Source organism: Scyliorhinus torazame, chromosome 15 (genome assembly GCF_047496885.1).
Source record: "Scyliorhinus torazame isolate Kashiwa2021f chromosome 15, sScyTor2.1, whole genome shotgun sequence".
Taxonomy (NCBI): domain Eukaryota; kingdom Metazoa; phylum Chordata; class Chondrichthyes; order Carcharhiniformes; family Scyliorhinidae; genus Scyliorhinus; species Scyliorhinus torazame.
The window spans coordinates 106020582-106164760 of NC_092721.1; the positions used below are offsets into that span (position 1 = coordinate 106020582).

The window sequence follows — 144179 nt, forward strand, 5'->3', positions numbered from 1 at the left end:
TCCCCATCACTCACTCGCCCATCACTCAGACTCCCCATCACTCAGACACCCCCATCACTCCGACACCCCTCCCCATCACTCAAACTCCCCTCCCCATCACTCAGACTCCCCTCCCCATCACTCAAACTCTCCTCCCCATCACTCACTCGCCCATCACTCAGACTCCCCATCACTCAGACACCCCCATCACTCCGACACCCCTCCCCATCACTCAAACTCCCCTCCCCATCACTCAGACTCCCCTCCCCATCATTCAGACGCCCCTCCCCATCACTCAGACTCCCCTCCCCATCACTCTGACTCCCCTCCCCTCATCACTCAGACACCCCTCGCCATCACTCAGGCTCCCCTCCACCATCACTGAGACTCCCCTCCCCATCACTCAAACTCCCCTCCCCATCACTCACCCCATCACTCAGACTCCCCATCACTCAGACACCCCCATCACTCCGACACCCCTCCCCATCACTCAAACTCCCCTCCCCATCACTCGGACTCCCCTCCCCATCATTCAGACGCCCCTCCCCATCACTCAGACTCCCCTCCCCATCACTCTGACTCCCCTCCCCTCATCACTCAGACACCCCTCGCCATCACTCAGGCTCCCCTCCACCATCACTGAGACTCCCCTCCCCATCACTCAGACTCCCCTCCCCATCACTCACACAACCCTCCCCATCACTCAGACTCCCCTCCTCATCACTCAGACTCCCCTCTCCATCACTCAGATGCCCCTCCCCCATCACTCAGATGCCCATTCCCCATCACTCAGACGCCCCTCCCCATCACTCAGACTCTCCTCCCCATCATTCAGACTCCCCTCCCCATCACTCAGACTCCCCTCCCCGTCACTCAGACTCTCCTCCCCATCATTCAGACTCCCCTCCCCAGCACTCAGATTCCCCTCCCCGGTTAGGTGGATTGGCCATGATAAATTGCCCTTAGTGTCCAAAATTGCCCTTAGTGTTGGGTGGGGTTACTGGGTTATGGTGATAGGGTGGAGGTATTGACCTTGGGTAGGGTGCTCTTTCCAAGAGTCGGTGTAGACTCGATGGGCCGAATGGCCTCCTTCTGCACTGTAAATTCTATGATAATCTATGATAATCACTCAGACTCTCCTGCCCATCACTCAGACTCTCCTCCCCCAACACTCAGACTCTCCTCCCCATCACTCAGACTCCCCTCCCCATCACTCAGACACTCCTCCCCCAACACTCAGACTCTCCTCCCCATCACTCAGACTCCCCTCCCCATCACTCAGACTCTCCTCCCCCAACACTCAGACTCTCCTCCCCATCACTCAAACTCCCCTCCCCATCACTCAAACTCCCCTCCCCATCACTCAGACTCCCCTCCCCATCACTCAAACTCCCCTCCCCATCACTCAGACTCCCCTCCCCATCACTCAGACTCCCCTCCCCATCACTCAGACTCTCCTCCCCCAACACTCAGACTCTCCTCCCCATCACTCAGACTCCCCTCCCCATCACTCAGACTCTCTTCCCCCAACACTCAGACTCTCCTCTCTCTATTAATTATTCGTCAGATTCCTCAGCTTGTCAATTCGACGCCTTCCTTTCTTGCTCCGATCTCCTCTCCCTGTCAGTCAGGCCCCGCCCTCTGTCAGTCAGGCTCCTCCCCTTCTGTCAAGCCCCGCCCCAAGCTCCTCCCCCTGTCAGCCAGGCCTCCCCTTTCAGACAGGCCACTCCCCCTTCCCGTCCGGCCCCGCCCCCTGTCAGGCTCCTCCCCCTGTCAGTCAGGCCCCTCCACCTGTCAGTCAGGCCCCTCCCCTGTCCGCCGGGCCCCTCCCCCTGTCAGTCAGGCCCCTCCCCTGTCCGCCGGGCCCCTCCCCCTGTCAGTCAGGCCCCTCCCCTGTCCGCCGGGCCCCTCCCCCTGTCAGTCAGGCCCCTCCCCTGTCAGTCGGGCACTGCCCCTGTCAGTTAGGCCCCTCCCCTGTCAGTCGGGCACTGCCCCTGCCAATCTCACATTCTCTCTCACTTTACCGGTTGCCGATGGCGGTCGAGTTGAAGCTGCCGCTTCTGGCGGTCACCATAGCGACTGCGGCCCTGGCCCAGTCCCCCGGAACCTCGGCGTTTGTCTCCCGCTCTCAGCCCGGAGCTCTGGCCACCCAGTCGGTCTCCGGCCAATTTGATTATGAGACTCGGTATTTCCAGCAGAAGGTAGGGGGGGGGGGGGGGGGGGGCGGTTAAACCGGGAGGCTCCGAATGGCCCTAACTGAGACAATGACAGAAGAGGGGCTGCTGAAAGACTCAGAAGCTGTGGCAGCGTTAACTCGGGTTCTCCCTCCTTACAGATGCTGCCAGTCAGTCTCTGATTTCCTTCAGATTGCAGCATCCAGCTGTATTTTGCTGACTCGCCAATGTGCAGACGGCCAGTTAAGTTTAACTGGAAATCTGCGCGCCAGGCAGGACAGCAAAGCCGGATCGCGAACATCCTCATTTCTTAAAGTTGTGCAAGCTCCTGGTTTCACAGGATAAGTTTCATCGCGGAACTGAGATGAACCATGTCTGTGCCTCGCACTCCGGAAGCTGCCTTCCCTCTTCATTGATTTCCAATTGCTAATTGTTGCTTTTAGTCTGTGACCGAGTCTCATTCTCTTTTATTTGTATAATATCCTCCTTCAATTTATAGTTAAACTAAAATGAGTACCATGGAAGAGTGAATTTGCTTCAAGTTGTTTGTAAAGGCTGCATGCAACAACAATAAATTGCAAATTCAGCCATTGTGAAAACTGAACTTCAGGGTTAAAGCGTTTACTTCTTGGAGTCACAAAGAAACAACACGATGGTGGTGATGATTTATTCTTCCTCTCATCTAAACCGGTTCCGCTTTTTGCCTCTTTACCGTAGCGACACTTAGATTTATGACCTCGGGAAAGATCAAGCGGATTCTCTTTGCTCCGTGGCATTTTATGTTAAATAACCCAGTGTGCTCTGATGCAATGAGAACTATGTGGGCAGCCCGTTTAGGGAGGTGGTCACTTCGCAGGTTAGGAGAGTACAGGTAGAGAGGGAATAGGCGACTGACTGGCAGACAGTCTGAGACGTTTTGAGGGGCAAATTGGCTGAGGTAACTGGAAAATACATGAAAAGGTATGGATGTATACAGACCAATGGATAGTCTTTAAAGCATTATTACATAATTTACAGCAATTATACATTCATTTAAGGCACAAAACTTAATTGTGGCAAACAAATGACGTTAAGGATCCTGTAGAATTAAAATAAAGACCTATATCTGAAGATTGGGAGGAATTTAGAATACAAAAAATGAGGATGAAGAAACTGACAAAGAAAGGGAGAATACAATATGAATGTAAACTAACATAAAGCACAAACAATGGACTGTAAAAGTTTCTATACGTATCTAAAAAGAAAGCTTATAGCCAAGACAAATGTGCATCCATTGCAGGCAAAATCAGGGGAATTTATAAAGGGAAATAGAGAAGTGGAAGAGAAGTCAGTCTTCACTGAGGAAATACAAGAAAACTCCCTGAATTAACGGTACAATGACTATGGAGAATGAGGAATTGAAGGAAATTAGTAGCAACGTTATACTAGAGAAATTAATGGGACTGAAGGTTGGTAAGTCACTGGGATCTAATATTCTATATTCCAGAGTATTGAAAGAAGTATAGAGTTAGTGGATACGTGTTGATCATCTTCGAAAATTCTATTCATTCTGGCCCATTTCCTGCAGATTGGAAGGTAGCATATGTCACCTGACTATTTAAGGAGGGAGAGAGAACACTGGGAACTACAGATCATTTAGCTTTAGATCAGTTGGAGGCAAAATACAAGAATTCATTCGAAAGAATGTGATAAATGGACAATTGGATAATAATGATCTTATTGGACATAGTCAACATGGATTTTTGAATGCGTAATCATGTTTGAAAAATCTGTTGCCACTTTTGGGGATGTTACAAACAGAATTTTAAATATTTTTATTGTTTAAATTTAGAGTATCCAATTCTTTTTTTCAATTGAGGGGCAATTTAGCGTGGCCAATCTACCTACCCTGCACATATTTGAGCTGTGGGGGTGAGACTCACGCATACACAGGGAGAATGTTCAAACTGCACATGGACAGTGACCCAGGACCGGATCAAACCTGGGTCCTCGGTGGCGTGAGGCAGCAGACTAACAGAATTTATAAAGAGGGTTTGGCAGGCATAGTGTACTTGGATTTTCAGAAGGCTTTTGATAAAGACCCCACTGGAGATTGGTTAGTAAAATTAAATCACATGGGATAGGAAGTAATATACTGGCATAGGTTAAGGCTTGGTTAACAGATAGAAAACCAAGAATAGGACTAATCGGGACATTCTCATGTTGGCAGGCTATGAATAGTGGGTTATGGCAAGGATCAATAAGTACAGGGTTCACTGGCAGCATGGTGGTGCAGTGGTTAGCACTGCTGCCTCAGGGTGCCAAGGACCCGGTTCGAACTCGGTCCCGGGTCACTGTCCATGTGGAGTTTGCACATTCTTCCTGCGTCTCCGTGGGTCTTACCCCCACAACCCAAAAAGTCGTGCAGCATAGGTGAATTGGCCACGTTAAATTACCCCTTGATTGAAAAAAAGAATTGGGTACTATAGATTTCTAAAAAAAAAGTTTGGGGTTCCAGCTGTTCACAATATTTATCAATGATTTGGATGTGGGAACAAATATAGGGCTGAATTCTCCGCTATCGGGATTGTCTGTTTTGCCGGCAGCCCGGGGTTGCTGCACAATGGGAAACCCCATTGACCAGCCGGCGAAATGGAGAATCCCGATGGTGTGTTGCACCAGAAATCTGGTGCGGCGGGCCGGAAAAACCCACCCAAAATGTCTAACTTTGCGGGTCACACAACGTTAGTGAGAATGATTTTGTGAGGAAGATGCAAAGCAGCTAATAGAGGATTTGGACAGACGTAGTGGTCAAGAACTTGGCAGATAGATGTTAAAAAATGTGAGGTTATCCATTTTGGTAGGGGGAAAACTCTGCCGGTTGGAGCCATACCTGGCACAAAGGAAGATGGTTATGGTGTTTGAAGGTCAATCATCTCAACTCCAGAACATCACTGCAGGTTCCTCAGGGAAGTGTTGTAGACCCAACCATCTTCAGTTGCTTCATCGATGACCTCCCTTCCATCATAAGGTCAGAAGTGGGGACGTTTGCGGATGACTGCACAATGTTCAGCACCATTCGTGACTCCTCAGATAATGAAGCAGCCCATATCCAAATGCAGCAAGACCTGAACAATATCCAGGCTTAGGCTGGCAAGTGGCAAGTTACATTTGCGCCACACAAGTACCAGGCAATGACCATCTCCGACAAGAGAGGATCTAACCATTGCCCCTTGACGTTCAATGGCAGTACACAATCAACATCCTGGGGGTTGCCATTGATCAGAAACTGAACTGGACTACCCACATTAATACTGTGGCTACCAGGGCAGGTCAAAGGCCAGGAATCCTACGGCAAGTAACTCACCTTCTGACCCCCCAAAGCCTGCCCACTATCTACAAGGCACAAGTCCGGAGTGTAATGGAATACTCTCCACTTACCTGGATGAGTGCAGCTCCAACAAAACTCAAGAAGCTTGACACCATCCAAGACAAAGCAGCCGGCTTGTTTGCTCCTCCTTCCACAAACATTCAAACCTTCCACCACCGATGAACATGGCAACCATGTGTACCATCTACAAGATGCACTGCCGTAACTCACCAAGGTTCCTTAGACAACACCTTCCAAACCCACGACCACTACCATCTAGAAGGACAAGAGCAGCAGGTACCTGGGAACCCCACCACCTGGAGGTTCCCCTTCAAGTCACTCACCACCCTGACTTGGAAATATATCACCGCTCCTTCACTGTCGTTGGGTCAAAATCATGGAACTCACTCTCTAACAGCACAGTGGGTGTACCTACAACTCAAGGACTGCAGCGGTTCAAGAAGACAACTTGCCACCATCTTCTGAAGGGCAACTAGGGATGGGCAATAAATGCTGGCCTAACCAGCGACGCCCCCATCCCGTAAATGAAAAAAACAGATGGAAAGGGTATTTCTCAACAGTCAAGAGGTTAGAACGTGTGGATGCACAATGTGACCTTGGTGTCCTCATCAATAAGCCACTGAAAGCAAACATGCAGGTGCAGTAAGCAATTAGGAAAGGTAATGGTACTTTAGCTTTTATCATAAGAGGATTTGAGTACAAGATAGCAAAGTTTTGCTTCAAAACCTTGGTTAGACTGCACCTGGAGTACCGTGAATGATGAGGAGAAATAGTTTTAGCAATAGGGTTGTGAATACCTTTGGAATACCTTATCCCAGAGGTCTGTGGTAATTCAGTCATTGAGTACGTTTAAAGTAGAGATTGACAGATTTCTAAACACCACTGACATAAAGGGATATGGGGGAAAAAAGCATTGAAGAGGATGATCAGCCATAATTGTGTTGAATGGCAGAGCAAGCCCGATGGACTAAATGACCTACTCCTGCTCCTATGTTCCTAAGTCTGTTAATGACCCTAAAAGATTTTGGCAGCACATTACACTTGGAATGACATTGTAATAATAGATATGGGTTTCATCCTCTAAGTTTGTCATCTAATGAGTGCCAGATGTAGAAATATGACTTCATTTTTCATTTCCGGGTTTTAGAATTTTAAAAAATCCTTATGCTGCAGAAGTATTTGCTAATCAATATCTCAGCTATCATACTTAGTCTTTTGCTTAAGCTTTGCCTCCTTATTTGAGATTTTATTCTGTAATTCCCTGGAAGGGTCTGTGGGGCAGACGGGGTTTATTACAAACTAACTACATCATTGACATTTTTTCATCGATGGAAGAAGATATTGCCAAGGTTGCTTTCGGTGTTGCCAAGATGCTTTAGCCACTGATTGTTATGGTGGTGCATTCCAGTCCAGGGGTGATGTCACAATTTTCTTCTGTTTTTGGCCAGTAACTCCCAGATGTGAAAATCGATGTTTAGGCCTTCATGAAACGTTTGCAAGCATCCTTGGAACGGAGCTTTGGGCGTCTTACTGATCTCAGAACTCCGGCTACATCATCAGCAATACAGAAAATGAATGCTTGGGTGTCTGTCCATTTTCCATCCAGAGAAGGTGCCTGAGCCAGTGAAGTTGCTTCTGCCTCCCCCTCCAAGAAAAAAAAATTACCATCAACTTCAAGATGGTTTCATTTTTCACCTTTGCACTATCCTTTAAGGAATGCACACAGTAAATATACTTGTTCGTTTAAAAGAAACAACACACGCAAACAGGTATAATAATATAGTCCATTTTTTTCCCGTTCTTCTTCCTCCAACTGAAATTCTTCATGATTGACAGTCTCTTTGAAAAAGAAGGTATCTGCACGATCTGTCCATTGCTCTACACCTCGGCATTTCTCTTTAAAGTCAGATAATTTAGTTCAATCTGATCATAGATTCCCTTTGCAATTCTCCAACACAGGAGCATTGGTTATCACAGTTTTCAGGCAGTCAAATGCCTGTTGAAAGTCCACTGTCCATTGAAATTTTCGACGTTTCTTAAGCAAGTCCATCCGTGGAGCAATCACGCTACAAAACCTTTGCACAAATGTTTGATCAAATCCACTCGTGCCAAGAAAGTGCATTATTTCCCTTTGTCTCGAGGGTATCGAAAAGTCCAAATTTACTTTTGGCGAGGTTTATCACCAAATCCACCTCCTGAAGTCGATTGAATAACTCCATCAGATCTTTTAAATGGTCTTTCCATGTCTGCTGAAAATTACCAGATCGTCGATGTATACCGCACAATTGGGTAATCCTGAAACAACTTTGTTAGTTAACCATTGAAATATGGCTGGGGTGTTTTTCATGCCAAATGGCATAACTTTGAATTGGTATATACCATCTGGAGTCACAAAAGCTGAAATCTCCTTCGCCCTTTCGGCCAAAGGTACCTGCCAGTAACCTTTAAGTAAATCCAGTTTGGAAATAAAAACTGATTGTCCCACTTTCTCAATGCAATCCTCCAAATGTGGGATAGGAGAAGAGTACGTTCTTGTAACTGCATTAACCTTTCTATAGTCCACACACAACCATTGGGTACCATCTGGTTTTGGTACCATCACTATGGGTGAGCTCCATTGGCTGCAACCCACTTCAATTATGCCATTTTTAAGCATACTCTCAATCTCTTTGTTAACCTGTGCCAATTTTAAAGGGTTAAATCTATATGGATGTTGTTTGATTGGAACAGCATTTCCCACATCTGCATCATGTATAGCCATTTTAGTACTTCCCAATTTAGCTTCACAAACTTGCCCATGTGATATCAATAACTCTTTCAGGTCAGTCCGTTTTTCTTCTGGAAGATAACTCAACAATTTATCCCAATTTTTAAGAACATCCTCATTTTCCAATTTAATTTGAGGTATGTCAAATTCACAGTCATCTGGATTTGGTTCGTCACTTTGAGTTAGAATCATTAAAACCTCCTTTTTCTCTCCTTCCCTTTCAAAGTACCTTTCAAGCATATTCACATGACACACTCGGTGAGTCTTCCTTCTATCTTTTTTACCACATAATTCACCTCACTTAATTTCCTTTCAACCTGATAAGATCCACAAAACCTAGCTTTTAAAGGTTCACCTACCACTGGTAACAACACTAAAACTTTATCTCCACTGGCAAAACTACGAACTTTGGATTTCTTGTCTGCTACCGGTTTCATCACATTTTGTTCAACTTCCAAATGTTGTCTAGCCAATTCACCCGCTCTATTTAATCGTTCCCTAAAATTTGACGCGTAATCCAATCATGTAATTTCCGATTTCTCAGCCACCAATTTTTCCTTAATCAATTTAAGTGGTCGTCTTACCTCATGACCAAAAATTAGTTCAAAATGACTAAATTTGGTTGACTCATTAGGTGCATTCCTAATTGCAAATAGTACGAATGGAATTCCTTTATCCTAATCCTCTGGATAATCTTGACAATAAGCTCTCAACATTGTCTTTAATGTCTGATGCCACCTTTCTAATGCTCCCTGCGATTCTGGATGGTACGCAGTTCATTTAAATTGTTTTATTCCTAAGCTATCCATAACTTCTTCGAATAACTTTGAGGTAAAATTTGATCCTTGATCTGATTGTATTTCTGCGGGTATTCTAGTAAAGAATTTAAGTAACTCCACAATCTTTTTAGCTGTAATATTACGTACTGGAATGGCCTCTGGAAACCTAGTAGACACATCCATTACAGTCAAAAGATATTGATTCCCACTTTTTGTTTTAGGAAGCGGTCCTACGCAATCGATTAGGACCCTTGTAAAAGGTTCCTCAAATACTGGAATGGGTATTAAGGGTGTTTTATCACTGCTTGAGGTTTCCCCATCACTTGACATCTGTGACATGATTGACAAAATTTAACTACATCTTTATGTAGTCCAGGCCAATAAAAATGTTTCTGGATTTTAGCTTGAGTTTTCCTTATCCCCAAATGACCTCCCACTTGTACCTCATGTGCAACTCGCAACACCTCCTTTCTATACCCTATCGGCAATACTACTTGATGAACCTCTGCCCACTTTTCATCCGCCTGCATATGTAAATGTCTCCATTTTCTCATCAAGACATCATGTTTACAGTAATAACACTCTGGTATACACTCAGATTCCTCTTCCGTATATGCTTTCTGATACATCTGTTTCATTTCTATATCTTTGTGTTGTAACTCCGCTAATTTTCCTGAACTAAAAATATCCGCCTCATCCTCCACCTGTTCTTGTTCTTTATCAACCATCTGATCAAAAATCGTTTCTGATAATTGCACTTCAACTTCATCTTCACTCTTTGATTTCCCCTCTTGTCTTAACCTGTGACTTTGCGACCTTGTTACTCCATAATCCAGAAAAATCCCAGGATATTCGTCCTTCAACACTTCAGTTGTCTGATTTTCCACTGGCTTATCAACCGCAATAGGCATAACTCCCACCTGCCATCCAGCTATATCATTACACAAGATAAACTGTATTCCTGGACAAGATATTTTCTCTATTACTTCTACTACCACTTCACCACTCTTCACTGGACTTCACCTCACCTTATATAATGGAACGCTACTCCTCTCACCCTGAATTCCACATATTACCACCTTTTCCTGCAACATTCTTCCCAAACTACATAACTCCTCAGCTCTTACCATTAAAGATTAACTAGCTCCCGTATCTCTTAAAATTGTGACTTCTTTACCTGCTCCTCCTGATACACATGAGTAAACTTTACCCACACAAGTAAATTCTTCAAAGACATCTGCCACCTTCTTATCAATCACCTCTTGAACAGTCTGTGCAATCTTTTGCACCTCCTTCGCTTCCCTTGGGCTTTCCTTTACCTCGAACAAACCCCACTGTCTTATCCTGTTTTACCACACCAGCCTTCCCAGTGTTTTTCTTCAACCACCAACACTGTGACTTTACATGGCCTAATTTATTACAATGAAAACATTTGACACTTTTCATTTCTTTTCCATCCTCCTAGATTTCTTTTTTAATCTGAGGTACACTCTCCTTAACATCCCCCATCAGATCACCTTTACCTCTACCACTTGAGTATTTCTCATGTCCCCAGTTTCTATCCCTCACAGGCTGAAACTGATGTCGGAAACCAAGTTTTGATTTATGAACGAATTCATAATCATCTGCCATTTCTGCTGCTAACCTCGCAGTTTTAACCCTCTGCTCTTCCACATGAATTTTCACTACACCAGGAATTGAATTTTTAAACGCCTCCAAAATTATAATTTCTCTGAGAGCTTCATACGTTTGATCTATTTTCAAAGCCCTTATCCACCTATCAAAATTACTCTGTTTGATCCATTCAAACTCCATGTATGTTTGACCAAATTCTTCCCTCAAATTTCTAAACCTTTGTCTGTAAGCTTCAGGCACGAGTTCATATGCACCTAAGATGGATTTTTTTCACCTCCTCATACGTCCCAAATACCTCCTCCGGTTGTGATGCAAAGACTTCACTAGCTCTACCTACCAGCTTTGTTTGAATCAGTAATACCCACACGTCCTGTGGCCATTTCATTTGTTTTGCTACCTTCTCAAATGAAATGAAAAAGGCTTCTACTTCCTTCTCGTCAAACCTTGGCAATGCTTGGACATATTTAAATAGATCCCCACCAAGCCTTCGACTTTGACACTCTTTCTCACAATCCTCATCACTATCATCCAACTGTACGTTTCCCTTCACGTCTGCCAATTTTAACTGACTGTCATGTTTCATGGCCATTTTCTGAAGTTCAAACTCTCTCTCTTTATCTTTTTTCCTGATCTGTATCTCCCTTTCTCTTTCTTTTTGTTCTGCCAGGGCTATTCTTTCTTTTCTCTGTTCTTCTCTCTCCTTTTCTTTTTCCTCTCTCTTTCGTATTCAAGCTGCTTTAATTCTTTCACATGTTCCATTTGTTTAATTTGCAACTGAATTTGTGCCATTTCCAATGAGTCAAACTGCACCTCAGGCAACTTTAAATGCTTAGCCACCGCCATAATTACCTCATCTTTTCGCATTTTGTCAGGTAAGGTTAACTACAGTATTTTTGCCAAATCTAACAGTCTGCTTTTAGTCTCTGTCCGTAAGGTACTGCGTGTGACCGTCTCCACCCCCAAAAACTCTGAGCCTCTGAAAGAGCCATTGTCCATAACATACTCCCCACTTAAACTAAAATACCACACCTGAAAAGCAACCACAATATGCAAACCCCTCACTGTCTTTAAGTTCACTAAGCCAATCCAATAGGTAGATTTTTATCCCGGACGAGCCCCCAGTTGTTACGGGCCAGGGTTTAGAGAATCCCAAAGTGTATCATGGAGTTCACTTGACCCACAACTTTTAATAGATTGTGGTATGGGGAGCACATGGCTCACTCTACAGGTATGGTACAGCAGAAAATGGACCAGTGGTTTTTAAAACAAAACAATGTTGATTCTATGAACTCAAGTTAACCTTTTTAAAAACAAACAGTGAATATCTTAGCAACCAGTAAATCAAATACACCCCCCTCCCAAATAACCTGTATGCTGTCCTTTTTATCATCCAAAAGATTTAACAAATCTTCAGACAGGAACACAGTAGGGTTTACATTCAAGACTGAAAACATTTATAATTCTTCTGAATTCACCAAATTATTAAGAGATAGTCCTTCATGGCAGAGATCAACAGCAGCTCCCTGAAAAACACAGACACACCCAAGCTCTTCTCAAACTGAAACTAAAAAAAAGCAGAACTGGAGCTCAGCTCCACCCACACTCTGACATCACTCCAGTAACATGAGCAGCTCCATTTCTTAAAGGTACATTTCTTAAACACTCATTTCTTAAAGGGTACTCTCACATGACACTAGTGTGGCATTATCATCATACATACTAACAAATCAAGCTAATATTTTTCATTTAACAGGCTGACTCAAGAAACAACAATGTATTGTTTTTTCAGATTTATGTGGACTGAGATAAATAAACAAAAGATAGAGACATTTACACTTCAGGATTCTTTTCACATTTATACAAGTTTTAAGTCTTACTGCCCATAGCAAGAGCCAGTCCACCTTGAAAACTTACTGTAGCCTTCTCAATAAACCAGTGTATTACACCCTTCATTTGTTGGATGTGGGCAGATGGCAATGGGTTGTCATTGTGGTCTTCAGAATGTCCTTTTAATTCAAAAGTCTTACATTGACCAGCCTCAAAAATGGTGCAAAGCGATAGTGTTTGGGTTTTAATTTGACTTCCAAATTGTGAGTCTCCCGGTAAGATTGTCAGATTTGGCATGTCTGATTTAAATGCGAACTGAAGAACCAAAGTCTGTTGCCGACTTTATTGATGAGTGTTTTTTGTACTCGTAGCAGTTAGTACTAAGTTGAAATTATATATAATAGGACAATGAGTGCCATTAACCTTCATACTGGCTCAATGGACACAGTTGGGTTATGCAGACTGTTAGCGTTTGGTTACAATAGCTTAAGTGATGAAGCAAGAGCAATCAACACCTCTGTCATAATAGATTGAAAGAGTTGAATCCGACTTCCGGTTGCGGCTATGCCTAGGTAGGTAGCACGTCCGGCAGCTCCCGCCGAGAACGGACTTTTGGGCTCCCTAGAGGGGCCCCAACGGCAATTGTTCGACGGCTTCCAGTGTGGGAAGGTGACAGCAGGGTCCCCCCGACATTATATGGATTGGACCAGGCGTGGAGCGGTGAAAAAAGTGATCTTGGAGCAGCGAAAAGTGAGAGGGAGGAAAATCAAGATGGCGGCGGGTGGAGACCAAGCAGCATGGGCGCTGTGGTCGCAGGAGCAGCAGGGGTTTCTCAGACGCTGCTTTGAGGAGCTGAAAACCGAAATGCTGGCGCCAATGAAGGCTGCGATTGAGAAACTAGTGGAGACCCAGAAGGCCCAGGGGGCGGCAATCCGGGAGGTGCGACAAAAAGCCTTGGAGAACAAGGATGAGATCTTGGGCCTGGTGGTGAAAGTGGAGGCACACGAGGTGCTGCACAAGAGGTGGGCGGAAAGATTTGAGGACCTGGAGAATAGGTTGAGGGGGAAGAATCTTCGGATTCTGGGTCTCCCGGGACATATATGAGCACGATGCTCAATTCGCTGATGGGTGCGGGAGCCTTCGCAAGCCTTCCCGAGCCCCCTGGAGTTAGATGGGGCTCACCGGGTCCTGGCGAGGAGACCCAAGGCCAACGAGCCGCCAAGGGCTGTAGTGGTGAGGTTTCACCGCTTTATGGACAGAGTGTGTTTTGCGATGGGCCAAGAAAGAGCGGAGCAGCTGGTGGGAGAACACGGAGATCCGAATTTTCCAGGACTGGAGCGCGGAGGTGGCCAAGAAGAGAGCTGGCTTTAACCGGGCTAAGGCGGTGCTACATCGGAAGGGGATGAAGTTCGGAATCCTGCAGCCAGCGCGATTGTGGGTCACATTCCAAGATCGGCACCACTATTTCGAAACGCCCGAGGAGGCTTGGAGCTTCATACAGGCAGAAAAGTTGGACTCAAATTGAGAGACTGGGGTTGTGGGGGGATGTCTGCAGTATAATATATATATTATATATATATATATGGTTTTAACTGCGTGTGGGAATGTTCGGTTGGTTGGGTGCTGGATGGGGATGGGTGAAGGGATTTGATGGAGAGGCTGTGGGAGAGTGTGGGCGCCAGAGGTAGAGGGAGGGGAGGCCCGGGGAAGGGGGAATTGAGATAAGGCCGCAAAAAGAGCTGCGCCAGAGGGGGTGGGGCCGGCCCAGGAAGGCGCGGGCTTTTTCCCGCGCTAGGGATGGAAGGCGGTGGAGGAGCGCACACTGACTGAGGGGGAGGGGGGATTCCAACACTGGGGGGTCGATGGGAAAGCGGGAGAGGCCGGGGTCAGCAGGAGTCAGCTGACTTACGGGAGTGTTATGGGGGGAGCAAAAGAGCTAGATACGGATCTAGCGGGGGAGGGGGGGGGTTTAGGGTTGCTGCTGCATTGGCCAATGGGGAACTGGAAATAGGAGAGGTGGTTGGGGCGGGGGTCCGCCGTCTTGGGGACTGGAGGGTGCGGGAGTCGCGGGCACGTGACTGGCCTAAAAAAGGAGATGGCTAGTCGGCGGGGGGGGGGGGGGGAGAGAGGTGAGAATCTCCCCAATCCGGCTGATAACTTGGAATGTGAGGGGCCTGAATGGACCGATCAAGAGGGCCCGGTTGTTCGCGCGCTTAAAAGGACTGAAGGCAGACGTGGTCATGCTTCAGGAGACACATTTGTAGGTGGCAGACCAGGTTAGGTTGAGAAAGGGATGGGTAGGACAGGTATTCCACTCGGGGTTGGACGCAAAGAACAGAGGGGTTTCAATACTGGTGGGGAAGCGGGTGTCGTTTGAGGCCAAGAATATTGTAATGGATAATGGAGGTCGATACGTGATGGTGAGCGGTAGGTTGCAGGGGGTGTGAGTGGTACTGGTAAACGTATATGCCCCGAACTGGGATGATGCCGGATTTATGAAGCGCATGCTGGGTCGGATTCCGGACCTGGTGGCAGGAAGCTTGATAATGGGGGTGGATTTCAACACGGTGCTGGATCCAGCATTAGATTGCTCCAGATCCAGGACGGGGAAGAGGCCGGCTGCGGCCAAGGTGCTTAGAGGATTTATGGATCAGATGGGGGGAGTGGATCCATGGAGGTTTACCTAGGGAATTCTCATTCTTTTCCCATGTACATAGAGCTTACTCCCGGATAGATTTTTTTTGTTTTGAGTAGGGCGCTAATCCCGAAAGTGGAAGGAACAGAGTATTCGGCCATAGCCATCTTGGACCACGCCCCGCATTGGGTGAGCTAGAGTTAGGAGAGGAGAGGGACCAGTGCCCGCTGTGGTGTCTTGATGTGGGATTACTGGCGGATGAGGAGGTGTGTGGAAGGGTGCGGGGGTGCATTGAGAGATACTTGGAGGCCAATGACAACGGAGAGGTGCAAGTGGGGGTAGTCTGGGAGGCGTTGAAGGCGGTGGTCAGGGGAGAGTTAATCTCCATGAGGGCCCACAGGGAGAAGAGAGAGGGCAGGGAGAGGGAGAGGCTGGTGGGGGATATCTTAAGAGTGGACAGGAGATATGCAGAGGCCCCCTGAGGAGGGGCTACTTAGGGAGCGGCGAAGTCTCCAGACGGAGTTTGATCTGTTGACCACAGGGAAAGCAGAGGCACAGTGGAGGAAAGCACAGGGGCGACGTACAAGTATGGGGAGAAGGCGAGCCAGATGCTGGCACACCAGCTTCGTAAGAGGGAGGCAGCGAGGGAGATAGGTGGAGTTAAGGATAGCAGGGGAAATACGGTGCGGAGTGCGGTGAGAGTGAATGAGGTATTTAAGGACTTCTATGAGGAGCTGTATAGATCTGAGCCCCCAGCGGGGGAAGAGGGGATGCGACGATTTTTGGATCAACTGAGGTTCCCGAAGGTGGAGGAGCAGAAGGTGGCTGGTTTAGGGGCGCCAATTGGGTTGGAGGAGCTGATTAAAGGATTGGGGAACATGCAGGCGGGGAAGGCCCCGGGGCCTGATGGGTTCCCGGTTGAGTTTTATAGGAAGTGTGTGGACCTGCTAGGCCCGTTGTTAGTAAGGACTTTCAATGAGACAAGGGAGGGGGGGACCCTGCCCCCGACAATGTCCGGGGCGCTGATCTCGCTGATTCTGAAGAGGGAGAAGGACCCACTGCAATGTGGGTCGTATAGACCGATATCGCTCCTCAATGTGGATGCTAAGTTGCTGGCAAAAGTGCTGGCCACGCGAATTGAGGACTGTGTCCCTGGGGTGATTCATGAGGACCAGACGGGATTTGTAAAGGGCAGGCAGCTAAACACCAATGTGCGGATGCTCCTCAACGTGATTATGATGCCATCGGTGGAGGGAGAGGCAGAGGTAGTGGCAGCTATGGACGCAGAGAAGGCCTTCGACCGGGTGGAGTGGGAGTATCTGTGGGAAGTGTTGCGGAGGTTTGGGTTCGGGGAGGTTTGGATTCGGGGAGGGGTTTATCAGGTGGGTCCGGCTCCTATATAGAGACCCGGTGGCGAGTATGACTACGAATCGGCGGAGGTCGGAGCACTTTCGGCTGTACCGAGGGACGAGGCAGGGATGCCCCCTGTCCCCCTTGTTCGCGTTGGCAATCGAGCCTTTGGCCATGGCACTAAGGGAGTCCAGGAAATGGAGGGGGTTGGTTCGAGAGGGTGAGGAACACCTGGTGTCACGGTATGCAGACGACCTGTTGCTGTACGTGGCAGATCCAGTGGAGGGAATGGTGGAGGTCATGTGGATCCTAAGGGAGTTTGGGGACTTTTCGGGCTATAAGCTTAATGTAGGGAAAAGTGAACTCTTTGTGGTGCATCCAGGGGACCCGGGAAGGGGGATAGACGACCTACCATTGAAGAGGCGGAAAGGAACTTTCGGTACTTAGGGATTCAGGTGGCAGGGAGCTGGGGGGCACTGCACAAGCTCAATTTGACGCGGTTGGTGGAGCAGATGGAGGAGGATTTCAAAAGATGGGATGTGCTGCCGCTCTCGTTAGCGGGCAGGGTACAGTCGGTTAAAATGATGGTCCTTCCGAGGTTTCTTTTTGTGTTCCAGTGCCTTCCCATTATGATTACCAAGGCCTTTTTAAAACGGGTAGGTAGGAGCATCATGGGTTTCGTGTGGGCAAATAAGACCCCAAGGGTAAAGACGGTGTTTCTGGAGCGTAGCAGGGACAGGGAGGGCTGGCGTTGCCGAATCTGTGTGGCTACTACTGGGCAGCCAACGTGGCGATGATCCGTAAGTGGGTAATAAAGGGAGAGGGGGCGGCGTGGAAGAGGTTGGAAATGGCGTCCTGCAGGGGCACGAGCCTGAGGGCGCTGGTGACGGCATTGCTGCCGCTCTCGCCGACAAGGTACACCATGAGCCCGGTGGTGGCGGCAACATTGAAGATCTGATGGCAGTGGAGACGGCATGGGGCGAGATGGGAGCCTCGGTTTGGTCCCCGATTAGGGAGAACCATCGGTTCATCCCGGGAAGGATGGATGGGGGGTTTCGGAGCTGGCATCGGGCAGGGATCAGAAGAATGGGGGACCTGTTTATAGACGGGACGTTTGCGAGCCTAGGGGCGCTGGAGGAGAAGTTTGGGCTACCCCTGGGAAATGCGTTCAGGTACATGCAAGTGAGGGCGTTTGTGAGGCGGCAGGTGAGGGAATTCCCGTTGCTCCCGGCACAGAGGATTCAGGACAGGGTGATTTTGGGTGCATGGGTTGGCGAGGGCAGGGTCTCGGCGATCTACCAGGAGCTGAAAGAAGAGGAGGAGGCTGTGGTAGAGGAGCTAAAGGGCAAGTGGGAGGAGGAGCTTGGGGAGGAGATAGATGAGGGTCTGTTGGCTGATGCCCTGATAGGGTTAATTCTTCCTCCTCTTGCGCCAGGCTCAGCCTAATATAATTCAAGGTTGTTCACAGAGCGCATATGACAGGGGCGAGGATGAGTAGGTTCTTTGGGGTGGAGGACAGGTGTGGGAGGTGCTCGGGGAGTCCGGCAAATCACGTCCACATGTTCTGGTCGTGCCCGGCACTGGAGGGGTTTTGGAGGGTCTTGCGAGGACTATGTCCAAGGTGGTGAAAGTCCAGGTCAAGCCGAGTTGGGGGTTGGCATTATTTGGGGTAACAGACGAGCCGGGAGTGCAGGAGGCGAAAGAGGCCGGTATCCTGGCCATTGCGTCCCTGTTAGCCCGGCGGAGGATCTTGTTATTATGACGGGACGCAAAGCCCCCCAGCGAGGAAGCCTGGATAAATGACATGGCAGAGTTGATTAAACTGGAGAGGATAAAGTTTGCCTTACGAGGGTCTGTACAGGGGTTCTTCAGGTGGTGGCAACCGATCCTAGACTATCTCACAGAGCGTTAGGAGGAGGTCAGCAGCAACAGCAACCCAGGGGGGGAGGGGGGGGTGCCTCTTTCGGGGGGGGGGGTATTTGGGCGGGGGGGGGGGGGTTCCCCAAGGGTACTGTTGAATGTTATATGGAGGGGTTAATATATGTGGGAGAAACCCAATATATATGTAGTTTATTATTTTTGAATGTGGGGTTTGTGTTCTTTCTTCCTTTTGTTATGGGGGGGGGGAGGGGTTTGTTTGTTATTAAAAATTGTTGGAAAAATATTTTTTAAAAAAAAAGAAAGAGTTGAATCCTACAGGTCTGTCATAAGTTTTGCATTCCAGTTGATGCAAAGTGACTTGAGATTGATATCATCACGAAACAGAACGTATCACTTAAGTGGACCAGGTATGACTCTGGAATTTAGAACTATTTTGGGAGAAGATTGTTTAATTGAAAGTTGGCGAGTATAAGATTGGAAAGTGTGGAGACAGTCTTTTTGAGACTTTTCTAGCCAGCCCATCCTTCGAGAGATTTTGTCGGCAGGATGTTCCCAAACCTTTGGCTTTAACATCTACACTCTACATGCTCAGGGCACCCTTTCTTATTGTCTTACAATACAGCAAAGCCTTTTGAAGAGCTATTTAACCCAATCATTTTCTTGTTATGATTTTTGCTGCCCAAATGGAAAACATGTGATCTACCAATCTGCCTTTCCACGGCAGTGTCTCTGAATCTGACGTCATTTATTTTTCTTACTCTTCGACCTTCATTAATACGTTGATATTTCAAAGATAGTGCGTGCCCTCTGCCCTAAGCAAGTAAAACACAATGGTATTGATACCCAGCTATCTTGTCTAAGATTTATGGACACTAGTTTCTTCCCTATCTCTATTTAGGTCGCTGAAATTCTACCAAGATGTTATCTTTTGGTTGTCATGCACCTCACTTTGCTTAAATTTCTGTTGCAGTTTGTCTTTGTTACCGTTTTAGGTCAATGAAACAAACCACAGTCTCTCACCATGTCACTGTTCAACCACTTCAACCAGGATATCATAAGCGGGGTTAAAATATACTTCAGTGTAAGCATTATTGCGTCAATATTAGTTTAAAAAATCTAATTTGCAATCAATTAGTCATAGTATTCAAGTTAGATCTTGTTAAATAGATAGAAAATCTGAAGTATGGATTTCTTTGATTCCACAAGAAAATGTTAAGAATCAGATACCAAGCAATTAAATTCCTGAATTCTTTTCTAAGCTGCCATTCATAAATCAAGAAGTGCTACAACACCCAAAAAACCCCAATCAAATCAGTGAAAGTTTCACTTTGTTATTGGCCGTTTTCCTTTGCTCGAATGATGTAAATGCTACTTCGGACTTCCGGGTGCGGCTATGCAGAGCTAGGTCGCATATTCGGCAGCTCCCGCTTGGAACGGACTTTTGGGCTCTTTTACAGGGCCCCCACGGCATTAGTTTGACATTTCCCGGTGTGGGAAGAAGGTTGCAGCATTCCCCTGACAGTGTCCTCCAGGAGTGTTGTGTCTTTTGGCTACCAGACCCGGCAGAAACAGTGAAAGATTTGGCTTGAGCTGCAGCAGTAGACGAGAGCCTCTTCCAGCATGCAGGCGGGGGAAGGGCAAGCTTAAAGCTGCAATCTGGCTTGACTCTATCAAAGGTGAATTCTAGCAGCAGAGGGAACAACTGTGAAAAGATCTACCAGGGCCATTGAAGAAGCAGGGACGAGGCTTCTGGTGGCGGCCATGGAGGAGTAGGTTGCGCATTCGGCAGCTCCCGTCTGGAGCCGACTCTCAGACCTTTTTCAGGAGTTTCCATAGACGTTTTGGGGCAGACTGGTGAAGCAAACACTGCCAACTTCTATGAAATGGACCATAAGTGGCTCTTAAACGTGATAATGATGCCATCGGAGGAGGGAGAGGAGGAGATAGTGGCAGCTATGGACGCGGAGAATGCCTTTGACCGAGTAGAGTGGGAGTACCTCTGGGAGGTGCTGCGTAGGTTTGGGTTCGGGGTAGGGTTTATCAATTGGGTTAAGCTCCTTTACAGAGCCCCGATGGCGAGTGTAGTGACGAACCGGCGAAGGTCGGAGCACTTTCGACTGTACCGAGGGACGAGGCAGGGGTGCCCCCTGTCCCCGCTGTTGTTCGCATTGGCGATCGAACCATTGGCCATGTCATTGCGGGAGTCTAATAAATGGAAGGGGGTGGTCCGAGGGGGAGAAGATCATCGGGTGTCGCTATATGCGGATGACCTGTTGCTGTACATGGCGGATCCAATGGAGGGGATGGTGGAGGTCATGCAGACTCTAAGGGAGTTTGGGGAGTTTTCGGGCTATAAGCTCAATGTAGGGAAGAGTGAGCTCTTTGTATTACAGGCGGGGGACCAAGAAAGAGGGACAGGGGACCTACCGCTCAGGAGGGCGGAGGGGAGCTTTCGGTATCTGGGGATCCAGATAGCCAGGAGTTGGGGGACCCTACATAAACTGAATCTGACGAGTTTGGTGGAGCAAATGGAGGAGGATTTCAAAAGATGGGACATGATACCGCTCTCGCTGGCGGGTAGAGTGCAGTCGGCCAAAATGGTGGTCCTTCCGAGGTTTCTGTTTGTGTTTCAGTGCCTTCCCATCGTGATCACTAAGGCCTTTTTTAAGAGAGTAGGCAGGAGTATTATGGGGTTTGTGTGGGCGAATAAGACCCCGAGAGTAAGGAGAGTGTTCCTGGAACGCAGTAGGGACCGAGGAGGGTTGGTGCTGCCAAACCTGGGGAGCTACTACTGGGCAGCAAATGTGGCGATGATCCGCAAGTGGGTTATGGAGGGAGAGGGGGCGGCATGGAAGAGGATGGAGATGGCGTCCTGTAAAGGAACGATCCTGGGGGCGTTGGTGACGGCACCGCTGCCGCTCTCGCCGACAAAGTATACCACGAGCCCGGTGGTGGCGGCAACGCTAAGGATCTGGGGCCAGTGGAGACGGCACCGGGGTGCAATGGGCGCATCGGTGTGGTCCCCGATCAGGGGTAACCACCGGTTTGTCCCGGGGAAGATGGACGGGGGGTTCCAGAGCTGGCATCAGGCGGGGATTGGAAGAATGGGGGACCTGTTCATCGACGGGACGTTTGCGAGCCTAGGGGCACTGGAGGAGAAGTTCGAGTTACCCCCGGGAAATGCCTTTAGATATATGCAGGTGAGGGCTTTTGTGAGGCGACAGGTGAGGGAATTCCCGTTGCTCCCGGCACAAGAAGTTCAAGACAGGGTGATCTCGGGTGTATGGGTCGGGGAGGGCAAGGTGTCGGAAATACACCAGGAGTTGAAAGAAGAGGGGGAAGCGCTGGTAGAAGAGTTGAAGTGTAAATGGGAGGAGGAGCTGGGGGAGGAAATCGAGGAAGGTCTGTGGGCTGATGCCCTCGGTAGGGTTAATTCCTCCTCCTCGTGTGCCAGGCTCAGCCTGATACAATTTAAGGTGGTCCACAGAGCGCACTTGACGGGGGCGAGGTTGAGTAGGTTCTTTGGGGTAGAGGACAGATGTGGAAGGTGCTCAGGGAGCCCGGCGAACCATGTCCATACGTTTTGGTCATGCCCGGCACTGGAGGGGTTCCGGAGAGGAGTCGCAGGAGCAATATCTCAGGTGGTGAAAGTCTGGGTCAAGCCAAGCTGGGGGCTAGCAATATTTGGAGTAGTGGACGAACCGGGAGTGCAGGAGGCGAAAGAGGCCGGCATTCTGGTCTTTGCGTCCCTAGTAGCCCGGCGAAGGATCTTGCTAATGTGGAAGGAGGCGAAGCCCCCCAGCCTGGAGGCCTGGATAAATGATATGGCTGGGTTCATAAAGTTGGAGAGGATTAAGTTCGCCTTGAGAGGGTCTGTGCAGGGGTTCTATAGGCGGTGGCAACCGTTCCTAGACTATCTCGCGGAGCGTTAGAGGAAGGTCGGTCAGCAGCAGCAGCAACCTTGGGGCGGGGTGGGGGGGTGGCGGGGGGTGGAGGGGACGTCCTGGGAGGGGGGGAAAGGGGGGACTGCCTGTGAGGGTGGATGAGCAAGAGATAATATGAAGGGTTGGGGAAACTGGCAAGTACGGATGAGGGCCAGTGTACAAAGCTGTGTAAATATATCATTTTGCCATGTATATATCTTGCTCTGCGTGATTTCTCGTTTTTTTTTGTTACAAGGGTGGGGGTTATTGTTTGTAAGGGAGAAAAATAGTGTTAAAAAACTTTAATAAATATATATTTTTAAAAAAGTAAATGCTACTTCTAATTCAATACGTGAAACATACACCTATACAGACTACACAATTCCAGAAAAAACGCACTTCTATATCAATAGAAAATTCATAATTTAGTGTTTGGAAGGTTTTCAGGAAGTTTCTCCAACAAGACTCATGTTTCTTTCTGGATCCTTGGCTTGACATAATGATTTCACCTGGGGATGTCCAGTCACTGTGCACTAATTCTGTATGTGATAATAATTATGATTTTGGCTGACTGTATAGTCCTGATATTAAAGCAAAGGAGAATTGGGTGAGATGTATAATGGGAGGTCAATCTGGCTTAGAATGGATAACTCAGTTAAAATTACGTCTGAGGTAGAGGGCGAATGCAATGTTATTTGGCGTGTATGACCACAATAGCTTGAGTCATATAATTATGTAGTTATACTGGAAATTCAGGCAGAGTGTCGATGCGGGAGAGTCAAAAGCAAACATCATGGTAGAGTTCCAGAGAACTAAATAGAGATAGGAGGAAACAATAATGTCCATGGATCTTAGCCATGATAGCTGGGCATCAATACCATTGTGTTTACTTGCATAGGCAGGCACTAGCATTGAGATGTCAATGTACTAATAAGGGTCAAAGAGTAAGAAAAACCTCTCCAGCTTTGGGCAGGACCAAAACATATGAACATGGTTCATGGGGCCTCTCCTACATTGCTCACAGACATCCTCCACCCCTTCGTACAGCCGGCTCATTCTTGATTTTGTGAGGTGCGCCCTGAATACTACCTTCAGCTGTATCAGCCCAACCTCATACACAAAGCCAAGGCATTCACCCTCCGCAGCACCTCACATCACAGTCCCTCAGCTCTTCCTCCCACTTTGCCTTAATCCCCCCCAAGGACTCCAGAATCCTCCCGTGAATTGGCAAGACAACCCCCTTTCCAACCCACCCCGCTGACAGCACTGCCTCCAACAGCGAGGAGGTCGATGCTATCTGGAAGGTCGGGTAAACCTTCCACGCAAAGTCCCGAACCTGCATATACCTAAACCTTCTCCCCCCTATGCCAACCCATACATCTCTTCCGCTCCACTAAACTCGCAAATCGCTCCCCTAGGAACAAGGCCTTAATTTCCTTGATCTCCTTCTCGTCCCATCCCCAAAACCTCACATCCATCCTTCCCGGTTCAAACCCATGATTCCACATAATCGCCATCCCCCCTGATCCAGCCCCCAGCTTAAAGTGTTGCCTGAAGTGTCTCCAAATCTTCAATATAGCCACCACCACTGGACTCACCGAGTACTTTCCAGGGACCATCAGGAGTGGCACCGTTACCAACGCCCGCAACCCCTTCCCCCTACAAGAGCCCGTTTCCATCCTTACCCACAGTCACCCCCCTTGCTGCAGCTCCGCACCTTCTCTGCAATCACCGCCCAATAGTGATACAGAAAGTTTGGTAGGTCTAACCCCCCTGCCTGCCATCCACTTTGCAGGATCACCTTCCTAATCCTAGTCACCTCCCCCCACCCCACCCCAAATGAATGAGGAGATCAGCCTATTCACCCCCCTGAAGAAGGACTTAGGCAAAAAGACTGGCAGACATTGAAATAAAACAGGAATCACAACAAAACATGCATTTAACTGCCCGCGCGCGGCCCGCCAGCGACATAGGGAGATTGTCCCACCTCAGCAAATCGGCAAATCCCCACCAAACTAGTGAAATTGAGCTTCCGAAGCCCTGCCCAGTCCCGGGCCACCTGCACCCCCAAATACCTAAAGTGAGTCACTGCCAAGCGGAATGACAGTCCCCCCACCCCCGCTCCTACTCGCAGCAGGAATACAAAAAAATACTCACTTTTACCTAAATTAAATTTATACCCCGAAAATGTCCCGAATCTCTGGAGCAGTTCCATTATACTCCCCACCGACGTGCGCGGTTCTGAAATATACAACAGCAGATCATCGGCATACAGAGATCCCCTATGTTCCATGTCCCTCACTATCCCCTCCCACAATCCCGAGCTCCTCAGCACAATGGCGTCAATGCCATGCTCCAATCCACCCCCCTACTATCAACTCATGGGTGTCCAGATCCAGATTGGCACCCAACACCCTCTTCACAAACCTCGCATCGTCCCAGTTGGGGCCACACATGCTCGCCAGGACCACCAACCTCCCCTCGAGCACACCCATCACTATCACATACCTGCCCCCCTGATCTGCTACCACCTTCTCCATCTGAGACCGTATCCTCTTGTCCACTATTACCGCTGCCCCCGAGCCCTACTGTCAAACCCCAAGTGAAACACCTCACTCACCCATCCTGGTCCTTCACCCTCAAATGGGTCTCTTGCAGCATCATCACATTGACCTTTAAGCTCTTCAAATGTGTAAAAACTCTCGATCTTTTCACCGATCCCCCTAACCTCCTCACGTTCCATGCCACTATCCTGACTGGGAGGGTCTCACACACCCTGCCCCTCCTATCTGCCATCATCATAACCCTGGGCCCTGCCCCTCTGGCCTGACCTGCCCCATCCTTTTGTTACCATCAAATCCTTCCCCTTCCCTCCCAGAATCCCCACAATCACTTCCTCTTGCAAACACCTCTTCCAGTTTTGATCCCATCCCCCCACCTTTCATACCTCCCAGGCCCATCAAAACCTGCTCGACCAGGTTTCAACAATCGCGGCCCTTCCCCCCCCCCACCACTCTCCCGTTCACTAGCCAACCTTCGCTTGCCAGTGCAGACTCCCCTGCCCAAAACAGAGAAAAAAAGAGAATGAAAAAGCAAGACCCCATCCCCTAAATCCAAGTCCCATCTCTCATTTCAGTCACAGTCTTTTGGCCTTCGCCGCCTCCACCATCTCAAAATAGAAATCCCTCAAGTTGTGCGTCACTCTCATCTTTGCAGGGTAGACCACTCCAAAGCTCATAACGTTGCTGTGCAGTACCGCCTTCACCTGTTTAAAGGCCGCCCACCTCTCGCCAGCTCCGCCTTCAAGCCTTGGCATATTTGTAAACCAACAGCTTTCCACTTCACCTCTCGTCTTTGCTTCGCCCAATTCAGGACCTTCGCCTTCACATGAAACATATGGAAGCAAATTATGATTGCCCTCGGTGGCTCATTTTCATTCGACTTTGGCCTGAATGACCGATGTGCCCTGTCCAACTCATATCGGGGGGGGGGGGGGGGTTCTTCCCTCTCCCTCAACACCTCTGCCAGCATCTTCGCAAAATACTCGGTCGGCTTCATGCCCTCCACCCCCTGGGGCAGGCTGCCTTGATCTGTTCTCCAGGTCCTCCACCTTAGCTGTGAGCTCTTTGTTGGCCTCCACCAACCTCTGCAGCTCCTCACCCATCGAAGTGAACTAATCACTGTGCTGCGACAGAGCCTCCTCCACCCACTTCAGTTCTTTTGTTGCTCCCGCAACATCTTCATCACTGCAGCCTTTACTGAGACAATCGTCTCCTCCACCCACTCTTTCATCGCAGCCATCATCTCCCTCCGCAGCACCTCCATGTGCTTGGTGAATTGCCATCACCTTGGTCAGAGTTTCCACTGTGAGGTGAACGGCCCCACCCAGCGATCCAACCTCCACCAACTCACTCGATCGCGGGCCTTCTTTACAGTGCCCTCCCCTGGGTCTTCGACATTTCACACCTTCCTTATAACTTCGCACACTAGCTCATTCAAAAAATGCCCCAGAAACCGGGCATTAAAGTCGAAAAACCAGAGCCTCGAGCAAGAGCCACCTAATGTGCGACCTCCATCTACATGCTGCCACCGGAAGTCCCAACTGAAACAATTTAATCTTTATCGCTGCACCTTTTATATTTCTTCTTTTATAGTTTTCCTATTGATCTTTGCCTTGCTTACCTCAATGGTCACTTCCAGTAAAGCATTCCATGTTCTAATAATTATGTGAGAAAAATTCTGATAACCTTTCCCCTTCATTCTTGTGATAATGCTGAGTTTGTGTTATGATATGCTGCTCGGTGTACTTCCTATATGCTGCATCCTTAGGGACGGATTGCAGGACAGTAAGAATTCAGGAGTACAAAATTCTTAACTTCTCATAAGGATTTATTTTGGGACAGTTATGTGCTATATTTATTTCATACATTTGCTGTATTACAATGATGGGTGAATTACTGTTGCATTTAGGCTACAAAAGGACCAATGAAACCATCAGGAACTGCACTCCAGATTTCAAACACTATGGGGAATCTATTAGCCCAAACAAATGTTTGATGCCATTAGTGTACTTTTAAAATTTACATTTATATGCAGACAAAAAGATATATACATATCAGTACTATAGTTAGCTAAATTATACCTTTAACTGAATATGGAAATTATAACTTTCACAGATTGATCACTTTGGATTTGCTGAAGATGCTACATTCAACCAAAGATATCTGATGGCAGACAAATATTGGAATCACAATGGAGGCCCCATTCTTTTCTATACAGGAAATGAAGGAGACATCACATGGTTCTGTAACAATACAGTAAGACCAATTTACCTTACAAGTTTTCTTTCTCTTTTGTTTCTGCCCTGAAATCATTGACTTTTGTTTCCATAGTTGTGTATTGTGTCTCTACCCCTTTCCCCCTCCTCCAATATGACAATTTTTCATTCGTGAGCTAACCTGGGGAAGGGGTGGTGGGTGGGGAGAGGAGGGTAGAATTTCAGCTGAGTCCAATTCTCTCCTCGCCAGAAATTAATTTGCATACTTTCCAGCAGAGATTACTGTTTCGCAATCAGGAAACAGGGCTACTTTTTGTCACTAGTAGTTTTATATCACTATAGATTTGATACTATTATATAATGAAATTGGAGCTATTAAAATGTTAAAGCGTTGGTAGTGCTGAGTTTATAATAAATTTTTTCAAACCTAGAATATCTAGACAATTTTATACATTGTATGCTCATTTTGTGAGCTGGAAGGGGTGAAATGTCGGCACCAAGGTGTGCTGATTGCAAGGATGCAGAGAATATTGTAAACTTGGGCAGGTTCTTTGATAGACATACACACCGATTTTCTGGTATTGACAGTGCTAAGTTGGTGCAATCTTCATAGGTTCAGGTCCAGGGATGTCACCCCTGGAAGTGCTTTCTTGTGTGCAACAATGACGCTGTGAATTTATTTTATTTATTTATTTTTTTTAATTTAGAGTATCCAATTCATTTTTTCCAATTAAGGGGCAGTTTAGCATGGTCAATCCACCTGGCCTGCACATCTTTGGGTTTTGGGGGCGAAACCCACGCAAACACGGAGAGAATGTGCAAACTCCACATGGACAGTGACCCATAGCCGGGATCAAACTTGGGACCTCGGCGCCGTGAGGCAGCAGTGCTACTCACTGCGCCACCGTGCTGCCGTGTGAATTGCTTTTATCACTCTGTAAGTCTGCTAAAGAACTTCCAGATCATAATAATAATAATCTTTATTGTCACAAGTAGGCTTGCATTAACACCGCAATGAAGCTACTGTGAAAATCCCCTAGTCGCCACATTCCGGCGCCTGTTTGGGTACACGAATGGAAAATTCAGAATGTCCAAATTACCTAACAGCATGTTAGGGACTTGTGGGAGGAAACTGGAGCACCCGGTGGAAACCCACGCAGACACAGGGAGAATGTGTGGACTCCACACAAACAGTGATCCTGGCGCTGCAAAGCAACAGTGCTAACCACTGTGTTACCAGGCCGCCCAATAGACTGTTAATCATTTGATTGTAATAACATACTTGGAAGATTACAGCAGCTTGCAAAATATTCTAATATACTGTCAAGCGTTATTGGCCGGGATTCTCCCCTACCCGGCGGGGCGGGGGGTCCTGGCGGGATGGAGTGGCGTGAACCACTCCGGCGTCGGACGTCCGCGCATGTGCAGGAGCGTCAGCGGCTGCTGACGTCATCCCCGCGCATGTGCAGGGGGTGGGTCACTTCCGCATCGGCCATCGCGGAGGCTATGGCCGATGCGGAAGGGAAAGAGTGCCCCCACGGCACAGGCCCGCCCACAGATCGGTGGGCCCCGACCACGGGCCAGGCCACCCTGGGGCACCCCCGGGGCCAGATCACCCTGCGCCCCCCCCCCCCCCCGCCCAGCACCCCGGCCCACCCGCGCCGCGAGTCCTGCCGGCAAGGTAGGTGGTATGATTCATGCCGGCGGGACTGGCATGACAGCAGCAGGACTTCGGGCCGGAGAATCGCCGGGTGGGGCCTGCCGACCGGCGCGATTCCCGCCCCAGCGGAATTTTCGGTGCTGGAGAACCGCCGCCCCCCGGCGATTCTCCGACCTGGCAGGGGGTCGGAGAATCCCGCCCATTAATTTACTATGGAGCTGTGTTAACAAAAACACTCCATTTTGAATATTCAAAACTTTATTTTCAAAAAGTTTAAAACTTTTTAAACAACAGTTTACAATAAGTGAATTGCTTGTGTGCAGGAACCTTCTTAGAATATTAGATCATCCATATTTTTTTTTAACGTTGATGAACTAAGCTGTGATATCTCTTTTTTCATGCTTTCAGTTTTTAGTTTCCTGCAATTGTTCTCCTCTGCTTCCTCTTGGGGCTTTTACTTCCTCATCAGGACTATGATTTTTCTTGATATGTTAGCCATTTGGTTTTCTGCTTACTCTGTTTGTACTTTCACTTTTGCATTTGTTATATTTGATCAGATTTTCACTTTTCTTGCTAATTACTCGGTTGTCATTATGATTGCAGGTGCATAATGGCACACACACAAGACGATGCAGAGTTAAGGCTGAGCAGAAAAAGATTAGTCTTTGCTCAAAAGCTTTCAATATTGCTCCTGGTCCCAGTCGGCAACCTGTTCCAGCTGTAGCAGTAAGATGCTGTGCTGCATTTCTAAACTGCAATTGTTCAACCCTAATTAGAAATCCAAAGCAACCTACTTTTGTTATTTGTCTCGTACATGTTCCTCTCACCTTTCTGTCTTCTAAATCTAACCAATGAGACTCAATACAATGCAATATTATTTTTTAGTTGAATGTAACCCCTCTCTGACAAGTGTTGCTACTTGCCCTGCTTACTCCTTCTTCATATATCACAGCCTAGCTTTGTAGGTTTATTCTCCACTCCTCTCACTTCATTCGTCAGGCTTCTGGTTATTCCTGTGAAGTTTATTTTCTACCTACTCCTCAGTACTTCCAATTCACTCATTCTGTCCCCTGTATTCATGTGAACAGAAGTTAGGTTAAACTTCTCAAATCATTATTTAATGTTCATTAGCTTCCCTTTAGCTGGCGATAGTTCTGGATCATGCTGTCCCACCTTGCAATTTAGTGTCAGCCTGATTTCTGCCTAGTTCATTAATTCTCTCTGCACAATTAGGTTTTACAATGAAACCCTAGAGATACGGGGCTGGATTCTCTGGTCTCCAAGCCGCGTGTTTCTCGGCAGTGCACGCGATTGGATTGGATTTGATTTATTGTCACGTATACCGAGGTACAGTGAAAAGTATTGTTCAGCGTACAATCCAGACAGATCGTTCCATACATGAAAAAAACATTGGACATATATGAATACACAATGTAAATACATAGGCACAGGCACCGGGTGAAGCATACACAGTGTAGTACTACTCCGTAAAGAAGATGTGTGAAGAGATCAGTTTAGTCCATAAGAGGGTCATTCAGGAGTCTGGTATCAGCTGTTTTTGAACCTGTTAGTACATGATCTTAGACTTTTGTATCTCATGCACAACGGAAGAAGTTGGAAGAGAGAATAACCCAGGTGGGAGGGGTCTTCGATTATGCTGCCCGCTTTCCCAAGGGAGCAGGAGCTGTAGATAGAGTCACTGGATAGGAGGCGGGTTCGCGTGATGGACTGGGCTGTGTTCATGGTTCTCTGTAGTTTCTTACGATCTTGGGCAGAGTAGTTGCCATACCAGGCTGTGATGCAGCCAGATAGGATGCTTTCTATGGTGCATCTGTAAAAATCGGTAAGAGTCAATGTGGACATGCTGAATTTCCTTCGTTTCCTGAGGAAGTATAGGCGCTGTTGTGCTCTTTTTTAAAAAACTTGGAGTACCCAATTAATTTTTTCCAATTAAGGGGCAATTTAGCGTGGCCAATCCACCCAACCTGCACATCTTTTGGGTTGTGGGGGCAAAATCCACGCAAACATGGGGATAATATGCAAACTCCACATGGAATGTGACCCAAAGCCAGGATCGAACCTGGGACCTCGGCGCCGTGAGGCAGCAATGCTAACCACTGCGCCACCGTGCTGCCCGCTGTTGTGCTTTTTTTGTCATAGCGTCAATATGGGTGGACCAGGACAGATTTTTGGTGATGTGCACACCCAGGAATTTGAAGCTGTCAATCATCTACACTTCGGCACCAATGATGCAGACAGAGATGTGTGCAATACTTTGCTTCCTGAAGTCAATGAACAGCTCCTTAGTTTTGCTGATGTTGAGGGAGAGATTGTTGTCATTTTTTTTATTTTTTATTTAAAAAAAAAATTTAAAGTACCCAATTCATTTTTTCCAATTAAGGGGCAATTTTAGCACTGCCAGTCCACCTAGCCTGCACATCTTTGGGTTGTGGGGGCGAAACCCACGTAAACACGGGGAGAATGTGCAAACTCCACATGGACAGTGACCCAGAGCCAGGATCGAACCTGGGACCTCGGCGCCATGAGGCAGCAGGGCTAACCCACTGCGCCACCGTGCTGCCCCAAGATTGTTGTAATTACACGACAACACTAGGTTCTCTGTCTTTCTCCTGTACTCTGACTCATTGTTGTTCGAGATCTGACTCACTACAGTCGTGTCATCAGCAAACTTGTAGATGGAGTTGGAGCAAAATATTCCCACAGTTGTGTGTATATAGTGTTGCTCTTTCTAGCTTTAGTCTATTTGCTCTGTATAGGTCACCTTTGCTCATGAGTCGCCAGGTATCTTTATGATACTGCCACGTGGTTCAAGTTTAGGTTATGATTAATAACACAGCACACCGCTTAGTAAGGATTAAAACAACGGTCATTTATTATATACAACAAGCAATATTAATACCCTAATACTACTTTTTATATAACAAACCTATCACTACTGGCCAATACTTAACTTAGGAAGAGCCCACCAGGTCAGGGAAACGAATGGCTTGTCCAATCAAATCTGGTCCGCGGGATTCAAAAGGCTGCTACAGGTCGGTGGCTAGGTGTCTCTACCGGATAGCGATCGTTGGATTCAAACTTACTGCTGCCGGTGGCTGGTCTTCCGAAGGTCTCGAGCAGGCGAAGATGAGAGAGAGAGGGATCTGAACTTGGACCTTTACTTTTATAGGGCCCAGGGGCTTCCCGCCTCCCGGGGCGGCCCTTGACCCTGAGTCCCAAGTGATTGGATTCTGTCCCCAGTCTCTGGGGTCGATGTGTCCAATGGTGAGACGATTCCTCGATCGGGGGGTGGTCGCTCACCTGTCTTTGTTTCGGCCACTGCAGGCGCCGACAGGTCTGGCCCAGTATTGAATTGCTAATAAGTTGCAATTGTTCCCGGGGATAGCCGATTTAACTGTGGATGTCTGAGTTGATTAGATGTAAACAGTCCTGAATGAAACTGCGGATACCTGGGTTGAAGGGCTGTTGATAGCCCTGAGTATCGATCTGGGCTATGTTCCCAGAGCTGAATATGCGAACCTGTCTGCAGCTGCCTGCTTGTGTCTTCTTGGCTGCTTTTCCCAGCAGTCTTTCGGGTTAGCCATTTTAAACTGGGTTTTGGCCAGATTAATCGGAACGCAGCCATTTTACATGGCTACATGCCCGCCTTGTGATCCTAACGCGAAGTGTGAAGGATCACATAAAGTTTGTCCTCTTTGTTTCCTGACTGGGGGGGTACCTCCCACATGGCCACTACTCTGACCCTAGCTATGCACAAAAATTTACCTAAACAATTCTTGAGGACGCTATGTCAGGCAGGGGCATGTGTCTATAAAAGAATAAACTGGGAACCTCTAATTCTACCTAAACACTCTATACTCCTAAACATTGCATTATCCTATCTTCCTAAAACATACAACAACAATCACAATATTTAATATACTCTTTCCTGGCTTGGCAGTCAAGCTCAGGATCATACATTTTTTTTTAATGAAACGTTCCGTATATTTCTTTATTTACAGGAATAATGCACGTGAATACTCTTTATAGGTCACGGGGTCTGGGGTCTGGTCATAGCCGAATATCGGGGATCGGATCCGATATACCGGGGTTCAAGCGCGGTACGCTCTCCTTTTCCACTTGCGGAGGCGCATGGTCTGTACTGCACAACTGAGTATAGCCAATGCCAACAGTGCCTCAATGATGTATGATAGGGAGTACCAAGTTATGAGCTTGGCACACCAGGATAATGCAGCGTAGTTGGTGACTGGGCCCTCGGTACTACGGGGCAGTGAAGCGCTAACAGCAGGGGGGTTTGGAGTAATGGGGTCCGCGTTCCTGCGCAACAAAAGGTCCATCAAAAATATGTTGAGCAAGAAGAAAGGAGTCCTCATGGCTGTCTTCTTTCTTTCCTTTTCCTGTGTTCGCTGGTTTTCTCCGGACTTGGAGCTTCTGGAGTTCTGTAAGACAAGCGTAGTGTGTGTAAATACTTTGGTTTAATATCTGGTGTGTTAGTGTGTCTGTCCTTCTTGGGGGCCAATTAAACCCTTATAATTGGTCACAGTATGTGACTCTTCCCCCCCATTTTTTTTCAAAACAAATGTTTGGACACGGCACACTTCCCAATGGTGGACCAGTGCTAACTTTACCATCCAAATGCTCTAGGATGTAAATAGCATGTGGCAGCAACCCAAAGGTTGCCTAAATAAAATAAACGGTTTTTGAAAGTAAAGTTCGAATGAGGTGCGTGTGGGCCGCGACAGGTATGATTTAGGTGGAGTCCCCGGGTAGGACGGCTACCAATACCGTATCTTCCCTACCCGAGCGTTTTTGACCAACAGGGGGGTCCCCAGGCAGTGCGGGTCTCACGCCGTTTCTCCACTGCCTGAGCGACCAAAGAACGGACAAAAATGTAGTCATCATGGTGGGGTTACTGTTCTGATTATACCATCCAATCAGAAGAGTAGCTACGATCGGGCGTCTGGTTTGGTGGGCCTCTGAGGCAAGTCCTCAGAGGTATCGGCAGAATGGGCGTGTGGCGGTGGTGGGTGTCTGAGTCAAGTCCTCAGAGGTATCGGCCGAATGGGCGTGTGGCCGCGGTGGGGGTCAGTGGGAAAAGTTAAAAAGTTCAGGTGAATGGTTGTGGGGCGGTGAGAAAATTCTCCTGTAGGACGAACAACATTTAACAAACAGACAGACAACATAAAACATTCTGCAGGTTCCATCAGAAAGGACAACACTTTTCACCAAGTGTCTCCTTTAAATCATCATGTGGATACCTCAGTTCTCGGTTGCGAACAGGGTCGCAAAAGGGTTGGCGGAGTCAGGCCCGAGGTCGTCACCGTCTCCCGGGTGCCAAACTCTTGAGTGGATCAGGGCGGAAAGGGCTGCGTGGTGTGAGTTGGGATCGTCCTCGTCGTTGCGGACGGGTCTGCAGGAGTTGTCGCGGTGCCAATGAGTGGTGTCGAGTTGGGTGGGGACAAAGTCTGGGTCGTCCGTGTAGTTTGATGGTGGTGGTGGGGTTTATTTAAGTAGGTGATGAGGAAGGGGTCACTGGAGTCGAAGTCGGAGTTGCTGGGTGTGGGACCAGGATGGTAGGGAGGCGTGCTGTGGCTGTCGTCAGAGTCACAGTCGCTGTCTGTGCTGCTGCAGTCTGTGGGCGTTCCAGGGTGGAGCGTAAAGTTCGTGGGTGGAGTCGGTGGCGAGTCCGTGTCTGGGCTGGACGTGGAAGGGGTGGGTGTGATGATGTTGGATGTGGGCGGGGTTAGGTCGTCTGCGTCAAGCATGACGTGGTGGGAGTGGTTTGACTGTGGTCCATAAACCTTGAGCTGGTTTATGTGAAACCATGCGGTCTTACCATTTTGGTATTTAATTTTATATACCGACGGGCTTATTTTGTCCGTAATTGAATAGGGACCCGAGTATTTTGGAGACAGAAACGTGCTAGGGTTGTACACGGACAACATTACTTGCTGTCCTATGTTGTACTCCGTGGCATGTACTGCCTTAGCAAAACAGGCCTTGCTCTGTTTTCTTTTAGTGCCCAATTTAACAGCGGCTGCTAGCTGAGCCGTTTTTATATTTGCAAGTAGTTGTTCCACTGCCTTCTCGTGGGTGAGGGCCGTGACTTCGGGGCTGGTTAGGTCTAAACCTAGCAAGTATTCTGTCCCTTTCATGGGCGTCTGGTCATGAGGGTGTGTGGGGTGAAACCTGTGGAGGTGGAAACAGTGTTACGCAAAAGCATCAGCGCAAACGGGAGGACCGAATCCCAAGTGGTGTTGTTTTGCTGGACCATTTTTCTAAGGGTTGTTTTTAGGGTCCGATTCATGCGCTCCACTATACCACTCGACTGAGGGTGGTACGCAATGTGAAATTTTTGGGTTATGCCAAATATCGTGAGGACGTTCTGCATGACCCGTCCCGTAAAGTGAGAACCTTGGTCCGATTCAATACTGCGGGGGAGTCCCCATCTTGTGAAGATGTGGTGGGTTAGGATTTTGGCGGTGGTTTTCGCGGTGTTGGTGCGGGCTGGAAATGCTTCCACCCACTTTGTAAAAGTGTCAGTGACCACCAGAACATATTTATAGCCATTCCTGCAAGGGGGCAATGGACCTATAAAATCGATCTGGATGTTAGTCCAGGGGCCGTTAACGGGTCGGGTGTGGCTGAGATGTGCCTTTTTGGCATACCTATCTGGGTTGTTTTGCGCGCAGATGAGGCAATCTTCGATGTAATGGGATACATCCTCTTTAAGATTTGGCCACCAACAAAGCTGCTTGAGGTGGGCTGCGGTGGGTTCTATTCCCTGGTGTCCATGGCTGTCATGGAATAGACAGATCATCTGATTCCTATCTTGTACAGGAACCACGTAAAGGCTGTCTAAAGCACCACACCATCATGTGTGGTTATGGTATCCCGGTACCTCTCGTATGAGGCTGGAAACTTCCCTTTCACGATCTCAGTGAGAGCGCTATCCTGCTCCTGGGCCGCTACTAGATCCTCGATCCTAGTCTGCGCGACCTGAACTGCACTCACTGGCGCACTCACTGGGGCGCTCCCGGGGGGCTTCCAAAAGTACCCATGCCTGGATCCTGCCTTAGCCAGCGCGTCGGCTTTTACATTTCCAGGGGGGGACGAACGATGGTGGCTGTGGACTTTTATAATGCCAAAAGTCCTGTTCTTGGCCTTTTCCAGAATATGGCGGAGTAATGGGGCTGAGGGGAGAAGTTTTCCATCCGCTGAAACAAATCCTCTTGTTTCCCAGAGGGGCAGAAATTCGGTGAGACTGTTGCAGACGTACAGACTGTCTGAATATATGTCTGCTGGGCTGGGGAAGGAATCTGGATGGTCTACAATGTAGGCGATGGCCGCAAGCTCTGCAGCCTGCGCGCCTAAGTGCCCGGGCAATTTTAATGCGATTTCTTCGAGGGCGCGTCCCTGCGCGTCCTCCACATAAATCCCACAACCTGTTATGCGTTGCCCATCCAGGATTGTGGAAGATCCATCCACATAAATCCTGATGGGGTCACACGTGTCCGGGTGAGGGGGGTTCTGAGATGGAGTGGCTTGTTTTCTGGGGGGTGTTCTGGCTATAAAGGGGCCTGTATTATGGTGGGGCGAGATGATTTCACACTGATGGGGTGTTCCGGGGTATTGTAGATTGTCCGCTAAGTATGTGTGAGTCTTTGTCCGTTTTACTGTGATGTCCCATCCTTGTAAGAGAAGGGTCCACCTAGCAGCACGGATTTGGCTGACGGTACCGTCTTTAAGTCGTCCGTCCAGTAAAAGTTGTGTGGGGGTGTGCTCGGTCAAAATGGTGATGGGGTTCAGTCCGGTAATGTATGAGAAGTACTGGACTGCACAGAAAATCCCTGCTCCACAGCATCTAAAATTCGGGAGGCATAAGCTACGGGTCTTAGCTGGTCGTGCCGTTCCTGCAGGAGCACGGCTGAAAGGGTGCGGTCTGTGGTCGCTACCTCTATGGCAAAAGGGGAAAGCGGGTCGGGAACTTGTAGTGTGGGGGCGGCTATGAGTGCCTGTTTTAATGATTCCACAGCATCCGTATGCTGCGGAAGCCACTCCCAGGGGGCTCCTTTCTTTAGGAGGTCTGAGAGGGGCGCTGCCTTGCTGGAGAAACCGTCAATGTGGTTTCGGCAGTAGCCAACCAGTCCTAAAAACGACCGGAGGGCTGAAACGTTTTGGGGAAGGGGCAATTTAGCGATCGAGTCAATTCTTTTGTGCTCGATCTCGCGTTTGCCGTGTGTGATGATAGTACCCAAATATATCACCTTTTCTTCCAATATTTGGGCCTTCTTGGGGTTTACTTTGCAGCCAATGGAGTGTAGTAACTCCAGGAGTTCGGACAGAAGCTCAATGTGCTCTTCCTTTGTGTCTGTCTGCAATAGTAGATCGTCTACATACTGTACCAGACATTCGGGGCGAGAACATTTGCTAGTCCATTTGCCAGCTGTCGGTGGAAAATGGAGGGGGAGTTGTGGAAGCCTTGTGGCAGGCATGTCCATGTGTACTGCTGAGCTCGGAAAGTGAAGGCAAATTTGTACTGGCATGCCTTTGCCAATGAAATGGACCAGAACCCATTACTGACGTCCAAAACCGTGAAATATCGGGCATGGAGTCCCTGTTTGAGCATGGTCTCGGGACTTGTTGCAACGGTGGGGGCTGCTGCGGGGGTGACTTTATTGAGTTCCCGATAATCAATGGTCAAGCGCCATGATCCGTCGGGTTTCCTCACTGGCCAAATCGGGGCATTATTAGTTGAGGCTACCGATCTTAGGACGCCCTGCTCTAATAAGCTTTCTATGACCTTTAGGATTTCTCCCTCTGCTTCTAGGGGAAACCCGTACTGTTTTTGGGGTCTAGGGTCCGGTCCGGTTATCTGTACGGAACCGGTCATCCGTCCACAGTCGTGTTTGTGGGTTGCAAATGCTGCCCTGCTCTTTTGCAGGACTGCCCTAACCTGGGGGTCCGTGCTGAGTGTGGTGGGGTTGAACCAGAACTCGCCTATGGCGCTGATTTTGTTCATGTAGTCCCCTATATTGAGTGTTGCGGGGGCTCTAGCAGATTTCGCCATCTTCCAGACACACTGGTTGACTGGATCGAAAGAGAGGTGGTGAGAGTTCATGAAGTCGATCCCCAAAATGTGCTGTGCTGTTGGGGGCAGGTCGACTAACACTACGGGGTGTTTTGTACTAATGGTGCCAATTTGGATGGGTACAGGGGTTGTGATATGCCCCTGTTGTCAGTGGCCTGTGAAGCCGCTGAGGGTGATAGTGGATGTGGTGGGCCACGTGTCCTTACCAAGGGTGGAGGAATTTAAGGTTGTGCGGGACCCTCCTGTGTCCCAGAGAAACTCGATCGGCTGTCCCCTAACCTTTACTGCGACTACGGGTCGTCCTGACCTATCCCAAAGGGTATCGCAGACCCAGCTGGGGGAGCCTATACACCGTCATGCCGTTCCGGTCGCATCTGTCTGATCGGGCTAGGCGCTAACGCTATGTATGGGCTCTGCCTTTTTCTTATTGGGAGTGCCTGTTTGTTGGGCTCTCTGTGGTTTCTTAGAGCCATTGCATTCCTTAGCAAAATGTCCCAATTGGCCGCAATTGTAGCACTCTTGCGGCTTGGCTGGGGGGCTGTTCTTTCCCTCGTTTACCCAGGCGGGGTTGTGGAGAGTGGTTCTTACTGCCTGCACGTCTGCGGCGGCTTGGTTTTCCTCGGGTGTTCTAGTGGCTGATTTACCGTGAGCCGCTTGTTCCCAAACGCGGGGCAATCTCTTGACCACCCACTTCTCATTATGAGCCTCCTCCGAGGGGTCATAATTGTTACAGGCATTCTGTCCTGCTTCCGTGGCATGGGAGATAAGGGTGCGGGTCCACTTGGCCATATTGTTTGCGGACAAATGGGTGCGATCTACGTTGCCGAAAACGGCTTCAAAATGAATCCACAAGCGTCCTGCGAACGCTGTGGGGTGTTCGGACTTTTTCTGTCTGCATTTATTCAGACCGTCTACGGGGTCGCCCCGGTATACCCGATCGCATGCAGGATCGCGGTATGCATTTCTGCAAGGGTACCTCCTCCTACATTCTGTGGGTCAGGAAGGGCTGCTGCGACCAATGGGTCTAAGCTGAGGACCGTGAGCTTTACCTGCTCTTTCTCATCCAGGCCGTACATGGTCGCCTGGTGTTTGACGGTGGCAAAGAAATGGTGTGGGTCTGAAGCGGGGAGGAACGGTGTGATTTTGGCACACGCGTCCCGTAATTGGGTCACTGTGAGGGGGGTGGAATATAAGACGTCCGCCGCGTCTGCTGTGGCGGTGCGGTGGGTTGTTACAGGGTTCATGGGAGCCTGTATTATCTGTTGTGTGGGGGGTGGGGGTGCTTTCATCCTTTGGGGTTTTTCCTGCGCACATGCTCCCTGAACATATCTCTGCGCTGTCTCTTGTAATTCTTCCCAATCAGGGCCGTCTTCCTGTTCTAAACTTTCCCCAAAGGTTTCTTGAAATCCTTTTTGGACAGAAAGCAGTGCTTTCAAGTCTGCAATCTGCTTTCGGCACTTTGCATGGTCCAAAGTACTCTGCCTTTGTTCCGTTGTTGTGGCGTGGAGCGCTCTCAAGGCTGCCTTGAGATCACTGCATTGTTTCTGGAGCTTCTCTACCTGGTTTTCTGCTTCTTTCTTTACCAGGACTGCACGCTGCAGGTCCTGATAAGCCTTCTCATATTGTGACTGGAAACTACTCAAGTGCGCCAGACAAGATTGGTGACCCCATTTGGCGTCAGCCACCTCTTGGTCCTTTGCTGCTAATTCCCCTTTCAATTCCTGGTTCTCTTTCTCAATTTCACATATATCGGTTTTACTTATCCGATGTATGCCTTCTATTTCCTTGCGGAGTTTCCTGACGACCTCCTCTGTGCCTCGCAATTGTGCCAGACAGGACACAATTGCCATCGGCTTGCGTGCTTTTGCTAAACTCTTTCTGTGAATCTCACTCAGGTTCTCCCACCAAGTATGCCCTATACTTCCAGGACCTGAGTCGTCGTTACTGCAGAAATCCTTCCACACGGGCCATCCTTTGCCCTGCAGAACTTTGCGGATTTCCACTTCCCAAACGGGACACTGTCCCGCTCCTACGCTGCTGACTGGTGCGACAGCAAAATCTTCGGGGTTCATGAGGCGCTGCATCGCTTGCATTTCCTGCATGGCTCTCTCTTATCTGCTCGTTACGTTCGAATTTGGAACAGGGGGCTAAGGTGGTATGGTAGATAGGGGTACGGCTTGCGCTAATTTCCGAAATACCAACTGACGATAGTTTTGACGCAACAAAAAGTCTATCAGTTTTGCCTTAGAACCCGGTTAGTTACGCATGCATATACACACTTCCGAATTGTGAATTATTAACCAGAACCTCTTGAACACTTGTGGTTTTTTTGTTTTGTTTCCGATTGGATTCTAATTCAAAATGTTGGGGTTCTCCCGGAGTGGTTTTCCACTTCTAAGTCGGGTCCCGTCAGGATGTCGCCAATTATGTTGCTCTTTCTAGCTTTAGTCTATTTGCTCTGTATAGGTCACCTTTGCTCATGAGTCGCCAGGTATCTTTATGATACCGCCACGTGGTTCAAGTTTAGGTTATGATTAATAACACAGCACACTGCTTAGTAAGGATTAAAACAACGGTCATTTATTATATACAACAAGCAATATTAATACCCTAATACTACTTTTTATATAACAAACCTATCACTACTGGCCAATACTTAACTTAGGAAGAGCCCACCAGGTCAGGGAAACGAATGGCTTGTCCAATCAAATCTGGTCCGCGGGATTCAAAAGGCTGCTACAGGTCGGTGGCTAGGTGTCTCTACCGGATAGCGATCGTTGGATTCAAACTTACTGCTGCCGGTGGCTGGTCTTCCGAAGGTCTCGAGCAGGCGAAGATGAGAGAGAGAGGGATCTGAACTTGGACCTTTACTTTTATAGGGCCCAGGGGCTTCCCGCCTCCCGGGGCGGCCCTTGACCCTGAGTCCCAAGTGATTGGATTCTGTCCCCAGTCTCTGGGGTCGATGTGTCCAATGATGAGGCGATTCCTCGATCGGGGGGTGGTCGCTCACCTGTCTTTGTTTCGGCCACTGCAGGCGCCGACAGGTCTGGCCCAGTATTGAATTGCTAATATATTGCAATTGTTCCCGGGGATAGCCGATTTAACTGTGGATGTCTGAGTTGATTAGGTGTAAACAGTCCTGAATGAAACTGCGGATACCTGGGTTGAAGGGCTGTTGATAGCCCTGAGTATCGATCTGGGCTACGTTCCCAGAGCTGAATGTGCGAACCTGTTTGCAGCTGCCTGCTTGTGTCTTCTTGGCTGCTTTTCCCAGCAGTCTTTCGGGTTAGCCATTTTAAACTGGGTTTTGGCCAGATTAATCGGAACGCAGCCATTTTACATGGCTACATAGGGAGTGTGGTAGAGAGCTAAGTATGCATCCTTGCGGGGCCCCGGTATTGAGGACTATCGTGGAGAAGGTGTTGTTGTTTATCCTTACTGATTGTGGCCAATGGGTCAGGAAGTTGAGTATCCAGTTGCAGAGGGAGGAGCCAAGTCCTAGATTTTGAAGTTTTTGTATGAGCTTGGCTGGGATTATGGTGTTGAAGGCGGAGCTGTAATCAATGAATAGGAGTCTGACATCGGAGTCCTTATTGTCAAAGTGCTCCAGGGATTAGTGTAGGGCCAGAGAGTTGCTGTGGACCTGTTGTGGCTGTATGTGAATTGCAGTGGATCAAGGTATTCTGGGAGTATGGAATTGCTGTGTCTCATGACCAACTCCTCAAAGCACTTCATAATGATAGATGTCAAGGCCACCAGATGGTAGTCGTTGAGGCATGTTGCTTGGTTCTTCTTTGGCACCAGTATGATGGTGGCCTTCTTGAAGCAGGTGAGCACTTGGAATGGCGTAAGGAGAGGTTGAGGATGTCTGCGAACACACCCACCTGTTGGTCTATGCAGGATCTGAGTGCACAGCCAGGGGCTCCATCAGGACCCGTTGTTCTGAGGGTTCACTTTCAAGAAGGCCGATCTAACTTTGGAGGCTGTGATGGCAGGTATGCTGTGTCCGAGGTTGCTGGGACAGTTGACAATGGTTTGATGGTTTCCTGCTCAAACCGAGCACAGAATGGATTGAGTTCATTGTGTATTTCTTGCCTGTCTTGAATGCCTCAGACCTGACCTTCAATAGGGAGTGAATCTCCCGATTAACCCATGGTTTCCAATAGGAGAACGTACATCCTACCTTCTTTCTACACCCTTGCTGATGAAGTCTGTGACGGTGGTGGCATACTCACTTTGGTTGGCCGCTGAGTTCTTGAATATGTGTAATGACCTCCAATTGGCATTATTGGTTGGCCAATTGGAGTATGAGCTCCCTCAATGATAGCTCATTGAGGGGACTCATATAAGCACCTGTGTAGGCTTTGTGAGGCAGTCTTAAGTTGACTGGAATGCTAGCAGCACTGTTTGGAGCTGCTCTTGTATATAAGTTATTGCGAATAAATACTGGTGTGGTGACGGAACCCCTGCCTCCTGTGGATTATTACAGTGGCGACGAGGTAAACAAAGAACCTTGCGGAGACCAGCTGCCGCACTCGGAGGGTAAGCCTTGCTCTTTCAAAAATGCCTCTTTTTGGGAAGTTGGATGCATTCGACCCGACTATTAAGGATTGGTCCCAGTATGTGGAGAGAATGTGTTACTTTTTCCAGGCCAATGAGATAACGGAGGACGGAAGGAAATGGGTTATACTGCTGTTGGCGTGCGGACCCTCAGCCTTCGCCATTATACGTAGTCTAACTTATCCCGATACGCCGGACACGATACCTTTCCAAGAATTAACAAAATTGGTGGAAGAGCACTATGACCCAAACCCACTGACGAATGTGATATAAAATAGTCACTTGAAAGATATTAGTTACTGTAATGTAGATATAGGCCGGTCTAATTCATGTTAGTTCACAGACAAAGGATTTCAGAGAGCATGGCAAAGGAGGGGCGATGGGGTGTTTAGAGTATGAGGAGAAAAGGATGCTGGGTAATAAGAGGCCAGGGGAAGGGATGAGAAGTGAGCCAATTAGGATGTATGGCCAGGTCAGGAGGGGTATAGGATGACCCATGGGAATCGTGTATGTGAAACTTGATGCCATTTGAATGTGTTGGTAGAGATGTCTTTGTTCTACAGAATCACTCGATTCCGGAGACCCAGGAGGCAGCTTGCGTTCTGGGTTTGTGTGAAATGAGTCAGACTTGCAAGTCAAATAAAAATAACTAATGCTATGCCTACAAATCCATCTCGAGTTTTATTGAGGCCAGACTGACGGGTAAAGAATTTATTATTTCTCACCACCCCTCATTTTGCGTAGGTACAGATTCTACACAACGAAGTGGGAAGACAGAGAGTCAGTCACGAATTTCTTGACCCGCCTGAGGAGGCTGGCGGAAAAATGTGGGGTTCGGCCCGACGCTAAATGAAATGCTTTGGGACCAGTTAGTGTGCGGCATAAATGACCTCCAAATACAGAAGCGCCTGTTGGCGGAAACGCAGCTAGACTGCAGGTGGACGTTACAGCTCGCACTGTCCCTAGAAAAGGCAGCAAGTGGGACGCAGGAACTACAGGGCACGCCAATGGAGGTAGGTACCTGGCAGAGGGACTACCACAATGGCTCTAGCTTCCAGATAGCCGCCCTCAGGAAAAGCCTGAGGAACAGAGGGCCAAAGGAAAACCCCAGAACTGCCCCCAAGTCTGCTAGGACTAACTGGAGACAGAGGGAACTACCGGCTCAGGCTCCCCCAACAGAGAAGGACCGTTTCTGGCACCAGACAGAGTGGAGTAACAGCGACAGAAACCCTAGAAGGAGGTGGCAAAAGAGGAATAGCAGGTGGGGACGCAGGGAAGTACACTACCTAGATGCCCCATCCTCCTCCGAAGGGGAACAGTTATATAATATTGCGACGAAGGAAGCAGAACCTATTAAGATTACCCCACGGGTGAACGGTCGGCCGACAATAATGGAAATAGACACGGGTGCGGCCGTATCAGTAATGGGAGCGGCAGCATTTAAAAAAATCAAAGATGGACTCCAGCCACTAACCCTAACAAAAACATTGATGAAACTTAAAACCTACATGGGGGAACCCCTGGAAGTTCTAGGCACGACTCATGTACCCGTGGAATATGACAAACAATTGCTCAGATTACCATTGACGATAGTAGAGGGCACCGGACCGAACTTAATAGGACGGAACTGGCTGAAAGACCTAAACTTAGATTGGATGAAAATTTTCCAGAGTGGAAGCGTGCAGTTGAGTGGAGTACTCCAAAAATACCCGGACGTCTTCCAAGAAGGTTTTGGGGAAATTATAGGCGCCAAAGCAACTTTGCACGTGGACCCAGAAGCCCTTCCGAAATTTTGTAAGGCCAGGCCGGTACCTTTTGCATTAAGGAGGAAAGTAGATGTCGAAATAGAAAGGTTACGGTGTGATGGCATTATCAGACCAGTACAGTTCTCGGAATGGGCAGCGCCAATGGTACCAATTTTGAAGCCAGACGGCTCGATACGTCTCTGTGGAGATTTCAAACAGACGGTAAACAAATACGCACTGCCGGACAAATACCCGATCCTGAAAATAGACGACCTATATGCCAAATTGGCAGGTGGGCTTTTGTTCACAAAACTGGACGTGAGCCATGCCTACCTGCAGTTAAAACTGGACAAGGACTCCCAGAAGTTCGCTGCGATCAACACCCTGAAGGGACTTTTTCGTTATACTAGGCTACCCTTCGGAGTGTCATCAGCCTGCGCTATAATCCAGCGTACGATGGAAAATATTCTGCAGGGACTACCGCAGGTGGCGATTTATTTGGATGATGTCTTAATCACGGGTAGGACAAACAGGGAACACTTAAGGAACCTGGAGGAAGTGCTCAGGCGTTTCGCAAAGGCAGGCGACGGCTGAAAAGAGAAAAATGTGTTTTTCTGGCCCCACAAGTGACGTACCTGGGATATAAAGTAGACGAGTCGGGCTTACACCCATTGGAAGACCGAGTAAGGGTAATAAAAGAAGCTCCAGCTCCCACCACGGTCCAGGAGCTACGATCATTTCGAGGATTGGTAATATATTATGGCAAATTTAGCAGCCTTGGTACGTCGGTGCGAGGAGTGCCAACAGGGGCAAAGAGTGCCACCAGCTGCACCATTGCACCCGTGGGAATGGCCAGGCAGACCGTGGACCTGCCTGCATATTGACCACGTCGGCCCTTTCATGGACTCAATGCTTTTGGTGATAGTGGACGCCCACTCCAAATGGTTGGACGTCCACCGGGTAAACGCAGCAAGCACAGCATCGACAATTGAAAAGCTCAGGGCCTTGTTTGCAACACATGGACTTCCGGAGGTATTGGTGTCGGACAACGGGATGGCATTCACAAGTGGGGAATTTGGAAAATTCCTAAAGGGAAACGGAGTCCGCCACATCAAAACGGCCCCTTACCATCCAGCGTCCAACGGCCTGGCAGAGAGAGTGGTCCAGACACTAAAAGCGGGACTCAAGAAGCAGCCGGCAGCGTCAATGGACACAAAGCTCTCCCGCTGGCTGTTTGATTACAGGACCACACCGGATTCCACAACGGGCATACCGCCAGCTGAACTCTTAATGGGAAGGCGGCTGCGAACGAGGCTGAATCTCCTTTTCCCAAATTTAACGGGGAAAGTGGAGAAACAACAGGAGGTCCAACACAGGGGGCATGATGATAATAGTCGGCAGCAGAGACAGGTGGGGGCACCGGTTTGGGTCAAGAATTATGGGAATGGACCAACGTGGGTCAAAGGCACGGTAGAGTCCCAAACAGGGCCCATATCATATAAAGTTTCGATAGGAGGTAAGGTGCTGAAGAAACACCTAGACCAAATAAGGGCAGCGGAACCACACCTGGAGGCAGTCGAAGCAGGAACGCCTCAAGCTGGGATAGCTCAGACGGGAAAGATACCCACACCCCAGCCCCGAGCAATTTCTCCAGACCCCACCATCCAATCGTCAGAGTTGGAGATGGACACGTTCGACGAGGCCGCCGTGACACCTCTCCCCGAGGAGGAGGAAGTACAACTTCCAAGGAGGTCGTCAAGGAAAAGACGAGCACCTATAAGGTACACCCCACCCACGTCGGAGAACGACCCGGCGGACGACACAGAGGTGACAGACCCGGACAGGAGGAGCAGGAAGAAGCTCAGAGGAATGCCAGCTGGCAGGAATTCCTCGGACCTTGGTGGGGGGGGGGGGGGGGGGGGGGGGGGGGAGGGGTGTAATGACCTCCAATTGGCATTATTGGTTGGCCAATTGGAGTATGAGCTCCCTGAATGATAGCTCATTGAGGGGACCCATATAAGCACCTGTGTAGACTTTGTGAGGCAGTCTTAAGTTGACTGGAATGCTAGCAGCACTGTTTGGAGCTGCTCTTGTATATAAGTTATTGCGAATAAATACTGGTGTGGTGACGGAACCCCTGCCTCCCGTGGATTATTACAATATGGATCAGTCCACTGACTCCCAAGCAGTTGCGTAGGAGCTCTTCTGTTGCCTCGGACCAGTATTGCATGACTTTCTTAACCGGATTCTCCCACTTAAGGTTCTGCTTGTATGCCAGGAGAAGGAACACAGTCATATTGTCCAATTTTCCGAAGTTCGGATGGGGGATGTATCGATGTGCGCCCTCGATGTTGGGTAGCAGTGGTCGAGGATGTTGATGAACAGGAGATGTGTTGGTGGAATTTTGGCAGTGCATTCTTGAGGTTGGCCTGGTTGAAGTCTCTGGCCATGATGAACATGGCCTCTGGGTATTCTGTTTCACTATTATTTATATAATTCATCAAGCACTTTCTTCACCTCCACCTGGGATGGATTGTAGACCGCCATGATAATGGCAGAAATGAGCTCCTGTGGAAGGTAGTATGGGCGGCACTTCACAATCAGGTATTTCAAGTCTATGGAGCGGTAGTTTGCCAGGGTCGCCACGTCCAAGCACCAGGAGGAGTTGATGAGGAGGCAAATCCCTGCACCCTTCACTTTGCCTGATGACGCAGTGCGGTCTGCCCAATGAATCGAGAAGCCTTCAGGTTGTATGGCATGGGTGAGCCATGTCTCCGTGAAACAGAGCACACATCAGTCTCTTACTTCCCTCTGAGAGGTAAGTCTAGCGTTAAGCTCGTCCAGCTTGTTTTCGATCTCTTGGTCGTTTGCAGGAGTATGCGGGGAGAGGAGACTTGAAACTGCGTTGTTTTAGTCTCACTTGCAGACCACCGCATTTCCCTTGCTTCATCAGTTGGCGGCTGCTTCTGCTTGGTCCTGGTCACTGGCGGCAGGATTCTCTGCTTCTGCCACTGTCATTGGGACCCCACACCGCTGGGAAACCTGCGAGCGGGGTGCGCTGCCAGCGGGAACAGAGAATCCCAATGGGCGGAGAATTCTGGCCACCGTCTCTTTAAGACTTCTGTGACCTTATCGTGGTGCTATTTTAGTCCCACTTCATTTTCTGTTGTGCCTTTTTTGAACAGTTTATTTCCTTCTGCTATTGCTACATGTCTCAAAAGCATTTAAAAAAAAAATAACACTCATCAGTTGAGTGTATATTTTACACTGCAAATGACTATGGTGATAAACCGCTTTCTTCGAGAGTCTGCAAAATGTTTGTTTTTGGAAGTTATCTAGTTTTCAGCTAGGTTAGTTTTAAATGTTGCAACACCATATTTTGGACAATAAACATACCTTCAGGTTTCTGTATTGATGCAATAAGTCTGTTTTTTTTCAGGGGTGGGGGATAGTGGGGTTGTTAATCATGTGTTTCTATCCCTCCATGTCCTTTCCTCTCTCTCTTTCTAGTCTGATCCAGCTCTGTGACCATCTCTCTTGCTTTCTCTGTTTCTCTGACTCCAGCCGTGTACATTTCCACTTGTTCCCCTCACCATCTCCCACCCCTACCAATTGATAGCCATGCCTTCAGTCACCTAGGTCCCACACTCTGGAATTCTTGCCCATCCTTCAACCTCTTTCTCTTCCTTTAACCCACTTACTTGGCTAAGATTTTGGTCACGCCTCCTAACCTCTTGTTCTTTGGCTGGTGTCTATTTTCCTTATGCCTCGGTGAACTACTGTGGAATGTTTTTCTATGTTAACTGTGCTTTATAATGCATGTTGTTGTTCTTCTGTTGAATAGGAGTATCACCTCATAGATGTGTGCGGAGCTGTACCCTATTTGTACAGAACTAATGGTATTTATCAAATCAGACAGCTATGGGAACAAAGCCTTGGCAAACCCATTGCTGAGTAGAGGTCATGGAATTTGGGTATTGGAATGCGTTGCTTTGGGTTTTCCTTGTCATGAGTAGAAATATCAGAGAAAGCTAGAAATAAAGTTGGATGACACTGGAAATACACAACTTTTTATTTATTCTTTAAGGAGTTAATGTTTCCGATATATTCCCTCTTCAGAACTTAAGAAAGGAAAATATTTTTAAAATATTAGTAAGGTTAAGACCAAGAGAGGAAGGAGAAATGATTGATACCCCTATCGTAGGTTGAATAACCTGCTAATTGCTTAATAGAAAATTGTTAAATGATATAAAAGTTCCGTAAGACAGGTCATTAAAAACCAAAAGTGTGTTAGATTACTTTAAAGGATAAAATAAACATGTTAGCTGATCCCTGATCACCTGGTGTTCGTGGGATCATGCTGTGGTAAATTAGCATCTGCATTTATTTTGTAAAACAGTGTTAAGTTTGCTTAGGGAATACTTTCCTTTCTTCTTTCGGATCTCTTTTGCATTTTATTTTTGTTCTTGTCCTACTTTCCTTATTTCTTTCACTCCTTTATTCACTCTTGTTGGTTGGCTTGATTTTTAATGCATTTTCTTTGTCTCTTTTCATTTTCTTGCTTTTCCTTTCTTGTTTCTAATTTACTTCTCTCTTATTCAATTGACCAGCTGGTTCAGTTAAATATGTTTTTGTTGTTCTTGTTGCCTTCCATGGCTAAAGAATTAATGGTAGTTTACAGCAACTAACGGGACATTATCTAGACAAGTTCTAGTGCAAGCACATGACGTCCTTAAAAGGATCAGTGCCTCAGGTGGCGATCTTTTCTCATTTCCATTCCTCCCCAACCCAACCTTCTGACAAACAAAAGTGACTGATGACACATCCTAGCTCTATTTTTTCATAATCAGTGTTGATATCATGGCTTTTTAATGTATAATTTTTTTTCAGGGTTTTATGTGGGAGATATCTAAGGAACTGGAAGCCATGTTGGTGTTTGCTGAACACCGCTATTATGGAGAGTCCATGCCTTTTGGGGACAAATCATTCAGCGTAAGTTTTGAAAGCACACCTTACAAACTTAGCTTTTTGTCTGCTCTATCTCAGAGACAAATGTATTGCTCTCTCCAACACTGTGCCAGCACTGTCTTCTGTTCTTGCTACAAACCTGACCACAGAAAAATCATGCTATGTAAAGGCAATAAAGATTTAGTGTTGACCTCTGTAGCACTACTGTTGTAACACTCACATTTATGCCATTGGATCGATACAGTGTAGTGAAATCTTCTGCCGAGGAAATTCAAGCCTAGAATTTTCAATATTTTGATATGGACTGGAAAATGCATTTAAAATAAATACTATAAATAATTTACCACTTGTGTTGAAAATAACATTGATCAAGTAATCTGGGATTTAGATATCAGAGGATGGGGATTTTAAATAATTAATATTTCTTTTTGGGAAAAAATATTTTTTGGATTAACTATTTAGTTTAAAAAAAAAATTTAGAGTGCCCAATTCATTTTTTCCAATTAAGGGGGAATTTAGCATGGTCAATCCACCTAACCTGCACATCTTTGTGTTGTGGGGATGAAACCCACGCAAACACGGGGAGAATGTACAAACTCCACACGAACAGTGACCACGAGCCGGGATCGAACCTGGGACCTCGGCTCTGTGAGACAGCAGTGCTAACCACTGCGCCACCGTGCTGCCCGATTAACTATTCAGTTCACCAACTATTTTATAGAGCCTCATCCATGCATTTAGCTTGGCGAAGTTCCTGAGCACAATAGACTGAGGGAGCAGAATAGTCAATGGCCATTGCCTATTTGTGAAGTGCCTTGAGATGATTCTTTTACAGTAATAATAATCTTTATATTGTCACAAGTAGGCTTACATTAACATTGCAATGAAGCCACTGTGAAAATCCCCTCGCCGCCACACTCCGGCGCCTGTTTAGGCACACTGAGAGAGAATTCAGAATGTCCAATTCACCTAACAATTTCATATGAGTCCAGGTTGTGGTTTTTTAGGCTCTATTCTGAAGTCTGGAATCACAACTTGTTACGATCCCTGTAGAAACCATTAATGTTTAAAGAGAAATTTGAAATCCTTGTTATTTACTGATAGAATGAAGCCACAAGATTCCATTTTGAACAAATGAATTTTAATGTGCAAGAATCAAACAAAGTAAAACAACCACATAAATATTGTCTCAGGTGACTACATATAGTTTACCTTGAAAAGCAAATTGAACACAATCACATATACTTTGGACTAAAATTCTCAAATTGGTCTCTTTTTTTTCTTCTTATGACTTCCTCCAGAAAGTCTTTGGCTACTTATCAGGTTCTTGAAGGTTATCCACTTTCTTAGGACTAATTTCAGACTTTTCCACAGCTCCCTTGTAAAGCCTGGGACTTTTCAGCTCAAGCTTGAACTTTATTCAATTTTTGTGCATTGAACTTGAACAGAAAATTAGGAATACTACTGGTTTCCAATTGCTATATTCTCCTGGTCCACAAATTATGTGGACAAATTATTGGCAAATTATTTTCCTCTGCCATCAAACTCAGGGCTTACACACAAACCTGGTTCCAGTTCCAACTCCAAAATCTTTGGCTTCTCCAAGCTGAACTGCTTGGTTCTGTGAGCAAGACACACAGGTAAACCCCACACAAAAGGTCAATTCCCTCTAACCTATCTCCATGACAACAGGGCATATTTAGGATGTTCTAAACAGATATTTACATTCATTATCTTTTAGGTTCAAAACCAAACCTTTGATTTTGAGGCGCATATAAATAATTTATATCTCTACTTGAGTTAAGGATCCTCTCTTTCAGATTTGCTGGTTCCACCAAGAAACTTCCTTATTTACAAACTGCCTTGAGCTTCTTTTCGTCTGGGAACTGTATACATAATTTAGATATTTTATTGAGGTAGGTGTAGATCTCCTGGCTCTACAAATCTCGGAAATGGGTCATCTATTGTTTTAACTTTTCTCCCTTCTTATCTGGCCTCATTAACTCAACATAGGTCACCGTTTGAATTGCCACAACTTGTGGTGTTCTGGGAACTTAGAAAGTCCAGCATTTTACTTACCTTACCTGCACAAATGTAATCATCCTGAAGCTAAAAATGACCTTTGAATTATAAATATGAACCATGAAACTAGGTGGTTATGACAATTTTGTAGTTATAATTCAGTTGGAGCTCTGCCAGGTGCATTAAGTCCAAGTTAGTTCTTTGATCAGCACCTGCTTTTTGTTTTAAAATGGAAGAAAAACTCAACAAAAATAATAGGTTATGGAATAAAAAGATATTTAAAATTATGCAGACAAGGAAAGGGAGAGATGTTGGAATTGATGACTGGTAATATGAAAAAAAAAGGTGTGTAAAATATGGAAAATTGCTTCTTCAGTTTCTAACTATGGTTTGTAATGTAGATTTTAGCCGTGCTCTGTCTTTTACATTTGGCTCAGTAATTAGTCTTTGTGTGCTTGTGAGGAAGGATGCAGCAACTCCAAAATAGTTTGTCAGGAAGCATTGAAAGCTAAATTAGGTGGATGAAAAGGAACAAGGAAGGTAATTCTGTTTGTGTGATGGCCTGTTTATGGTGACAAATGTGAGTTGAATGTGCAGAAAATGCAACTGCTCCTACAGCTATAAACCTGAATTAATTATGTTTGAATTGATTCAATGAAACCCACCAGAAGAGGTATGTGGAGCAGGGCAGGTTTCATTGCCAAATTCCCACAGCCTCAAAAAGAGTTTCTTACTTCTTCTGCTCCTGCTCTCAAGGCAGTAAATTTTAAAATAACACAGAAGTGAATGAAATGAGAGGGAATGTGAAAGAGAGCGGGCATGTATGGGAGAAGGGAATCCAGACGTGCAGTCAAACAAATGTTTGTGATTTTAATTTTGATTTTAAAACTTCATATGCAGTAGAGAGGTAGTGGACTAAGCGAGGGAAAACATTATGCGAGAGCACCGTGGTTATGAGGTTATGAGCAGCCATGGGTTTTTCTTATCCTTTTTAACTCATCTTGGGGTATTGGACAATTTAATGAAACGGTCGGTGGTAAATGATGAGCCTGGGTTAGAGCTCTTGGTCCCTGTGTAACTGACATATATGACAAAGCAAGTGAATTCATAGGTCGCAGACCATGAAAACAACTTGTAAAGTAACCCGGAAGAAGCAGAAAATGATCATCAGGATTTGTATACAAAAGTACCTTTTCCGTCCCAGTTTATTTAATCCGGCAAATGCTGCTTTTACCACCCTTATGAACTTTGTGATCTTAAGTAATAAGTACTTGGTTATATTTTTTGCGTTTTCAAAGAACCGCCCTGTGTTCAAAGTCATTTTCAGAGGATGATAGTAAAATAGTTCCACTGGAAACAGTTCAAATGCCCAATACAAGGGATGTGAAATAATGATCAGATGGAACCAGTGTTTTGAGTCCTTCACCAATAAAGGCTTTGGCATATTTAATGTTGATTGTTATGTGTGTATTTTGAAGTGGATATCTAACACATTAGAACTACATAGCGATCCTATCCTATTTACAATATTCATATTCTGTTTTTATCCATACATTTGTTGCTTGTGCTGTCTTGGCTCTGGGATCAATACCATTAATACAGCATAAACAGGACAAAATCACAATGGTCTTCCAAGCCACTGGCAAGAAAATCCCGCATTTCAGCTGTCTTCCGAAATTGTTTGATGCTGTGTGTGTGATAGATGTGGTAATTGTGAGCTCAATTTGTGTTGATACTGTTGAACTATTTATAAAAATGACTTTGTTCACAAAGACATATTTTGAAATATGTGCAGCTTATTAAGCAATGTCATGTTCACTTTAACTTGTAATTTGGAATTACATTTTAGGAATGTTTCTCTCCTAGAATCTTAAGAACTTGAACTACTTCACGTCTGAGCAGGCTTTGGCTGACTTTGCAGTTCTTATTCGGAATCTCAAACAGACCATCCATGGAGCTCAGACTAGTCCTGTTATTGCTATTGGTGGCTCCTATGGAGGAATGTTGGCAGCCTGGTTTAGGATGAAGTATCCAAACATTATTGTTGGGTGAGTATTAGTTTGGGAGGGAAGGGAGACTTTCAACAGGAGAAAAATCTTTGTCTTTTTTTTTAACAATTTGGTACAATTTAAAATACCACAGAATTTTGAACTGTGTTTGAATGTACCATTTTAAAAGCGAAAGGAATTACTTCCATTTTATACACAATTTGGTCTTTAAAGATTTTTCTTTTAGTTCAGATGTTCCATTTTTAAAGCAATGAATCTGTTTAATAAAGTATGATTCTATGGTAGATCATTGAAGTAAAAGCATTATAAATTGTGTCTATATGTAGACACAAAGGAAATCACAGTTCAGTTAAAATAAAGAGTACACTTGAAATATATTCCATTTTGGATTCTAATCAATATTGTATAAGTTATTCGTATAAGAAAACTGCAATTATGGGGAAAAAACAGATGTTTTGATGTGTTAATTGACCATACTGAAATTCTTGGCTTAATATGTGGCATCAATTAGTCAAGCCCAACAATTTTTGGATATAAAGTACCTAAAATAAAGACCAAAAATGTGATGCCACCAAAATCGCTAAACTTTGGTACAATCCCATGTATAGTATTATGTCTTGCTCTGGTAATGCTTGTAAAAATACACGGAAGTGTTGGCGTTAATTCAAAGGAAGAGACTGACGATAATGCCAGAGATAAAATCAAATGACTAGAAGTTAATGAAAGTAGCTGAAGAAGATATCCTCCAAGCATTAATCATGAATATAATGTTGGTGGTAGATCTATATGGAACATACTCTAATGCCATTTTCTCTATACCATAAAAAATGTTATTTTTCAAATATTTTTCTCATTCCTGTTAAATATCATAATTAACCTTAATCTCTGCCATTGTTTCTATAGTCACTTGTTAATCTGATCTATAAATAAAACTTTCTATCACAATGGTTATTTATGTAAACATTGTGCAGTATGTAATCTAGCTGAAATGTTAAATGAAAGTGATGTGAAGTATCCAGATGGGCACTTTTCATAGAATTTACAGTGCAGATATATTTGCATATATAACCTGAATTAAAAATATGGGACAGGATTCTCCGTTCCACCACACCCGTTTTCTGGAGCAGAGCGCCCCCACCGGCAGCAGGATCGTCCATCGCACCAAGGTGGGGTTTCCCGTTGTGGGCACCCCCACGCCATTAGGAAATCCCCAGGCATGGGTGTGCTGCCAGCGTAATGGAGAATCCCGCCAGCAGAGAATCCCACCCATGCAATATTTTATTGCCCCTGCAGAAATCTTTGCCACCCAAATGTTTTACACAGCAAATTCTAAATCTGGGTGCAAATACAAGGATCACGATTTTGCACCCGAGTTCTCCGGAAGCCTAAATGGTGGCATGACAGCACAGTGGTTAGCACTGCTGCCTCACAGCTCCAGGGACCTGGGTTCAATTTTGGCCTTTCTTGACTGTGTGTATGGAGTTTGCACATTCTCTCTGTGTCTGCATGGGTTTCCTCCCACAGTCCAAAGCTGTTCAGGTGAGGTGGATTGGCCATGATCGATTGCCGCTTAGTGTCCAAAGATGCGTAGGTTAGGTAGGGTTACGGGAATAGGGTTGGGGTATGGATCTAGGTGGGGTGCTTGGTGCCGATTCGATTGGCCGAATAGTCTCCTTCTGCACAGTAGAAAAGAAAAAGAAATATTGTGCGACTTGTAAAACGAGAATCCCGCTGGCGAGATCTCAGGCTGGATTCACCGACCCCCCGCCGGGCCGGAGAATCGCCGGGAGGTAGGTTGAATCCTGCCCGACGGCGACTGCCGGATTCTCCGGTGCCAGTTATTCGGTGGGGGCGGGAATCGCGGCGCGCCATTCGGGGGCCGTTGGCAGTGGCCCCGGCCCGCGATGGGCCGAGTGGCCGCCCGTTTTTGGTGGGTCCCACCGGCGTAAATTACACCAGGTCCATACCGACGGGACCTGGCTCTGCGGGCGGCCTGCGGAATCCTCGGGGGCGCGCGGGGGGATCTGGCCCCAGGGAGGTCCCCACGGTGGCCTTGCCTGCGACCGGGGCCCACCGATCCGCAGGCGGGCCTGTGCCGTGGGGGCACTCTTTCCCTCCGCGCTGGCCGGTGTAATGGTCCGCCATGGCCGGCGCGGAGAAGAACCCCCCTGCGCATGCGCTGAGATGACACCAGCACACACTGGTGCTCCCGCGCATGCGCCAACTCACGCCGGCCGGCGAAGGCCCTTCGGCACCGCGCCGAGCCCTTCGGCGCCTGCTGGCTCGGCGTCAATCGCGCCGGCCTAGCCCCTGAAGGTGCGGATGATTCGCCACTCCTCGGCGCCGGTACGGCCCGTCCTGCCAGTTAGGGGAGAATCCCTCTCCTTGTTTTTTGATTTCCGCCCCCCCCCCCCCACCTTGCTGGTGACATTACAAGGACATAACAAGGGAATCAGAATGCCCAGTGAGGTCGGGAACCTCGTTTCAAGAAATGTAAACATAATTAGCAGGCTTCCCCACTGTATTGTCCTCCCACATCTGGAATTCCCTCATGCCAGTGAGGTTTATAACTGCTTTTCAAAAGGGGGAATCAAGTGGAGTGATTCACTTTGACCCAGGAAGTGTAGAAGATTGTAGTTTAGTCAGGCAGCATGGTCGGCACGGGCTTGGAGGCCGAAGGGCCTGTTCCTGTGCTGTACTTTTCTTTGTTCTTTGTTTTGAAGGGAACCCGCTGGGGATGCACAGGGGTGGGGGGAGGGGGTGGGGGGGAGAAGAGGGACATGTCTGGACAGTACGCGTGGGAGAGGGTTCATGATTTTTCCATCGGAAGGGCGCCCTGATCTCGGGATTCCCAGCTGCTGACTTTTCCCGGCCCCGCCCTGCCAGTATGAGAGCATGGGCTGTACCTCCAAATTCTTTCTGCCAAGAGTGATGGATTATCTTGGGTTTCTTCCCTTAATCAGCACTGAGTACAGAATGGAAAATTCTGCCCAGTCTATTTGTGGACCTTTCATTTGTAATTATTTTCAACATTTTTTTATAATATTAAAATCAAGCTGAAGAACAAGTGCTTTTATGTGCAATTAGTTTGGCATGAAAAGTGTGCTGTATGATTATTACTGCACCGTTAATAAACACGATCATATAAAATTATTCCTACTGTTTTAACACCAGTATTAAAATAAATTCCCTACAATCATTGTTAAAATAGTGGACAATTAGTATCCAATCATATTAAGTATTATTGTCCACTAATATTTGCATGTGTATTTGTGTTGTAGAGCTCTTGCTGCTTCTGCTCCAATATGGCTGTTTGAGAATTTGACTGCATGTGGAGACTTCAACACTATTGTAACCAATGACTTCTTGAAGAGTGGGAAAGGTTGTTCTGAAAGCATCAGGAATTCTTGGGATGCAATAAATAAACTGTCATCCACAGGTACAAAAGCCTGGTCTGGGATTTGACGATAGTTGCGGTTTTTATTCATTATTAGTTTGAAGGTTTCTTATTAGATTAAAATCTTAAATGTCTTGAGAAAGTAACTTGGGGAGCTGAAGAATTGCTACATTATATAGGTTGGCCCATATAATGGCTCTGTCCATCCATGTAACTCACTGCAAAAATGTGGAAAAGAAGAGTTCTCTTGGTGCTGCACAATGCATGCCCCTGGAATTAGAGAAAAATAGGAATATCCTCTGTTCATATACTTGTTCCCCTGCAAACATGCACCAATTAGGAGCTGTAATTTGATGTGAACATGTCTTGTCATGTCATTATGTTTTTGAGTACTCCTTTTAAGAATCAGAATCAGCCCAATTCCTGACTAAAATAGCCTTATAAATGTAGACAATAGATGCAATTTACCAGCCTTATCGTGCCTGACTTGGTGGCACAGTGGTTAGCACTGCTGCCTCACAACGCCAGGGACCTGGGTTCAACTCCAGCCTTGGGTGATTGTCTGTATGGAGTTTGCACGTTTTCCCTGTGTCTGCATGGGTTTCCTCTGTGTGCTCATGTTTCCTTCCACAGTCCAAAGGTGTGCAGGTTATGTGCTTGGTCATGCTAAATTGTCCCTTAATGTCTAAAAAGATTAGGTGGGGTGACTGGGTTATGGGGATAGGGTGGGGGAGTGAGCCTAGGTAGGGATGCACTTTTGGAGGATCGGTGCAGACTCGATGGGCCAAATGGCCTCCTTCAGCACTGTAGGTATTCTATGACCCTTGCCTAAGTTCTCAGGCAGTTGACAGCTTGGTCCCTATCCGGACCAATGCTACACTCTGGTAAGTGAGGAGGCAATATCAAATTTTCATGCTACCGGCCACATGGCAATTGGCATGGCAGTTTGCGATTCACAAACCCAATGCCCCAATAAATGGTGGGGACCAATTTCTGTCCGTTTATTTCACTAACTTCAGAAACCCTAAGACAGGTATGTCCAAACTTTATTCAAATTTTAAAAAATTATATATTATTTTTTTTTGTCTTTACTTTTTTAAAATTTAGAGTACCCAATTCATTTTTTCCAATTAAGGGGCAACTTAGCATTGTCACTCCATCTACCCTGCACATCTTTGGTTGTGGAGCGAAACCCACGTAAACACAGGGAGAATGTGCAAACTCCACACGGACAGTGACCCAGAGCCGGGATCAAATCTGGGAACTCGGCACCGTGAGGCAGCAGGGCTAACCACTGCGCGACCGTGCTGCCCCCAACCGTTTGTCTTTTTGGCTATTAGTTTTCAGTTTCCCCTGGACCTTATAGAAAAATATTATGACAGAAAACATTGACATCACAAAATACGCTTTCATGTTCTACCCTTCCAAGCTTTAAGTCACATACTCAAACATATATTACAGGTCCAGTGTCCCAAAATCCGGATGAACCCGTCAACTGGCTACACTCTAAACTGGCACCCTGGGTAGCAATTTGAATAAATTCCTTTTATTTATTTTTCGTCCTATATTTTATGTACAATAAATATATGTTAGGCCTAGCATCCAAAATCCGTTAAATCCCCAAGTCTGGCATACGTCCAATGCTGAGCTTCCCGGATACGTGGTCCAGTGCTGTAGATGTAATTAGGTTCACACAAATGTTTTCTTTCCACCTAAAGCTAATTTACAAATTGTTCAGAGTGGACTGCAGAATGTAAGTCACTCTGCTTCATGGGTCAGATATCCAGGTTGTTGAGCTGCACATGCAGCAGTTTGGGCAGCTCGGCCTAAAATCCTGTTAATTGACCATTAATACCACTTGTTTTTAATTTTGCCAAATCAAGCATTAAAATGTATTTTTCCTTAAATGAGGGAACACTGCATTACCCTTTTCGTTTATAATAATAATCTTTATTGTCACAAGTAGGCTTACATTAACATTGCAATGAAGTTACTGTGAAAAGCCCCTAGTTGCCACATTCCGGCTGCTGTTCGAGTACACCGAGAAATCAGAATGTCCAAATTACCTAACAGCACGTCTTTCGGGACTAGTGGGAGGAACCATAATACCCTGATGTGCTTGTTGTGCTACATATGTCAACAGTTTAATAAATTAAGAGCTTCAGCATTATTTATTGGTCATGGGCTCTGCTTTTAGTCCATTTTATCTACGAACCTTTTACGTGAACATGGTATAGTTTCCTTACAATGTGAAGGTATTGTAGTAGGCAAAATGACACTGTAAATGAAGTTGCAGGTTCTCTAGAGAATTATATTTTGATTTGGAAACTGTGTTGTGCCTTAAATCTGACTTTATCCCTCACCATAATGTGACAGCAGAAAGTAATACATGCTGTCAATCTCTGCCAACACCCAAGTTAACATATTTACCCAATTGTTGAGTTATTTTTCTGTCCAATCCTGCTCTAACGTTACTGTCCATTTTCACTCCCATTATTAATTACTAAACTATCGTCAGGTTTGCTCAAATAAGTCTGTTTAGCTTAGTTTATGATTTCTCAGTGTAGCTATTGATGTCTCTATATTAATGTAATATTTAAATATTTTTTGATATTTGATCTCTCTTTTGGTTCCCATTTTTAGCGGAAGGCTTAAACTTTCTTTCCCATGCATTACATCTCTGCTCCCCTTTACAAGCATCTGATGTGGCATCCTTCAAATCATGGCTGAGTAACACTTGGGTTAATTTGGCTATGGTGGATTACCCATATGCGGCTGACTTTTTACAACCTCTTCCTGCATGGCCTATTAAGGTAATTAATGTAAACATCCATTTTAAACCGATTTATTTTGCAAATGAGCAGGAGAGGGAATGGAAAAAGAAGAAAGATTCCAGTAGAGTATTTGCTGAGGGAAATCTTTAGCTCTGAAATCTGAGCATTCTATTTATACCCTGCTCTAATTGGTGAAGAGATATCACAGTCTTGGATTGCAGAAATCATTCTGGCCAAATACAAACCAGGCCTGATCTGATAACTTCTGAGAACAGGAATATCATGATGTTCTAACCCAGCTGACTAGGATGGTTTCCAAACTATTTACCATGCCCGATACTTGTGAGTGTGTTAAAGATTATTTTTTACATAACCCGTTGTTTAAATATGTTTTGCATTTTGACAAATTGTTCTGCCACTTGATACCTTGCGGTAAAGGGTAGGGCATTGTTGCTCTTTTTAGCCTTCGTTTATTAGCTCTGATTATGTCACCTTTGCTCATGAGTCGCCAGGTATCTTTCTGATACCGCCACGTGGTTCAAGCTCAAGTTATGATTAATAAGTCAGCACACCGCTTAGTAAGATTGAAATCAACGGTCATTTATTATATACAACAATTAATGCTTACACAATAATCCTACTATCTATATCGAAACCTACCACTACTGGCCAATACTTAACTTTAGGAAGGGCCCACCAGGTCAGGGAAATGAATGGCTTATCGAATTGGATCTGGCCTGCGGAATTCAAAAAGGCTGATACGGGTCGATGGCTAGGAATCTCTATCGGGTAGCGATCGCTGGAGTCAAACTTATGGTTCTTTGCTGAAGGTTCTTGCGAAGGCTGCGAGCAGGTGAAGAAGGGAGAGAGAGCGAGATCTGAACTTGGCCCCTCACTTTATAGGGCCCAGGGGCTTCCCGCCTCTCGGGGCGGCCCTTGACCCTGAGTCCCAAGTGATTGGTCTTGTTCCCAATCACTGGATTCGATATGTCCAATAACGGGGCGATTCCTCGATCGGGGGGTGGTCGTTCACCTGTCTTTGTTTCGGCCACTGCAGGCGCCAACAGGTCTGGCCCGGCATTCAATTGCTAATATGTTGCAATTGTTCCCGGGGATAGCCGATTAAACTGCAGATGTCTGGGTTGATGTGCTGCTAATAGTCTTGAGTATCGATCTGGGCCGACTTCCCCAGAGCTGAATACGCTATTCTGTCTGCAGCTGTCCGTTTGTGTCCTGTTGGCTGCTTTTCCCATCAGCCTTTTCGGTTAGCCATTTTAAATCAGGTTTTGGCCAAATTAATAGGGAATCAGCCATTTTAGGTGGCTACAGCATCTACATTCCATGCATTTTAGTTGCCTGTTTAACCTCATTCACAGCTAATAAGTGACACTGGCACTGTTCTATGTATGTTTTTAACGATGATTAAATTGCCACTCCTAAGGGCATGGTTTAGGGATAGGTAATAGACAGACAAATCAAATCACAAAGGTGGAAGAAATATTTAATGTACAATATTATTAGAATATGTTAGGTATTTTTGGCAAGAGGTTATTAAATCAGAGACAATCAAAACATTTAAGAAAGAATTTGCTAAATATTTGACGCTGAACAAAATGTTAAGAGTGTTGTTAAAGAGCAGGAAATTGGAAGAATGAATAACAAACACTTATGGCACAATGAACTGAATGATCAAATTCTGAGTTGAAATGTTTTTGATTCTTTAATCATTGACTATCATTCCTTGTTTTTGTGTATATTTCAGAAGTTTGTGTAAACATAGTACCATCTTGAAGATTAATAGTCTGTTACTTGGGCTTGTTGAGGGTCTGCTGTAAACTATTTTTACACTGATTAACCTGTATAAAAATAGAGACAGTGGAATGCATTTGGTGAAATTATATTTGCTAAATTTCAGTTTCAATACTAATATGATTGGCTGAATACAAAAAAGTATAATTTGTAAAAATTTATTTACCATCCTAAAATTATTTGCATACACATAAGGCAAGTATATACCAGTGAACAAAAAATGTATTTTTTGTGGTGAATAGGGAACACGGTTGTGATCCTAAAATAGTCCAAGTACATTCTTTGTGCAGTTCAGGTTGTTAAGGTCTCTCAAAGTTTATGTGAAAATTACAGAAGAATGCATAAAATCCCACATATGAGAGAACTAAAATAATCCAGCATTTTACACCTCAGTGGAGATGCATGACAGGGAGAGGAGGAGTTGAAGCAAACATATTTTAAAGTTTATCTGTGAATATACCAGTGTTTCATGAATCTTATCAATCTAACCAACTTACAAGATCTATTAAAATCTGACTAATCTATTTTCAAAGACAGGTTAATCCATTTTAAAAATGATTTCTTTTCAGGTTGTTTGCAGCTTTCTTAAGGATCCTTCACTACCAGCAAAGTCCCTAATGCAAAACATCTTTCAGGCTTTGAATGTATATTTTAACTACACGGGCAATGCACAGTGTCTGAATATATCACAGACTGCAACTTCCAATCTTGATGATCAAGGCTGGTATTACCAGGTGAATGCGATTACACGTGGAGCACTATTGTGTGGTGGTGATGTGACATGGACATGTTAATTAAGTGTATTCTAATAAGGGCAATTTTCAGTGCAGTGACAAAAGATCATAATACATGGTGCTATAAACTTAGTGTAAAATTAGTTTTGGTACTTCCTTACAGTAACCTGACCTTTCTGCTGACTATTTAGTTCTGGCAGCTGTACCTTCCTGAGACTCCCCAACATAAGATATCCAGGCAAGATTGAATTAAACATGCTAAATTATTCTTCCAGTTTGATTCTAATGGGGGAAAAATGAGTAGTTGAAGAAAATTAATTAACCTAACAGGATATTTCATAGGTTTGTTTATCTTGCTTTGTATCCTCCGCCTCATTCTGCCATCCCTGACACAAGTAATTTGTGGCAGTCAGATATGTGCTGAGTACAACATTCATCACTGTGCATCTTCTGATGTCCTTTGATGTAGATTGATCTGGCAAAGTTGAAGATGCTCTGTGAGAGGGTGAGAAATAATTTAGAAAGTTAAATACCCTTTGAATGTACTCTCAGCAGTCTCAGGAGGCCAACGACTAACGAGGGCTGGTCAGTAAATGCGCCCTTACCAATATCACCCCATCCTGAAAACAAATTTCAAATAAACCTTTGATGTTTAAGATTATCAAGTTCATCCACAGGTTTTAAGTGTTCACTAGAATTGTCTCTGTGAAATTAATCAGTTTTAGAAAACAGTTCATAAATTCATTCCATGGGCGAGAGTGTAACATAGGAGGTGGGGTCGGCCATATGGCCCATTAAGCCCACCCTGCCGTTCAAAAAGGCTATGACTGACCTTCTACATCGATTCAATTTTCCCACCCAATCCCCATACTCATTGATTTCTTTAGCACCCAAAAATGTATTGATCTCAGCCTTCAATATGAGGGAGCATTCACTACTCTCTTCATATGGAATTCCAAAGTTTACAAGCCACTGGGTGAAAGCATTTCTCCTCATCTCAGCTGAAATGGCTGTCCCCACATGCTGAGGCTCTGATCTTTAGTTTTAGCAGGGAAAACATCATCTAAATTGGTCACATCTGTTCTGATGAGAATGGTGCTAGTGTTCAAGAGGACATAGATAAGTTGGTGGAATGGGCTGATATATGGTAGAGAAGTGTGAAGTAATGCATGTTTTGTAGGGAGAGCCAGGAGAGGCAATATACAACAAAGGATACAATTCTAAAAGGAGCACAGCAACAGAGAGACCAAGGAAACCGTAGAAATGTTACAGCACAGGAAGCCATTCGGCCCATCTTGTCCTTGCCTGCCCGAGGACACCCAGATGCCCTTTCTAATTCCACCTTCCTGCACCCGGTCAATTCTAGGCACCTCACTTTCATAAGGATGTGAAGACTTTAAATGGGGTGAAGAAAAGATTTCCGAGAATTGTTCTGGGTTTACGGAACTTCAGTTATGTGGCTAGACTGAAGAATCTGGGGCTGTTCTCCTTGGGGAAGAGAAGATTGAGAGGCGGTTTGATAGAGATGTTCAAAATCATGAGTCGTTAGAGAGAAACTGTTCTCATCGACGGAAGAGTTGAGAACCAGAGTACACTGATTTAAGGCGAATGGCAAAAAATCAACAGTCACATGAGGAATTTCTTTTTAAACAGCGAATGGTTAGGATCTGGGATGCACTGCCTGAAATAGTAGTGGAGGCAGATTCAATTGTGGCTTTCAAAAGGAAATTGGATCAGCACCCAAAGAGAGGGCTGACTCCAGGGAAAGGGCAGGGGCAGCTGGGTTGCTCTTGCACAGAGCTGGCATGGACATGGTGGGCTGATTGGCCGTCTCTGCTATAGCCAGCCTGAGCCCAGCCATTTGTCTCATTACTCTTTGTGGAACCTCGCAATCCACAAATTGTTTGTCCTGTTTCCTTACATTAGAACAGTGATATATGACACCAGCTAAACAAAATAACAAATGATCTTCAGTTTGTATAGGTGACTAAGTCTGATTTATTTGTTTAAATATTTGAAATCTAAGTTAATTATAGAAGAAAATTAATTTTGGCTTCCATAAAAAAAATTATTTACCTTTCATGGGCAGCACGGTAGCACAGTGGTTAGCACAGTTGCTTCACAGCTCCAGGGTCCTAGACTCGATTCCCGGCTTGGGTCACTGTCTGTGCGGAGTCTGCATGTTCTCCCCGTGTGTGCGTGGGTTTCCTCCGGGTGCTCTGGTTTCCTCCCACAGTCCAAAGATGTGCAGGTTAGGTGGATTGGCCATGCTAAATTGCCCTTGGTGTCCAAAAAAAAAAAGTGAGATGGGGTTACTGCGTTATGGGGATAGGGAGGAGTTGTGAGCTTAGGTAGGGTGCTCTTTCCAAGGGCCGGTGCAGGCTCGATGGGCCGAATGGCCTCCTTCTGCACTGTAAATTCTATGATTCAAAGCAGCATTTTTAAATGCGGCAGTGGCGAGCCTGATTACCAATTGTAATAAAACGTTGAACTTAATATAACCCTCACTAACTGTAAGGGTTTAGGTTTTCTCTCTATACACCATGTAAGCATGATTATGATTAACTGAAATATCTCTGGCCCTACCGTACTCTCAAGTTCATCGCACCTACAGGATTTTGTTTTTCATCTTAGCAGGTGCTCCCAATAGGGGGAAAAATAACATTTGGAAAAAAAAGCTTTTTCCCCAAATGAATTTCACCTTTTTCACTTTTTAAATGTCTGCGTTTCTAAGGTATATGCAATATAAGCTTGGCTGTTTTAGAGAAATTGGTCACAGATTTATATTTTCGTCACTTTTTTGTTGTTGTCAGACTTGTACAGAAATGGTGATGCCATCATGTTCAGATGGTGTCAAAGACATGTTTGAACCGGTGCCATGGAACTTGCAGCAATATTCTGATAATTGCAAGAAAGACTGGGGATTACGTCCTAGACCTGACTGGATCACTACGGTATATGGTGGGGAAAAAATCAGTTCACACAGCAATATTGTCTTTAGGTATGTTTTTAATTTCAAGTATTACCTCAAAGCCAAATTCTAGTTTTTAAATAAGAATAAAGTTGCTGGTTTAGAAGAAAGAAACACATCGTATTACAGTCTTATTGGTGCTGCAGGTGAGTGGAGAAGACCTCTAGATGTAAAGAATGTGCATTGGTTTGGCTGGGACATCAGGCACTAACCTTTTTCAATGGCAGCTAGAAATGTTTAGATGAATAGGTAGTGAAAAGATCTTTATGCTTAACTTGATCTTCTTTTCTGATTACCAACCAGCTATAGTGTATGATTAATTAGGATATTTTAATCGGATGTTCACAATTGATTTAAAAGTAGATGCCCTATCAAGTAAATTATTAGGTAGTATTCATGTGGAAGCTTTACATGAGTGTTTGTCTTTCTTTCCCTGTCTCAATAGTAAACACTATAGATGAACAATGGATTTCCAAAGAGTTTGGTCAACCAGTTTGTGGGTTTGATGAGCTTAAAGATTAGTTTTCCTGTAGACTTTTTGAGCTTTGTGAAACAGTTAAGTAGTTGAGAACTTTCTCTCTGCCTCCCAGTAATAGCAAAATATTATATTATGGTGCCTCACACCAGAAACCAGATACTGCTTTTATTCGTGGTAAAAATGAATAAGCCAAGATGAAATGACAACAAATTGCATTTTAATAGTAAGAGCATAAGATAGGCCATTCAGCCCCTCGGGCCTGCTCTGCCATTTGGTAAGATGATTGTTGGTCTAATTGTGGCTTGAACTCCACTTTCCTGCCGACACTCCATAACTGTTGACTCCCTTGTCAATCAAAAATCTATCTAACTCCGCCTTGAATATATTGAATATCTATATAAATAATATCTAGAACTCATTCAACACTTTTGGATCAATAATTCTATCCATCACCTGCCATTAATATTTGGATGTGTACTTCCATGTTTCCCTGTTGATAAATCACTTAATCCATAGGATATTGCTTCCTTCCTTCAATTTATGAAGTACTTCTATTGGGATCATTTCTTCCAGTATACAGCAAATATTATGCATCCACAAGGCAATTGGTAAGTGAAAAATGTGTTAATAGTAGTAAATCTCAGTCTGAAATTTGGTGTATAAGCTTTAACATAGTAGGAGCTAATATAGCCTGTGTAATATAGCCTTTGGTATCTGCCTTAATTGCAGTAAATTTATGGTGGCGAGCAGCAGGGTCAGGGAGACAATCGGCGGAGCAGGAAGGTTTGCGAGCAGGAAGGTTGTGAGGGAGGCAGCAAGTGATGGTTTTTTTTTGGAAAAAGGCTCAGTAACCATGCTAAAGCTGAAATGGCAAGATTGATATTGTAGAATGTCCCTAATTTAACAATGGTAACCCACTACTAGAACATGCCAAGTGGGGGACACTAGTGGTTTATTCTCTACAATGGTATTTGAGCTCTATGTTAACTGTATGTACAAAGAACAAAGAACAACACAGCACAGGAACAGGCCCATCGCCCCCCCCCCAAGCCTGTACTGGTCATGATACCACACTTGGCCAAAACTTCAGCACTTCCTTGTGTCATATCCCTCTATACCCATCCTATTCATGTATTTGTCAAGATGCCTTTTGAACGCCATTAATGTATCTGCATCCACAAACTCCCCTGGCAACGCGTTCTAGGCACTCACCACCCTCTGTCTAAAAAAACCTGCCTCGCGCTTTGCCCCACGGATCTTAAACCTATGCCCCCTGGTGACTGATCCCTCCTACCCTGGGAAGGAGTGCCTGCCCATCCACTCTTTCCATGCCCCTCATAATCTTGTAGATCTCTATCAGGTCACCCCTCAACCTCCGTCATTCTAATGAAATGATTCAGCCACTCTGCATAGCTAACATCCTCCAGCCCAGACAACAACCTGGTAAACCTCCTCTGCACCCTCTCCATATCCTTCTGGTAGTGTGGTGACCAGAATTATGCATAATATTCCAAATGCGCTGTACCAAGGTTCTATACAACTGTAGCATGACTTGCCAAATTTTATACTCGATGCCCCGCCCAATGAAGGCAAGCATTCCGTATACTTTCTTGACTATCTTGTCCGTTGTGTTGCCACTTTCAAAGATCTGTGGACCTGCATGCCCAGTTCTCTCTGACTTTCTATATTCTTATGAGTTTTGCCATTTATGGTATATTTCCCCTCTATGTTAGACCTACCAAAATGCATTACCTCACATACTGTACTGTCTGCTTTTCACAGCAATGGTGGTCTGGATCCCTGGGCAAGTGGAGGGGTGACTAAATCGATCTCTGATACATTGATTGCCATAATTATTCCTGAAGGAGCTCATCATTTAGATCTTCGCTCTAGAAATGATAAGGACCCTATCTCTGTCCAGAAAGCACGAGCTCTGGAAGTTGAATACATCAAAAAGTGGATTCAAGAGGCGAGAAATGAATCAATGCCATAGTAAGATGAAACATACACTTCTCTGAATCATTAAGCTATATTCTATATGGGATATAGTTCCTGAATATTACTGATTTTCAACTTGATTTGCTGGATATTCCTTCCACAGTACAACTTGCTTTGCCTAACTTCCAACCTCTGATGTCTTCACGTTACCCAGAAGAGAAATTTTACATTTAAGGAAGTCTCTACTTGGTGATGCGGGTTGGACTGTCTAATTATCAACAGCAAGATTTTCTATTACCCAATGATTCTTATTTTGTAATCCAAATCACGCCCTGTTAATTTGATACCTACATGTTCTAATATGTTCCATAACTTTGATTTGGTTATTAACTTGCGGTATCTTGTGTTAAATTACATCTCTGAATTGTGGTTTGCTGGTCAGATCGTTAGATTCAAATATCAGTTGTGTTTTACTAGATTTGTGAATAATCCATACCTTTATAACAGAAAGAGAAATGATGCAAGTTTGCTGACTCCATGTTTGCCCATTTACAATGTCCTGGACTTGTGGCTGAAAACCCACTTCTTTCTCATTATTTCCTTCCTCTTTCATTTGACGTTTTGATGTTACATTTATCCATTGTTTAAAAGGTCTTAAAATTATATTTCTGGCATTCCTGTTTTCATATTTCCTTCAAATAAATTACATGCATAAGGTGGGAAAGTCAGTTTGTCCTTTATTTATAGCAAATTTTAAAACATTTATTTCGTTCATTCTTTAATGGGATGTGGTTGTTGCTGACAAGGCCAGCATTTGTTGCTCATCCATAATTACCCAAGAAGCTTGCTTTCAGAGGGCAGTTAAGATTCAACAGCATTCTTTCCCAAGTGCCATTCTTCATGTTTTTAAAAAATATTTTTAGTCAAGGCTTTTTACACATATACACAAAATATCAGAAGACTAAATGTCAACCCAAACAAACCTTTCCCGATACCAATACCCTTATCCCGCCCCCCCCCCTCCCACTGATCCCTCAATCCTCCTTGAAGATAGTAACGAATGGTTTCCACCTCCGGGAAAGCGAACTTGACCATCTCCAACTGCAAGAATTCTACCAGGTCACTCACAACACCCCTGCCTTCGGCGGCTCCGAGTCCCAGCATCACAACAGGATCTGTCTCCGGCTATCATGGAGGCAAAGGCCAACACATCAGCCTCTCTCCCCACCTGGACTCCCGAATCTTCCGACATGCCACATATCGCCACCTCCGGACTCGGGGCCACCCCCACACTCAGAACCTCAGACATAACATCAGAGAACCCCTGCCAGAACCCTCTCAGTCTCGGACATGCCTAAAACATGGACGTGACTCGTGCCCCCCCCCCCCCCCCCCCCCCCCGCCCACACACCGCCCACAACTGTCTTCCACCCCCTGCAAAGAACCTGCTGATCCTCTCCACCGTTATATGGGCCCTATGCACCACCTTAAACTGGATGAGGATGTGTTCACCCACCACAAGGCCTCTACCCACGACCCGGCCACACCTCCCCTCCCAGCTCTTCCTCCCACTTGTCTTTAATCCCCTCCCCCGGAGCGCCCTCCTTTCATTAATTCCTTGTAAATATCCGACGCCTTCCCCTCCCCAATATTGTCCTCTTTTTAAAAAATATTTTTATTCTCCACCTTTTTCACATTTTCTCCCAAATGTACACCCAACAATAAACAATAATCAGTAACGAATGTAATGTCATTCCCCATATCAATAACAACGATCCCATCCTCCCACCAAACCCCCAAACATTGGCCTGCATGTTAACATAAACAAATGAGAACAAGTGAATCAGGAATCACCCATAGTCACCATTAACACAGACAGTCCCTCACACCCCCCAACACTCCAGCCCCCCCCCCCCCCAATGTTCGATGTGATCCAATTCTCGAAAGTGCACAATGAATAATGCCCATGAATTGTAGAACCCCTCCATCCTTCCCCTCAGTTCAGATTTGACCTTTTCAAGCATCAAGAATTCCAGCAGGTCCCCCCGCCAGGGTACATGGTGGAGAGGTTGATCTCCACCCTAACAGTATCCGCCTTCGGGCGATCAACGAAGCGAAGGCTACAACATCTGCCTCCGCGCCTGCTTCTAACCCCGGCTGGTCTGACACCCTGAATATGGCCTCCAGAGGGCCCGGGTCCTGTTTCACGTGCACCACTTTAGAGATTACCCTAAAAACCGTCTTCCAGTAATCCTCAAGCTTTGGACAGGACCAAAACATATGAACATGGTTTGTGGCGCCCCCTCCGCAATGTTCACACACATCTTCTACCCCCTCAAAGAGCCGGCTCATCCTTGTAAGGTGCACTCTTGTAAGGTGCGCTCTATACACCACCTTCAGCTGTATCAGCCCCAACCTCGCACACGAGGTGGAGGCATACACCCTCCGGAGCACCTCACACCAGAACCCCTCCTCCATACCCTCTCCCAACTCTTCCTCCCCCCAATATTGTCCTCTGACAACTTGTTCTGCAACACCAGAGGTTGCAGCCCCGACAAGGATGGCATCTCTCTCCTCACAAAATCCTTCACCTGCAGGTACCAAAAGCCCTTCCCCTTGGGCAACTCATACATTCCTCCAGCCCCACAGACCTGCTCCCTTTAAACAAATCCATAAAGTACTCTATCCCCACCTGCCATCCCTGAAACCTTGTATCCAGTCCCGCCGGCACAAACCTATGATTGTCGCATATCGGCGCTCACAATGACATGCCCTCCAGCCCTAAATGTTGCCTGCACTGGCTCCACACCAGTAATGCTAAAACCACCACTGGGCTCAACTGGAATTCCACATACGGGGGTGGGGGGGGGGGGGGGGGGGGGGGGGGTGGGGGGGGGGCTGTCAAGGTCCACTTCAAGGACTCTTGAACGGAAGGCATTGAAATGTAAAGTGCTGGACTTCAATCAACTGTAATTCTGTCAAGGCAATGGGAACTGCTAATCAACCAGGTACACCCAACAGACTCTCAAACCCCCATGTGGAGGATAATCTGTTAATTTCTACTATCATGAAATGTGTCAAAGGTCTCTGAAAGAGCAAAATGAGATTGAATGTTCTGCAGCAATGTTAATCAAATTCCATTCCTGGAATGTACAGAAAGCCAGAAATATGGAGAAGATCTGGAAAAAGAAAACTACGGAAGAGAGCAGTAAGGAACCCCCCCCCTCCTCCTCCTCTCTCTCAAGAGGGAAATCTCTATCCCTTTACAGCCTAAAAATCATTCCCAGTGATAGCGGCTGTCCATCAGAAATAACCTCAGGGGAAACACATCGATTTCTGGGAGATGGATCATTGAATTAAAAGGAAATAAATTGTCTCCAGTGCAGTTACCTGAACTCCAATTCAATTTCAGGATTTTTTTGGGGGAAAATATTTTTATTTGAGTTTTTCCATTTTCTTATGAATAAAACAACACACGCTTAAAATTAATATAGTACAACACAATCAATTCACCATATATTAAAAAAACAGTTTGTTCATCTAACCTGGCGCTTCTTTGTAAAAGACAGGTATAGAAAATGAGTAACAGGATGGGGAGAAAAAGGACACATGCTATAAAGAAAATGGAATTAAGGCACACACACCCTTGCATACACTATGGCCTGTAACTTATGGCTAGCGGTGGAAAGCCATTGGCCACCGATTTTGAGAAGGAAAATGCGCACTTTCCTGCACGCACATATCACAGCGAACCTTCCTCTCCATGCGACCGCCTCAGGCCTCCAGCGTGGCGCAGGAGGAGTGCAGCCCAGCTCTTATGACTGCGCCAGCTGAGCCATTTAAACTGAAGATTTATATTGAAGATAACAGGCAACATGTTTAGCAAGTGTTTTAAAGGTATGTAGAAGTTTTTTAAACAGTTTTTCTTTGCTTTTTTATACAGGCATTGCTGCTAACATTTTTTATGACTAAAGGTGATTCTTTATAAGTGAACATGGGTTTGGTTACTTGCTTTAAATCTGTGAAACTATTTAAATCTGTACTCTATTGTTAAATAATTTTACCACATGTGGAAGGCTTAAAAGTGTTCGTATGTTTACAGTCAGATGATGGTCATAAGATTTTAAAAGCGCCCCAAGACCTTTTGCTGTCACTATCCGTGTAACATCGGAGGCAGAATTCTCTGGTAATGGGGCTATGTCCCCACACCCGTGAGAAAACGGGCGTGAATCACTCTGGACTTTCCTGGAGAAAGTCCAGAATGATTCTCCGTTTTGAAGCGGGCTTGCAGGGCCCCGGAGTACTCCACGCAGTTCCGGCTGCCGATACGAGGCCCTGCACTTCTGGCCGCGAGTCCGTGCGGCGGCCGCCTGTGGCGGCAGCCCCGTGCAACATGGCGGACCCACACAGCGGGCCGGCCCCAACAATATAGGCCCTCCCCCAAATCACGCCACCCGCCGATCAGTGACCCCAATCATGAGCCTGGGTGTCCTGGAGGCCCCCCCCCCCCCCCCGGTGACGGATCCCCCCGCCAGAGCTGCCGCAGACTATGTCCACAGCTGCCACTCCCGAGTGCCCGAGTGACTGAACTACGCCGGTGGATACAAGGCCAGTTGCTGGCAGAGGATCGCCGCGAGCTCCTCTTTCAATGGCCCCTGGCTGGCGCTGCGTCGACCACGCGCGTGCGATTGGCGGCGATTCTCCGGTCCCCTGACCCGATCGCGATTGCAGCGTGGAGGCTCGGAGACTCCCGGCCCTGATATATTTTTGATTTGTGTTTATGGAATCACTGCAGTGCAGAAGAAAGCCATTCGGTCTGTACCAATGCTCCAGAAGATGACCCTACCCAGGCCCCGCCCAACCTATCCCCATAACCCCACCTAACCTTTGGACACTAAGGGGCTATTTAGCATGGCCAATCCACCTAATCTGCACATCTTTGACTTATGGGAGTAAACTGAAGCATCAGGAGGGAACATCGCCGGCACGGTGGCACAATGGTTAGCACTGCCAGAGACCAGGGTTCAATTCCGGCCTTGGGTGACTGTGGACTTTGTACCTCCTCCCCGTGAATGAGTTGGTTTCCTCTGGGTGCTCCAGTTCCCTCTGTAGCCATCTGGGTTGGCCACTTCCCAACTTAAAATGGAGAACCGCAAAGGCTGAAGGGAAATTCAGCCAACACAGGCAAAGACTAGCAAATACAGAAATCGTGTGTATTGAAACCTGTAAGAAACCAGACAGCACTGAAACCAGCAGCCATCTGCATAATAATGAGCAATTCCAAGGCACAATTGTAACAGTTAAGGTGAATAAAGCCAAGCTAGACTCCTTGGCGCCAGCAGGAGCCAAGACAAAGGAAGGCCAACGGACATTTAGGGACCGCCCAGCGATCAGGGAACAACTCCAGTATTGGAGAAATCGATCCAAATGATCGGAACGCAGTCCAATCATTTGGAACAAGGTACGGGGTCCGCCACGAAGGGTGGGAAGCCCCTCGGGACTATAAAGTAAAGCCCCCAAGTTCAAATCGTCCTTCTTGGGCAGGGTCACTCAGCAGCGCGAAGCAACCCCTGAGAGTGAACTGTCCTGCGGCCACGCCAACCAAGTAAGTCTCAAGTCAACGCTCGCTACGAGATAGGCGCTCCTAGCTACCAGTCCATACCAGCTTTTGAATCCTGTAGACTCAGGACCTACAGGCCCTGGTGGGCCAATTCCGAAGCTAAGTATAGGCCTTTTAGTGATAGAAATAGCCTAGAAAGTAGAGTTTATGCATGAGTAGCGATTTACTGTGTATAATAAATGTGTTTTGATTTGAATCTTACTAATTGGTGTGTTGAGTTATTGATCATTACTTGAACTTGAACCTCGTGGCGGTATCATAAAGATACCTGGCGACTCTAGAGCAAAGGGTAAACAAACAGAGCAAATTAAGAGCCAACCAAAAGTTAGCAACATTTTACTCCCGACATCCTGACGGGACCCGACTTAGAAGTGGCTTAACCACTCCGGGAGAACCCAAAATTTGAATTAGAAATCCAATTGGGAACAGAAAAAACCACAAGTGTTCAAGCAGTTCTGATCAATCCTCATAATTCGGAAGTGTGTTAATGCCTGCGTAACTAACAGGGCGATAAGGTAATACTGATAGATTTTTGTTGCAAAAAACTGTCGGGAGTTTGTATTCCGGAAAATAGCGAAAACCGTACCCGTAATTACAGCACCGCCTTAATACCCCTTGTTCCAAATTTTAAGAGAAGTATTCAGAGAGGAAAGATGGCATTGCAGGCAATGCAATGCCTCATGAACCCAGAGGAATTTGCGGTCGCAGCGACCAGCAGGAGTAGAGTAGGACAGTGTCCCGTTTGGGAAGAGGAAATCAGAAAGTACCTCAAAGGGAAAGGATGGCCCCTTTGGAGCGAATTCTGTGACAATGAGGAAACAGGACCCGGGAGTATAGGACATACTTGGTGGGAAAACATGTCAGAGATTCATAAGAAAAGCTTGGGAAAAGCTCGCAAGCCGATGGCAATCGTGTCCTGTTTGGCACAATTGCGAGGCACAGAGGAGGTCATTTGGACGCTCCGTAAAGAGATAGAGGAGAGACATCGAATGAGTAAGGTCGATGTGGGCGAGATAGAGAAAGAGAACCTAGAATTAAGAAGGAAGTTAGCAGCAAAGGACGGAGAGGTGGATGATACCAAGTGGGCACACCAGTCTTGTCTGGCGCACCTAAGCAGCTTCCAGACACAGTACAAAAAGGCCTATCAGGACAAGCAACGTGCAGTCCTGGTAAGAGAGGAAACAGAGAAACAGGTAGAGGCAAAAGGCAGTGTAGCGACCTGAAAACAGCATTACGGGCAATCCATGCTACCACCACGGAGCAGAGACAAAGCTCACTAGATCACGCAAAGTGCCGGAAGCAGATTGCAGAACTGCAGTCTTTGCTCTCAGTTCAGAATGGATTCCAGAGCACCTTTGGATCCCAGTTAGATGCAAAAGACGGCCCGGATTGGGAAGAATTAAATTAGACCGCGCATAGATATGTTCAGGGAACATGTGCGCAAGGAAAGCCCCAGAAGAGAAAAGCGCCCTAACCCCACCACAGAGCAGATAGTTCAGGCACCAATGAATCCAGTAACCACCCACCGCACAGTCACATCGGATGGAGATACAGAATTTCTTTATACCACTCACTTAACCGTGACCCAATTACGGGAAGCATGCGAGAAAATCACACCGTTCCTCCCCACCTCAGACCCCCACCACCTCTTTGCTAGAGTAAAGCAGCAGGCGACCATGTATGGCCTGGGCGAGCGTGAGCACATGAAGCTCACAGTTTTGAGTTTAGACCCTTCGGTCGTAGCAGCCCTTCCCGACCCACAGAATGTAGGAGGACGCACCCTTGCAGAAATGCACGCAGCGATCCTAGACGCGATCGGCTACAACAGAGGAGACCCCGTAGAAGGCCTGAATAAGTGCAGACAGAAAAAGACGGAACACCCCACAGCGTTTGCTGGACGCTTGTGGATTCATTTCACAGTAGTTTTCGGTAATCTAGACCGCGCCCATTTGTCCCAAGACGGTATGGCCAAATGGACCCGCACCCTTATCTCCCATGCCACAGAGGCAGGACAAAATGCCTGTACGAATTATGACCCCTCAGAGGAAGCCCACAATGAGAAATGGGTTTTAAAAAGATTGTCCCACACCTGGGAGCAATCTGTACAAAGCAAACCCGCAGTTAGGAAACCCGAGGAACAGCAGGCAGAAGCAGACATCCAAGCGGTGAAAACACACCAGAACACCACATGGGTGAACGAAGGCAGGAACAGCCCCCCACAAAAGCCACAGGAGTGTTACAACTGTGGACAGTTAGGACACTTTGCACGAGAATGCAATGCCCCACGAAAGCCACAGAGAGCCCAGCAGGCAGGCACTCTGAATAAGAATGGGACAGAGCCCATACATAGTGTAGGCACCCGTTCAGACCAGACGGACCTGAACGGAACGGACTGACGGTGTTCGGGCTCCCCCAGTTGGGTCTGCGACACCCTTTGGGATAGGTCCGGCCGACCAGTAGTTGCAGCAAAGATACGGGGACAGCCCATCGAGTTTCTCTGGGACACAGGAGGGTGCCGCACCACAATAAATTCCTCCACCATATTCCAGAAAGACACGTGGCCCACTACAGCCACCATCACCCTCAGCGGCTTCACAGGCCACTCACAGCAGGGACACATCACAGCCCCTGTGCCCATTCAGATTGGCAATATAACGACAAAGCACCCCATAGTCTTAGTCGATCTACCCCACACAGCAGAACACATTTTGGGAATTGACTTTATGAACTCCCACCACCTTTCATTTGATCCGGTAAACCAATGTGTTTGGAAAATGGCAAAATCTGCAAGAGCCCCCACAACGCTCACAATAGGTGAATATGCAAACAAGATTAGCGCAGTCGGCGAATTTTGGTTTGACCCGACCACGATTAGCACAGACAAGCACGTTAGGGCAGTTCTGCAGAAGCACAGGACAGCATTCGCGACCCACAAACACGACTGTGGCGGGATGACTGGTTCCGTTCAAATCACAGGACCTGACCCTAGACCCCAAAAGCAATACGGATTTCCCCAAGAGGCAGAGGGAGAAATCGCAAAAGTTATCGACAGCTTATTAGAGCAGGGCGTACTCAGATCAGTAGTCTCCACTAATAATGCCCCGATTTGGCCAGTGAGAAAGCCCAATGGATCATAGTGACTGACCATCGATTACCGGGAACTCAACTAAGTCCCCCCGCGCAGCCCCCACGGTAGCCACAAGTCCCGAGACCATGCTCAAACAGGGACTCAACTCACAATACTTTACGGTTTTGGACATCAGTAATGGATTCTGGACCATTCCATTGGCAAAAGCGTGCCAATACAAATTTGCTTTCACTTTTAAAAATCAGCAGTACACATGGACATGCCTTCCACAAGGATTCCACAACTCCCCCTCCATTTTCCACCGACAGCTGGCAAATGGATTATCAAAATTTTCTCGCCCCGAATGTCTGGTCCAGTATGTGGACGGCCTATTACTGCAGACAGACACCAAGGCAGAGCACATCGTGCTTCTGTCCGAACTCCTGGAACTCCTACAGAAAATTGGTTGCAAAGTAAACCCCCAAAAGGCCGAGATTTTGGATAACAAGGTGATATATTTGGGTACGATTATCACGCACGGTAAACGCGAGATCGAGCACGAGAATTGACTCGATTGCCAAATTGCCCGTTCCCCAGAATATTTCAGCCCTCCGGTCATTTTTAGGACTGGTTGGCTACTGCCGAAACCACATTGACGGTTTCGCCAGCAAGGCAGCACCCCTCTCGGAACTCCTAAAGAAAGGAGCCCCTTGGGAATGGCTTCCGCAGCATACGGATGCTGTGGATGCTATGAAAAGAGCCCTCATTGCAGCCCCCGCACTACAGGTTCCAGACTGGCTTTCCCCCTATGCTATAGAGATAGCTAGCACAGACCGCACCCTTTCGGCCGTGCTCCTCCAGGAACGGCACGAAAAGCAGGTTCCAGGCATGGATATTTTTGGACACCACCCGAAAGCGCTCCAGTGAATGCAGTTCAGGTCTCGCAGACTAAGATCGAGGATTTAGTGCAGGCCCAGAAGCAGGATAGCAATCTCAGGGAGATTTTGAAAGGACAATTTCCAGCACCCTATGATAGGTTTAAAAATGCACTGACCACACATGACGGTGTGGTGTTAAAAGACACCCTTTATGTGGTTCCTGAACAGGACAGGAATCAACTTATTTGTTTATTCCATGACAGTCATGGACATCAGGGAATTGATCCCACTACATCCCACCTCAGGCAGCTCTGTTGATGGCCAAGTTTAAAAGAAGATGTAATGCCCTACGTTGAGAATTGCCTTATCTGTGCCCAGAACAATCCGGACAGATACGCAAAGAAGGCTCAGGTTAGTCACACCCGCCCCGTCAATCCCCCGCAGCATTGAATCCGACCAAGGTTCCCATTTTACGGGATGTGTCATGAAGAACGTCCTCACGATATTTGGCATTACCCAAAAATTCCACATCGCATACCACCCCCAGTCAAGTGGTATCGTGGAGCGCATGAATCGGACCCTAAAATCAACCCTCAGAAAAATGGTCCAACAAAACAACACCACTTGGGATTCAGTCCTCCCTTTTGCGCTGATGTTTTTGAGAAATACTGTCTCAACTTCCACAGGTTACACCCCACACACCCTCATGACCGGACGCCCCATGAAAGGCACAGAATTTTTATTAGGATTGGACTTGACCAGCCCCGAAGTGACGGCCCTCACACACGAGAACGCAGTCAAACAGATAGTGGAGAATGTGAAAACAGCTCAGCTAGCAGCCGCAGTAAGATTAGGCACACGGAAGAAACAGAGCAAGGCCTGTTTTGACAAGACAGTGCATGCGACTGAATTTGAGGTAGGACAGCAGGTCATGCTCTCAATTTACAACCCCAGCACATTCCTGTCACCTAAATATTCGGGTCCGTATTCCATTGCGGACAAAGTAAGCCTCTCCGTCTATAAAATTAAGTACCCCAACGGAAAGACTGCGTGCTTCCATATTAACCAGCTTAAGGTATATGGCCCACAGTCCAACCACGCACATCACGTCATGCTCGACGCAGCAGACCACACCCCGCCCACAGCCAACGTATCCCTACCCTCCCCCAACACGCCCACCACATCCACGCGACAGCGACTGTGACTCAGACAATAGCCACAGCACGCGTCCCTACTATCCCCAGGCAACAGGACCCACACCCAGCGAATCTGACCACGATTCGAGTGATCCCTTCCTCATCACATTCGTCAACAAACCCCACCAAAGACCATCGTCCTACGATGACGATTCCGTCCCCACAGAACTAGACTCCACTTTTAGGCACCGCGATCACTCATACAGACTCGTCCGGAACGACGAGATGGACCCCAAATCGCACCATGCAGCCCTATCAGCCCTTATACATTCGAGAGTATGGCATCCGGGAGAAGATGACGACTTTGAGTCTGACTCCCAAAGCGAGAACCCCTTTGCGACCCTGTTCGCAACCGATAACTGAGGTGTCCAGATGATGTTTTAAAAAGGAACCGCTTGGGAGAAACGGTGTCCTTTCTGATGGAACCTGCAGCATGTTGTTTAATGTTGTTTGTTACTGTTATTGTTATGTGTTGTACGTAAAATCGGAAATGCTTTTCCACGGCCCCACCCCATATTTTTCGGCTGAAACCTATGAGAACTTGCCCGCACGCTCATCGGCAGAAACCGCTGAGAGCTTGCCTGCCCCAATTCATAACTGCTCTTCTGGTTCGAAGGAAGAACCAATACGGCAACCCCCCCCACGATGACTACATTTTTGCCCGTTCTTGTCGGTTGCTCAGTCAGTGGAGAAACGGCACTGGTCTCCGCCCTGCCTGAGGACCCCCCCTCTGGCCAGCTACGCTCAGGTAGAGCACACACAGCATCAGTCGCCGTCCCACCCGGGGATTCCATCCAATCCTTACCCGTCGCGGCCCATACTTTTGGCACTTTTGGTTCAAAAAGTTTTGTTTTGTTTTCGGGCAACCCCTAGGTTGCCATCCCTGTGCTATTTACATCCTCAAACATTTGGATGGTAAATCGCACAGCCTGCGAAACGGCTCGCACTGTTTCAGTATTTTTAAGTGTGTCTTGTCCTGAATATTCGGTTTAAAAAAAAATTAGGGAGTGGTGACAAATTGTAAAGGGAGAATTGGCACTGAAGGACAGGCATACTAACGCACGAGATATTAACCAAGATAGTAACAGAAACTATGCTTGATCCCACAGAACCCCAGAAGCTCCAGGAAAAGAGACGAAACGGAAAGGAAGAGACAATGAAGACGTCATACGTGTATTTCGTCGTTACTGCAATTTGTACCCGGTTGCGCGCGAACGCGAACCCCCTGACCCCAACCCCCCCCGGCCGTCAATGATTCACTTCCCCATAGCACACAGAACCCCGAGATAGTCTCCAATACACCATCATGATGTGATAAGCTCATAACATGGTACTCCCTTTCCTACATACTCAAATCCCTATTAGTGTTGGCGATACTCTGCAGCATCGTGCAGACTATCCGCATGAGGAAATGGTGAAGGAAAGCCTACCGCGCTCGCACCCCGGTATACAGAATGAGATCCCCTATTTTCGGTTTTCACCAGGCCCCCGAACCCCTTGATTTACAATAAAGACCATTTGTGTTGCATCTTTTGTAAATAAAGAAATGGAAATATTGTACACCCCTGTGCTTGACTGCCAAGCCAGGAAAAATGTAAATGCTGCTTTCATTTTGTATTGTTTAGGAAGTTAGTATGATTGAATGTTTGAGTGAGTGTAGTATATTGAGGACAGGTAGAGGTACCGTTTTAAAAATATTTTGTAATGCATGTCCCTGTTTTGACATAGCGCCACTTAGAAATTGTTAGTTAGAATTTTTCTTGCATAGTTATGGTCAATGTAGAGGCCATGGAAGAGTGCACGCAGGGTCAGGGAATGAAGACAACGCAGTTATGTGATCCTTCACGCTTCGCGTTAGGGATCACAAGGAGGGCGTGTAGCAACCTGGGTTGGCCACTTCCCGACTTAAAATGGAGAACCGCAAAGGCTGAAGGGAAATTCAGCCAACGCAGGCAAAGACTAGCAAGTACAGAAATCATGTGTATTGAAACCTGTAAGAAACCAAACAGCACTGAAACCAGCAGCCATCTGCATAGTAATGAGCAATTCCAAGGCACAATTGCAACAGTTAAGGTGAATAAAGCCAAGCCAGACTCCTTGGCGCCAGCAGGAGCCAAGACAAAGGAAGGCCAATGGACATTTAGGGACCGCCCAGCGATCAGGGAACAACTCCATAATTGGAGAAATTGATCCAAATGATCGGAACGCAGTCCAATCATTTGGAACCAGGTACGGGCTCCGCCCCGAAGGGCGGGAAGCCCCTGGGGATTATAAAGTAAAGCCCCCAAGTTCAAATCGTCCTTCTTGACAGGGTCACTCAGCAACGCGAAGCAACCCCTGAGAGTGAACTGTCCGGCGGCCACGCCAACCAAGTAAGTCTCAAGTCAACGCTCGCTACGAGATAGGCGCTCCTAGCTACCAGTCCATACCAGCTTTTGAATCCTGCAGACTCAGGACCTGAACGAAAGGCCATTTGTTCCCCTGACCTGGTGGGCTGTCCGAAGCTAAGTATAGGCCTTTCAGTGACAGGAATAGTCTAGAAAGTAGAGTTTATGCATGAGTAGTGATTTACTGTGTATAATAAATGTGTTTTGATTTGAATCTTACTAATTGGTGTGTTGAGTTACTGATCATTACTTGAACTTGAACCTCGTGGCGGTATCATAAAGATACCTGGCGACTTTAGAGCAAAGGTTAAACAAACAGAGCAAATTACGAATTAAGAGCCAACCAAAAGTTAGCAACACCTCCCACAGTCCAAAGATGTGCAGGTTAGGTGGATTGACCATGCTACATTGCCCTTTCATATCCAGGGATGTACAGGTTAGGTTCCGGGGATAGGGCGGGAGAGTGGACCTATGTAATGTGCTCTTTCAGATGGTCGGTGCAGACCTGATGGGCTGAATGGCCTCCTTCTGCACTGTAGGAATTCTATGGTTCTATCCCATGGTTTCAGGAAACCCATGCAGACATGCGAAGAATGTACAAACACCACACAGCCACCCAAAGTCGGACCTGCCCACTATGAACCTAGGGCCACAAGTCATATGTGCCCCCCCCACCACCCCCAGCACAACCAGTGCCATTTTGTTGGATGATGTGTGTGGGGAGTGAAGTGTGTATATGGGGCTGCAGCTTGTCAGCCTCCTGAGTATCAATCGCAAAAACTGGAGAATCCAGCAGTGTTTCTCACTGGAATCGATTGTGTTCCACTTCGTACCGGTGCTAGCGGGAGCTCTGATTTCCCCCCATAAGTCCCGAATGATGTGCTCGTTAGGTGAATTGGACATTCTAAATTCTCCCTCAGTGTTCCCGAACAGGCACTGGAGTGTGACGACTAGGGGATTTTCACAGTAACTTCATTGCAGTGTTAATGTAAGCCTACTTGTAACATTAATAAAGATTATTATTATTATTAGCTCCAGTTACTCCAACGAGTAACAGTTGCTGAATCAGTTCATGCGCGGTGCAAGTTTTGCTGTCATGGAACTTCACAAATCCTGCTCTGGTGTCAATACTTGAGGCTATGTCCGGAGGAAGCGTCGATGTTTTACAACGAAAAAGTCGGCGGTGGCCACGTAACGATGCTCTGCCCGCTGGGGGGCTAGCAGCCGCGCCACGTAAATTGCCGGGTTCGTGACCTCGCATGCGCACGGCGACGACCTGCAGTGGTCGCGCTGTACAACATGGTGCTGACCGCGCGTGGACCCGGCCTGCCAGATGGCGCCCCTCTGTACCCCCCCCTCGCCACTCCTGGACGAACCCCACCAGCCCCCCCAAAGTCCCAAAGTCCCCCCGGCCAGCGGAACGGCTCCCCATCCCCAGACTGTGGCAGCGCTGGACACAGTCCACAGCCGGCACGCGAGGTTGATGAAAACTCAGAGCGCACGTGCCCCATGCCGTCGGGAACATGGCCCATCGGTGGCGGAGCATTGGGGGAGGGCCTTTAGGTGACGTCCTGAGGCCGTCCCATTGGCGTGTGGTGTACTCTCCGATGATGCCATTTTGGAGGTTGCGGAGCTGCTGAAAACAGGCACCGGCCCCAATTTCGGCGTCAAAAGGGATTCTCCGCCCAATCGAGGTTCGCAATTTTAGCGTCTGCAAGCGGAGAATCATGATCTTAGTCTCAGGAACAGAGAATCCCGCCGGTGGTCTGACACCTGAGAAAATCTGAGCTACCCTGCATTGGAGAAAGAGCTGACGTCAGCATAGATATTTGCTCCAAATCACAGACCATCTTCCACGCTCTCAGAGTATTAGTGATTATTGGATTCTCATATTTGCCTGGTACTGTCATTTTTAAAAATTTCAGACTGACCAGCTTCAATATCAAGCAATAATGATATTAATAATAATAATCTTTATTGTCACAAGTGTCATAATATCCACTCATGTATATAATGCGATGCAGACAGGCAGTGATTGACACATAGGATGACCAGTAAGCATACAGCACAACACAGCCAATCACCACACAGGACACTACCACTATAAAGCCAGAGGGCACTAGGTTTCCCGTTCTCTCGGGACACAGCTACTGAGACAGTCAGAGTCCACGAGCTAGCAAGCACAAACACCATGCGGTAGCTAGTAAGTCTGGTCAGGCTACTACAAGGTCACTAGTCAGATCAGTATAGTGTCGATCCACAGCTGAATATGTACAGCAGTTCATCTAGTTGAATAAAACAGTGTTGGATCTTCTCCTGTGTTCGACGTCTGTTTCTAACTTCCCTGCATCGAGTGCAGTCCACATCGAACCAACCTGCCTAACACATCAACAAGTAGGCTTACATTAACACTGCAATGAATTTACTGTGAAAAGCCCCTAGTCGCCACATTCCGGTGCCTGTTCGGGTACACGGAGGGAGAATTCAGAATGCACAATTCACCTCACAGCACATCTTTCGGGACTTAAGGGAGGAAATCGGAGCACCTGGAGGAAACCCACGCAGACACAGGGCGAACGTGTAGACTCCACACAGACAGTGAACCAGGCAGGGAATCGAACCTGGGACCCTGGCGCTGTGAAGCAACAGTGCTCACCTCTAGGCTCCCGTGCCGCCCAATCGAAGTGGGGAATATAGAAGTAGGGGCCAATTTTAAGCGAGGTCTATTTCTGAAGAAGTTAAACCCCCCATTAATTTCTTTCAAGACCTTAGCAGAAATTAAAATAGGTCGCACCTATAGAGGGTACAGCAACCTGTGTTTATCTTAATCAGAGCTATCCTGCTCAACCATGATATAGGTAGAATAGACCAACGATGTTGGCCTCACTTTATAGATGTGAGTAACAGATAAAGTTTGCCTTATACAACTGACGGAATGAAGAGGTAATAGAAACACCCAAATAGGCAAACCCTGAAGGGAACTATCTGAAGGCGAAGGGTACACGGGTAGGAGGTCTCCCCCTCAGCCTTCCCAATGGCATGGCCTCAGATTTAGGAAAATTTATTTCATAACCTGGAAAGGAACCAAACTGACTCACAATGTCATTCACAGCAGGAACAGAGATTTCTGGCTTGGACAGAAACAATAACACATCATCCACATGTAAGGTCATCTTATGCTGCTTTCCAACACTAGCTAAACCGAATACCGAAAGGTAATGCCGAATTGTCTTAGAACAGGGCTCGATAGATGTTGCAAACAACAACGTCGATATCCGGCACCCCTGTCTTGTTCCCCGCTGAAGACTAAAATGATTAGATCTATAATTATTACTGAGAACTGCTGCAAGTGGGTTTTCATAAGGCATTTCTTTCCATTTAACAAACTGCACCCTTCCAGCCTAAATTGCGGCAGCATATAGAATAAAAATTTCCAGTCCACCCGATTAAATGCTTTCTCTGCATTTAATGAGATCACCAAGCCGTGTATTGCTTGTTTATGAGAAAACGGAATAATATTTAAAGATCTCCTAACATTGTTATATGAATTTTGGCCTCTTATAAACCCAGTCTGATCACCCTGGAAAATCGAGGGAAGAATCTTTTCTGGAGACAATGCCAGTATTTTAGATAATTTCAAATCTACATTTAAGAGTGAGACTGGTCTATAAGGATGCACGCTCCTCTGGACTCTTGCCTGACTTTCAAATCAAAGAGATATTTGCTTCTCTAAGTGGCCGAGGCAGCTGTCCTACTTCCAGTGAATGATCATACATACTAATAAGAGGTTCTATAAGCATGTCTTTGAATTCTTCATAAAATTCACATCCAAAACCATCAGGTATCAGAGCCTTACCAGACTGAATACTGTAGAATGCTATAGAATTCCCACAGTGCAGAAGGAGGCCATTAAAAATGATGTTACCAGGAAAAGGTTGAGTCTTCACAGACCCTCTGAAAGGACACTCTACCGAGGCCTACTCCCCCACCCAATCCCTATAACCCTGTTACATTAACACTGCAATGAAGTTACTGTGAAAAGCCCCTAGTCGCCACACTCCGCCTGTTCGTGTACACTGAGGGACAATTCAGAATGTCCAATTCACCTAACTAAAGGGCATCAAATAAAAAGACCTTGCTGGGAGCCACTTTCTCGTGCATCTTGTCTTTACATGGTGTCACCGGGTGTTCGTCCCAAGCATCTTAGCATAACTGTTTAATTAGCACAGTGTCTTTAAATATTCTGAGAACAATAGTTGCTTTTTCTCACCAGTCTAATTTGGAAGAAACTGTACAGCTAAGATTTATTTTACCTCATGAATTCTGGTGCTATACTGTCCGGTGCTATGGTTTGATGAGAACACCAACTTCATCTGAATTTAACCAAATCTATTCCCATCTGTGATTCCCAGAATGATTGAAGGTGGGAGCTGGGAATCCAAACGTGGTGTGCTGGTTCTTAGTCAATCCACTAGGTGGCATGCTACACCTCAGAGTGAAGAAGGCACAAATGAACTAATGAAGTGTAAATGATGTGAGATATTTTTGCTAACTTTGCAGAACTGAATTACCACATTGAAAAAATTCTTAAAAACCTGATCACCTGAAAGTCAAATTCTAGCTTTTAGCTGCGAGTTGGAAACAAGCAAATAAGCACTTTTATTCTTTACAATTAAACCATTCATATTTCCTGAGATTCTCTCCTTTTGCCTTTGTTTCTTTATTCTAAACATCGTGTCTTCTTTTTAATGCCATTGTTTATATTTTATTTTTTCCCTTTTTTTATGTGAGAAGCATTTGAGGATAGAGGTTGAATGTACAGTTGAATGCCAGCTCAGTACAGTGCAAATCTGCCATGCTAGACAGGACGTTAGGACAATAGCTGAAATGACCTTGTGCTAAGAAGGTATAACCTGTTCAAAGAACCTTTCGAACATTGTTCTTTTAAAATTGGAATCTTACAACTTTGTATTTTTTGGCCTGGAATAATCTCAAACACGCCCTGTGACAGTGTTATCCCATTAGCTGAGAAAAGAACAAAACTAATTTCAGCAAATAACATTTATTACGAGTTGAAAAAAGGTTCAAAATAATTATTACATTGCAAATCATTCTACAGATGTGCTCAGGGTCTGTTCAACTAGTTAACAGTATTGAACAGCTGAATTACAACCAGCCAAGACAATGGGAAGAGTAAAAGAAAAGCTTCAAACTTTTCAATCAGATCTATGAACTTTCATGAATTATAACATTTATTGATGGGACACGATAACAACATAAACACTATCGTGGATAGCTAAAATGTAATACTGCTTTATTTTAAATATATGAAATTAAAGGATATATTTTGTGATTTGTGAAATGAGATATGAGTAATTAAAATGCGCAGACAATATTTGTATGCATTATTTTTTGACAGGTGTTAACTCATTAAATGAAGTAAAAAAAATTATGAAGTGAAATATGTGTTTTTTTGCCATTTGGAACGTGTATCCCAGAAATCAAAGGGACAGCCCCTACATAATAGTTACTGTAATCAAAAAAATCATTTCATTAAGTGCTTTGTATTTTTTCAGTGGTTTAATGGGTAATTTATCAGTACAGTTTTTCATGTTTTTTGATAGATAATTCATAAGTATAGTTTTATCAGTGGTTTGATTGATAATCTTTAAGTACAGTTTTTCAGACATTTTATAGGTAATCTTTGGGCACAGTTTATTTCAGTGGTTTGGTAGGTAATCTGTAAGATGACTGCTGGACAGACCATCAACTTATCTGCTCCTCTATATCCATCGAACTCCACCAGAAGCAACTGAAGATGAAGAAATAGCTCAGAAAAAAGATCAACATTGAGCAGCTTCAAGAACCAAGCATGCTAGTGAACTTCCAACAATGGGCTTGTGGTAAACCACCTCTATTAGGTGATGTATGGTAGGGCCTGTACTACAGGTACGTTGGTAGTCCCTGCCTGCTGGCTCCGCCCAGGAGGCGGAATATAAATATGTGTGTCCTCCATGCTGCTGCCATTTCGCCAGCTGCTGTGGGAAGCCACACATCTTAGAGCAATAAAGTCTCAGTTGTACCCAACTCAAGTCTTTGTGCAATTGATCGTGCATCAATTTATTGCTCTAAGATTTTCAAAAGATGGACCTCCGTATCAAACCGGATCGCCTGCAGCTGGATCTGCATTCAAGCGACGCCAAAAAGGACTTTCAACACTGGCTAGCTTGTTTCGAGGCGTACATCAACTCAGCGCCCAGCCCTGTCTCGGAGGCTCAGAAGATACAGATCCTGTACTCAAGGTTGAGCTCCAGCGTCTTTCCGCTTATCCAGGATGCGCCGAACTACGCCGAAGCCATGACACTTCTCAAAGAGAATTACGCTCAGAAGACGAACACGTTCTTCGCCCGGCACGTACTCGCCACTCGCTCTCAACTCCCTGGTGAGTCCATAGAAGACTTCTGGCGGGCCCTAATCCCACTCGTCCGGGACTGTGACTGTCAGGCCATTCCGGCCACTGAACACTCAGACCTCCTTATGCGGGACGCGTTTGTTACGGGGATTGGGTCGGACCTCATGCGCCAGTGACTGTTAGAAGGGGCCACACTCGACCTAGCAGAGACAAAGAAACTAGCGTTCTCGATGACGGTCGCCTCGCGCAACGCTCAGGCCTACACCCCCAGCCGCATGGCCCACCCCTCCTACTCATCGTGGACCCCACAGACGGCCGCCCCAGCGGGGGCCTTACCCAGCCAATACGCCTGCGCCACGTGCCAGCCAGCGAACCCCGGGAGTCCCTGATGTTACTTTTGCGGTCAGCAGAAACACCCCCACCAACGCTGCCCGGCCCGCACTGCCCTTTGTAAGGCTTGCGGTAAGAAGGGGCACTTCGCTGCGGTATGCCAGGCCCGTGCAGTCGCCGCTATCGCCCTCACCTCCCTCATTTACGGACAATGGCCGCCGCCATCTTCACCTCCCCGGACCATGCACAGCCAGTGGATGCCGCCATCATCCCCCCTCAGACCAAGCGCGGCCTGTGGGCACCGCCATCTTCCCCTCCGAGTAACACGTACAGCCCATGGGCGCCGCCATCTTGTTCAACCCCCGCCACGTGCGGCCCATGGACGCCGCCATTTTGTCCTCCTCAAGATCTTCAGGCGCCGCCATCTTGTCTCCCCCGCGGCACATGGGCACCGCCAGCATTCCAGGACCTGTGCCCCCCGGGCTCCCCATCATCCAACACCAACGACGACTGACCACGACTCGCCTCAGTGACTATCGGCCAGTCTCGTCCGCACAACCTGGCCACCGCACCGACCAGCGTTAAAATCAACGGACACGTGACCTCTTGCCTGCTGGACTCAGGGAGCACCGAAAGCTTCATCCACCCGGATACGGTAAGGCGCTGCTCCCTCGCGGTACACCCCACCAACCAAAGAATCTCCCTGGCCTCCGGATCCCAGTCTGTGGCGATCCGGGGGTACTGGACGGTCACACTCACGGTCCAGGGCATAGAATTCAGCGGCTTCCGCCTCTACTTCCTCCCTAATCTCTGCGCTGCCCTACTACTCGGCCTGGACTTCCAGTGTAACCTCCAGAGCCTAACCCTGAAATTCGGCGGGCCCCTACCACCCCTCACTGTGTGCGGCCCCGCGACCCTAAAGGTCGATCCGCTTTCCCTTTCGCAAATCTAACCTTGGATTGCAAACCCGTCGCCACCAGGAGCAGACGGTACAGCGTCCAGGGCAGGATCTTCATCAGGTCTGAGGTCCAGCGGCTGCTTCGGGAAGGCATCATCGAGGCCAGCAACAGCCCCTGGAGAGCCCAAGTGGTAGTAGTTAAAACTGGGGAGAAACACAGAATGGTCGTGGACTACAGCCAGACCATCAATCGGTACACGCAGCACGACGCGTACCCCCTCCCACGCATATCTGATATGGTCAACCAGATTGCACAGTACCGGGTCTTATCAACGGTAGACCTCAAATCTGCCTACCACCAGCTCCCCATTCGTAAATCGGACCGTCCATACACTGCCTTCGAGGCAGATGGCCGCCTCTATCACTTCCTCAGGGTTCCCTTCGGCGTCACCAACGGGGTCTCGGTCTTCCAAAGGGAGATGGACCGAATGGTCGACCGGTACGGTTTGCGGGCAACCTTTCCGTACCTAGACAACGTCACCATCTGCGGCCATGATCAGCAGGACCACAACGCCAACCTTGCCAAATTTCTCCACACCGCCACTCTCCTAAACCTCACCTACAACAAGGAGAAGTGCGTGTTTAGCACGACCCGCTTAGCCATCCTCGGCTATGTGGTCTAGAACGGAGTTCTGGGGCCCGATCCCAACCGCACTCGCCCTCTCATAGAGCTCCCCCTCCCCCACTGCCCCAAGGCCCTCAAACGCTGCCTGGGGTTCTCTTCGTACTACGCTCAGTGGGTCCCAAACTATGTGCACAAGGCCCGCCCACTCATACAGTCAACCCATTTTCTCCTGATGGCCAAGGCACAACGTATCAGAGCCGATATCGCCAAGGCCGGGATGCACGCAGTAGACGAGACACTGTCCTTTCAAGTAGAGAGCGCTGCATCAGACGTCGCCCTAGCCGCCACCCTCAATCAGGCAGGCAGACCCGTGGCATTCTTTTCCCGCACCCTTCATGCCTCAGAAATTTGGCACACATCCGTCGAAGAAGAGGCCCAAGCTATCGTTGAAGCTGTACGGCATTGGAGGCATTACCTGGCCGGCAGGAGATTCACTCTCCTCACTGACCAACGGTCGGTAGCCTTCATGTTCAATAACACACAGCGGGGCAAGATCAAGAATGATAAGATTTTGAGGTGGAGGATCGAGTTCTCTACCTACAATTACGAGATTTTGTATCGCCCCGGCAAGCTCAACGAGCCCCCAGTACGAGGTACATGTGCCAGCGCACAAGTAGACTGACTCCGGACCCTGCACGACAGCCTTAGTCACTCGGGAGTCACACGGTTGTACCATTTCATAAAGGCCCGCAAGCTGCCCTACTCCGTCGAGGAAGTACGTACAATCACCAGGGACTGCCAGGTCTGTGCGGAGTGCAAGCCGCACTTCTACCGGCCGGACCGTGCACGCCTTGTGAAGGCCTCCTGCCCTTTTGAGCGCCTCAGCGTGGAATTCAAAGGGCCCCTCCCCTCCACCGACAGTAACACGTATTTTCTCAGTGTGGTTGATGAGTACTCCAGATTTCCCTTCGCCATCCCACGCCCCGATATGACGTCTGCCACCGTCATCAAAGCCCTCAGCACCATCTTCGCTCTGTTCGGTTTCCCCGCCTACATCCACAGTGACAGGGGATCCTCATTCATGAGTGATGAGCTGCGTCAGTTCCTGCTCAGCAGGGGTATCGCTTCCAGCAGAACGACAAGCTACAACCTCCGGGGAAACGGACAGGTAGAGAGGGAGAACGGGATGGTGTGGAGGGCCGTCCAACTGGCCCTACGGCCCAGGAACCTCCCGGCCTCCCGCTGGCAGGAGGTCCTCCCCGATGCACTCCACTCCATTCGGTCACTACTGTGCACCGCCACTAACGACACACCCCATGAATGCCTTTTTGCCTTCCCCAGGAAGTCCACATCCGAGGTGTCGTTCCCGACTTGGCTCGCAGCTCCAGGACCTGTCCTGCTCCGTAGGCATGTCCGACTCCACAAGGCGGACCCCGTTGGTGGAAAGGGTGCAATTGCTCCATGTAAACCCCCAGTATGCCTACGTGGCATACCCCGACGGCCGCCAGGATACTGTCCCCCTCAGGGACCTGGCACCAGCAGGTTTCACACACACACACACTCCCGGCCCGGCACCACCCTCCCCTCCCCTGGCGCTCCCAGCAGCAACCCCCCTGGGACCATCCGTCCTCCCCCTGCCCACGCCCGAGGATTAAGAGGATTTTGGCACGCTCCCAGAGGCACCGGACATCAGACCAGTATCGGCATCGCCGCCACCACTATGTTGTTCCGAGCGGCACATCAAGGCTCCGGACCGGTTAAACCTCTAACTGGTCCACTGGACTTCAAATTACATTTTTTTCTCTCTATCAAATATTGTAAATGTAAATGTAAAAAAGAAAACCATTTGTTGTATATAGTTCTCCACCACCTCTGCCGGACTCAATTTTAACAGGGGGTGAATGTGGTAAACCACTGTTGCACCTCTATTAGGTGATGTATGGTAGGACCTGTACTACAGGTACGTTGGTAGTCCCTGCCTGCTTGCTCCGCCCAGTAGGCGGAATATAAATATGTGTGTCCTCCATGCTGCAGCCATTTTGCCAGCTGCAGTGGGAGGCCACACATCTTAGAGCAATAAAGCCTCAGTTGTACCCAACTCAAGTCTTTGTGCAATTGATGGTGCATCAGGGCTGGATTCCTCGGTCCACCAGCTGGGTTTCTCAGCGGCGCGCTGTTCACTGGTGGTGGCATTCTATACCCCCCGCCGCTTGTCATTGGGATGGATTTCCCATTGTAGCCACCCCGTGCCGCTAGGAAACCCTCTGGCGGGGGTGCGCTGCCGGCAGGAAAAGTAAATTGCAACAACAGGAGAATTTCGGCCAATGACTTCTCCAAAATCTCCAAATTGTCCATTTTAATTGAGTGAAAGAAAACTGGAAAGAGCTGAAGACAATCATCATCTCAAGCTGTGAAGAAATCATCGGCTACAAGACCAAGTAACACCAAGACTGGTTTGACGAGAATGACCAGCCCATCCTAGACCTCATCGACAAGAAGAGGAAAGCTCTCCACGCCGACATAACCAGCAAGGCAAAGAGCAGCACGGTAGCACAGTGGTTAGCTCAGTTTCTTCACAGCTCCAGGGTCCCAGGTTCGATTCTCCGCTGGGTCACTGTCTTTGCGGAGTCTGCGCGTTCTCCCCGTGTCTGCGTGCGTTTCCTCCGGGTGCTCCGGTTTCCTCCCACAGTCCAAAGATGTGCAGGTTAGGTGGATTGGCCATGATAAATTGCCCTTAGTGTCCAACAAGGTTAGGTGGGGTTACTGGGTTATGCAGATAGGGTGGAGGGGGCTTAAGTAGGGTGCTCTTTCCAAGAGCCGGTGCAGTCCCGATGGGCAGAATGGCCTCCTCCTGCACTGTAAATTCTATGATTCTATGATTCAGAGCTCATTAATTAGCCAAGGCTAATTAGCCAAATTTGGAGCAGAAGAGATCAACGTCATCTCCATCAGTTTTTGCTAAACATCTGGGACAGAGAAGACATTTCTGCCAACATCAGGGGTGCTATCATCACCACCATCTTCAAGAAAGGAGACAAAGCAGACCATGGGAACTACGGAGGAATCTCCCTACTCTCCATCGCGAGGAAGATCATTGCCCGAATCCTCACGAGCCTTCTCCCAGTCTCTGAAGAAATCCTTCCAACAGCGGACATGATTTTCACTGCTTGGCAAATTCAAGAGAAATGCTACGAGCAACATCTACCACTCTACATGGCCTTCATCACTCTGACTAAAGATTATGATTAAGTAAATCTGAAAGTGCTGTGAAAGACCCTGTCAAAGGCTGGCTGGCAAGAGAAATTCATCAACATCCTCCGACTCCAACACGACAAGATGTCGACGACAGCCCGCACCGACGGAAATGAGACAGAAACATTTGAGGTCAAGACTCGAGTTAAACAGGGAAAAATCATCGCCCTCACCCTTTTCTCCATCCCCCTTTACCTTGTCAAGAACAAGCTTCCCAGTGGAGTGGACATTGTCTACAGGATGGACGGAAAACCTTTTTAAAAATTCATTCATGGGATGTGGGCATCACTGGGTGGGTCAGCATTTATTGCCAATCCCGGAGGGTATTTAAGAGTCAACCACAATGTGGATCTGGAGTCACATGTAGGCCAGATCTGGGAAGGATGACAGATTTCCTTCCCTAAAGGACATTAGTGAACCAGATGGGTTTTTATCACATTTGACACTGGTCATTAGACTTTTAATTCCAGATTTACTTTTATTGAATTCAAATTTCACCATCTGCCATGATGGGATTTGAAGCCGGGTCTCCAGAGCATAACTCTGGGTCTCTGGATTACTCGTCCAGCAACAATACCACTGCGCCACTGCCTCCCAACCAGTTGAAATCTAGGAAGAAAACAACACTGGTATTGCTTGTCGAACTTCAGTATGTGGATAACATCGCCTCTCCAATCTCTCAGAAGAGAATCGCCAAGCCAAGCTTGAGACCTTCGCAGAAGCACACCGAAGAATTGGTGTCAGCCTCATCCTCAAGAAGACTCAAATCCTTTATCAACCCACCCAAGAGAACGATCTGGGGCAGGATACTCCATCGGTCGACACCGAAATCGGGCAAGGCGGTTGGGCCGAAATCGTGGCAGATGCTGGGTTCACGCCAAATCGCAATCCTCTGGTGCCTTGACAGCGGTGCCAATGCGTTCCGGACACACGTACAGTAAATGCCGTTTGCATATCATTCGCGGGCCTGACCTGGTATTCTCCGGGGCCTCCGCAATTCTCCGCCTCCACTGGGGGGAATTCCCAGCGGCGAGGTTCACTTGTGCTTTTAAAATTTGAGAAACAGGCACCCGTGGCTGATGAGGGAGAGAGAGGAGACAGGACATGGAGAGGCGCAACCGTGAGCTGCTGGCCCTTACCCAGGCCAAGCTGGCTGGGGTAGGGGTGGCGGGGGGTTGGAGGTTGACGGACAATGGGGGTCTGTATCCCGGCATGGACTGCCATTGCTGCACACCCCACTGACTACCCATCTTGGCCCCTGGTTCTGCAGAGGGCCACTGTCTTTATGGGTGCATTCACCCCACCCCCCCACACCTCACCCTCTTCCATACCACCCCCCAACCTGCCGGTCCCCCCCCCACCCCCCCCAACGGGGTATCACGCAGCCCATCCAAGGGCAACAACCCCATCAGCCCCTACAGGGGAGCGTACCACTGGCAAGGGTAGCACCAGCCAATGGTACGCCTGGCAGCAGGGATGGCCGCCGGGGCAGAGGTCCCCATGGTGCCAGGCACCAACGCGGTCAGGGGTGCGGGGATGGGTGAGGGGAGGGGACATGTGGGGGCAGGGTCTGCCGTGCCAACCGGGGCCATCATGTGTGTTAGGACAAATAACAAAGAAAAGTACAGCACAGGAACAGGCCCTTCGGCCCTCCAAGCCTGTGCCGACCATGCTGCCCGTCTAAACTAAAATCTTCTACACTTCCGGGGTCCGTATCCCTCTATGCCCATCCTATTCATGTATTTGTCAAGATGCCCCTTAAACGTCGCTATCGTCCCTGCTTCCACCACCTCCTCCGGCAGCGAGTTCCAGGCACCCACTACCCTCTGTGTAAAACGCTTGCCTCGTACATCTCCTCTAAACTTGCCCCTCGCACCTTAAACCTATGCCCCCTAGTAATTGACCCCTCTACCCTGGGAAAAAGACTTTGACTATCCACCCTGTCTATGCCCCTCATAATTTTGTAGACCCCTATCAGGTCGCCCCTCAACCTCTGTCGTTCCAGTGACAACAAACCGAGTTTATTCAACCTCACCTCATAGCTAATGCCCTCCATACCAGGTAACATCCTGGTAAATCTCTTCTGCACCCTCTCTAAAGCCTCCACATCCTTCTGGTAGTGTGGCGACCAGAATTGAACACTGTACTCCAAGTGTGGTCTCACTAAGGTTCTGTACAGCTGCAACATGACTTGCCAATTATTATACTCAATGCCCCGGCCAATGAAGGCAAGCATGCCGTATGCCTTCTTGACTACCTTCTTCACCTGTGTGCTCCTTTCAGTGACGTGTGGACTTGTACACCTAGATCTCTCTGACTTCCCATACTCTTGAGGGTTCTACCATTCACTGTATATTCCCTACCTGTACTAGACCTTCCAAAATGCATGACCTCACATTTGTCAGGATTAAACTCCAACTGCCATCTCTCCGCCCAAGTCTCGAAATGATCTAAATCCTGCTGTATCCTCTGACAGTCCTCATCGCAATCCGCAATTCCACCAACCTTTGTGTCGTCTGCAAACTTACTCATCAGACCAGTTACATTTTCCTCCAAATCATTTATATATACTACGAACAGCAAAGGTCCCAGCACTGATCCCTGCGGAACACCACTAGTCACAGCCCTCCAATCAGAAAAGCACCCTTCCATTGCTACTCTCTGCCTTCTATGACCTAGCCAGTTCTGTGTCCAGCTTGCCAGCTCACCTCTGATCCCGTGTGACTTCACCTTTTGTACCAGTCTGCCATGAAGAACCTTGTCAAAGGCCTTACTGAAGTCCATATAGACAACAGCCACTGCCCTATCTGCATCAATCATCTTTGTGACCTCCTTGAAAAACTCTATCAAATTAGTGAGACACGACCTGCCTTCACAGAACCGTGCTGCCTCTCGCTAATACGTCCACTTGCTTCCAAATGGGATTAGATCCTGTCTCAAATATCCTGTTATTCTCTGCCTTGCTCTATCCGGATGGCTTCGATGTGTAGTGTTAATTTGAGAACAAGTCTTGTAAACCAACAAAACTGTTTTATTGAACACTACTAACTGGATTCGAAACTTATCACTACGAAACAAACAGTTGATTGATCACACATAAATTATACTCAATAGACTCATCTACATCTAACTCACTGACATAATAAACTACTCTCTTGCTCTCTCACTATCTTCAGTCCTTCTAGCCAGCTCCTGCTCCTGCCACCTACTCCAACTTCCTGTCCCATAAGGCTCTGCATCATCCCTTATATACTCTGAGACTAGCTCCCTCTAATGGCTTTCTGTGTACATTTTATTAATCCTTACTTTACTGGCATGTATATTAATACCACACCGTTCCAGAAGCCCCAAACCAGTCTAGACTGCAGCTAGACCCTGGGGTCTGCCCTCCGACTGCCCGCCATCTCGGGAGTTCCTACCTCCACCTGCTGTAGAAGAGCATGTGTGTGGTGCACATTAGATAGTGCCTCAGGAGCCTCTTCACTGAAGTGCCTAGCCGAGGTGAGTGTCTCTGGGATGGTGGAGGGTGTTGGAGACAGCTTTGATGAGAAATCTCTGTCATCCCCAGACTTGAGCTCAGGTCGGGGGCGGGGACACCAGAGGGGCCTGCCCCATCACCAGCAGCTTTCTGCAAGACACAAGGCAAGATGCATGATTGCATCACAGGCCGGGGTGGGTGGGCGGGGGTTGGTAGTGGGGTTGGTGGAGTGGGAGTGGTGTGAGTGTGAGGATGTTGTGGGGTAGTGTGGGTGTGAGTCTGGTGTGGGGGTGGGTGTGAGGATGGTGTGGGTCTGAGGGTGGTATGGGGGTGGTGGTGGGAGATGGTGACAGATGTGCCATTGGAACCGCAACTCCGTGGGTGTGGTAAACCACGGTATTGCATTGTATGGCATTGTATTGTATTGTGCATGCCTGGGCTTGTCCAGGCTGGCTCCGCCTGTGGCTCCTCCCCTCGGGCGTATGTATAAATCCTCCTCTCTCTCTCTCATCAGCCAGTTCGGGTCCAGAGGCCAGGAGGCTTACTGTTTAGTGTATTAAAGCCTCAGTTACGTTCATCACTTGTCGTGTGTTATTGATGGTGTATCAATTTAAGACACTAAACTCCTAAAAATGAACTCATCACTCAAGCCTGATTGCTTGGAGCTGGACCCACAGGCAGCCGACGCTACAGAAATGTTTGAACACTGGCTAAGCTGTTTCGAAGCGTACCTCACATCCTTCGCTGAAGACTTCACGGACCTCCAGAAGAAGCAGATCCTCCACGCACGGGTGAGCCCCAGAATCTTTCTCCTCATCAGGGACGCCCCCTCGTATGCGGAGGCAATAACGCTGCTAAAAGGCCAATATGTGAAATCCGTTAATGAGGTGTATGCTGGGCACCTCCTCGCCAGGAGACGGCAACACCCTGGGGAATCACTTGCAGAATTCCTGCGTGCCTTGCGCATACTCTGCCGGAACTGTGACTGCCGGGCGATATCGGCTACCCTGCACGCGGAGTTGCTGATCAGGGACGCTTATGTCGCGGGCATGAACTCTAACTATATCCCCCAGCGACTACTAGAAGGGGGGACACTCGGCCTCCCAGAGACAGTACAACTCTGCAACGCGCTTGAGGTGGCCTCTCAGAACATGGGGCCTATACCTCCGACCGCGCGGCACCCTCGTGGGCATCGTGGGCGCAGCCATCAACCGACCCGGGTGCGACGCAAGCCTGCGCCGCGCAGCGGCCCGCCAACGCCGGAGGCCCGAGGTGCTACTTCTGCGGCCAGAGTAATCATCCCAGACAACGCTGCCCGGCACGGAACGCAACTTGTAACGGCTGTGGGAAGAAGGGCCACTTTGCAAAAGCCTGCCAGGCCCGATCCCTCCCTAAATCTTCTAGGCCCAGCAGCGCTGCCTGCTGCCTGTTGGATCCGCCCCCAGCTGCCGCGCCACCAGCCATGTGCGACCCATGGGCGCCGCCATCTTCAATTTCGGCCGCCACGTGCGACCCATGGGGGCCGCCATCTTGGACGCCATCGCCGCTGCCACCCGCGACCCATGGGGGCCGCCATCTTGGGATCACTCCGCAGCCTCCCGGGAGCCCAGCTCGCCCGACCGTACGCTGGCCGCCACTACCTCCGACCGGCCTACTGACTGCCTTCCGAAGCTCGCCTCCATCACGCTCGACCAGTCCCGGCCGCACCACCTTGCGAAGTCCATGATGACCGTCCGGATCAAAGGGCAGGAGACCCTCAAGATTCTGAGGTGGAGGATCGAGCTCTCCACCTACAGCTATGATATATTGTATCGACCCGGGAAGCTCAATGAGCCCCTAGATGCTCACTCCTGCGGTACATGTGCCAGCGCACAGGTAGACCGACTTCAGACCCTCCACAACGACCTCTGTCACACGGGGGTCACCTGTTTTTTTCACTTCATCAAGGCCCGCAACCTGCCTTACTCCATCGAGGAGGTCAGGTCCATGACCAGGGACTGCCAGGTTTGCGCAGAGTGCAAACAGACAGAGCACACCTGGGAAAGGCCTCCCGCCCCTTTGAGTGCCTCAGCATCGACTTCAAAGGGCCCCTCCCCTCCACTGACCGTAACGTGTACTTCCTCAACATCGTTGACAAGTACTCATGATTCCCCTTCGCCATCCCCTACTCTGACATGACCGCTGCCTCCGTCACCAAGGCCCTGCACAGTCTTTTCACCCTGTTCGGGTTTCCAGCCTACATCCACAGTGATCGGGGCTCCTCCTTTATGAGCGACGAGTTGTGTCAGTTCCTGCTCAGCAAAGGCATCACCTCCAGCAGACGACCAGCTATAACCCCCGGGGAAACGGACAGGTGGAGAGGGAGAACGCGATGGTCTGGAAGGCCGTCCTTCTGGTCCTACCCTCTAGAAGTCTCCAAGTCTCCCGCTGGCAGGAGGTCCTCTCCGACGCGCTCCACTCCATCCGGTCGCTCCTGTGTTTAGCCACCAACGAGACTCCTCATGAACGTATTTTTGCCTTCCCCAGGAAATCCACCTCTGGGGTCTCGCTCCCGTCCTGGCTGACAGCCCGGGGCCCGTCCTTCTCCGGAAGCATGTGAGGAACCATAAAACCGACCCCCTCGTCGCGAAGATCCTGCTCCTCCATGCAAATCCACAATATGCCTACGTGGCACACCAGGACGGGCGGCAGGACACGGTGTCCCTTCGGGATTTGCACCTGCAGGTTCCCCAGCGACCACCACCACCACCCCCGACCCTCCACCGTCTTCCCCCATCCCTGCCCACCTCCCTCACGAACTAACACCCGCAGGCCCACCGGCGACAAGCACCACCACCTCCGCCCATACACCGCCCCCCACTTCGCCGACTCAACATCTGGGTGAAGAAGAAGAAGACACCATGCTACCGGACGCGCAGGTCTCGACACCGGCGCCCACACCACAGCCGGGACTGAGGCGACCACGGCGGAAGGTCAAGGTCCCCTACAGACTTGACCTTTAAGACCACTTCACCGCCGCCGGACTTTTTTTAAACAGGGGTGAATGTGGTAAACCACGGTATTGCATTGTATGGCATTGTATTGTATTGTGCATGCCTGGGCTAGTCCAGGCTGGCTCCGCCTATAGCTCCTCCCCTTGGGCTTATGTATAAAGGTGGCAAGTCTCCGCCTCCGACCCAGTTCGGGTCCAGAGGCAGGAGGCTTGCTGTTTAGTGTATTAAAGCCTCAGTTACGTTCATCACTCGTCGTGTGTTATTGATGGCGTATCAGTGGGATCTCACTTCCTCGGCTGATGCTGACCTCCACCCTAGCGACTGCCCTTTCTTCGGGCCCGCTGATCACATCCAGGAACGTCTGCTCTGCTGTGGTCAGGGGTTGCTGGTCCGGCGGTCCCCCTCCAGTCTTCTCCCGCTCCTGGTGGTTATGGGTGGCCTTCTGCTGGTGAGGAGGCAGGAGGAACAGAAAACGTACAGTGTTAGACAGTCCGGCGCATGTGTGCCAGCATGTGGTGCAGGGTGGGGGTGGGGTTACGGGTGTGGGGGACGAGTGTTGGTGCCAGGGTCGCAGTGCTGCCCACTCACCCTAGCTGCATTGAGGATGTCATGCAGTTTTTTCCGGCACTGCAGGCCGGTCCGGACTGCGTATCCCATGGCACTGACCACCTCTGCCACCTGCGTCCATGCCCGGTGAATGGTGGCAGAGGTGGTCAGAGGCGGGAAACCTGGGGTACAGGGTTTCCCGTCTCTCCTCCACGGCGTCCAGCAGGGTCTCCAGTTCCGCGTTGGTTCACTTCTTGCTGCCATCTTGTTGGCTGGGATGGTGTGTGTGGGGAGTGGTGTGTATTTGCGGCTGCAGCTTGTCAGCCTCCTGGGTGTCAATCATGTACCTGGTGAACCCGGCACAATTTCTCATTGGAATCGATTGTGTTCCACGTGGTGCCGATGCTAGCCCCTCAACGATTGCTGAATCGGTCCAGGTGTGGCGCCAGCTTTGCTGGAGTTGGGCAGCTGGAATTTATCTGCTAACTCCCTAAAACTTGCAAAACTCCCCTCCGTGCATAGGTTCCCAAAACGCTCCATTCGCTTTGCTTCCCAAGATTTAAATGTTGGATCCAAACCAGAAGGTAGAATAAGGTGGTTTTTGCAAGTAGGGACAAGTGAAGTCAGGGAAAGGAGCTTAAAATGCTATTGAAACTGTTTCCAAATTCTAAGAGGGAACACCACCACTGGCTTTGAGGAAAATCTAGTGGGGGAAAGAGCAATGATGCATGACTATGGTAAGAAGACTAGTGCAGGAACGAGCCTTGGTTTGTCCCCAAATAGAATCGGGGTCACTAATCCACAACAACATTAATAAAACAATAAATTGGGGTGGGCCAAGCTCCCCGACAGTCTATCCCTTGGGAGCAGAATACCCAGGATTCGGGGATTATTACCCACACAAATAAAAGAGGATATCAATTTGTTAAGTTCATAATAAAGGATTTGGGGAGAAAAATGGGAAGACATTGAAAGTAAAATAAAAACCTCAGGACCACATTCATTTTAATAGTTTGAATACTATTCTTCAAGAATAGAGGAATGTTTTTCCAGCTCTGCAAATCTATTTTGACATTATTAAAGACTTGTGTAATTTGACTGATGTCGTGATGCCCAGTTGTGGGCCACCGGGACTCCCAGATGGTGGCAGCTTGTATTAGAAATGTGAGAAGGTGGGGCGGCACAGTGGCGCAGTGGTTAGCACTGCTGCCTACGGCATTGGCAACCCGGGTTCGATCCCGGCCCTGGGTCACTATCTGTGTGGAGTTTGCTCATTCTCCCCGTGTCCGCGTGGGTTTCACCCCCACAACCCAAAGATGTTTTGGCGGATTGGCCACACTAAATTGCCCCTTAATTGGAAAAATATTATTGGGTACTCTAAATTAAAAAGAAACCAAAATGAAAACGTGAAAAGGTAACGTCCCCAATTGGGCTCGCCTCCCAGGTGTGTTGATCTTTGTGAGGGGTTTCAAGGATGGAAGGCATAGTGATCACAAAGACACACAAAGCTCTTTTGAAGAACTAAACTAATTTTAGTAACGCTACTAAATTTGAGTTCGACACTTATTCTGAATAGCAGACATAGGTGTAAGAACTAAACGACACTCACTAACACTATCTCTATCTACTAACTATAACTATTATATCTTAACTAGCTCTGCAATGCACTATGAATCTTATTGTTGTCAGCTCCAGATCTAGTCTCCTCCCCGAGAGCCAGTGCAATTTATAATACTGTCCCTTAGCTCCCTCTAGTGGTTAGGCTTAACATAACATTAACTCTTCACATGCTGTACATTTGTATCATGTCACGCCAGGGAGGTTAATCGGGGAATTCACTCTTGCCTAAATTCAGTTCATACCCAGAGAAGGAGCCAAAGGTGTTAAGCAACTTCATTAAGTCGTGGATGGAGGGGGCTGTGTCTGTAATATAAAGTAGCAAGTCATCCGCCTAGAGAGACACCCGATGCTCCACCCCATCTCGATAATACCCTTCCACTGACTAGAGGACCCCAACGCTATAGAGGGTTGCTCTATTGCCTGGATGACCAAGACTGGAGAATGTGGACAGCCCTGTATAGTACTCCTATCCAAGGGAAATGATCAGATTTAAAAGCGTTCGTACAAATACTGGCAGCAGAGGCATTATGTAACAGGCGAATCCAGGAAGCAAATTAATGACTAAATCCAACTTCCCAAGAATCTCAAATAAATATTCCCATTCCACTCTGTCAAATGCCTTTTCAGCATCAAGAGATACTATCACCTTAGGTTCGGGCACTGTGGAGGGGGAAAGGATGATATTTTACAGGCGACGTATATTGGCCGACAATTGTCAGCCTTTCACGAAGCCCGTTTAATTCTCCGAAATTATATTTGGGAGGCAAGGCTCCAACCAGAGCAGCAGCACCTTAGCGAGCAGCTTGACGGCCACATTCAAACGTAAGATTGGACGGTATGATCCACACTCTGTCTGATCCTTTTCCCTGTTAAGGAGCAGGGAAGTAGAGGCCTGAGTGAGAATCAGAGGCAGCAATCTCCGAGATAGGGAATCATTGAATATGTGCGATAATAGAGGTCCAAGCTGCTCCGAGAACCTCTTGTAAAATTCATTTGTAAAGCCATCCAGACCAGAGGCCTTGCCAGATAACTTCCCCCCCTGAGGACTGTAAGAGCCTCCCACAGCATGGAAGGTGAGATTGAATCAGACCTGTTCGACTTTATGGTCACACACTCAGAAAATATTTTACCCGCTAATAATGTGGTATCCAATCTCCGGTGGACGTTGGGTGGAGCCAGACTCTGGCAATAAATCAACAGAGTGTGGGGCATGGTTCGAAATAACACCTGCTGGGTACTCAGCCGCCACCACAAGGGAGGTGAACCTTATCCAAAACCAAAAAATCGATGCGGGAATATCCATGGTGGACATGTGAAAAAAAATTACAAGTATCTTATCGTTCGGGTGCAAAAAGAAGACAAAGCCCTGGCCATCCAAGATGGAAGAAGTGATTTAGGGAACGATTTAACAGGAAAAAAACAGAGTCCCGTTTTGGGTGCATTTAGTGGGGTGTTTCTTGGCGCCTGGAGCACTGAGAACGACCCCGCTATCGAACGGGACTCTTTTTAAAAATTCCTTTATCAGAGTTACAAAGCTAGAGCTCAGAGTGTGGACAGGGGCAAATCCCTAATCCAGCTCCTTGCCTGCTCCAAAAACTAATTCAAATAGAATCCAATTCATGGTCCCCACAAGAGAGACATACCACATCCAGGCATTACACCTGACCTCGCGCTCATCTTTTGATTTGCCATTTTTAAATGCCGCCCTGATTTCCCCAATCTCTTGAACCCACCTCCCCAATACCATGGCCTCCGGAACATCAACACCCCAATTTACCTTTTTGGGAGTTCTTGAGCCCCCGCCCTCATCCCACCAGGGAGTGCCAGTGTATCACCCTACCAGATTCCGACCGCTTGGGAGATCCCCTAGGTGCCGTTATGGCTGGTCCACCTTTGTGTGGACCAGTGCTAACATATACCATGGTGAGGTCTCACAAGCATGTACGTTTGATCCCAAGCCTTGGGAGAATCCGGCGCCGGTATATTTAAGTGAGCCTAACTGCTCACTTAAATATGCAGATCTGGATCCCACCCAGTGAGGGCGAGATCAAGATTGCAACGTCTCGCGAGATCTCATCAGATCTCGTGAGGCATCCCCAGCATCGAAAATTTAACAGCCTCGTCGTGTCCTGAGTTGGGCGTTACGAGGCCGCTCGATTGAACCCTTAGGTTTGGAACAATCCAATCTATGGTTCAAAACACAGTTCAGATCCCCACCTAAAATAAACTGATGTGAGTCATAGAAATCATAGAACTTACAGTGCAGAAGGAGGCTATTTGGCCCATCGAGTCTGCACCGGCCCTTGGAAAGAGCACCCCACGTAAACCCACCCTATCCCTGTAACCCAGTAACCCCATTCAACCTTTTTTGGACACCAAGGGCAATTTCTCATGCCAATCCATCTAACCTACACATCTTTGGACTGTGGGAGGAAACCGGAGCACCCGAAGGAAACCCACACAGACACGGGGAGAACGTGCAGACTCCGCACAGACAGCGACCCAGCAGGGAATCGAACCTGGGATCCTGGAGCTGTGAAGCATCTGAGCTAACCACTGTGCTAACGTGCTGCCCCAAGTCGATATTGGAAAAAGAGACCAGCAGGAAGTTAATAAAATTCGTATTATCCTATGAACGCTAGCCATGAATACCGGGATGTTCAACAGGGCTCACAAATAATAACATATCGACCATTGGGCGGGGCTCTAATCTGATAGGAGGAAAACTGAACTCTTTTATTAATTAGAATTGCTGTTCCCCTGGCCTTGCCATCAAAACGGAATGAAAAACCTGCTCAACCCACCCCTTTCAGCAGCCTGCTCTGATCCCTGACGTGCAAGTGGGTCTCCTGCAAAAAAAAAATCAGAGTTTACACTCGTGAGATGAGCAAATACCCTCAACCTTTTTACTGGGCCATTCGATGGTGGGAGTTGACCTTCTTGCTATTCGATGCAAATTCAGCCGTGTGAGGTTGAGAGATGGTGTTAGCTGGAGTGTTGAGTTCTAAAATGGCAGCATTAGCATCAAAATATCACATTGACGGACATCCTGATTTGCCTGTTCTTCGAGCGTTATGAAAATGTCATCCATATGACTCACCCGAAAAGTTTACATGCACACCACAAGTGCCATTTTGGAGCTCTAAGGGCACCCATATTGTCCAAAGAAAAGGAGCAAACAATTGCTATTGTACACCAATAGTTTCTTTCCATTTGTTCCTACACGATGTTGCAATTAATGTATTATTAGTTGTAAAAGATAAAGAAGATTCATAGCATTATTTATCTTTTGTACATACATCCATATTTTAAATTAAGTTGGAGCCTATTATTCAGAGACATACTGAAAATGAAATATCTTCGGCGGGATTCTCCATTTCTCACACTAATTCACCGTTTTTCAGAGGATGTGTTGATGCCAGCGGAGGATGTGTGGAGTTTTACGTCAAAGAAATCGGCGCAACACCTGCATCTATCCAGCAACCTTTAATGGGCTAGCACCAACGCCACGTGGAACACAATCAGTCCGTGATTGGCACTCATGAAGTTCACATGCCGCAGCCGCACTTCCTTCCCCCCCCCACACACACCGTCCCAGTCAACAAGTTGGCTGGAAGGAGAGCAGCATCACGGTTCAGGGGCGCTGAGCTGGAAACCCTCCTGGACACGCTAGAGGAGAGGTGGATGTGCCTATACCCCGGCCCGGGAGGAAGGCCGCTAGGCACCGCCGTTCACCGTGCCTGTGCGTAAGACGCAGAGACGGTCAGCGCCGTGGGCAACATCGCCCGGACTAGCATGCAGTGCCGGAAGAAACTCCACAACCTCCTCCTCAGGACGGCCAGGGGGAGCTAGCTGCTCCGTGCCCCCTACTAACTCTGCCCCCTCTCCCACACACCCGTAATCCAGCCCCTCTTCCCAGGGGACGGCCGAACCCCACCCTGCACCACATGCCAGCACCCATGCCATCCGCCATGATCGGGTGCCCTGGCCACTGAGATACCGCACAGGTGGCGTCTCTGTGGAAGTATTGGGGGCGATGGTTTCGGCTATGGATCAGTGTGTCCAAGATCTCTGGGCATTCTGTGCAGGTGGTGGCCAAGGCCCAGGGCAGGTCTGCCCTCTCACAGGCAGCTATGTGCCAGAGCCACCTGGACATTGCAGTGGCGCTCCTCAGCATAGCCCAATCACAGCAGGCCATGGCTGGGAACGTTGGCGACATTGCCCAGGCGCTGGCTGGCATGGTGCAGACTCTGGGCGAGGTGGCCCAGTCCCAGAGGGAGGTGGCCCAGTTATGGCTGATGTGGCACAGACCCACAGGGTGGTGTCGCAGTCGCAGCGTGATGTCTTGCAGTCCCAGACGGAGATGGTCCACTACCTGTGCTCGATGGCCGCGTGCATGCAGACCCTGATTGCGACCAGACCGGGACTCCAGACTGGTAGCGGCAGATGGTGGGGGGGGGGGGGGGAGGGCCTCAGGGCATGGCTCCGCTCCCACCCCATTCCCATGGAGTAGCCCAGGGGCCATTGGGCACCCCGAGGGAGGAGGAGGTGGCGGGGACCGTGACGGTGACTCCAGCAGGGGAGGTGCCAGAGCACCGCAGCACCTCAGGCCCACCCCCCAACCCCCCCCCCCCCCCACCCCCCCCCCCCCCCCCCCCCCCCACCCCCCACACACACACACACTCCTGTCCCTGGTGCAGCTGGTGGGCAGCCGGCAGAACAGGGCAGCACCACGCAATCCTGGGACACCCGAGCAATGGCTGGGCCTATCCAGGCCGGGTCGTCCCAGGAGATATGCGCCAACGGGGACTCTTGTCACAGGGCAGGAGTCACAGCAGGCTGCCTCAGTTCCTGCTATACCATCTGGGAAACCACCTAGGCACAGTTTTAGGGCCTATAAGGCCAGAAAGTTAGTCACCAGTTAAGTTGGCACAGGTGCAGGGCAGTTTAATCATTGGGGCTAGAGCACAAATCTGTAAATGTTTGTTCACTTTAAACACCTGTTGCCACCATTATAACCTGCCTTGATGCTCGGTCTGGTGGTGTGAGGGATGGGCTGGTGGGGGCTGGCTGGGGGGGGGGGGGGGGGGGGGGGGTGGTAGGGAATAGGCGGACGTTGGAGGGGGGAATGGGTGGACCCTATGGGTGGCCTGGGCTCCCCACCTTCCCCCGCACCCCCAACCATCCCCACCACCGTCATCCCAGGGATCCGATGGGACTGTGTGATTGAATGGCCAGCTCGCATGCAGGGATCACCCAGGTGGACGGTGGAAAGTGCTGCCATGGGTAGGGGTCAGACGTTGTCAAACGAGGTGCAGAGCAGATTGTCATCATCCTCATGGACCAGACTCTCTGTTACTGCCAACCCAGGCCCCACACCTCGTAGTGCGGCAGGTATGTATCACGTAGGGATTTGCAGGCGTGGGGAGGCTGGGGAGTGCGGGTGGGGGGTTGGGATCCGGTGTCTGCCCCTGGCCAGTCGCCCCCCTCCACCCTGCCCTCTAGTCGGTGAATCTGGAGCCGATCAGTGCGTCCCGTGCGCGTTGCCCCTGGCGCACACGTCATGCAGCCACCAGTGCCTGCCTGGGCCCCATGTCCTGCCCTTCCTCCCACCCCCATCTCCCTCCCGCATCCTCCTCATTGGACAAGGCCTGGCGTTCATCCTCCTCCTCCAGTACATTGCCTGTCTGCTGTGCGATGTTGTGGAGGATGCAGCAGGCCCCCACGATGAGGGAGATCCTCTCAGCATCAAACCAGCGGGCCTTTCCGGAGCAGTCCTGGCACCTGAACCTCATCTTCAGGAGGCCGAAGTACCACTCAATCGCACTCCTAGCATGGGCTTCTTGTAGCGGGTCTCCGCATTGGTCTGTGGCCTCCGGATAGGCGTCATCAGTCACGACTGCAGTGGATAACCCCTGTCACCGAGGCGCCATAGCCCTAGCCAGGGGGGTGCACCTTGAACATGTCAGGAATCGTTGAGTGTGCCATGATCAAGGCATCGTGCACGCTGCCTGGGTATCGGGCACAGACGTGTATGATGCGCAGGTAATGGTCACATATCAACTGCACGTTCATCGAGTGGAACCCGTTTCGGTATGTGTAGAGCAGCCTGACATCTGCAGGTGCCGTAGGGGGACATGCATCCCGGGGCACAAGTGAACCGCGCCGTCGGGAACGTGTGATTTCGGCATCGGCAAACGGAGAATCCTGCCCTATATCTTTAGGTGTAAAGAAAAAGGACTCCTTGGCAACCAAGAAATCAACCTGCTTCCTCAGTGAATGTCCAATGGGTTTTATGTTATGTTTTGATTGTATAGTGTGCATGTATAATAAATACAATCTTCTTAAAAAATTGAATTGCAGTCACTTTCATCAAAGCTTACTAATCAGTCAGTGAGGTCTCTCCCTCATGAAATATTTGCTTGGCTGGCTGTACAACACCAGAATTAACTCTTATAATTACAACTGGAATAAACACGGATTTTAAGGATTTATATATTTTGATCATGTCACGTTACAAATGTTCGTTAAAATCAGCAATTAAAATATTTTATCTGAGTTGTTTCACTTTGCAAAGTTTCAAATTATGAGAGCAACAGTGAAAGTCAGCCTACAAAATACAGATATTTGTCTTTTTAATATATGCCACCTCTATGGGTGGTTTTAGCAGTTTAAACAGTGGCTAAAAGAGAAGCTTCTTTAGTGACAAAACTAATGTGATTATCTTAGTGACTGTGAGAGGGCTATTGAGGGCTTAGAGAAGAGAAATCTGTTGGCAGAACTGAATGTATCTGCTTAATCCCTTCTCTAATGTGGGTGGAAGATGCTCCAAGGAGCAATTGCTGTTTTATGGTGTAAATCACTAGTCTCTGGAGGCAGGGACTATTTGCAGCTTTAGTCACCCATTGGCCTTTTTCTTCAAAACAGTACAAAAGCACTGGAGAGAGTCTTTGAGGCCTAGAATTTTCCCAATAAAATGCTCCTTGGTATATTGCCAAGACTTGGCAGTTCTTTTGATTGTTTGGTGCACAAACAGAATATTTAATTTTATTAAGCAAAACTGTGTCTTTGCTATTTGAAACTAGCCAGTACATTCAGTGGAGTCCACTGTAAATTTGGTGCTTCGTAAATGAGTGAATATATTTATTTAAACCAAATGTGAAAAACACTAATATTTTTAAAATTCTTCAGCCATGGTTAATGTTTACTAATTTATTTAGAAATTAGCATGAAGCTACCCTAATCAAAAATTTTCACTCAAATGCCAGGCCTTGCAAATTCAGAAGCCAATTTGAAATGCTGAAAGTTCTGTATCAAAGCCATGCGCATAGGTGAATATAATTCCGCTAAAAGATCTTTATTACTTTTTTGTAGGTTAGGGCATTTTACCACAGCTCACAACAAAATTGAACCAAATCACACTCACCAAAGCTGCCAGTGTTGTCACTGGGATTACTTTGCCCGTTGATAGTAATAAACCACCGGATAATCTTTACCCTGTATGCTTTACGTTATACAAAATACGTTTTATGTAATAAGCTTAATTCATCCTCACATTTTTTCTCCCTACAATCACCATCCAACGGGTGTAATAACCCTCAACCCTTCACCCTAATTTTAGATAATTCAGAACAATCCTTCCGGACACATGTCAAGTTTGGAAAAACAAAACCACACTAATTTTCCACCTGGACAGTTTTCAGTTCAAGTGGACACGGTGCATAATTGTTCAGCTAAGTTTCGTTGTGTGCTCATCCTAAATGCTTAGCTGATGAGTACCGTTTTCCTCAGCGATTGCACATCTTAATGCAATTGAATTATTAAAACAAAAGGTATCTGGGAGTGAATTATAACATTCTAGGTTAACTAAGAAACTCAAGTGGCTTCAGAGAGCTGACTATAATGGTAAACTGAGGTGGTGCCATGTAATTACTACATAATTGGCATTGATTGTTTCCAAAAATGTGCCACTTCACATTTTTATTTATTCAAGGGATATGAGTGTTGTGGTCACGGATTGAAATCACTCAAGTTGGTAAGTTGCAGGAGCTGAGATTTTATTCAGAAACATATTTGAGAGACATCGCCCTGCTCCGGAACAAAATGTTTGACTGATACCAAGGCTGTGTAACCACCTTATGAGTTATAGAAAAACAAGAGGTCTCATGCATACATCAATAAATCAGTTAGAGAGCTTGCACAGATAGCCTCTTATCTCTATAGTGTGGCCTTCCTAACTCACAACAGGGATAACTCCCTGTCTGCTTTACTATTTCCTTAATGCCTTGTTTTGGCTAGCTTTCCCATCATGCATGAAAGACTCCCATAGCTGACTTTAAAACTATCAATATTCGAACTACATTCACCTATTTCTAAAGCTGTAAATGTACATCTTAATATGAAATTCAAATCAAATTATTTCAATTCATGAGCACCCCTGGCTAGCCCAACATTTGTTGCCCTCCCAAATTGCCCTTGATGCTGAACCTCCTTTCTGAGCAGCTGCAGCCCAAATAGGGTGTAGGTACAGCCACAGTGCTGCTGGGCAAGGACTTTGACCCAGCCAGAGTGAAGGAATTGTGATATATTTCCAAGTCAGGATGTGGTTTGGATGGAAGCTTGCAGGTGGTGGCAGGGCCAGTAAAGGAGGGTGCAGATGGTGTCCAACACTGGGGCCTTGGGCTAGGGGAACCCATCTTTCTGGGGCTTGGGGAGATTCTCACTGAATCATGCACACTTAGAATTTTTTGAAGAGTGGGGAATGAAAGACGCTGACAAGACTGCCTCCTGAGGTGCCCACATTTCAAAGTTAAGTTGAACGTTCCCCACACTCCCCACCCACGGACATCGTGACTCCCTGCAGACATGGGTAACACCTCAACCTTCGACCCTGTAGGGGCAAACTCCCTCCCATGGCCAAATTCCTGTCCTCTACCACCCAGGCATGAGGGTGGCATGGCCCCACCCCCAACCATCCTCATCGGCATCGGAGCATCACAACCCCTCCCCCCACAAGGGAGCATACCATGTTATGGGGCTGCTGAGAGCTCTTTAAGGTCACCTCTGCTTTCAACCCACCCCCATTTCAGGCCCATTCATTTGGCCCCTTTATCCCCCACTCTTCATACCCCCCCCCTTCATGCCCCTGCCCTTCAAAGACCCCTTCAGGCCCCTCCGTCATTCCTCCCTTCACTTCCCCTTTCACAGGCATGACCACCTCAGGCCCCACCCCTTGGCACCTGGGCACTGACCCAGCACCCAGGCGGTGCCAACCTGATGCCCCTCCCATGCCAACCTTATTAACACACTGCTAGGGTGTCAGGTTGGCACTGTCAGGGTGCCAAAAATCATTCCTCCGGAGTTTGAGCAGAATTCTCTGCAAACGAGGCTTCATGTCGTTCAGGTCCTTTTGGATGATGTGGACCAGAGGCCGATGATCCATCTCAACAGTAAATGTTGGCAAGCCGTAGACATAATCATGAAATTTGAGGATGCCGGTGAGAAGACCTAAACACTCCTTCTCAATCTGCGCATATCTGGTCTCAGTGGGTGTCATTGCCCGTGACGCGAATGCTACTGGTACCCAGGATGATGTGTCGTCTCTTTGAAGCAACACCGCTCCAATGCCAGCTTGACTTCCATCTATGGATATCTTGGTCTGGGTCAAAGAATGCAAGGACGGGTGCAGTGGTGAGCTTTCCTTTCAGCTCCAGCCACTCTGCTCGGTGCTCCGCCTTCCACTCAAAGGCGGTTGATTTTTTCACCAGGTAGCGTAGGACCGTGTGTGGATGGCCAAATTCGGGATGAACTTGCCAAGGAAATTGACCATTCCCAGGAAGCGCAGTACTGCCTTCTTGTCCTTGGGGACTTTCATTGCCTCGATGGCTTTAATTTTGTCTGTGTCCGGGTGCACACCGTGTCGCGAAATCTAATCGCCCAGGAACTCCATCATCTGTTCCATGATGCGATGGAAAATCTCTGATGCCGAGATGATGCCAAATGGCATTCGGTTGTAGCAGAATCTGCCAAAAGGCGTGTTGAAGGTGCAGAGCCTTCTGCTGGATTCTTTCAGTTGGATTTCCAAAATCCTTGGGATGCGTCCAATTTTGTGAAGAAGCGCGCGTGTCCATCTCACTCATGATTTTGTCCCTTTTCCGGATGGGGTAATGTTCCCGCATAATGTTTTTGTTCAGATCCTTGGGGTCAATGCAGATGCATCGGTCCCCCGAAGGCCTCTTTACGCACACCATCGAGCTGACCCAGTCAGTTGGTTCAGTGACTTTGGAGATGATGCCTTTTTGTTGTAGACTCGTGAGCTCTGCCTTCAGGCGCTCTCTCAGCGGAGCAGGGACACGTCGTGGTGCGTGGACCACTGGCTTGGCATCAGGCCGCAGTAGAATCTTGTACACATACGGCAGCATGCCCATCCCGCTAAATACATCTGGGTACTGGGTTAGGATGTCGTCGATGCTGGTTTGAAGATCCAAATGGGACGGCGTCGTGGTGTAGACCCTTTGAATGAGGTTCAGTTGCTTGCAGGCATGCGCACCGAGCAGGGACGCCTTGTCTATTTTAACAATCTCGAAGCGTAAGCTTGCTTGTGTGTGTCGGCTGGACACCTACTGTTGCTCTGTTTACTTGCTATAAATATGGCAGTTAATAAGGTCTTACCGAAAGGATGCTCCAGACTCTGAAATGAGTTCAACGTGTTTATTGAAGTATTAACACAGTTCTCTAATGAGTTCGACTCTCTGCTAATCTAACTGTAGTAACTCAGTCTAACTGTACCAGCTTGCTCTAAGCCACGTGCTGGGGTGTGATGCTGCTGATCAACCCTGTCTAACTCTCTAGATGTCTGTCTGTGGAAAGAGGCGGGGTGGGAGTGCCTCATCCCTTTTATAGTGTTTTTGTCATGTCCCCTTGTGGTGATGCCACCTCTGAGTGTCCTGACTGCCCATTGGTTGTGTCCTATTCTGAGTGTTCATTGGTTGCATGTTTGCACATCATGACATTCAGCAGACTTTAACTCAGGACCACTGAAACATGCCTCAGTGCTGATTCTCGTTGGCCTCGCGCTGAACTGGTGGGGCCGTTGAATCAAACGGGCTGCACATATTTAAAGGATTTTAACAACTAATTTAAATATTTGGATCATGCTCAGTGAGGTGTGATCCAGATTGTGTCGGGTGCAGCGGGTTAGGAGCATTACGGTCGGCTCGGCGTTTAGCACAAAACCCGTTTTTGAACTCTCCCGCTATTCACCAGGAATAGCAGGCTTGGCGCCGGGCGCAACGCAGCCGGAAAATCGCGTCCCATAACTTTTTTTGTTTTTGTTTAAAGATGTGGATGAAATGAGTCACAGGACTGCTGATTAACTTTTCACAAAAGAATAAAACCTTTATTCAACAAAAAAGGATTAACTATAATATAGTACTCCTTCATTCCAGCTATACCATCACAGATGTAGGTATAAAACATACCTTATACTATAATGTTCTCAGTAAGTACACAGTCCATGTAAACCAACAGGGCAACTGTGGTCAGACACACCACACTCTGAATCCAAGTGGCAGATGCCACCCAATATAACTTCTGTGGATTTCTCATCAAATTCCCCCAGGTGCTTATCACACTGTGAGCCAACTGGTCTCACTTGAATCAGACTTCTACATGAATGTTTCCAAACTTAATTCTTGGAAAAATATGCCTTGGAATCTTCTCCCAAACAATGCTTTCTCTTGGATGCCTTCACTAATGATCCACTTCCAGGATTTCAATCTCTCCTTTCAGTATTCCTTTCTCTTGGATTGCCACATGCATTCAGGTTTCCACATAATCTCTCAGGTACCCAGCCATGCCAATAGCACACCACTGCTTCAGAGGCTGAATTAAGGTGTTACCAATCTTAGGATTACTTCAGGGGTAGAATTCTCCATTTGGGAGACTCAAGGAGCTATTCTCTGTAGCCCGAAGCCGAAATCGTGTTTGGCGGAGAATGGGCTCCAACGTCGAAATCGGGACCGGCGTCGATTTGATGCCGGTCAGCCAAACTCCGCCGCCTCCAAATCTACATCATAGTGATGTGCGCCGCACACTGTTGCAACTGCACTGGCGCGTCGCCGGTTGGCCCACCCGCGATGCTCTGCCCCTGATGGGCTGAGATCCAGACTGCACGAACCATGTGTGGTCACACAAATCGTGAACCCGGCTAGGCAGCTGTGAACTGTGACCAGCGCCGCCACACCGGCTGGGATCCATGCCGCTGGCCGGGTGGGGGGGGGGGGGTTCTGCGAGGCTGGGGGGACTTATGGGGGATAGCGAGGGGGTGCGCTGTGGGATCGTGATTGGTGGGTTGGGTCCACGCACGGTGGCACCAGTGTTTTGGTCGTAAAAGACCACACATGCTCTGCTGCCGCTGGCAGATAGCCGCTGAAACAGAGAATCCAGCTCTAAGTGTTATCACCAGGACTGAATTGTGTGCCTTTCATGATCCCGCTTTTTAGAACATAGTACATACAGTGCAGAAGAGGCCATTCGGCCCATCGAGTCTGCACCAACCCACGTAAGCTCTCACTTCCACCCTATCCCCGTAACCCAATAACCCCTCCTAACCTTTTTTTTGGGACACTAAGGGCAATTTAGCATGGCCAATCCACCTAACCTGCACGTCTTTGGACTGTGGGAGGAAACCGGAGCACCCGGAGGAAACCCACACACACACGGTGAGAACGTGCAGACTCCGCACAGGCAGTGATCCAGCGGGGAATCGAACCTGGGACCCTGGCGCTGTGAATCCCACAGTGCTATCCACTTGTGCTACCGTGCTGCCCTCGGTATACCCACTGTAGGTTTGGGAAGTGAGTCAGGACATACAAATCGGCCAGCACTCTGCCCACGTGAATTTGGAGCAATTCCAATTCCTGCTGGTGTCTGAGTTGCTGGGGCTACAATTGGTGTTAGCATTGTTCAAACATGGACAAAAGAGCTGAACTCCAGAGGTGAGGTGAGAGTGGCTACCCTGGACATCAATCCATCATTTGGCCGAGTATGGCATCAAGGGGCCTTAGCAAAAGTGCAGTCAATGGGAATGAGGGGAGAAACCCTCTCCTGGTTGGAGTCATACCTGGCACAAAAGAAGATGGTTGTTTTCGTTGGAGGTCAGTCCCGGGACATCACTGCAGGAGTTCCTCAGGGTAGTGACTGAGGTCCAACCATCTTCTACTGGTTCATCAATAACCTTCCTTCCAATATAAGGTCAGCTGTGGGGATGTTGACAGATGTTTGCACAATGTTCAACACCATTCGCCACTCCACAGACACTGAAGCAGCCCATGCGCAAATGCAGCAAGATCTGGACAATATCCAGGCTTGGGCTGACAAATGGCCAGTAACATTTGTGCCACACCACGGCCAGTCAATGACCATCTCCAATAAGGGAGAATCAAACCTCAACCCTTGGCAATCAATGGCATTACCAACATCCTGGAGGTTACCATTGACTAGAAGCTGAACTGGACTAGCTATATAAATGCTCTCCGGTTCCCCAACCGCATGCTTCTTGGTGGGATGCCATTCGCTGGTGGCGGGATTCTCTCTTCCCGCCGTTTGTTCATAGGATTTTCCACTGAAGACTCCACTGCTGCCGGGAAAAGTGAATTGCAACAGCCAGAAAATTCTGGCTACTGTAGCTACCAGAGTAGATCACAGGCTAGGAATCCCACGCCGATTAACTCACCTCCTGATTCCTCAAAGCCTGTCACCACCTACGAAGCACAAGTCAGGAGTGAAATGGAATACTCCCCACTTGCCTGAATGAGTGCAGCTCCAACAACACTCAAGAAGCTCAAGACCATCGAGGACAAAGCAGCCGGCTTGATTGGCACCCCTCCCACAAACATTCTCTCCCAACCACCACCGACGCACAGTTGCAGCCGTGGGTACCATCTACGAGATGCACTGCAGAATCTCACCAAGGCTCTTTAGGAAGCACCTTCCAAACCCACAATGGGAAGTAGATATATGGGAACACCACCACCTGGAAGTTCCCATCGAAGTCACTCACCATCCTCAGTTGGAAATATATCACCATTCCTTCACAGCCACCACTGGGTCAAAATCCTGGCACTTCCTCCCTAACAGCACAGTGGATATACCTACACAACATGGACTGCAGTGGTTCAAGAAGGCAGCTCACCACCACCTTCTCAAGGGATGTTAGGGATGGGCAGTTCACAACGCTCATATCCCATAAAAATGAATTTTGAAAAAGCTAGAGCTGCTTCTCAGCACTCTACTCTCCAAACACTCTTATTTCTTTATAATCTTTATTATTGCCACAAGTAGGCTTACATTAATACTGCAATGAAGTTACTGTGAAAATCCCAGTCAAGAAGATGGCTCATAGGAGACCTGCCCCCAGATTTTCTGAGTCAGCGCTCGATCGCATACTGGAGATGGTGGAGGGGAGGAGGGATCTTCCCCAGGGTGGGCCGGAGACTGAGGCCCGCCATTGTTAACAGGGCCTGGGATGAGGTGCAGAGCGGTGAATGCTGCCAGCATCACCAGGAGGACTGGGAGCCAGTGCAGGAAGAAGGTGAATGATCTCCTTAGGGCAGCTCAGGTGAGTCACCACCTTTGTGCTCCTGTCAGCACTCCTGTTCCTCACTCCTCACATAACCTCCACTCCCCTAGAGGCCAACCAAAACCCACCTGCCTGAGATCCATGATGGGGCGCATGCGATCGGGGTCAGGCCCTACAACTCCGTTCTGAATCACATAGCCGAGGATGGCTAATTGGTTTGAGCTGAACACGCACTTCTCCTTCTTATACGTGAGGTTGCGGAGTTTGGCGGTGTGAAGAAATTTGGAAAGGTTAGCGTCGTGGTCCTGCTGGTCGTGGCCGCAGATGTTGACGTTATCCAGGTACAGGAATGTGGCCCGCAATCCGTACCGGGTCAACCATTCGGTCCATCTCCCGTTGGAAGACCGAGACCCCGTTAGTGATGCCGAAGGGAACCCTAAGGAAATGGTAAAGGCGGCCGTCCGCTTCAAACGCGGTGTACAGGCGATCCGCCTTGCGAATGGGGAGCTGGTGGTAGGCAGATTTCAGGTCCACTGTCGAGAAGACCCGGTACTGTGCAATCTGATTGACCATATCAGATATGCGTGGGAGGGGGTACGCATCGAGCTGCATGTACCGATTGATGGTCTGACTGTAGTCAACGACCATCCTGTTTTTCTCCCCCGTTTTCACCATTACCACTTGGGCTCTCCAGGGGCTGTTGCTGGCCTCGATGATACCTTCCCGCAGCAGCCGCTGGACCTCAGACCTGATGAAGGTCCTGTCCTGGGCGCTGTACCACCTGCTCCTGGTGGTGACGGGTTTGCAATCCAGAGTGAGGTTTGCAAACAGAGAAGGCGGGTCGACCTTAAAGGGTCGTGAGGCTGCATACAGTAAAGGGTGGTAGGGGCCTGCCAAATTTCAGGGTTAGGCTCTGGAAGTTGCACTGGAAGTCCAGGCTGAGTAGCAAGGCAGCGCAGAGGTTGGGGAGGACGTAGATCCGGAAGCCACTGAACTCTACGCCCTGGATGGTGATGGTGGCGATGCGGCACTCCCGGATTGCCACGGAATGGGATCCGGAGGCCAGGGAGATTTATTGGTTAATGGGGTGTACCGCGAGGGAGCAGTGCCTTACCTTTTCGGGGTGGATGAAGCTCTCAGTGCTCCCGGAGTCCAGAAGGCAGGATATCTCATGCCCGTTGACCTTCACCTTTGTCGACGCGGTCGCGAGGTTGTGCGGTCGGGACTGGTCGATCGTGACGGAGGCGAGACGCAGCTGGTCGTCGGTGGTTGCAGGTGATGAGCAGCCCGATGAAATGCCCGATGGGCAGGTGTCCTGAGGCGGGGAAGATGGCGGCGCCCACGGGCCGCATGTGTTGCGAGGCGAGCAAGATGGCGGCGCCCACGGGCCGCACATGGTCTGAGGCGAGGAAGATGGCGCGCTCACTGGCTGCACGTGGGGGGTGCAGGGACAATAACGGCGACTGAGCAGGCCTGGCACACTGCAGCGAAATGTCCTTTCTTGCCGCAGGCCTTGCAAAGCGCGCTCCGCACCAGGCAGCGCTGTCGGGGGTGTTTTGTCTGTCCGCAGAAGTAGCACTTGGGTCCCCCAGGGTTGGTTGGCTGCCGCGCGGTGCAGGCGTGGTGTTGGCTGGGGACGGTTGCTGATGGGGTCCACGATGAGGTGGCTGCTGGTGGTGTCCACGATGCCCAAGAGGGGCGAGCTGTGCGGTCAGGGGCATACGCCTGTACATTGCGTGAGGTGACTGTGAGCGAGAATGCTAGTTTCTTGGTCGCCGCAAGGTCAAGCGTAGCCCCTTGTAATAGGCGCTGGCGGATGTTGGCCGACCCTATGTCTGTAATGAAAGCGTCTCTTATTAGCAGTTTAGAATGTTCAGCGGCCGAAACGGCCTGGCAATCACAGTCTCTCACCAGGGCGAGCAGAGCAAGCCAGAAATCTTCCACAGACCCACCAGGAAGTTGGTGCCGTGTGGACAGGAGGTGCCTGGCATAGATCTTGTTGGTCTGCTGAGCGTAGTTCTCCTTCAGTAGCTCCATGGTCTCTGCGTAGGTAGGCGTGTCCTGGATGAGTGGAAAGACATCGGAGCTCAACCGCGTGTACAGAATCTGGAGCTTCTGTGCTTCTGGGATTGGGTCTGTCGCAGATCCGATGTATGCTTCAAAGCAAGCTAGCCAATGTGTGACGCCCCTTTTGGCGTTGTCTGCTTGAGGATGCAGCTGCAGGCGATCCAGCTTGATGTGGAGATCCATCGTTGTAAAATCTCTGTGTAATAAATTGATGCACTATCAATTACGACGAGACGAGAATAGAAAGTAATCAAGGCTTTATTACACAGAGATGTGTGGCCTCCTAAAGCTGCTGCTGAAATGGCTGCAGTTCGGAGAGCACACACATTTATACTCCGCCTACTGGGCGGAGCCAGCAGGCAGGGATCTACCCCCGTACCTGTAGTACAGGGACCTTACCGTAATACCCTCGTATGCAGTGCAGTATATACAATATAATACAACAGTGGTACCACACCCTCACTGATGCAGATGCAGACACAGGAATAACAGGAGGGTGTGTCTGTAACTTTCCAGTGGTTGCAGGTACAGCTGGAGGTGTCCAACCACCTTCAGGCACTGGAGATTATTCTGACAATGCATGGTATCCAGACCAACATTGAACGGGTGACATCCGCAGTGGAAGTCTTGGGGCAAGATGTCAGAGCCATGGGTCAAGACATCCAAGGCCTGGGGAACACTATGCGGTCGAATGCTGAGATGCAGGACAGGATAGCCCAGTCATAGGCAGACATATACCTACGTGGCTCACATGGACCTTGCTGCAGCATTCCAGAGCTTGGCCGAGTCAAATAGGGCCATGGCTGAGGACATCAAGCGCATTGGCGTTGACTGACCTTGACCAGTCACAGAGGGACATGTCAGAGGCACAGAGGGACATGGCACAATCTCAGAGGGATATAGCACAGTCTCAGGCGGACATTGCATAGTGAGAGAGGGACATGACAGAGGCAATAAGGGATATGTCTCACTCTCTGAGGGACATGTCCTAGTCTCCCAGGTGATCGATGTTGAGGGCATCTGGACCATGGCTCAGATGAGAGTGGGCTTGGAGGACTGGCAATGCCAGGTGACGCCAGAGCCTCTGGAACTCATTCCGGCCTCACCACTGTCCCATGGAGTAGCCCGGGGTCCATCGAGCACCCCAAAGGAGGAGGAAGTGATAGGGCCCATGCCAGTGCTTCTCTCTTCTCCCCACTTGACACTGACGTGTCTGATGGCAGCAGGCAGAACAGGGTGGCACGTTGTCATCTTTGACACCTAAAGGTCAGTTGGGCCCACCCAGGTCCAGCCTTCCAGAGGTCGGCCGCAGAAGACATCTCAGGTCAGAGGGCGAGGCACGCAGAGGGCCGCCTCCATGCCTGATGTGCTGTCTGGGGTGACACCTAGAAAGAGCGATACAGCACGTGCTATTAGAAAATTAGATACTACTTAAGATGGCACATGTGTAGCACATAGGTTAGGGTTAGGGGTCAGGAAACAATAATGTATATAGTCACGATTAAACACCTTTTCACCAACATTCCGACCTGCCCCAATCCTCTGTCTGAAGGGTGTTCGGGATGGGCTGGGTGTTGAGGGAATGCCTGATTGGGGGGGGGTTTGTGCGGGGGGGGGGAGGGAGGGGTGTCAGTCGCGGTTGGTTTGTGAGTGTGGGGTGGTGAGAGCTGGAGAATGGGTGTGGGACTTGTTTGGGGCCCCATGACACTTGAACATCCCACCTGGGGGTCCCTCAGTGAGAAGTGGTAGGGAACGGGGCCAGAAGTGTGAAGCCACCTTGTATGGCAGCTTACCCAGTGAGTCCCATCATCGCTCTACCTCCCGCTATCTCCAAAACCCAGTTTGGCCCCAGCAGGTGGTGGACGTTACGGTGGGCCAAGGGGGTAAGTATTTAAGGTAGGTTCCCCCAACTTCCATCAGAAGGCCCCCTCCCTCTGCAATGCAAATCCTGTCCACCCCACCCCCTTGGCCACTCCACCAAACACCCTCACCAAATCCCAATCAAAGGCCCCCACCTGACACTCCCATCAGAGAACCCATCAGAGACCCCCCTATAACAAGGAACACCCCATAACAAGGAACCCCCGTACAGCAGAGAACCCCCATAGTAGGGAATCCCTCAAATCAGTGAACTCCCATATAGCAGAGAACCCACATAACAGAGAACACCTCATAACAGGGAACCCCCCATAATAGAGAACCCCTGTATAGTAGTGAACACCCCATAACAGAAAATCCCAAATAGCAGAGAACCCCTCATAAAGAACCCCTCAAATCAGAGAACCCCTGTATAACAGGGAAGCCCTGAAAGAGAGCACCCTCAATAACAGGGAACACTCCATAACAAGAAACCCCGCATATTAGAGAACACCCTATAGCAGGGAACCCCCCATAGCAGAGACCCCACCCCATAGCTGAGAACCCCCTATAGCAGGGAACCCCCCAGAGCAGAGACCCCCCATAGGAGAGAGCCCTCCATAGCAGAGAACCCCCCATAATAGGGAACCCCATCCATATCAGACTACCCCTCATAACAGGAAACCACCCATAGCAGAGAACCCCTCTCCTCCGGGGGAGTCCAGTCAGAAACAGTGAAAACAAATCACTGCTTTTCCACTCATCTGTGCCTTACATCTGCAGCCTCAGACAGATGTCTAGAAAGCAGAAGCTTTAACTTAATTGAAAGTCACAACCACATCACAAGGCTTTAAACTCCCTCAGGTCCTTTGATCTGAGAGGCTTCTATTCACTTTCAAAGATAAATAACCTTTAGTAGGCTGTAATTGACAGGGTAATAGCTGCCAGACAGCCAGGTATCTGGATTGTTTATTTTAATTTCCCTTTACGCTTGGAATCATCTCTTTGAACCTGATTTGAACCTAACCACAATGTTATAAACATCTGGGAGTTAAGTGCTTTCTTTCACATTATCTTTTTCTTGCAGTAAGCACTTAACTGCTTTTGATGTGGTCAGAAGCTGTATATTTCTAAACATCTAGCTATGATTAACAGCTGCATATCTGAACAGTCATACTGTTCTTGGTTTCTCTTTGTGATAACTAACAACTTGAAATATGTTTAAAATGTAAATACTTAAACACTATTGAGGTTTCTAGCAGGTTTAGGCATCTCTTATGATACTTTCAGTGACACAAATGCAAAATTACCGTAAGGTCTGGAGTGTTATTTTTATCCTTTATAATTGATGCAGTTCTGGTGAATACTGAATAAACAGGTCAATTCATTTAGCCTTGGTTCATTCCTTCCAAAGACATTTAGTTCATAATACTGGAAAAATATGCGAGAAGAATTGTGTTTGACTGCTTCTGTCAGACAAATGATAGACAGGGGTGAGTGTGCCACCTGCCTAATGGAATCAGTCCATGATTTGATCCATTTCAGGCCTTATGAGCATTCAAGCAATCAGTTGCCCATGTGCATACAGACATTTATCAATTGATAGAGGCAGAAAATTCAGAGACTCCACCATGGGGCCTGGCTGGTGTAGGTAAATTAAAGCCGGCGGGTACAGAGAAACGCAGTACCAAGAAAAGACCATTGGAGGTTTCATTTTGACTTGGCCAAGTGGAGCATTAATTCTTCTCCTGACTCTACAAAAAAAAACATTTGCAAACATTCTTTGAAAACTTTCTTAGCAACCTGTGCCCAACTCTTTAAGGACTGCTGGCTAGGTCACTCTGAAGCGGCTGCAAGTGACAGAGTGTGAATGGCGCTAACTCCACTCATTGGTACTTCAAAATGACATCCACATCTGAGCCGTTGGAGACCCAAACATTCACTGGTGGGAAGAGGGTGATAAGTCCTGCTGCTATTTTAATCATATTATTCCTACTCACTGGAGGGGATGAAAATCGACCTAACACTAATTGGAAAAGGGACGACCACCAATGACTTTTCATTGAAAACAAAGCACTTTTATAATGGTATTTCTGTTGCCCTTTCATTCTTCAGTGGGTGTTTATTCTGTCAGATGTACAGAAGTGGCAATGTGCCTGCGTGCGGATGATCTCAGTAAAATGCTTCAGCTACATCTGTGCGACTTCTCTTCTGCTTCTGCCAATTGAAAGGATTACAACAGTTTTACTGGAAAGCGGCGGAGCACACAAAGCAACTATTTCTTAAGGTGGCTTTTCAAAATGACCTTCAATTAGATAAATATATTTTCCTGCTTTATTAAAGATCGATACAAGATGAGATGTCACATCAGTTACAAGCAACCGTTCAGTTTTTAATCATCCATTCCAGACATCCTGTGTCAGCATGAAGAATTTCCTAATCAGATTTAATGTGGTCAGACTGGGATTAATGTTCTCTCAGTGCTATTATGCAGTCCCAACTTCAGAAACACTTACTGCTCCAGTAACATCTTATTTATCTCTCCCTGTGCCAACAATCCTGTACTGGTGCATTTGAGTGACTTTACTAAGTTAATACCAAATTCTTTGTGACATAGATCTATGTCTACCCGAAACTGCAATGGGGCTTGCCAGCTTATTTAATTTTAGACCTAGACACGGGACATTTTCATCTCATCAGTTCAAGGTGGATTCAAAACAGATCCTGGGAGGAAAATCTACATTCCTCCAATAACTAGCAATGCAATTCAAAAGAAATTAACCAAAATCCCCCATTCCTAATGCTAGACTGGGCCTGGACAGAGTCTGGCTCAAGCTGATTCTATTGGACCCACACTGATCCTGTCAGATTCTTAACAAGACTGGTCCTTCAGGCATTTGGCCAAGACTAGCCAAGTCAAACCCTGACCTAGGCTGGTCCTGTCAGTGCCTGATCCAGACTGGTCCTGCAATCATCTATTCTAATCCCCACAGTCAGTTGCCCATGTGCATACAGATTTATTTCATATACAGATCAGGGGCGTCATTCTCCGACCCCCCGCCGGGTCGGAGAATGGCCGTTGGCCGCCGTGAATCCCGCCCCCGCCGAAGTCTCCGCTCCCGGAGATTGGGCGGGGGCGGGAATCCGGCCATGCCGGTTGGCGGGACCCCCCGCTGGATTCTCCGGCCCGGATGGGCCGAAGTCCCGCCCAGGAATTGCCTGTCCCGCCGGCGTAAATCAAACCTGGTATTTACCGGCGGGACTAGGCGGCGTGGGCGGGCTCCGGGGTCCTGGGGGGGGCGCGGGGCGATCTGACCCCGGGGGTGCCCCCACAGTGGCCTGGCCCGCGATCGGGGCCCACCGATCCGCGGGCGGGCCTGTGCCGTGGGGGCACTCTTTCCCTTCCGCCTCCGCCACGGCCTCCACCATGGCGGAGGCGGAAGTGACTCTCCCCACTGCGCATGCGCGGGAAACTGACAGCGGCCGCTGACGCTCCCGCGCATGCGCTGGGAAACTGACAGCGGCCGCTGACGCTCCCGCGCATGCGCCACATTTCCGCGCCAGCTGGCGGGGCAACAAACGCCATTTCCGCCAGCTGGCGGGGCGGAAATCCCTCCGGCGTCGGCCTAGCCCCTCAATGTTGGGGCTAGGCCGCCAAAGATGCGGAGACTTCCGCACCTTTTTGCCGGCGCGATGCCCGTCTGATTTGCACCGGCTTTGGCGCCAGTCGGCGGACATCCCGCCGTTGGGGGAGAATTTCGCCCCAGATCTTCCATGACTATCAGTCAGTTTCCAATATTATTAAAATTCTTACACATGTAAGCTATGAAGGATAAGTGACAGGGATGGAACATGGCACATTGCTTCAACTGTATGGGCGGGATTCTCTGGCTGTTCGCTAACGGCAAGATTCTCTGGTCCCGCCGGCAGTGCGCACTCGCCTGTGGGTTTCCAGGCGACATGGGGTGGTTTCAATGTGAAATCCCATTGACAAATGGCGTGAGTAGAGAATCCCGCTGCCAGTGAACGCCGCAACAAAGTTCTCTGTCCTCGCCAGCGGCAGTAGCGGGGCGGGCCCGCAACGAGAATCCCGGCCTATATCATTTTTTGAAACGATGAAACTTCATTCGAAGCTTCAAATGATTGATTTTTCTTCTCTGTGTGATGATATGTGCACCAAAATATATATGATCGCATTATGAAAACAGCATGTTCATTCTTCTCTCTCCTCTCAAAAAGAAGTGTTGATGTCGGACCCTTAAGAGGCAAGAAATTAAATATTTGATTAGCTGTGGGCAAGATAATAAGATAATAAAGAGCCTAAAACTGGAACAATAATATTTATGAGATGGATATGGAACGCTTCAGCTTGATTTTTTTCATCTACCTTGTCCATTGAAATATTTGGCTGAATGCCTTCAGTTTTCAATTCAGTTTTCCTTTTCTCTTGCCCAGTGGGATGCCAGCAAAAGATCACAAAAGACAGATCCACTTTAATACAGCTGGTGTGAAAAATCTCATATCATTCAGCTTGATAAAATCATCAAGATTTGAATTATTAATAGTCAGTGAGAAACTTTTTTTAACTACAGGTGAAGTATATTATTGACTAAAAGCTGTCCTGGGGTGATAAAAGCTGTCTCACTTGAAGACATTTATGAATTTTCCATATTACAAGTCCTCTCAACAAAATATGCATGAAAAATGCTGGAAACACTCAGCAGGTCAGGCAGTCTGTGGAGAGAAACAGAGTTAACAGTTCAGGATAACCTCTCATCAGAACTGGAGAAAGATAGTAATGTTATAGATTTTGAGCCAGTGGAAGTCAGGAGGAGGCGAGAAGTACAAGGTTTTGTAGACAATGAAGGAGCCCACGCCGAGTTGTTAAAAGGAAGTAAAGTCTAATTACGATAACTTATTTACACAGCATGAAAGATCCCAGCCGGGTCTCTCCTTTCGGCACCCAAACTGGCCGACTTTATACAGAAGATAACGATACATGTTCCTTTAACGGGGGACTCATATTCGGCGAGGCTCATGAGGAGTTTAATCACTGTCACCTTGTCAGACCCGTGTGAGTTATGACACCCCTCCCTCCAAAGTCTGAAGAATCCTTTAATGACTGCGGAGATGGAATGCTCTGGACTTACTGCGTATCTGGCTGTGTGTCGTATACCCGCAGGATCGGGTGGTGGGTACTGAGAAGGCAAACGTCACTTTCGACTGGAATGCCCAGGTGATTTCTCTGCTGGAGGCTGCTGTACTGTCGGCTTCTTATCGGAGACCACCAATGTATATATTCGAATCTATATCGCTGACCTCTCTCATGTCGGCGTCTTCACCCCCGTGGTGTTCTTCTCTGGCCCGTTTGGGCATCGAATTTGGCTGGACAAGAACTTTCCGTTCACGATGAATTTTACGAAGAATTGGGGGCGGGATTCTCCCATTCGGCGGCAGAGTATCCACGCTGTCGGAAACGGCGTTGCGTTTCACGACGGCGTGAACGGGCCGCTGTGAGTACCGATTCTAGCCCATATAGGGGGCGAGCACAGCGCTGGAAAGGTTCACGCCGCTTCAGACTCCCACCCCAGCACGAACTGTGCACCGTGGGATCCGCGCATGCGCAGTGGCGCCGACGCCAACCCGCGCAGGAGTTCAGGGGCCTGCACATTAGAAAATAGGCCCGGGGAGGGAGAGGCCGGCCCACCGATCGGTGGGCCTCGATCGCGGGCCAGGCCCATCCGAGGCAACCGTGGGGTCGGAGCCCCCCCCCTCCCCCACCACAGGCCACCCCCTGACCCTGTGTGCAGAGTTCCCGCCGGCTGCGACCAGGTATGGAGCAGCCGCTCAGCCAATCCAGGCCGGAGAATCGGCAGCCCGGCCGCGTACAGCGGCCCGCGACCGGCGCCACGCCAAACGCACCGGCGCCAATGGCATTGATTCTCCACTCCGCGGACAATCGTGTGCCGGCATCGGGGGGGGGTGGCGTGGCCCGGTTGCGGGGATTCTCCGGCCCGGCCCCGGGCTGGGATAATCCCGCCCAGATTGTCTGGACCTAATGTCATCTAAATGTTTTTGCATTAGTCTACCCTGGGCTTGCAATTGATAGGAAACCGGCCTTGTCTGGAGGATGACAGTCCTGGAGATCCAGTGGTCACCGTCTGCAAAGTTTCAGACCTACACTGCGTCACCTGGTGCAAAGTGTCTGGGCGGTCAAAGTATGATGGTCCTGCCAGTGGCCCATCTTCCCGCCAATATCAGGGAAGACCATGCTAAGACCGGTCCATCCCATCATCATCTCAGACGGGGCCACTCCAGTCACGGTGTCCAGGAGCAAAAAGAGAATCCGGCCAGACTGGTGTCCATCGACCCCGAAGACTGTTTCTGCAACCCACGTTTGAACGTCTGGACTGCCCTTTCCGCTAGTCCATTTGAAGCTGGGTGGGACAGGGCAGTTTGAATGTGTCATACCCCATTAGCCTTCAGAAACCCAGAGAACTCTTTGCTTGTAAAATAATAATAATGATCCCTTATTGTCACAAGTAGGCTTCAATGAAGTTACTGTGAAAAGCCCCTAGTCGCCACATTCCGGCGCCTGTTCGGGGAGGCCGGTACGGGAATTGAACCCGCGCTGCTCGCATTGTTCTGCAGTACAAGCCAGCTGTTTAGCCCACTGTGCTAAACCAGCCCCTTGTGTCCATGACTATTACCTCGGGTGTAAAATGACAAACACAGTTTTTTGATTGTTACCCTGAAGGTGGTTGCCCAATTCTTGTGGACCTGCCAGCCATTTGGAATGGGCATTGATTGGGAGGAGGAACATCAAACCCTGAAAGGGGCCGGCAAAATTGGCATGCAATTCTTCTCATGGCCACCCAGGCCATTCCCAAGGGTGGAGAGGTGCAGGCGACGGGAGCTTGGAGTTCCTGACAGATGGTACATTGTTGGGCCAATCGCCAAAGTCAGCATTTCAGGCCTGCCACCAAACATAGCTGGCCGTTAACATTTTCATTTTTGACACCCCGGGTGCCCATTGGGAGGGCTTGCAAGATCAAACCCTGGCTATTTTCTGGGATGATGACACACCTCCCCAAAAGCAGGACACCAGCCTCCACACATAATTCGGACATTTTAGATGAGAAAGCTCACAATTCACCTGGGAACTGTTGATGCTGGCCACCATACAATACGAGATGTTGTACTTTGGAAAGAACTGGATTCCGTTTGGGTCCACTCATGGATCCAAGATGAAGTGACCAGCAACATGTCCATAAAGTTAAGGGTTGCGACAACTTCATCCGCCCTGGGAGGAGATGGAGGGCTAGTCGTCAAGGGTAGTCGGCTCAACGCAATCTGAGTGCCCGGCTGATGTCATAATGAGTATTTGTAGGCAGCCAAAGTACACCACTTCTTTCAGGTGAAAAACACACTTGGTTCCCCGTAGGCAGACTCCAGACTCCAAGAAACACTGAAGAACGTCCGCCAGGTTGTCCAAATGCACCTGCTTGGTCGCTCCGGTGAACAGCACATCATCTACCACTACACACAGTAACCCATGCAGAATGTACTCCATTTCCCCATGGAATATGCAAACATGCAACCAATGAACACTCAGAATAGGACATAACCAATGGACAGTCAGGACACTCAGAGGTGGCATCACCACAAGGGGGCATGACATAAACACTATAAAAGGGATGAGGCACTCACACCCTGCCTCTTTCAGAGACAGACACCTAGAGAGTTAGACAGGGTTGATCAGCAGCATCACACCCCAGCACGTGGCTTAGAGCAAGCTGGTACAGTTAGACTGAGTTACTACAGTTAGATTAGCAGAGAGTCGAACTCATTTGAGGACTGTGCTAATAGTTCAATAAACACGTTGACCTTATTTCAGACTCTGGAGCACCCTTTAGTTACGGCTGCATCATGTAGCAGCCTGTGTTATCCGTTGCAGCATAACACAACAATGTGTTGATCGTTCAAGTGGCAAATATGCACGACTCATATCAAGTTTAATAAATGAGAGTCCACCAGCAAATTTAGAGCATCTGGTAGCAGTCCAAATGTGAAGCCGCATTCACCGTCATCTTATAATCCCCATATAACTGGACTGTCTTGTCCGGCTTCAGCACCGGAACCATCGCCGCTGCCCAATCTGCAAAGCGCTTGGGCCGAATAATCCCCAATCCTTCAAGCCGGCTGAGCTCAGTCTCCACCTCTGCCAGCAACGCATAAGAACCGGGCGGGCTCTGAAATATCTCGGCTGCGCACCCGAGTCAAGATGGATTTTTGGCCACAGCACCCTTTATCTTCCCCAGTCCGGTCTGAAAGACTTCAGGGTACTTTCCCAACACTTCGCTCAGCCCCCCAGATTCCATTTGGAAGATGTGTTGCCAATCAAGATGTAGGCAGCTCAATCAATTGCGGCCTAACAAGCTGGAGCATTTTCCTTCACTACAATTAGCGGGGGGAACACTGTCTATATACCATTGGTCTCCCGCAATATCCAGTGGTTTGCCAGTATAAGTGACCCATTGAGCCTCAGTAGCCCTCAAATACAAGTGTTGTACCCCTTTCTTAATGCGGTTGAAAGTCTGCCTCCCTGCAACGGGAACCACAGCTCCAGTATCAAGCTCCATATCCAATTGATGCCCATTCACCTGCACTGCAATTTTGTTGGGGGAAACCCGAGGCGCCGCGACACAGTTGAGCTTCATGCAGTCTTCCTCCTCTGGTTCTTCCAGACAGGAAGTGCGGGCTGTAGGCTGAAACCTACCTCTAACAGGGCACAGGGATCTCTCGCAACCCTGGCACATGCATTCACATTGGGGCCTATGACCACATGCCCCACAATCGCCCGCTTTTCCTTCTGCAGATTATGGGAAGAATCCCGTCGGATGACTCGGTCTTCGACCAATGGACTGGACCTACATGGCGTTCAGTCCAGGGCGGGTTAATCACCAGAAGGGGGCCTGTCCGAAGGCATTAACTTCCATTCCCTGGATTTCCTGCACCCCTCGCTCAACGTTCTGACAAGACAGCAATATTTGCATAGCTTGCTGTAGATTTAAGGATGGTTCAGCCAACGATTTCTTTGAGTAGCCACATTATTGATTCCACAGACCAAACGGTCGTGCAGCATTTCCTTCAGGGGTGTACCAGAATTCGGCTATCTTTTGTAATCTCAACAAAAACTCAGTGAAGGACTAACCCGGGGTCCTTTCCGCTGCACAATTACAGATGGTGTTGGGTTGAAATATTGCCCCCCTAGTGTTACTAGCTGTTTGAAAGTATGAATGTCAGGCGCCACATGATGGATGAGATTGGCATTGTCAGCGGATCGCTTCTCAAGGCAGGAGGGTGATGACGACTCACACAAGAGAAAACCAGTCACTTGGGTTTAAACCCCCTCAAATCTTTATACTGAAAGCCTTTCATTCATATCTCTGTGAAATTGCTTTCACTAAGCTGTGATTGACAGCTTCCATATACACCCAGCTGCCTGCATCGTTTCATAGAATCATAGAATTTACAGTGCAGAAGGAGGCCATTCGGCCCATTGAGTCCATTCATCTTCCTTCACACTTGACTGGCTTTAAAGTAACCAGCTGTGAAACTATCCAGTTAAGGGCCCGGCTGGATAGCGCAAAGCCAGATGACTGGTTTTCTCTTTCCCGGAATTGACAGGAGCTGCTTCCTCTGCCTGAGTCAGCAGGTGTATTGCACATCTTAGTTTTAAAGCTGTGACCTTTTGCATTGCCTCAGTCTGGGTTGCTCTCTAGCTTCCAGGCAAGATTTATCTTATGCGCGGCTTCCAGGCAGGAGTTTCTCCTTTAGGGGTCTCTGGTGGGGGTCTCTCTAATTGGGGGGTTTCTAGTGGGGATGTCTCTAATTGGAGGGTATATGGCCAGGGAGCAGTGGGGGGGAGGTTGGTCTGGTGGGGGTCGGCAGGTCATGCATTGTGCGGGGGAGGGTGGCTCTCCTATGGACTTTGGGGGCAACTCCCTAAGAGTTACCTCCTTGGCCCACTGCAAGATCCATTTTATCAGGGCCATGTTTATCAAGACTTGCATCAATTCTCGCCCGTGTGATTCCCAGCCCAGAGGAATGGAGAATCACGCGGGCTCAGAGAATATGATGCCCGACTTGTTAATAAGATGCAAATGTGTCTTAATGATGTATTTGCATCCGCATGCCGGCACGGGAACCAAAACTCGATCCTGCCACCAGCGGGGAACCGGAGCATCGGAACGGAATCAGCGCCATTTTTTGCCCATCGCTGGATTCTCCGCCCGATTGAAAATTGACCTTCCGGCATTATGAGATGGACAATCCAGCCCCTGGACTCTGGTGACGGTGACCAGATTCCCACCGGCTTCACTCTGCACTGGCAGGGTGGTGAATCACAGGAGCAGGGAGCTTCCGGCTTCAAATGGTATGAGCAAATTTAAATGCTTATTGCAGACTGTGGGCTCAGTGCTGTGGGCTGAGGGCATTCCACGCCATTCAGCGCCTGGCGCCAACCCCGTTTAGAGGCTCTCCCATTATTCTTCAGGAATAACGGTTGTGCGCCGGGCGCAAGGCAGGCGGAGAATCGCCCCATGAATAATACTATAGGGTGTTAGAAATAATGGATGGATTCTCCGTTGCATCAGAAAGCCTACTACCAGTGGTGGGCGGCAGAGAATCCTCCCCATTATTTGCATAATGTTCACAAACATCTAGAAGGTAAGTACTTTCACTTCCTCTTTTTCTCAGTAGGCTGCTTTTGATATGGCGAGGACCTGTCAATCATAGCTAGATGTATACAAACATTCTGATTAGCTTCACAAAAGGATACTTTAGATGCATTCACATGTGAAGAGAAATGAAAATAAACAATCCAGGCACAGTCAATTACAGCCTACTAAAAGGTATTTCTCTTTAAATGTGAACAGAAGCCACACAGATCGGAGGATCCTCGGGTGTTTACAGCCTTGTGAAGTATTTTGGCTGCTTTCAACACTTCTGTCTCAGACTGCAGGTTTAAGGGACTGGAAAGTGAAAGAAATTTGATTTTTCATTTTTTTTGATTGGACTACTCTTCAGCTTCCAGGCAGGGGTGATTGATGGATTGTCTCTGATAGCGAGGTCTCTGATATGGGTGTCTTATGGGGGTTCTAATAGGGGTCTGATGGCAGGTCTGGTGGGGGGGCCTGTAGGGGGGTTGGTGGGGTCGGGGTTGGATCACCCTCATGGTGTGTGCTGTGGGTGGGGGAGGACGCATAATTCCCATGGTGGTGGGGGGAGGATACCCCTACTTGTCAGTGTGGGGATCAGGATTTGTGTAGTGAGGGGGAGGGGAGGCCTTGGTATTGGGCCACCTGCTCAAAATAGCAGCCCAGCATTGGGATTCTGAATTCTTCACCATGCATAAATTTAAATGGCAAGGAAGAGCGAATCACACCAGGGGGGCGCTTCCAGTGCCAGCTTAGACCAGTAGCGATTCTACCCCGGCGAGAGAACTCAGTCTCCCAAATGGAGAATCTGGGAATCAAATTGTCAAACTAACAAAGCCCAGGAGCCTTGACTCACATGATGCATGTTCTGAAATTATTCGGGGACTGTTCCATTGGCTTTTCATTTGGCTGTTAACTCCTCATTTCTGCTCCTAAATAGTGCCTGGGATTGTTTTCATCTTCCTGATTTTAATGTCTTATCCCAAAGGATAGACAGTACTCAGGTGAAGAGCTAATGAAATAGAATAGTGATCTATATTTTTTCACTTTATGGATGTGCTGCTTGATTTCTTTGGATGCGGTTCTCCCAAAAGGGAACAAAGTCCCCGAGCGAGCATGTTTAACCGCATGTTTCCTGACATGACTCGTGACTCGGGTTAAATAATGGGAACGCGTGGCCGAGGCTGCTCATAGCTCAGTTTTTTAATTCACTCGCCGGAACTCCCCATTGTAACGAGAGATGGGGACGCCAATCCGAGGCCCCTGAAAGAATTGCCGACCTCTCCCCCTAGCCCGAATGCCTGTCCTCCCCTCCCGCATCCCCGCCAATACCCACGGTGGGCAACCCTGGCCCGATTGCACGTGCACAAAAAATGCCAGCTTGGTACCCTGCCCAAAGGGCATGCAGCTGAGGGCCTCCTATCCCCTTGGAGATCCCCCACGAGTGCTGTTCCATCTGGCCCCCATTTGTAGGGCACGGTACCAAACGGCGCTTGCCTGAGGGCTCTGAGGCGAAAGGATTGAATCCCAAACCCTCAGGTATCCAGGGAATCTGCATATTAGAGTGAGGCTTAATGTCTCGCTCTAATATGCAGATTAGCAAAAAGGTGATCCCGTCAAATGTAAGCGAGATTCACATCACAACGTCCCGCAAGATTGCGTTGAATCTCGCGAGGTGTTGCAAGCCAGGTAAATCCCAGGAGGGGGGTCTCCCAGCTTTTATTGGCTATGCTGCACTGCGGCAAGCTCCTTTTCGGGCTCAGCATGGCTATTGGATCGCGCCTGTGGGTCAAAAATTGAAACAAATGATAGCTGGATGAGGGCACATGGGTCGGAATTCTTCGGCAGTTATGAATCTCTTTTCCCACTGGCAGCACAGTCCCACCTGTGGGTTTCCCGGCGACATGGGGTGGTTTCAATCGGAAATTCCATTGGCAAGTGGTGGGAGTAATAATCCCACTGCCAACGAATCACAAACACATGGCTGGGGGACTGGAGAATCCTGCCTATGATCTTTTGTGAATAACATTTTTTCAAAACGTTGCTGCCTGTTAAACAATGAAGTTCACCGGCCTAGGGGAGTTTAACAATGTGCTAAAATTGCTGACTTGTCTTTTTTTTAATTGATATGGCTGAGTCAGGGACCCGGGACCCGGGTTTGATTCCCGCTTGGGTCACTGTCTGTGCGGAGTCTGCACATTCTCCCTGTGCCTGCGTGGGTTTCCTCTGGGTGCTCCAGTTTCCTCCCACAAGTCTCGAAAGAAAGCCATTAGGTAATTTGGACATTCTGAATTCTCCCTCCGTGTGCCCGAACAGGCGATTAGGGGATTTCACAGTAACTTCATTGCAGTGTTAATTTAAGCCTACTTGTGACAATAACAAAGTTTATTATTATGTCCATATCAACTTCAAAACGCACACACTTTACCATTCTCTGTGCTAATAATCAGCTTGCAGCTGCAAAATATTATCTGATTTCCACATTACAGTTCTTACGCTTCACCATTGGTTTATTGATTCAATGAGTTTTATTCTCGTTTATAATATTCCATATTTTATGCTTTCAATATTCTTCCAAAATCATTGCATCGCAGGTTTATTCTCTTTTGTCTAGATTGTGTTCACGTTTTATTGATAGGGTCAGGGGCCCTCTGGAACATCCATTGATCTTTGGGAATGTCTGCTTAACTGTCTCTGTCAATCTTGCCTTTCACTCTGCTTTGCCATTAATTTAATTCTTCAGACTGTTGAATTTGTGCAACATTATAAAATTCAGCATTTCATTTTCTCTTTCACTTGCATCTTCAGGTAACTTTGTTCAAAACAAGCTCTTGCAGCTGTTATAAAGCTTGGAAGGTTTCGAAGTTTGTTTTTGTGAAACTTGTAGTTTTAAATCAAACACCAGTGGCCACGGTTACCTTTGTTTTAAACTCAACAGTGTGGAAATGTGCACCAAAAATGAAAAGGAAAAATTAAATCTTGTAATATCTTGTGCTACATAAATACAGAAGTGCTAAGAATTGAAATATTTACAAACAATTCATTAAAATTCATTTTGTGAGTCTAGGACTTTGTTTAAACCCACACAGTTTAAGAGTCATTAATGGTCTGGTCTGTTAGATATTGCTAATATTACTAATTTTGTAGTATTTTGAATTACAATTCTCAGGACATGGACATCACTGGCAAAACCAGCATTTCTTGCCCAACCTCAGTTGTCCTTGTTCCCTGATATTGAATGCAATAACTGACCTGTTAATGATGTTTATTTGTTTAACATTGGGCCCAGAGTTATAACACAAGCACCTCTTTCCCCGCATTTTTGTTTGAAGATTACTGTGACAATTTGCTGACATCCATTCAAGCTAACCAATTAAACTATTGTACTCACTGTTAAAGTTACACATGTGTATTCGGGGACAGTTTAGAGTATCTTCCCGCGTTTAGAATTATTGATTTTAAAAGAGCTACGTATTTACATTTAAGTAATTATTTCCAAGCATATTTAACAACCACTTATTTGTGCCATGATTTAGATTTAGAAAGCATTGTGATACTTTATCATAATGGTTCTTAATCAAGGTTTTCAAGGGACAAAGACAAGTTTTACAATTCTATAATGAACAGTAATAATAATAAAAGTATAAAGCTCTATATTTGGACTTTGACCAGTGAATAGTAGCCTGCAGGGGGTAGGAGCAATGAACCGGAATAAATGTTAGAACTATGGGTAACCTGCTGAATTCCTTGGGTCACAAAGCAATTTACAGAAGTCATCTAATGTCATTAAGTTTATATCTAGGCTGGTTTGGACCCCGTGGTTTATGATGTCCTGCTGTTAGTGATATTAATAATGTAGTTACGCTCAGCAGGAGGCAAGGAAAATGCATAAAGTACAAAATACATCCTGAAAAACGTGATGAAAGAAAGTATTTTAATATAAGTTAGGTGGTCTCTGGCATGGCTTTATGACTTGTACAATTGTGAGGGACTTGCGAAGCTAGCCAGCCAATAACTACCATTTCAGGCATTCTCTGTGGGATGTCTACTCCTTTGCGTGTTGTCTTTTATTTTAGCCACTAGCTGTGAAAGAAGAACAGGTTGGGAAAATAAAGATAGAACCAATAGGTAGCCTGAAGCTAAGTACCATTACTTCCCATGTTAAATTCTTCTTTTCTTTATCAAGCAAATTTTAAAACCTCTTTAATGTGGCATATAGACACAAATCATCCACTGAATTGTAATTCTAATTCGAAAACACCACGTAACAATGCTAAAGGTTTGTTGAATTCTCATGTTCAACATGTTATCTATGATAATATGCTAAACAGGAAAAAGTCAGCTAGGTAAAAACATGAATGTTAAATTCCTTGTTAAAGCTAATAGGCCCCTTACCTAATTTCTCTCCTTGAAATTATATTTAGATTCTCTTCTATATTTTCCTACCTCGTAGTTGGGTAAACAGAACATTGACAATACATCAGTAAATGTAACCTGTATAAAGTACCACGGTAAGGACCTGCTAAATTTTAAATTCCTAATGATTTCTAAAAAAAACCCCATAATACTATTTTACTGAGGAGATTAAACGGTAGAGTAGAATTCATAATAGGATGGATTAGCGCGATTGGGATGAATGATTTTTTTTTTCTCATTCAATGCTTTCTTATCTTATCAAAGGTCTTTTCAGGCTATTCAAATTCTGAATTGTTGTAACTCAAAAACAAAAGGCATAAAATATAGGTACCAACAAAATATCAAAATAAGTTAAAAGGATTTTTACAAGAAAATGTGGCAAATAGTTCACTAGAAGGATATTTTACACTAAACCAATTATGCCATAAATGTTGTGTTTTATTTCTTGCTATCTCTGTTTTGAATTGTAATGAAATTGCAGGTTATATGAAAATTTATTGAAAAGAGGAGTGAGCCATGTGGTTTCTTTGTAGAAATCACCTGTATCAGACTTGTGCTTTAAATATACGTGTAACTAGGGACTATACTCAATAATGCATAGATGCACGGTCAGTTTAGATGCCATAGTAAAAGTCATCAAAGTTCTGGGGCGAAATTCTCCGACACCCCGCCGTGAATCCCGCCCCCGCCGGTTGCCGAAGTCTCCGGCACCCGCGATTCGGCGGGGGCGGGAATTGGGCTGCGCCGGTTGGCGGGCCCCCCCGCGCGATTCTCCGGCCCGGATGGGCCGAAGTCCCGCCGCTAAAATGCCTGTCCCGCCGGCGTAAATTAAACCACCTACCTTACCGGCGGAACAAGGCGGCGCAGGGCGATCTGGCCCAGGGGGGTGCTCCCACGGCGGCCTGGCCCACGATCGGGGCCCACCGATCCGCGGGCGGGCCTGTGCCGTGGGTGAACCGAACCCTCCCCCGGGGTCCCCCCCTACAGAGACCCCTTAATTAAATAGGCAACCCCCAGAGACATCCTAATCGGAGAGACCCCCACAGAACCCCTAATTAAAGAGACCCCCGAATTAAAGAGGTGTTCCCCAAGGGACACCCTAATTAAGGAGATCCCTCATAACCCCTTAATTAAAGAGACCCCCACTAGAGACCCCCCAGAAGAGAGACCCCTGTCTGGAAGCCAGAAAGCAGTCTAAACATGGGCAGTGAAAAACAATCTCTGCTTTAAAATATACCAGGGCAATACACGAACTGGCTCAGACAGAGGAACCAGCGCTTGTACATTCCTGGAAAGAGAAAACCACATCAACTGTGTTTAAACCCCCTCAGACATTTGATCTGGAAGTCATTCATTTATTTCTCTTTGATATTGATTTTACTAGGCTGTGATTGACAGCTTCCACACACCCCCAGCTGTCAGCACTGTTCCATCCATCTCCCTTCAGGCTTCAGTGATTTTGAAGTAGTCAGCTTTGAAACTAATTGTAATGTTCATAAACATTACGCTTTGATTGACAGCTCCTGAACTGATCCTTGCGCCACCGGGGGACTGGAGTGTTGAAATAGGATTGGCTTTTCTGTCCGATGTTGGATTCTCTGCTGCCCGCTGCTGGAGAATCCATCCCATGCGGGGGGTGGCGTGAACCCCACCCCGCCGCTCAGACGCCGGCACCGGATTTTTGGCGGGGGCGAGGATCGCACCGCGCCGGTCGGGGCCGCTGGCAGTGGTACCCCCGGCGATTCTCCTGTCCTCGATGGGCCGAGCGGCCGTCCGTTTTCAGCCAGTCCCGCCGGTGTGAATTACACAAGGTCTGTACCTGCGGGGCCTAGCCCTGAGGGCGGCCTGCGGAGTCCTCGGGGAGGGGGGCGCAGTGGGAGCCGGCCCCGGGGGGCCCCCCACGGTGGCCTGGCCCGCGATCGGGGGCCACCGATTTGCGGGCGGGCCTGTGCTGAGGGGCACTCTTTCCCTCTGCGCCGGCCTGTGTAAAGCTCTGCCATGGCCGGCGCAGAGAAGAAACTCCCTGCGCATGCGTTCTGGGAACACGCTGACGCTCCAGCGCATGCGCAAATTCGCGCCGGCCGGTGGAGGCCCTTCGGCATCGGTTGGCGTGGTGCCAATCACTCCAGCGCCGGCCTAGCCCCCGAGGATGCAGAGGATTCCGTACCTTCCGGGTGGTCCGTGCCGGAGTGGTTCACACCACTCTTTGGCTCTAGTACTGCCCGCCCCGCCGGATACCGTGGGGCAGCACGGTAGCCTTGTGGATAGCACAATTGCTTCACAGCTCCAAGGTCCCAGGTTCGATTCCGGCTTAGGTCACTGTCTGTGCAGAGTCTGCACATCCTCCCCATGTGTGCGTGGGTTTCCTCCGGGTGCTCCGGTTTCCTCCCACAGTCCAAAGATGTGCAGGTTAGATGGATTGGCCATGCTAAATTGCCCTTAGTGTTCAAAATTGCCCTTAGTATTGGGTGGGGTTACTGGGTTATGGGGATAGGGTGGAGGTGTTGACCTTGGGTAGGGTGCTCTTTCCAAGAGCCGGTGCAGACTCGATGGGCCGAACGGCCTCCTTCTGCACTGTAAATTCTATGTAAATTCCATGATACCGGAGAATCCCGGTCGTGATTTTCTAAAATTCTGAATATTTAATTTTTGTCGTGTTGATGACTGGATTGATGTGAAATACAATTAGAATAATGGTCACATATACTGTTTATTATTTCTAGGGTGTGATTCTCTGGATTATGAGACCCAAGTGCTCCCACCAGTGGAGAAACCAGAGTGGTTCCTACTGGGGCTAGGAGCATCGCCAAGGTGGGATTCTTTTACCTTAAGTATGATAAATTATTAACAGCGGCTAGCACAGCAGCTAGCCTTCACTATTGTTCTCGGACACCATTTTGTTCAAGGTCACCGATCCCAGCGTCCAGAGACAGAACCTCTCTCCCCACACCATGGAAATGGCGACATGTGCTGACAAGGGAAGCACCCACAAACCCTCAGAAAAGAGGGGCATCCCCCCCCCACCACGGATATAATGGGTTCTCCCTCCCCCAACAATACACACACTCAGCCCCCCACCCCCACCCCATTCAGGCACTGCCCCCTGTCACCCTGGCACTGACACCCTGGCAGTGGCCATCTGGCCTGGTGCGATGGACCCTGAGGGGGATCGTGGAGGTACATCCATTGCTCATGTTTCCCTCTGCCACTGCCGGACTGCAAAGGGAGGGCCCACCAAGGGTCCTGGGGGTTGGCTGGGCTTGTGCTGGGTGTAAGCGGGTGACCTCGGGACTCCCCCCAGGATGGGGGCCTGTGTCTGGACTGCCCTTCTAGCCCTGGACAACCTGAAGTTCACTCTTGCCATGGTCATCTCAGGCAGCTCTTTCTCAAAATCATCATCCTTGGCTGTGAAGTGTGTAAACTTTGAAGTGCTCGTCTCGCTTTGAACTGCTCTGCCGACAACTGATGAGCAGATCAGGGAGTTCATTGAAAGTACAAGCCGGCAAGACTCAATTATTTTCCATTCCTTCTCATCTGCTCACTCAGCATCATGCTTTTAACACTGCAGTTTTATGATTTGTCTGAACTTCCCTAGAAAGCTCACAGCACTTGAAAAGTTTTGAAATCCCCTGAGATCCTTTGAAAGGCTTTGTATTCCTTCAATTTCACAGTCAGTACCTTTAACTAGCTATTGATTGACAGCTTAATGGTTTAAACACAGCAAGTAGGAGGTGTGTTTATTTATCTTTCCCTTCACACTTGAATGCATCCAAATTACCCTCCAATGATCCTAACTGCAATGTTTTTAAACATCCTTGTTCTGATTGATAGCTGCTGGTCACTTAAAAAATGCTAAGTGTTTTCTCCAGTTAGAAAAGGGAAAGTGAAAGTACTTAACATTTTTGAAGTGCACTCCTGTCAATGTGTTCCCCAGAGGCGTAGGATGGCTTCAATGGGAAATCTCATTGACGGTGGCGGGAGTAGAGAATTCTGCTGCCAGCGAATTGGCCGCCTACTGTTGACAAGAAACATGCGGTTGGAGGGCTGTAGAATCCCCCACCTCTCCCCATTTTAAAGAAGGGGGGGGCTATCCCTGGAATCCTGGCCAATACTTATTTCTCAATCAATGTCTCATAAACAGATGATCTGGTCATTATCAGATTGCTGCTTTTGAGAATTTGCTGAGCACAAATGGCTGCTGCATTTCCAACATTACAACAGTAACTATACTTCAAAAGTCCTTAAGTGCTTTTGGACATCCAGTGGTCTTGAAAGAAGCTAGACTCTCTTTATTAAAAGTGCTTTCCATCAGCAACATTGCCTGAACAAATGACTAATGCTTTTGCAGGAGCTTCAGAAACAAATGACTTGGTGCCACAGACAAACAGTATCACTGCATTTATGTTATAGCACTGCTGTTGAAGTCAGCTCTGCTATTGGTACCAGCATAAAGGACACATAAAATATAATAGGACATAGTTCAATGGGGAATGAAGAGATTTCTACTGCACTTTACCTATTGGTACCTACGATCAGTCCTGAGAAAACGTTCTAGTTTTTCAGTCATCCCTGTTGTTCTCCATTATGCAAACATTGTTGAATGCTTGTGAAATGAATCTGTGCATGAACAAATACTCTCTTTAAACAAACACTTTCATTAACTGGCATATTTGCTGGTCATAACTTCACTACTTGTTAAATGTTGCAATTTTAAATAACCTATTTTGGGAAAAAAACTAAAATATGGCAATCATTTGTATGAGTGGCATTTTAAGCTGCCACCTCCAAAGAGTTTTTCATTACATGCAGAATTATATTATTTCATTGTGGCTTTGAGCAGTACTGATAATTACTGAGCCAGTGCCTGCCCAGCAGTTAGGCATTGGTACACAGACTAACATTATCACCATTAAAATGATAAAAACCCAGCAGTGGAATACATTCCGCTTTTGTACTTACACGCAGATGTTGCTGCTGATATCTCCCTGTTAGAGCTACATCTCCATGTGAAGCATTCATATTTAAATAAACTGGGACAAACAGAATGATTTATTTTGGAGATAAATTGAGAGCGTTATCGGTTTCCTGACACAGTCAGCCCAGTCGCAATTGTCTTCCAGCTTCATTTACCAATTTTTGGGGAATTACAATGAACCATTCATGAATTCCCACAAGAGAGTGGACAAGGCCTATCAAATCTGACTGTTAATTAAGATCTATTTGTATTTTATCTCGCGCTGCTTTTTTCAATCTTTGATGGTAACATCACATCAGTGAAACAAACTGGTTTTCCCCAGCTGAAATATCCCTATATATCACAATTCTATATAATATAGATAATTTGTGCAATTGGTAATTATTTATTAATTTCTTCCTTTTCTTTCTGTTGGCCTTCTAATGGTACACACCAGTGATGGATCATAGGCCAGTCAATGGTCTCATTATTGGTAACTATTTCTGCTCTGTTAAGTTTTAAATGTTAACTATTTCAAATTGCTTTCATCGCCTGTAATGCAGTGTTTCCGGTAACTTCCTCCAATTGTTATCCATTTTGATGTAGGCGCTTTCTCAGATTCACTGACATGTGACATTCAGATACAGGGCGTCATTCTCCGCCGGCGGGAGTCTCCATTCTGCCGGCACCGGGGGGTTTCCCGACGGCGGGGGGCTGCCCCACAATGGGAAACCCCATTGACCGCCCGGTGTTACGGAGACTCCTGCCGGCCGGTCGGCGCAGAAATGTGGCGGGGCGGGTAGGAGAATTTCGCCCAAGGAGTCTGAGAGTGATTTTTCAATTTGTTCATGAGATGTGGGCTTCGCAGGCTGTGCCAGAATTTATTGCCCATCAATAAGGGGCAGTTAAGAGTCAACCACAATGCTGTGGGTCTGGAGTCATATATAGGCCAGACCAGGTAAGGATGGCAGATTTCCTTCCCTAAAGGACATTAGTGAACGAGATGGGTTTTTACAACAATCGACAATGTTTTCATGGTCTGGAGAATAGCCAATGTTGTTTTTTTGTTTAAGAAGGATAGCAAGGATAATCCAGAGAACTACAGTGTCAGTGTTAGGGAAATTACTGGAGAGAATTCTTCGAGACAGGATCTACTCCCATTTGGAAGCAAATGAACGTATTAGTGAGAGGCAGCACGGTTTTGTGAAGGGGAGGTCGTGTCTCACTAACTTGATAGAGTTTTTCGAAGAGGTCACAAAGATGATTGATGCAGGTAGGTCAGTGGATGTTGTCTATATGGACTTCAATAAGGCCTTTGACAAGGTCCCTCGTGGTAGACTGGTACAAAAGGTGAAGTCACACGGAATCAGGGGTGAGATGGCAAGGTGGATACAGAACTGGCTAGGTCATAGAAGGCAGAGAGTAGCAATGGAAGGGTGCTTTTCTAATTGGAGGGCTGTGACTAGTGGTGTTCCACAGGGATCAGTGCTGGGACCTTTGCTGTTTGTAGTATATATAAATGATTTGGAGGAAAATGTAACTGGTCTGATAGTCAGTTTGCAGACAACACAAAGGTTGGTGGAATTGCGGATAGCGATGAGGACTGTCAGAGGATACAGCAGGATTTAGATCGTTTGGAGACTTGGGAGGCGAGATGGCAGATGGAGTTTAATCCGGACAAATGTGAGGTAATGATTTTGGAAGGTCTAATGCAGGTAGGGAATATACAGTGAATGGTAGAACCCTCAAGAGTATTGAAAGTCAGAGAGATCTAGGTGTACAGGTCCACAGGTGACTGAAAGGGGCAACACAGGTGGAGAAGGTAGTCAAGAAGGCATATGGCATGCTTGCCTTCATTTGCCCGGGCATTGAGTATAAGAATTGGCAAGTCACGTTGCAGCTGTATAGAACCTTAGTTAGGCCATACTTGGAGTATAGTGTTCAATTCTGGTGGCCACACTACCAGAAGGATGTGGAGGCTTTAGAGAGGGTGCAGAAGAGATTTACCAGGATGTTGCCTGGTATGGAGGGCATTAGCTATGAGGAGCGATTGACTAAACTCGGTTTGTTCTCACTGGAACAACGTAGGTTGATAGAGGTCTACAAAATTATGAGGGGCATAGACAGAATGGATAGTCAGAGGCTTTTCCCCAGTGTAGAGGGGTCAATTTCTAGGGGGCATAGGTTTAAGGTGCGAGGGGCAAAGTTTAGAGTAGATGTACGAGGCAAGTTTTTTACACAGAGGGCAGTGGGTGCCTGGAACTCGCTGCCGGAGGAGGTGGTGGAAGCAGGGACGATAGTGACATTTAAGGGGCATCTTGACAAATACATGTATAGGATGGGAATAGAGGGATACGGACCCAGGAAGTGTAGAAGATTGTAGTTTAGTCGGGTAGCATGGTCGGCACGGGCTTGGAGGGCCGAAGGGCCTGTTCATGTGCTGTACTTTTCTTTGTTCTTTGTTCTTTGTTCTCTGTCATCATTAGACTTTTAATTCCAGATTTTTTTTTCTTTTTTTGTATCAGGCTGAGCCTCGCGCAAGAGGAGGAAGAGTTTACCCTTCCCAGGGCCTCCAGATTTTGAGGGTCGCCGCTACCACCGGGCTCGTGGTGTACCTCGTTGGAGAAAGTGGCAGCGGTGCCATCACCAGAGCCCCCAAGCTCGTGCCCACACAGGACGCCATCTCCAGCCTCTTCCACACCGCCTCCTCCCCCTCCATTACCCACTTTCGTATCATCGCCACGTTGGCAGCCCAATAGTTCCCACATACGTTTGGCAACACTAACCCCCCTCTGTGTCCTGCTCCGCTCCAAGAACACCCTTCTCACCCTCGGGGTCTTCTTCGCCCATACGGACCGCATAATACTCCTGTTAAGGATGGGGAGGCACTGAAACATAAACAAAAACCTTGGGCGCACCGTCATTTTAACTGACTGCACCCTACCCGCCAGGGAGAGCGGCAGCATATCCCACCTTTTGAACTCCTCCTTCATTTGCTCCACCAACCTCATTAAATTGATCTTATGCAGGGCCCCCCAGCTCCTAGCCACCTGAACCCCCAGGTATCAAAAACTTCTTTCTGCCCTTTTTAGCGGAAGCTCACCAATCCCCCTTTCCTGGTCTACCGGGTGCACCACAAACTGCTCACTCTTCCCCATGTTGAGCTTATACCCGGAGAAATCCCCAAACTCCCTCAGGATCCGCATCACCTCCGGCATTCCCCCCCACCGGGTCCGCCACATACAATAGCAGATCGTCCGCATACAACGATACCCGGTGTTCCTCCCCCCCCCCCACCAACCCCCTTCAATTCCTAGACTCCCTCAAAGCCATGGCCAGGGGCTCAGTCACCAGCGCAAAGAGCAGGGGGGAAAGAGGACACCCCTGCCTCGTCCCTCGGTATAGCCTGAAACATTCCGACCTCCTCCTGTTCGTGGCCACACTCGCCACCGGGGCTTCGTACAGCAACCTCACCCAGCTGACGAACCCCTCCCCGAACCCAAACCTCCTCAACACCTCCCACAGGTACCCCCACTCCACCCTATCAAAGGCCTTCTCCGCGTCCATAGCCACCACTATCTCCGCCTCCCCCTCCACCGCCAGCATCATAATTACATTCAGGAGCCTACGTACATTGGTATTCAACTGCCTTCCTTTCACAAAACCTGTCTGATCCTCGTGTATGATCCCCCGGAACACAGTCCTCAATCCTCATGGCCAATACCTTTGCTAGCAGTTTCGCATCCACATTAAGGAGTGAAATCGGCCTATACGATCCGCACTGTACAGGGTCCTTGTCCCACTTCAGAATGAGAGAAATCAGCGCTCTAGACATCAACGGGGGCAGGACCCCCTCCCCCCCTCCCTTGCCTCATTGAAAGTTCTTACCAGCAGCGGGCCCAACAGGTCCACGTACTTCCTATAGAATTTCACCGGGAACACATCTGGCCCTGGTGCCTTCCCCGCCTGCATATACCCCAGTCCCTTGACCAGTTCCTCCAACCCAACCGGCGCCCCCAGCCCCGCAACCTGCCTTCCCTCCTCTACCCTCGGGAACCTCAGCGATCCAGAAAGCGACCCATCCCCCCCTCCTCCGATGGGGTCTCAGACCGATACAGTCCCTCGTAAAAGTACCTGAAGACCCCATTTATACTCACCGCACTTCGCACCATGCTCCCCCCTCCATCCCTGACTCCCCCGATCTCCCTCGCTGCCTCCCGCTTCCGAAGCTGGTGTGCCAGCATCCGGCTAGCCTTCTCTCCATACTCGTACACCGCCCCTTGCGCCTTCCTCCACTGCAGCTCCGCCTTCCTGGTGGTCAACAAGTCGAACTCGGCCTGGAGGCTTTGTCGCTCCTTGAGTAGTCCCTCCTCGGGGGCCTCTGAATACCTCCTATCCACCCTTACCATCTCCCCCACTAGCCTCTCCCTCTCTCTCCTCTCCTTCCTCTCTCTGTGGCCCCTAATGCAGATCAACTCACCCCTGATCACAGGCCTTCAGCGCCTCCCAGACCACCCATCCCCATTATCATTGGACTCCAGGTACCTTTCTATACATCCCCGGACCCGCCCACTCACCTCCTCGTCTGCCAACAACCCCACCTCCAAGTGCCACAGCGGGCACTGGTCCTTCTCCTCCCCCAGCTCGAGGTCCACAATGCGGGGCATGGTCAGAGATGGCTATCGCCGAATACTCCATGTCCTCCACCCTCGGAATCAGTGCCCTGTTCATTACAAAAAAGTCAATCCGAGAGTAGGCCTTATGAACATGGGAGAAGAATGAGAATTCCCTGGCCCCCGGCCTCGCAAACCTCCACGGATCCACTCCTCCCACCTGGTCCATAAACCCCCTCAGCACATTGACCGCCGCCGGCCTCCTGCCCCCCCATTATCAAGCCCCCTGTCTCCAAGTCCGGGATCCGGCCCAACATGCGCCGCATGAACCCCGCATCGTCCCAATTCGGGGCGTATACATTTACCAAGACCACCCGCACCCCCTGCAGCTTAC

At 48.1% G+C, this 144179-nt stretch overlaps 1 protein-coding gene across 1 annotated transcript; it reads left to right on the forward strand.

Annotated features, from left to right (window-relative positions):
- Positions 1-1982: 1982 nt before the first annotated feature.
- Positions 1983-67998, forward strand: prcp (prolylcarboxypeptidase (angiotensinase C)). The gene is made up of 10 exons (XM_072476549.1): positions 1983-2180; positions 26997-27137; positions 49065-49166; positions 53031-53212; positions 56455-56612; positions 59214-59383; positions 61723-61887; positions 64701-64888; positions 67119-67328; positions 67438-67998. Exons 1-10 carry the CDS (start codon positions 2013-2015, stop codon positions 67454-67456), a joined length of 1503 nt encoding a protein of 500 aa, XP_072332650.1. The 5' UTR covers positions 1983-2012; the 3' UTR covers positions 67457-67998.
- The last annotated feature ends 76181 nt before the right edge of the window (positions 67999-144179 follow it).

Coding starts and splice junctions, on each gene's coding strand:
- prcp (XM_072476549.1), top strand. CDS start 2,013: ATGGCGGTCGAGTTGAAGCTGCCGCTTCTGGCGGTCACCATAGCGACT. Junction 2,181..26,996: donor CTCGGTATTTCCAGCAGAAG/GTAGGGGGGGGG, acceptor TAACTTTCACAG/ATTGATCACTTTGGATTTGC. Junction 49,167..53,030: donor TTGGGGACAAATCATTCAGC/GTAAGTTTTGAA, acceptor TTTCTCTCCTAG/AATCTTAAGAACTTGAACTA.